We start from the raw sequence: 144,179 nt of genomic DNA, 5'->3' as shown, positions 1-144,179 counted from the left end.
TTTTGTTTATGATTATTCTCTTCACTGTACTTAACTGACAATCAACTTAAAATAATTAAAAGCTATAAAAACGGCCAAATAAGGCATTCATGAACAAAGAACAAAATGTCATATAATGTAAAGACAGAATTTTGAAGACCCATTAGAAGAGAAAGTTGAGGTAATATCTCCAAATGTAAAACAAAGGGATTAAAAAAATAGAAAAAAATCCAGAAGATCCAGCATTATCAGATATACGTAAGTTCCAAAAATCAAGTGCAGAAAGATCGGAAAGAAAGAAAACAATCAAAGATATAACACAAAGAATTTCCGGATACTTCTATAAAGGAGTCTCCGGGTTGACAGAACCTATCCCAAACATTTTTACTACAAGTTCATGAGTGAACTATCCTGGCATCTGCATGTTCTATGCTGCGGCATAATTATGTCTGGTTATGTTTACAGGGGATAAAGTTGGTCCTTCCAAAGCAGCCTGAGCCCATGCAAATTTTTCATTGCTTGGTGGTTATCTCTCCCATTCCTAACCTTATTCCTAGGCTAAAAATAATGACATTGTTAGATCTTAAAATGTCTTTAAAGAATTTCTAAATCACTATCCTCTTTATATACATAAAGGAACTTCACAGTTGTTTGCAGGGGGGAAAAAAAACATTCTTCTCTGTACAGGCAGAGGAACTTCTGCCTCAAAGCCTGGTTTCCATCTGTCCTAGCCTGATTGCATTCAGTCTCAATTTAGTTAGCTATGGCCTCCAGCCACTTTCTCTCAAGGACTTACTCAAGGTCACATTCTCCAGAAGCACCTCCAAATTCTACTGGTGAGAGCCAAAGTGATTCATGGATCACTTATTAACTTCCTAAATTCAATGCTTCTAAGGGGATCTCAAGTATCATCCTCTTATGCAACTAGCAATAATAGTTTACTGGTTTTTTTACTTTATTGTTGTTCAATTATAGTTGTCTGCATTTTCTCCCCACCCCTGCCCCCTACCCTGGCCACTCTCCCCCTTGGTTTTGTCCATGAGTCCTTTATAGTAGTTCCTGAAAGCCCTTCTTCCCACTGTTCCCTCCCCCACCCCTCTGGCAATTGTTAGATTGTTCTTAATTTCAATGTCTCTAGTTATACTTTGTTTACTTTTTTCTTTTGTTGATTATGATCCAGTTAAAGGTGAGATCTTATGGTATTTGTCCCTCACCTCCCAGCTTATTTATACCCTTTGCAACAACATGGGTGGATCTGGAGAGCATTATGCTAAGTGAAACAATAGTTTACTTTTTAAAGGTTAGCTCAAAGGGGAATAACAGCCCCGCCTTCCAAACCCTGAGGTCATCACTGAAAGGAAACATTAGGGTGAGTAGAATGGAAATCAAATTGGATTGGAGACTTCCACAGATCAAATTCTCAGGCCTCTGAATCTACAGCTTGACCTCCAGTGAGGTATGAAATTCCATCCTCCAAGTTTGACCTCTAGGTTTAAGACTTTTGCCATACAAAAAACAAGCAGATATCCTTGTCCACCATTATAGAGAATCAACAGAGAATCAGAGTTGCATGGGTGGTGGGAAGGGAAAGAAGAGCAAAGTGCTAAGAGCCCTGGTTTGTGGAGGGCAAGGATAAGCAGAATAAAAGGGGAACAAGTTTCTCCGGAAATTGACAGGGGAGAAGACAAAGCAGGGAACCCCAGGAAAAAGGGTCTGCCCCACTCACCCTTTACCACCCCAACTTCTCTTTCAGTGTTCTCTCTTAATCTCACCCTCTCTTGTTGAGTATTCAGTTTGTTAAAGAGGCTGCTGATCCTGTGACGCCCATGGCATCTCCATTAAAAAAAAAAAAAAAAAAAAAGGGAAGAAGCCCAATTAACTCCACCATGAGAGGAGATGTGAAATGATTTCACAGTCATCCCCACCTTTGCCAGCTCAGGACTCCCACACCTCTGACCCTAAGTATCGAAAGGATGTGAAATACTTCCTTCTCCTAGAAAAATTCTTTCAAAAATGTTAAGCTTTAAGATGCAACAGAAGAAACACAGAAAAAAAAAATACCTTCCTATCTTCACCCAACTTTGTTTTAGGAGAAAAAGGATAAAAAGAACTTCTTCTCACTCACCTGGTTCCATTGTTTGTCATAAATATTTTTGTTTTCTATCCTTCTGTTTTCTTTAATTTCCTGTTTCTTGACAGATTGCTACAATGAGAGGACAAACTGCATGACCTGAAGATGCAGCCCTCTCAAGCCTGCTCCTGCTTCAGGCACCAGTCACAAGTTTGGAGGTCTCCAGGGCCACCCTGAATTCACACCAGCTGACTACGATTCAAAGGTTTTCACATCCACTCTCAGGTTTGATAATTTACTTGAATGACTCACAGAACTCTCAGGAAAATGCTGTACCTATGACTATGGTTTTATTATCACAGACACATATAAATGAGAACCAGGTTAAAAAAGAGAAGCAGAGAGTGAGGTCTGGGGCACTTCCAAACCCACAGCTGTCATCATCCTCAGGGACGGGTGACCGGCCCCGCATTGATTTATGGCAATCTGCACAGAGTTTTGCCAATCGGGAAGCTCCCCAAGCTTCAGTGTTCACGGTTTTTACTGACGCTCCACCATGTAGGCAAGGCTGACTGAACCGCTGCCCTCTTGGTTGAACTCAGTTTCCAGCCCCTCTCCCCTCCCTGGAGGTCAAGCCGAAATCACCTGCCTCAAAGTCTCAAGCTCTAACCACATGCTTGGTCTTTTTGGTGTGGCCAAGAGCCTCTACCCTGAGTCACCCTGTTAGCACAGACTATCTCCTGGCCTACCATGAGGTCTCCGCATGAACAGCAAGGATTCTCCCATCAACCTAGAAATTCCAAGGTTTTAGATGTTGCCTTTAGAGGAGCAAAAACCAGACCTCTCTTTGGATATACTTAATTCTTCACTACCTAATTAGCAAATAAATAAATAAATAAATAGTGTCCGGATTGTGTTTAAAAAACACAAATCACTGATAACAGATGGGAAGCTCAAATGCATAGCACAGCCTAGAATTTTAATAGATGTCAAATATCCTTTGGAAAAAACTGCATGATTCCACTGCACAGAGTAGGGCTTTGCAAGGTGGAGGGAACTGGTTCAGCTAACTGTATACTGGGATTTAAAAAAAAAAAAAGAGTCAAACCCAGTCCTTCAGCATTGACCTCCCAGATTAGTTGGGAGGGATGCCGGAAGTAGAAGAAAGAAGCACGTATTGCTACCTTGAAACCAAATGGTGGGTCTCACCTAAAAACTGATAAATCTATCCTAAAATAGGTAAGGATTCTCTTTTTTCTGGCAAAAAAAAAATAGCAGAAAAATGGACTAAATCAAATAATGTGTCCCTTGTGTTGACACCGAGGAGAGCTTCCAAATGTGCCTGGCCAGATCTTGGAAAGTGCAGGTTCCCGGCCTGGCCCCTTGCCTGGGCCGTCCATCGCAGCCTCTCCTGCACAGTCCCTTCCCTGCACAAAGATCCCACCGAAGGGGATGAAAATGCTTGTCATGACAGATGCTCAAGTCAGACTTGGAATATTTGAGTGAGGAACTGTAGCAACACCAAGGAACATGGCTGCAGCTACTTCAAAGAGCCTGTTATTTTTTGTTTGTTTGTTTTTAAAGAAAAGTAATAATCCCCTAAACCTGCTTTCCTGGACACATGTCCCTTCCCTGAGTTTTCTGAAATTCAATTCAACTAGATTTATATTCTGTTCCTAGCAGTCTGAAAAGAATAGTAGGAAATCACATAGGAAAACAAGAGATGGTCCCCAGCCTCAGGGAGTGTCTAATCCAGCTCAAGAAATAACACTCACATATATAAATCCTGCATCAAAAATAAAAAAGTAGGTAACATAATAAATACCTTAGGAATTTAAGGTGTAGAAAAACCTAGAGACAGGCTTCTCAAAGGATGTGAAATCTAAGTTAAGCTTTGAAAAACAGTAAGAATCTTAGCCCATGCGGGTGGGAGGGATACATTCTAGAAAGGAGAAATAACACACAAGGGAGGAAAGAATATTGTTTGATATTTGGGGAATATATTTTTAGGTATAGTCTGATACAGAAGTCTAAAGCATTTCCCCTCCCCCTGAGAACACTAAAGTGTGTAGATTTTTTAAAATGAGATTAGAGACAGAGAAAAGGGATTTGTAACTAGTAATTTTATTACTACAATGGACCTGCAAACACTTATGTGTCAGAAAAACAATAAGCAAATATTTGAATAGGCATTTGAATAAGACTAAATCTTGCCACTCTATTTTGAGGGAAAATTATTTCTTAGGAAAACTGTATTTCTTAATTGTGTCAGCTCAGAAGATCCTTTTGTCCGACCCCAAGTTCCTACCGTGAAATACAACACTGGGTGAAACACAAACACAAAAACAGCTACTCAGCAGGCAAATGACATCATAGGAAAAACAGCTTACAAGGAGAATTTTAATTTTGTTCTTCAAAGTTCCAGCCACATGGGGTACAGACCAAAAACCAACATCGTTTGGATGTCCCTAGTCTGAGATGGATGGAATGTATACTGGGTAGCAAAATTGTCATCCACAATAAAATATAAAATTGTATGTTGGTTACAATATAACCTTACATATTTCAACAGAAAATAAAACAATCTTTAAGTGAAAGAATTGTACAATATAGCTTGATAACTGACAATAAGCACTGGGAGTCACAAATATAATGTGGCTACCCTCATGTATGGCAAAAGCAAACTTGGCTGTGTTAATGAAACTCACTTTCTAGAGGCATGGACGAATTGTCTCATCTATCCTGTACAGGTAGGTTATTTAGTGTCACCACAAACTTTAAACAGGGGTATAGAGATCCAGAGTATAAGAATAATTCATGGGACTCAGCCTGAAAAATTGCAATTTAGGAAAAAGAGGGACTGAAGGGCTGTACCAAGCAGAGACATTAGATTGGTTCCCTACTGGGCAGTTTCCAAATGTTCCAAACAAAAAAATCAGGACTTGTTACATAACAGAGAGTATTTGTATCACTTCCAAGTGTAGGAGGCAACCTAAGGCATGTGGTTTCAAACCTGAAAGCTGAAAATTTTTCAGAACCTTGTGATGTTCTGTAGATGTAGTAAATATTTGAAATCAGACATTATGTTCTAGAAAATCTGGGGCTTATAGTTGCAGAATATAATGACAATGAAGGAGTACAAATTCTAAATAATAAATTCCAACACAGTATGAAGGGAAATATTTTAATAGAAAGAACTATCCAAAGACCAAATGTTCTATTTTAGGAGATAGAGATTTTTACAATAAACATGTATTATGAAATTGTTGTGTAGCAAACATTACCCTACCCTTAAGTCATCCAAGGTCTAGAGTGGAAGCCAACTAAGGGAATAGGCAACTGTAATATCCATGGTAAAGAATTGTATAATAGAGATAAGAAAAACGTAGATGGAAGCCTGAGGAGTAGAAGGCAAGGGGAGCAACATTTAACTGAGTTTAACCTTAAGGCTTGGTTGCAAAACGAAAAATCTGTTACACTGTGTTTGCCCAGAAACCAGAGATTCAAGTGGAGAATGCATTGCCATAATGTAGAAAAGGTTTGTAAATGGCCAAGAACTAGGGCAAAGGTGGTGGGAGTAAAGACTACTGGATAGAGTTAACTATTAAGGACTTGAATTGGGGGATGAGGAAGAAGAGTAGTACCTATCAATTATAGCTAGGTTTTCCTAAAAGACGATAGTACCATTCCCCAGTTCAAAGAATAGAGAACAAGAGGTTTTGCCAAAGATGAATTCAGTCTGGGACTGGTTGAATTTGAAGGCAGGTCTAAAAAAACAACCACATGCAGCTGTCAAACAGGGAGCTGGATATGTGGGTCTAGAGTTCAAGTCAAGAAAAGAGTTCAAGAGCAAAGTTGAGAATATCTTGTCTTAATCCATTAGGACTGCTATAATATACCAGGTGGTTTAAAAAAACAAATATTTCTTTCTTTTAGTTCTAGAGGCTGGGAAGTCCAAAATCAAGGTGCCAGCATATTCAGTGTCTAGTGAGAGCTCACTTTCTGGTTTACAGACGTCCGCCTTTTATTATGGCCTCACACGGCATTTCCTTGGTGAATGTACATGGGGAGAGACATGAAATCATGTCTCTTCCTCTTTTTATTAGGACATTAATCCCATCGTGACAGCCCTAATTACCTCCCAGTACCCTACTTCCAAATGCCACTACATTGGGAGTTGGAATGTCAACATATTAATTTAGGAGGGATACAAACATTCAGTTCACAATACGTATCACAAAAAGTGAATAAAAAATACAAACTAATGAAAACTAAGAAATCTAAGAGGTCCAACATTCTAAACTAGGAGTTTTGAATACAGTAAACAGAGAAAATACAGCAAAGAAAAGTCAAAGGAAAAAATACAATGTAAAATATGTATTATAGAAGAAAATGACTTTCCAGATTGAAAAGTACAAAGGTAATGTCAGCAATAAATATAAAGGTTTTCTTAAAAAGTACAAAAGCCCAATAACTGAAGAAAAAGGTTTATCTCAAGGGCATAACTATGAAGCTTCAGAATCTAAAGGATAAAGGAAAGATCCTAAGAAAATAACAAATGACATACGAAGAACTGAGAATAAAAATGGCAAATGACTTCTCAACAGCAATATTGTAAATTACAGATAGAGAAAATCATGCCCAGTTTATAAATCTATACCTAGCCAAACTATGAAATAAGAGTAAAAATAGAGATGTTTCCTTATATGCAAGGTCTCACAAAACATACTTCCTATGCATGCTTTCTCAAGAAACTCCTAGAGGATAAGTTCCTAAAAAACAAAAAAAGTGATTGCAAAGTAAGAAAGAGGGAAATGTGGGGGCCATATAACTGGGGACTCAGGCAAAGAGTGGTGAGTAGCATCCCTGGTGTGATAGGAGATTAAGCCCCACAACGGGAGCCAAGCAAGCATTTTAGAGAGTCACCAGTTCAGATTAGAACGAAGGTAAAAGGTTCTGAGAGGGAGGCTTCCAGGAGAAAATAAAACTGGTAGATCTCATGACAGGTTTATGGTGAGAAAAATTGGATTGAGGGTCCTTTTACAGAAATATTGTCAGATACAGGACTGATTTGAAGAAAGCTAAGTAAAATTTTTTTAAAAAGACAAAAAGAACTTCAGGAAAACTAAACTTTGAACAAGAAAGAAAAGGTATTCATAACATAGTTTTGACTCAAAAATTGAACAATGTTAACATGGTTATTAATTATGAGAATAATAAACATGGGTATCAAATTGTGATAAATTATATTGGAAAGATCAAGGAAGATGAAATATGTATGAGTGACAGATGAATACATCAGGTATCTATTTCTGGGTAGTAAACTGACCCAAAACTTAGTGACTTTATTTAATTTTTTCTATTTAAAATTAAAACTATAATTTTATTTACTTATAAATCTGTAGATCAGTGATTTGAACTGGGCTCAAATGCACAGTTCTTCACTCATCTGATTACTGCCATCTGGTGGATGAGATATCAACTAACACAAGCCATCTACAATGGCCTCACACTCAATTTGGGGGACTGTCTGCCACTGGTAGGTCTAAGGGCCTCAGCTAGGACACCTCAAACGTGTTTCATCTGACCCATCACCCACCAGCAAATTAGGTAGGGCTTGTCTACATTCCAGCCCCAGGGCAGTGTTCTGGGAGAGTGAGAGCAAAGGTACAAGGCTTATAAAAGCCTGTGAGTCCCACAATGGCACTGTCAGCACGACTGTTGGCCAAAGCAAGGTACATGGCCAGCCCAGATTCACAGGGTAAAGGAAACAGATCCCACCTCTTGGCAGAAAAAGCTACAAAGGCATTTTGCAAGGGGTATTCCTAAAGGGATGAGAGAATTTGTTGTGACCATGTTTTCCAACAATCTTCCATAATACTTTATAAGAATCAAGTCTTTATCTGCTACAGTGTGAAATCAATACAATGTCTAATGTGGAAAAGTCAGCAAATTAGTGTGTAATTTAGAAATATGGTGAATGAACAAAAGCTGAACAATTTAAATAGGTTGTCTTTGAAGAAGGTACTGGGGGTAGAGAGAAGCAGAAGAGGCAACTGATGAAGAAGGTACCAGAGCAGACACTTGAAGTTTATCTATACTGGATACTGGATGTGTTAGAGATGGTTTAAGTCCTTGTTAAGATGCCATAGCCTGACATGGATGGGAACCTTAAAATCTTACATACCCTAAAAATTCCAATTTAGTAAATTATGTCAACTACAGCAGCATTTGCCAATTGTTTACCATTTATGCATTTATCAATCAACCTGCATGGTGAACAACTTGAAGAAAGGAATATTTTTATATAGACTATATGGTCAAAAATTGGTGATCTAATTTCAGACATGACTGTATTTTTATTGTTTTTCTAAAGGGTGGAATGTAAATACTTTGCTCACCTTCTAGGATGATCTGAAAGGGAAACTCTCTTGTCAATGTGGAAATAGGACCAATTTGGAATGATTTAGACTCTGTGCTTCTGAATTCATTGGAGTCTATTGTGAATGAACTGCAGGAGGATCAGTTTGGGGTTGAGGAGGTAAACCAAGGAAAGGGGAGAGAAGTGTCTTTGAGAATAAAAAAAGAGAGAGAGAAAGAGATGATTTCACCCAAACTAAATAAAGGTCAAAAATTTAGTGAATTTGGCTCACTCCTTGCCATTATGAATTGTGCCCCATGCAGGATGGTACCTAACACCCAAGAGATGTGTGACCCCCCACACTGTATGAGGCAATGGAGAAAAAAAAGCCCTCATACCTGTGTTTAGATTTGAGGGAGGAAAACTGAACATTCTAGAAATCTGGATCTGAGATAGAGGTGAGTCCCCTGTTACCTAGATTGAACTACTGAGCCAAAACGAAATAATCTCAGTAAAATTTTATGTGCTTTGTAAAATACAATGCTATTGATTTGGGGAAAAAAAAGGGTGTCTTTGGCATCTATAAAACTTTTTAATTTTACTAAAGCAGTAATTCTTTGCATTAGGTTTGATATGAAAGAGTTGGCAAAAATTCCTTCAAACTGTGATCCCTTCCCCAGCGACATGAACTATATCATTTTATAAATAAAGAATAGTAAGGAAACATCAAAAACACTGCAATTATTCTTTTTTTTCAACCCCTTAAACACAGATACATTTATCTACTTATATTACAGCAAATGTAATTATGGATGGTGTGAAACATAAGAAATAATAATTTAATGACATTTTTCAAGCTTTTCTCTGTGGGCACTGACTTATACCTCAAATGACCTTATATCTCCTGGTTTTCCTTATCCAGAAATCCTAGGGACAGGCTTGCCCTCTTACCCAGGTAGGGTCTGAAACTAGATTACTCCAGCAGGACTCGAGTTCTTGGAATCCACGTTTCCATGACAACAGGTCACCATGATAGAGTGAGCCTGTGGAAGGCATTTTACAGCTTCCTTCTGGAGGAAAAGGAAGAGGGAAAGGAGAGGAATGGAGGAGAAAAAGAAGCAGGCGGGGAAAGTAAGGGGGAGAAGAAGTAGGAGAGGAGAGAACGTGGTGCTCGGAAGGAGCTGAAAACCCATTCAATGGGAATCAACACACCAAACAGCCTAAAAAACGTGTAAACATTATTCACAGTCAGAAAGACTTCGGGAACCTTTCCATTATGATTATTTTCTTTTTTTCTCTCTATTTCTCTCCTTTCCAGGAGAGAAATGAATTTCTCTTAATGAATTTCTGTTAAGTTTGACCTGAATTTCCCAGCACCCTGGCTTTTCTCAATGATATTATCTACATGAAACTTCCTCTTAGAATTTCAATCAACCAGCACCGTCAAGCTTGCTCCCTGCCCTTTTTAACATCTAATATACAAATTGAGCAGGGGGTCACCCACAACTTAGTGAAATCGCCAATCTTATGGTGTTTAAATGGCCACCCCCTGGTGTATGGAAAATTGCTTTTTCCTGTGACTGAATGGGTGAAGGGTACATCCAGAGCCTTACTATGGAAGGGAGCACAGATATTCAACATACCAGAGTGTCACCAGCAATTTTAGGAAACCCATAAGACTGGAGTGAATCTTCAAGACTTTGCAGAGACAACACCACACACACACACACACACACACACACACACACACACGGTTTGTTCTCTGAGCACTTCCCCCTGCCCCCTATCACTTAACAACACCCATTCTCCCTTCTTGACTTATTGAAAGTGACACAGCATTGCTTCAAAGTTCTTTAATTCTTCTCTTTCACTTACAAGCAATTACTTAAAAAATCGCAATAAGATATTGTTCAACTCTTGAGACTCTGTTACATCTCTTCCGGGGGAAGGTGGGAGAAGAGGAGAGTGGGCAGCCACACTGGCATTCTCTTCAGAAAAATCCATGCTGATCAGCATAAGGTGAGAACTGGGCACCTTGCTTAATATTCATAACAGTTAATATTCTTTTCAATTATGTCCTTTTAATATCCAAAGACACGGAGGGTATTTTTCAGCCTACTTATGTTTGGTTTTTATATAGAAATCCGAGGACATCTGATTTAATGATAAAAGCCAACAATTTAGCACCAGAGGAACTGTGCTTGTTGTTCTGCCCTCCGCTCCTCTCAGCTACAGCGAAGTGCTGAAAGCAATGTAACTGGGAGAGACAGGGAGGAGCGCTGTGTGAATCGCGCCCCCACCCCTGACCTGCACACAGCAGACTGAACCCTACAGGGAGAGTGTGCAGGGCAGTGGGGGTATGGGACGGGGAGGAAGGCAAGTCCTTGGAGAGTCTGAGGAGGGTGGGAAATGAAAAGGTAGGAAGAGAAGATGAGAGTGAACTAGTAAAGGCAAAGGTGGGTAGAGAAAGAAAAAGAGCAGGAATTGTTTTAAAGGGAGGGAAGCAGAACAGCAGAGAGGAGAAAGGGAAGGAACAAAAGGCAAAAGAGCAAGGAAGCAAATAATCGCATAGAGAAACAGGAAGAAGTGGTGGAAGGAGAAAAAGTAGTATTAGGCAGATAACTTTAAATGTATGCACGCCAGTAGGAGCCTGCTCTCATCTAAAATGGCATGCAAAGAAGCCTTCCTTCTTGAGTTTCCTCTGAATACCACGCCAGTGCCCCTGAGCATGATCTGATTAATAAGTTCTGGCAGGACCTCATTGCATCTTAATGATTTAGGATTTTCCTTTTACTTCCTGCATGTGGTTTGGGGTCTTTTATTTGCTTTATCTGTGGAGCTTAATGAATTTCTGTTAAGTCTTTATAGCAGCTGTCCCTTCTACTTAAATCTTCCCCCTGATCCTATTTACCAGAGTTTACAGTTCAGAGTGTTGTGTGCTAAATTGTTTGTGTGTCCACAAATATCACTAAATGCTGACTCTGGAAAGTGGTTCAGTTGCTGGAAGGAGACACCTTGGGTAATGCGTACATGGAGTTGATGGGTAGGTAGTGCTTCCTTTCTGCTACCCTCTGCTCTGTCTGCTGTCCTGGATGTGGAGACTCAGCATGCCCTGAGGCAGCTTCCTTGGGTCTCTGCTTCTCAAAATTTTTCAATAAACTACCTGGCAACCAAGAGGCCTAAATTTGTCCCAGCCTTGCCATGACAAACCAGATGAGTTTGACCTAAGTCATGTAAGCTTCCTAAGCTGCAGTTTTCTCAGCTGTAAATTAGGACCAGTATATCTCCCTCCTTTACACCAGAATTGAGAGAAGAACCTCTCTCAATGATATGAAGCTACTAAAGATAAAGACAAACAGGTAAGCTGGAGCCAAGTAAGAGACACCTTGAATCTTTCCATGCTCCTCAGTTCCTCACCTGTAAAGTGGGTAGAAATTATGACAGTTAAATTCAAAAGTGCTAAGAAATCTGGCAGGACCGTGTCCGTGATCTAATGATCCACACCCTCCCTAGAGCCCCAGTCGTTCAGAGTCTTGTCTCCTGAATGCCCCTAGCTCTGTATATGGTCCTATCTCTGTTATGGCTAAAGTGGTCCCAAGGAAATCTCTGGCTCCTCACACAGCGCCTGTCACCACAGAATATTCTGAACCACTTTATCACGAGGTCCAGAATCCTTAGAGGATGATGCCAAATGCACCTCTGTCAGATAGGTTTGCTACAAAAACATGCCTGTGTGAGACAAAACAGCCGTCCTTGGGAAGTCTGTGCTGTTTGGCACGCTGCCTTTGCCAAGCCCCTTTCTCCCTGTCTGCGCCATCAGAGATGACAACATTCTCAGTGCTGGTGGCCAGTTTTGGGCATCCCAGTGACAGGAAAGATACCCTAATAATGTGGGCTATAACACATTACTTAAATAATTCAAGTATATTACCAGATCCATACAATTAGGTGGAAATTCACTAGGTAAAATTTTAGGAACAGCAGGCCCTTTTATTTTATTGCTTCATTTTCAACTGTTAAAGTTAACAGTTTTGAAATACATGGAGGCCCACAAAACATATCTATTGATGTGGAATAAAGGAATGAATGACTGAGCTAATTACCTAGAATAAAATACAAATATCATGAAGAATGATAACTCATTAAACACTTATATAAGCATGGAATGTCTTTTGATAGCAAGTTTTTAAAGTGGAAAAATTAGAAGGAAATAATTACTGTGTGTACTATATAGTTAATGCTGTGCTAAACATGTTATACATATATTTATGTAGGATTAATATGTATAATACTCACAATTACCCAGGAGATCGTTAATATAATGCCTATTACTTTTGAGATGAGGCTAAGAGAGTTTATGTGATTTGCCTAGGGTCACAGATTTGGGTACCGGAACAGCAAGGCAACACGGAAGAAGGAAAATAGGATGCCCCTATCTTACACCACTCAAAAAAATTAACTCCAAAAAAAGACTTAAATGTAATACCTGAAACCATTAAACTTGTACAAGAAAACATAGGGGAAAGCTCCTTGATACTAGACTTGGTGATGATTTATTAAATATAACACCAAAAGCACAAGCAACAAAAGCAAAAATGAAAAAGTGGGAGGTACTACATCAAACTAAAGAGCTTCTGCACAGCAAAGGAAACAATCAACAAAATACCAAGGCAATCTATGGAATGGCAGAAAATATTTGAAAATCATATGCCAATGTGGGCAAATACCTAAAATGTATAAGAAACTCATAGAAAAAAATAATAATAATTTGGTTTTTAAAAATGGGCAGAGGAACTGAATAGATATTTTTCAAAATAAGATAGACAAAGGACCAACAGGTTTGTGAAAAGGTGCTAAACATCAGAGAAATGCAAGTCAAAACCACAGTGAGATATCACCTCACACCTGTTAAGCTGGCTATTATTAAAAAGACAAGATAAATGCTGACAAGGGTATTAAAAGAGAGGGCCTTTGCACTGTAGGTAGAAATGTAAATTGGTACAGCCATTATAGAAAAACAGTAGAGAGGTTCCTCAAAAATTAAAAATAGAACTAGAACTATCACTGTATGATCCAACAATCCCACTCCTGGATATAATCATATGTCCAAAGGAAACTAAATCACTATTGTGAAGAAGTACTTGCCCCCTATGTTCACTGCAGCATTATTTATAATAGCCAAGACATGTAAACAAGCTAAGCATCTATCAACAAATGGAACAGATAAAGAAAATCCATGCACAGAAAAATGTCACTCAGCCAAAAAAAAATAAGGAAACCCTGCCATTGCAACAACAAAAATGAAAAAATGGACCTTGAGGTCTTTATGCTAACTGAAATAAGTCAGAGAAAGATAAATACCGTATCAGCTTACTTATATACAAAATCTAAGAAAAACTGAACTCATAAAAACAGGGAGTTAACTTGTGGTTGCCAGGGGCTGAGGGAAAGGACTTTGGGATACTGGCATCACCTGGGCACTTTCATGGGCAGAAGAACAGGCAGGAGAAAGGGAACCGGAGGCATAAGAAATAGAAACACCACATAATGAATTTAAAAGGAGAGCTACCTTTCAACACTTAAAATAGAACTTAATGCAAACATTTCATTTTCTGGAGAAAACATTTCTTAGAGCAAGATATGCCAGCACTAAAAGGGTTGATACCTCAGCAGATGAATGAAGGGCAGCATGGACAAGAATCAGGCCATATTCTTCTGTGAAGAGTCCTAGTGCCCCAGAGTTCAGGATCTGCTATCTAAAGTGTGAGTGTGTGCTAAGTGTTTAATCTCATGTAAAAGTGCAAGCCAGTAAAGAATGACTGATGATATCCTGGCTGGTGTGGCTCAGTTGGTTGGAGTGTTATCCCCTAACCAAAAAGTTGTGGATTTGATTCCCAGTCAGGGCACATACCAGTCCAGGTGTGTGCAACCCCCAGTCCAGGTGCATATGGGAAGCAAACAATTGATGTTTCTCTGTCACTCTCTCACATCAATGTTCTCCTCTCACCCTTCCTCTTTCTCTTAAAAAAAATGAAAATAAATGTCCTCAGGTGAAGATTAAAAAAAAAAAAAGAATGACTAATGGTGAACTGATTCAAAGAAGCCTTCACTGAGGCATATCTATCAAGTCCTGTAAGAATTTATAAAATTCTGTCTGCCTGTCAGAGAAGGTACAAAAGTTACTGAATGAAACTGTTAATATCTGAGTGAGAAAATGTTTTTCTTGAAGCATAAGACTTGGAAATCTCTACTTCCCACTCTTAGAGAGCAAAGATAAAGCATACACATGTTCTTGCTCAAATACTGCCAATAACTTAATTGCTTTAATCTTATTATGGTACCACAGATTACTGTCTTAAATATTTGGGGCTCCAACTTTCATTAATTTAAATGCAGTGTTTTCATTTGGACATTTATTTTTAATCAGTCTCTACAAATGAGCCTGATTACCTTGAATATTAATAATAATAATCAACCTGCTAGTTACTTCTTTTCCCTCAAATTGCAGGATTAAGCACGGCCATTTAATCACACTCATTAGCATTTCTTTCACTGGAAAAACTAAATCAAGTGCAAATATAAGAGCTCATTTTTCCATGCACATCCAAACAAAGTTGTCAATAAATTTTCTATTCCTTTCTTGTTTTTCCAGGTTTATCTCTAGGCTAGCGTACTTCCTGTACTCTCCAAAATATGCCAGATTCTCTGACAGATAATCATCAGGAGAGAGTAAAGGGCTAGAGAATTTATACCACTATAAACATCATTAATTATACATAGCAATTGCTGCTGTTGAACACTCATGGGCCAGGTACTGTTTACAGACTCCCTAAACATGGTTGATAACACTTAAGAGGTAGGTACTCATAGTATTTCTATTTGGCAGATAAGGAAACTGAGACTTAAAAAGATTAAGTAAGCAGCAAATGACAGAGCTCTTGTCTCTCTGACTGTAAAGCTGGTGTTCTTGAGACTTCAAGTCAAGATGGCAGCATAAACACAGCTTGCCCCCTTATACAATTACATCAAAATTACAATTAAAACATAGAACACATTCAAGACACACCAAAATTAAAATGCTACAGATTAAAAATAGAGAGAGAATCTTAAAAGTAGAAAGAGAAAAGCAGTTAGTTACTTACAGGGGAGTTCCCATAGACTTTCATCTGATTTCTCAAAAGAAACTTTGCAAAGTAGAAGGAATTGGCAAGAAATATTCAAAGTCCTGAAAAGAAGGGACCTACAGCCAAGATTGCTCTACCCAGCAAAGCTATTTTTTAGAATCAAAGGGCAGATAAAGAACTTCCCAGGAAAGAAAAAACTAAAGGAGCTCATAATCACCAAACTATTATTATATGAAATGTTAAAGGGATTTATTTAAGAAAAAGAAGAAGATGAAAATTATGAACAATAAAATGGTAACAAATACATATCTCTAAACAATTGAATCTAAAAAACAAACTAGAAGAAGCAAAGAAGAACAGATAGAGGATCATGGATATGGAGAGCATTTTGATGATTGCCAGATGAGAGGGTGGTATGGGGGAATGGATGAAGAGGTCAGAGGATTCAGAAGTACAAACAGGTAGCTATGGAATAGCCATAAGGATGTAAAGCACAGTATAGGAAATGGAGTAGCCAAAGAACCTATGCATCACCTGTGGACATGGAAAATGGTATGGGTATTGCCTGAAGGAGTAGCAGGTGTTGGGTGGAGTGAGGCAAAGGGGGAAAAATTGGGACAATTGTAATAGCATAATCAATAAAATATAATTAAAAATAGAGCCGGTGCTCTTTATCACTGGACTGCCCACTCACACATAAGACCCTCACATTAGTTCACAAGATCCCTGGCTGTAAGCCCTTCAGAAAGGAATTATCATAAGCAAAATGGCACCTTGGGCTAAATTAAGTTAATAATGTTGATGCCTTTCTGAATCCATTCACAGTCATGTTGGACCACCTTCTAGAATCCAGAGAGCTCTTACTATCAACAGTCTGAGGCCTTGGAAGAAGTCATCTCTTCCTGCCCAGTCCTTGACTGAGCTACAAACCAGCCCAGCCCTAGGAAGACAGCAGCAGGATGTATTCATGGGTTGGAAAAGCCCCACTTGTGGGGAGGGTATAACTCTATATGAGTGATTAGGGCCACATATGTTGAAAGCCTAGCAGAGGTGATCAGTCCCACATTAGTGGTATGAAACTTCTAAAACAACATTGTTCCAGGGTCTGCCTTCTCTTACTTCATCATGTGTGCCCCACTCCAGTCTGCTTATTCTCCCTTCCATTCTGTTACCTACCTAAGACATAACTATGTGCACCTGCCTATGAATCCCACTCCTGTCCAGCCATGAGCCTCAGGCCATTTCTTATTTCCTAATTCCAACACCTTTGATCATGCCCATATCTAGCCCTGCTGCTCCACTCCTGTTCCTTTGGACAGAAAATATGCCATCTTATTGCCCCCTGTCTTAGTCCTTTCAGACTGCTGCAACAAAAATACCACAGGCTGTATGGCTTATACAACAAACATTTATTTCTCACTGTTCTGGAAGCTGGAATGCCCAAGATCAAGATGGTGCAGATTCAGTGTTTGATGAAGACCTGCTTCCTGGTTCACAGACAGCCATCTTCTTGTGTCCTCACATGAATAAAAAAAGGTGAGAGAGCTTTCTGGGTCTCTGTAACAAAGGCACAAATCCCATTTGTGAGAGCACCACATTCATGACCTAGTCACCTCCCAAAGGCTCCATCTCCTAATACCATCATATTGGGGGTAGGATCTCAACATATGATTTGGAGGCAGTAGGAAAAACATTCAGTCAACAACATTCCCCCACCCCGTAAAGCAACAGAAGACAGTAGCCAGGCTTTCCTTATTTTTCATGATCTTAGTTAAAAGCAAAAGGGGATTGCAAAGTTGGCTTAACACTAAAAAATCAAGCATTATAATACACCATATTAATAAAATAAATTATAAAAACCACATGATCACCTCAATAGACAGAAAAAGTATTTGAAAAAAAACCAAGATCTTTTCATAATAAAATATCTCAAAATTTGTTACAAAGTAATCAAGACAGTGTGGGACTAGCATAAGGATAAATATGTAGATCAATAGAGTAGAACTAGAGTCCAAAAATAAACTATATTTATAGTCAAATGATTTTAGATAAACATGCCAAGACAATGTGGCGAAGAAAGAACAGACTTCCAAGAAATAGTGCTAGAGAAACTGGATATCCGAGCTGTAATTCTACTTCACACCATCCATAAAAGTCATTTCAAAATTTATCATAAACCTAAATGTACGATCTAAAATTGTAACCTTTCAGAATAGAATGTAGTGGTACATCTTCATGACCTTAAGTTATGCAGTGGTTTCTTAGATATGACACCAAAAATAAAAGCAACAAAGTAAAACGTAGATAAATTGAACCTTATCAAAACTGAAAACTTTTGTGCATCAAATGATACCATCATGAAAGTGAAAATGCAACCCAGAGAATGGGAGAAAATATTTGCAAGTGACATATCTGACAATATACTTGTATTCAGAACCCTTACAACTCACCAATAAATGGACAAATAACCCAACTTTGAAATGGGCAAAGAATTTGAATAAACATTTCTCCAAAGATGATATACAAGTAGCTATAAGAACATAAAATATGCTTAACATCATCAATCATTGCTGAAATGCCAATCAAAATCACAATGAGAAGCCACTTCCCATCCCTAGGATGACTATAATCAAAAACAGAGATGAGTACTTGGTAAGGATATGAAAAAATTGGAACTCTCAGATACTACTGATGGTAGTGTAAAATGGTGCAAACGTAATGGGAAACAATTGGTAATACATCTAAAGATTAAATATAGAATTTTATATAACTGAGAAATTATATTCCTAAACATACATACACCCAAGAGAAATAAAGACCTCTACATGAATGTTCATAGCAGCATGATTCATAATAGTCAAAAAGTGAACAACTCAAATGTCCACTGAATGATAAATGGATCAACAAAATGTGGTATATCCATACAATATAATACAACTTGACAATGAAAAAGAATAAAGTGCTGATACTTGCTATGACATGCAGGAAACTTGAAAACATTAAAAGAAAAAAAGCCAGATGCAACAAAACCACATAATGTATATCATTTACATGCAATGTCCAAAATAAGCAAACCCATAGAAACAGAAAGTAGATCAGTGCCTGGGGATGTCAGGACAGTGGGGGAAGGGAGTGAGAATAAAGAGTGACTATTATTGTGTACGGTGTTTCTTCTGGGAGTTGTTGAAAATGTTCTAAAATTAGAAAGAATGCAAAAGTAAGGATGGAAACCCAAGAAAAATTGTTGATGGTATGGTACTTTCTCTACCAGGTCTAAGACTAGAAACCATGACAGCATATACAAAAAGAAGTCCACCAATTTTACATTTAAGTCCCACATAATTTATATGGATCTACTCTATACAGTCATATGCTTTCCCAAATTGACAGGACAGCAAACAAACTTGAGTCCATCAGTAGTTTGGTGGGGCATTTGTTCACATCAGACTTATATATTATTTCCTCATACTAACTCATTCCTGTCCTCTGTGCCTGCACAAATGTCAAATAAGTTGATATGGGAAAAAAATTGAAAGCCTTTCATATGTTCTGAATGCCCTGAACGCCTATCTGAATGTGCCTGAAGAATTGGTGAAAGAGCCATCAGAGCGGGCTTGCCCTGAGAGCGATGGTGCGCTGGAGCTGGTCATTCCACCTCTCCGGAGCCCATCATGCTCCTCTCCTCCCTGCTCCGTGTTCGCATTGGTAGTTTGAAGTCAGCTACACTGGAGGCTTTAGAATGACATCCCTTTCTTAGCTTGACTTAGTCCAAAATGTCCCTTGACATGGGTCATTTTCTTTTGAAGACCTTACAGCTAGGGATCTTGTGAATGAGAGTGCTTTAGGAGTGAGTGAAGCAGTCCGGTGATTAAATGCACCCACTTTTAGGGGCTCTAGCCCAGGCTCTGCCATTTGATACTTCACCTCTTTTCAGGAGAGCTCGTTTACCAGCACAGCACTGGCAGCTCCTAGGAAAGCCTCTCATTCTAATGGCATCTATGAAGACAGAATGGTGTCCCCCAGCAAACTGAGTCCTAGAGACAAAGGGGCTACGGAGCCGGTAAAATCTGAAACACGTACTTCATAAAGATCAATGAGGCACATGGAGCAAGAGCCCAGGACAGCCCTGGATTCCTTCACTGGTATTCGGCTAGCAGGAACTGAGAGGACTGGTAGAACCCTCTGCAGAATGAAGTGGACCCCACCCAAGCTACATTTGTATCAGCCCACATTTGGAATAAATGGAAATAAAAAGGAGACGGCCATTTGCAGACATTGGAATTGGTTTGCACATACACATTACTTATTAGCTTGAACAGCTTGTCGCACAGGTCTGTTGGTTCATTTTTATTCTCTGGAACCCCTGCAGCCTCTCCTCCAAAGCCCAGCAGACTCTTGAAGCCCTTGGGTTAGGTAACTGCTTCTTTTATTTTTTAATAACAGCTTTATTGAGACCTAATTAACATACCATACAATTTTCCCTTTTAAAGTGTATAACTTAATGGGTTTTAGTATATCTAGAGAGTTATACAACCATCACCAGTATTTAATTTTAGAACATTCTCATCACCCCCAAAAGAAATCCCATACACATTGGCAATCATTCCTTCCCCATTCCTAGGCACAGTGATAGGCACTGGAGACATCAAGAAATAAATTGGAAAAGATCCCTGGCCTTGAGGAGTTCAAATTCCAGATCTGGGTGCAGCAGGGAGAAGTAGGGTTGAAGAGAGTCAATAGATGCGTTGGACGAGAAAGAAGCAACGTAGTTACACAGAAATGGCCTTTTTGTCCAGTCCTACCAGTGATTCATCAGCCTCTGCAGAGCCTTTTTCTCATTCCAGATGAAGTTTTTGATAAAATATTTTTGGTCCTGGGTTTTCGTAACTAAAATTTTGAGAACTCTTTTGTGTGCATAGATCACTAAAAGAGGGTAAGCAAGCCCATGTGCCCCAAGCAGTGCAGCTGCAGCGTCTGGGAGGCACTCTCAGACTGCCCTGGACAGCGCATCTGCACGCTGTCAGGATTATCAAAATTGCCATGACGATGACCCAAGGGCTCTTCCTTGAATAAACCCTGTAAACACTCAGCTGATTTCAGCCAGACCCAACTGCGTGCCCTTGAGGTTTGCATACTGTTAAAAAGAGAGAGAGAAAAAGAAAGAAAGAAAGTTGGGGGTGGGTAGGAAGTGGGTAGAGGAAGGACAGAGAGCCTGAAGCAAAGGAGAGGCCAGTGAGGCTGCTCAGCCTTGGAGTAATGCTCAGCTGAAGTATGAAAAGAGCTCTCTTGACATTCTGACTTCATCCTCTTGTTAAAATATGCAGGTAGAGCTGCTCACGGCTCCAGGTCAACGTGCAGGTATCTCAAGGTCTTAGAACTTTTCCTCACTTGCTGACCACAGGAGGGTGGCCCCGGGAAGAGGGAGAGAATGTATAGAGTCCAATTCCCCAAGGGTTCTTCTTTAGACCCTATACCTGGAGCTCAGCCTCTGCTAGGTTGTGATGTCATTACCTTTAGACTTCAGAGTCCTGACTTGGACATTCTCAACCCTCCCATTCCCATCTGGGGCCCTGATTCAAATTAAAGATAAATTTCCCTCATTACCCAGATGGGCATACTGAGGCCCAGAAAATTTATCAGTCAAAGGTGTTGAAATGCCTTTGTCAAAAGAAGCAAGGCAGTGGATTAGATGACCCCTAATTCTATTCTAACACAAAGGTTCTATAATTCAAAGCCTTGTCCAAAAGAACACAGCTATTTGGACCTTGGACGAGAACTCAGATCTGTCCACTGCCAGTCCAGAAGCCACTGGAGGATGAACCTTACTTCATCTTTGCTGAGAAATCCACCAGCAATTTGGATTTTTCAGCTTTTATCATAAACATCTGTTAAGCACTGCTATCTTGGGTGAAGGGGTAAAGAAGGAATAGAGCAGGGAAACATGCAGAACTCCCTTTATGCTGAAAAATACAGTCACGTTTTGCAAACCAAATTCTACTTTTAAATGGAAGGTAATTTCCCTGTAAATGGATTTTACCATGAAAGAGGGCCATCCATTTTACAAAGTGAATGATCACTTCTTACTGTGTTAATGTAGGATATATAGATGTTCCTGTTTGGTTTTCACTAAAACTTTATCCATATTTTATGGTCATTTCACAGACAGTAAAACCAAGCTCCAAAAGGGACTTCTGTGTCCTTTAAGAGCCCCATTGGACAAACAGCCCTATTATGACTCTCTAATCCCTTCCTTACCCACCCAACCTCACAGCCTGGGTCTCTCAGGAGCTTCATCTGATCTCTTTATCTTCCCTACATCAGAGCCTGAAGCTCCAAGGTGGCCATAATTTGGCAATTTTTTAAGCAAGACTCTCAACCTTGTGCTGAATACTGGCATGGAAGAAGAGGACCACGTCCCTAACACACAAAGCCACTCTGAATTTCCATGATCCCCTGCCTGCTGGGCCCTATTGCTGAAAGGGGACATAAGCTCCTCTGACCCTGGCCTGGACGAGTGCTGTGTGTTTGGGAAGTCAGAGAAAAAGGATAAGCAGAAAACATCTTCAAGTGCATTATCAGCCTACTTGCTCTCTGCTGGCTGTTCCAGACAGCCAGACTCCCATCTTTGGAGGAGGGACCCTTAAGACCACAGGCTGGCAAAACACAGGCTCCCTGAGAAGTACTGAGCTGCAGGAACAAACTGTTCCTTTTCTAAGAACAAGCAGCCCTGTAATCTTACCCTTACTGGGACAAAAGGTATTAAATTATTTTTCTTGCTTCCATTTTCCTTTAATGTTACAGTCATTGAACTCTTACCGCTTATTCAACCAGCCACTCATTTGTCAATTAAGCACAAATATAGCCCTTAAACTGTTGTCAGATGCTGATGATTAGCCCTTGGAAGGGTATTTGAATCATTTCTCTCCAGCTAGGCTGTATGCTCTTAGAAGGCAGAAGCAGAACCCTATGACTTTGCTTTATCCTCAGTCTTGCTGTTTTGAACAGAACTGACACTCAATGCACTAATTAATCTATAGATGAGAATTCTTAAGGGCTTATAATGATTATAAATCTAAATCAACAAATTGAGACAGGCATAAAAATTACTTCTTTATTTTCATAAAATCAAATTAATTTTCATTTTGAGTTCTCATCTTCCTGGACTTGTAAGAATTTTAACCTCAGGCCTTACTGAGGTATCTTTCCTCCTCGGAGTGTCCCTAGAATTCAGGTGGCTTCCGCTGCACTCAGAAAATCAGAGTAAGGCCCTCTATCCTCCTGTTGTGCTCGCTGCTGACATGCTCATTGTCCCAAACAATGGTGAGCCCTTAAGAAAAGGAACTTTTGCTCTTGGGAGCAAAGCAGCGTAAGGTCAGTCTCTCTTGGTTTATTTTTCACCCTTCCCTAAAATCTTGCCACCGCTTTGAGTAAGGGACTCTCACATTGCTGAGCCCAAGTCCTTGCCAGGCTTTCTCACGACCTCTTCCCCAGTCTTGCTAAGAGTCTGAGGGAAATCCCTCTCCCACTTCTCATGTTGCTCTCCATGGCATTCATCAGAGTCCCTTAAATGACACCACTGAGTCAGGGCAGGCTCCTTCTCAGAACACAATCAAGAAGTCCATTTGCTTGCTAAAACAAGTAGGAAGCAGTCCATTAGCTTGTGGTCAACAGAGCAAAAAGACCAGGAAAAAACACACAGGAAAAGAAGAGAGACTTTGTGTTTGATTGGGTTCTTTGGTTGTAAGCAATTGAAACTGACTCTAAAAAATATGGACAAAATAGTAATAATTTATTAGGATGACAGAACATTGAGTAATGTTCTAGAACTGAAGGAAGATATGAACAAGCAGTCATCATGAAGGATGGGGAAAAAATCAGTTCCAAGAATTTCAGTCAGATTCTCACAGATGAAAGAAAATTGCAGCGACTAGCCACCTCTGTCAACAAGTCATTCGGTGAAGTCTAAATCCCCAGGAGAGTCTAACGGGCCTAACCCAGGTGGTGCGAACCACACCTCTGGGGCAAAAGGAGACAAAGGAGTGCTTAGGTCAATAGGTTCACAAAACACATCGAAGAGGGGGCAGAGAATTCCCCTAAAAGAAAAGCAGGGTGCTGCTGCCAAAGAAGGGCCTAATCAGTAGGCAAATGATTAGTGCCCATCACACACAAGAGAGCCTTTCCAGGTAACAAGTTGCCAGGGGCAGAGTGTTGTGTGTGGAGGAAAGCAAAACATCCTCATCAATATTAATGAAACAAGTAACAATACTTAAAATGAACTTGGAAAACTTGCAGATGCAAACACCAAGAGCTGGCTGAAGAAAAATAATACAAGCATTAATATATGAAAATGATCACCCCAGAGCAGACTGCGTGGGAATAGAAAAGAATAGGCCACCTGAAAACTAAATAATAGACCAAAAGCAAGACTGTTTTCTTAGGGATAAAGACTTTATCAGTTTGCATGGAAGGAAACTTGAGATTTGTTTAAGAATCTCACTCCAAAAAACATACCTCATTGCTGTATAAAGGGGTATCTAAGCTATGGGTTGGCCAGAAAGTCTGCATGGTTTTTTCCATAAAATAAAGGGCACATTTTTCATTTTCACCAATAATTTATTGATTTAAATATTTTGAGTATGTTGGCTACCTCCCACATGGTATAATATTGTTCTCAATTAATGTCTCAATTTGATCGCTATCAACTTCAACTGGTCTACCTGACCAGGGAGTGTCCATCATCCCAGGAGAAATCTCCAGCGTGAAACTTCACAAACCACTTTTGACATTTCTATCAGTCACAGCATCTTCTCCATATACTGCACAAACCTTTTTTTTGCATTCCAGTTGTGTTTTTACCTTTCTTGAATAATAAAGCATAATACCTATTTTCTTCCATCTTCAGTATTAAAATGACTACACAAAAACTCACCAATTTTGATAAGTATTTTTAAACACATATTGATATGGCAACTGTCATGATATAATCTAACAAAATGGTTTCACGTGAAGTTAAAGTTAAGTGCTACTAGAGCCATCTTATGGAAAAAAAACAAACTCACTTTTTTGGCAACCCAATAGCTATATACTAATATACACATAATTCTCATAATTATATGTGAATTCAATTACTGTCAACTAATTATTTTATACTTATAAAAAAAGTCCCTATTTAAAGAATCCATCCTGTTTTAATTAAATATGGATACCTTCTGTGGACATCATTCTGGGGGAGAATTGCAGACCTGTGCAGAAGGTAGAGAAAGATTTGGGGAAGAGAACTTCACCAACCACATAGGCAACACCACATGGTGCACCCCTCCCCCAGCCCAAAGAAACCTAAATTAGTCCTCATTGCAGGCTGACCATTGCAAGCAGATTCACAGAGAGACTTTGATCATGCCAACATTCCAATTGGACCATAGTTAGCCTCAGAATTTAATGAAAGTTAATACACAGAGATTAGGCTACCAGATCTGCTCTCAACTCTGCCCACCCTCCACCAGCTAAATCGTGCCCAAAATCCTGACCCACAGAAACTGTGCAGTATGTGTTATTTCAGGCTGCCTACTTTGTGGCAATTTGTTACACAGGGATAAGTAATTAAAACAGGTAGCAATAAAAGTCTATTATTTAGAAATGAAGGAAATGCCATGGCTATAGATGGGGCAGGAATATGAGAAAGCATCGTGTTTTTCAATATTCAATGTTTAAAACCATTTTTGATAATTTTAGCAGGAACATTACTTCGATGCAAAAAAATTTTTTTAAGTAAAAACTTACACACTTTGTAGGACTCTCATGGTGGGTGTTACTATCTGACATTGTCTGAAACCGGGAGAGCCAGTCACAGCAGAGTGTGAGGGGAAGGTGCAAGTCAGGACAGAGAAAGACGGGATGCTAATGTAAAGTGCAGAGGGCCAGAAGCGGCATCCTAAGCTCGATAAAGAAGAGGGAAGAGTTGGAAAATAAACCATTGATGTAACTGATGAGTGTTGGGGTTACACTGTTCACATCTGAGAACCATGTAACTGCTCAGAAAACCAACCGGTATCTGTAGCTCATTTTATACCAGGGACACAGTCTATGAGGCACTGAGCTGACTTAGAGGCACAAGACTGGGACAGAAAATAAATTTGGTTTTCTTTTCCTCAAAGGAACATGTTTATATCATTGGACTTATGATGTAAATATTACTTTGTATTCTAACTTTTATTTAACACATCCAACTTTTCTATGCCTCTTAATTAGTCCAATTATTTTAAATTATTGCAATATCTTATTGATTAAGTGAGTCAGTGTCCTTAAATCACTGCCATACTGCTGAACATTCAGGTTATCTCAGCTTCGTCAGACAGACATCACTATTGCGAGATCTTCTTTCTCATGCCCATATGCCTAGATCTGGACAGGAATTATGACATTGCTTTCCAAAAAGCTGAAATCATTTTAAATGCGTGGATGTATTTGTTTCACAATCATTTCTCTATCATTTGGTATTTGCTTTCAGTAACTTTTTTTTGGCTAATTTAGTAGAAGTAAAGTCATACATCAGGTTTTCTTTAATTCTTATATCCCAATTTCAAGGTAGAATAAAGTTGTCCTCTGTGTTTGCCTAGCAGTTGTCTTATTCCTTGGGTGAAGAGTCTATTCCCCCAATTTCACCCCACTCTCGACTTCTCTGAGGGCTCCTCCCACTCCTCGTCCTCCCGAACACGGGGAAGCCCCCGTGCCATCCTGAGCCCATTTCCCTTCAGACATTCTCTCCCTGCGTTCCATCCACTACTCTGGAACAGTGTTTCTCAGAGGGTGGACTGGGGCTCCTTTTTCTAAAAAATCACCTGAGACACTTTTAAAATGCACATTTCCTGGCCCGAGCCAAATGTACAGAAGCAGAACCTCCCAATGAGCCCCTTGCATGCATCTCTTAAGTAACTTCCCAAAAGTGATTCTAAGGGATGACAACCATTAGGCTGGGATCCCCGAATCTGTCTTCCCCATTTCAGTGTTTCTCTTGCTCCATGCCAGTGCAGTTCAGCTGCCTCCTGGGTCTCTCCAGCCAGCTGTCACTTCAAGCCACCTCTCACAGTGCCTTTGGCTCTGCTGCAAATCAGCTCCGGATGCCTCCCTTCTGCCAAAAACAGGAGTACCATTCCCTCAGCCTGTCAGCCCCATGCTGCACAATTCAGCAATGATGCCTATTTCCAAACTATTCTTTGAAGGAGATTCCCCTTTTGATAAACGCCCTGCAGGCCCTAGGGTAATGACTGGTCTTTCTGTTCGTCTACATGTGACATGATGTCCAGAAAGCATAATTCAATGTGACAGGTGTCATCAGCACCATCAGACAGTGTGGCTTTCTGCGCATCTCTAATAGACATGAGAGCAAGAGGGTCTATCAGTGGGACTCACACCTCACTGCAGGGACAAGATGAGAGCAGAAGGGTGAGAGAAAAGGGCCACCACCTCCCCACAAAGCAGCCGGGAAGAAAAGAGAGGTTTTCTTCACTCTCCAGACCCCAAACTCTGTGATCTGAATGCATCAAAGGGCAAGTCATATGGTTCATTCCTGGCATAGTTCTGAGGGGAAAGCTTCCTGTGTACTTCTCCCTCCCCTCCATCAAGGTGCACCCGCCTCCTATACTACGTTCCCTGGGTCCCACACCACCCGGGGGCCCTTAAAAATTATTCTTAAACTAAATAATTCAAATGACAATGTAATCAAATCAGTATGTTCCCGCCCTGTGCTGTATTTTCATTTTGAAAAAGGAGATTGCAGAGGTCCACATGTACCCTAAAAGGATATATTGATAATGTTGGGATTTCCAGACCCTGACTGTCCACATCGAAGGCTAAGGGGAAAGGAACAGGAATCCAGGCCATCTTTCCGATCACCATCAAGTCCAATTTCAGTAAGCTATCACCACGCCAAGCTTCTGGCTTCCAGTTCAGTGAAGGGGTTCTTTGCCACAAGTTTCTGTTTTCTCCCAAATCAGTATTCTCAAAGCATGTCCTAAAGAAACCCCAGTCCTGTGCATATACTATGGCCCTCTTAGAGATTCAGAATGCATGCTGAAAGTTCTGAGAAATTGTCTAGTAAAGAACATTGTTTAACTTTAACCCAAGTTTTCCCAAATTTCTTGAATTTTAACACCTTTTCCCTAGATATTGCCAATAAGCCTGGCAGAGAACTGGTATCCTGTGGTGCACACTTTGGTTAGTTGTATCGGTCTTTTTAAAATCAAATCTTCTTTCCTTTTTTATTTATTTTCTTCTTTCCTTTTTTATTTATTTTATCATGTCAGAAAGTCTCCCTTCCTGTATTGGCTCTGCTTAATATTTTAGTTTGAAATTTAATTTCTAAACCAAGGTTGCAGTTCACTAGGAGCCCTTCCCTGAAGTAGAAAGCATGCTTGGTGAATTATTTAGCAAAATGCAGCTTCTCTAAAAAGAATGCTGTTTCTATGATACTGCCTCTTTTTTTCACTCATTCACATTCATTCATTTGTTCATTCACACACTGGACCAGTTTATTCCCAGCAGCACAGTGATAAATACTATCAATTAAGGGGGAACACTGAGTGCTATGACGGATAAGAATAGAAAAGTCCTATTTCTTTCCCAGCTGAGAAGGAAAGGGGGGAATAGGCAGGTCAAATAAAAGTCACAGCAAGGCTGATAGTAGAGATTAGGAAGTTTGGTTTTAAATCAGAGACACTCAACTCCAATTAGCTTAAGGATAAGAGAGGATGTATTGGCTCATTACTTGGGAAGTTCAAGGGAGGTGCTGGCCTCAGACTCTGTTGCCCACACCTGCCTTTCATGTCTGTTTTTCTCTCTGTAGTTTTAATCACTGCCAGACCAGGTAGGCTTTTTTTCACACACACAAAAAAAAGAAAGACAGCAGCCCCCAATTCATTCATATCCTCCCAGCAACAGGACCAAAATGGCCAGCCCCTTCTCTGGCTCTCTCCAGCAGTCTTGAAGATGGACTCTCATGCTCCAGACCATCCTTAAGCCTCCACTCACAGGTCCTTCCCTAGCGCTCGGTGCCCATCAGCCTGCTGCTCCGGTTAGTTCCTCCTAAAGCTTACGGGAAGCCCAGGGCAGAGCTGGAGATGGACAGCTGGTCACATCTCTGACTTCGCACCATGTAGACCGTGAAATGGAAGATGAAATTTTTAAGCACGTCACAGGGAGGTTGCATGAAATTTCACAGTGTTAACTTTTAGAGGTCATCTTCCTTGTTTTCTTTGGTTTTGTTTGTTTGTTTTTATTCCAGGTGGCAAAGTGGATAGCTCACAAGCCAACTGTATTTTTCTCTCCTTACACTTTTTCTTCTTCTGCCTTACTTTCCTTCTGAGGAAAAGGTAAACACACTGCTTTTAAGAGGGAAGAAATATCAGTTATGGTACTAACAGGGTATGTGTCAAAGAGTCAGAAAATCTTACCTAACCTGCTTGAGGTTTTTTCATTACTTTGCTATCTTAATGTGACATGAAATGATATTGAGTTTTGATGTAGTGAGTCCTAAAGAAAAATAGGATCTCTGATCTTGTGAAACTGCTCATTCCCCACTCCCCCCAAAAATTAAAATAAGTAAACTGATTGCTCCTTACATTTTTAAAAATTCTATTACAATTGTTTTATACACATACACACATATTATTTGTATGCACGTGCTAACACACACCAGAGTCCATAGTAAGGATTCGTGAGCTTTGTCTTCTCAAGGAATCTAATTCTAGAATTTCCATTACAGTGTTTCACAAATTGTGCTCTGAGAAGCCCATGCGTCCAAGTTGCTTCGGTGCTTGTTAAAACACAGACTCCCAGGCCCCACCGATATCAACTGAATTAGACTATCTTTGGAGAAGGGGGGTCCTAGGAATCTTTGTTTTTAAAGCTTCCCAAAGGATACTTCTGGACCTTAAAATATGAGAAGGCCTGTTCTAGAATTTTGAAAAGTTTTACTAGGATTTCTGAGTTGTCATGTGAGATATTTTTATATCTCTAAGGTAGAATAAACTTCTTGTGAATTCCAAGAACTTTAATTTGTCAGTGAAATATAATTAGCAGTCCTTGTGGATCATGCTTTTTTGAAAGTCTGTGACAAAAATAACTATAAATATAGTTACATGACATAGAAGTTCTTCATATTTAAAAACACTTACTCTAAATAGGTTATATATTAATGAGTAGGATAGGTAAATTGCATTGTGACAAACTTTTGTGATTATAACAATCAATGTTGATTTTGTTATAATAGGTACATTGCAAGAACTGATGTGATAATTAAGATATAATTGAACTTAATCAGAGATGCAAAATTTTATGAAAATTCATTACAGTTATAAGTTTTCTTTCAGATGAACAACTTCCACTTTTCATAAACTGGATTTTATTTCCAATCCAACACAATAAGAAGTCAATACACACAATCCAACTCCTCCCACCAGCATCCACAAAGACCGTGTGTTTTAGAGGCAGGAGAGCCTAAGGACTGAGAACTCCAACCCCTCCTACTACAGGTGAGGACGTCAAAGACCAAGTCACATGGCTGATGGCAGAACAGAAAGGAAAATCCAGGTGTCCTGACTGCCCTTTTCTTTTCTTAAGGGCATTTAAGTAGCCCCTGGGGATACCCAAGCACAGAATCAAATGGTTCTTCAGGGGTGGGCGGGAGCAACCATTCTTTTTATACAACAAATGGGCTTTGGAGTAAAAAGAAAAGGCCACATGAAACACAAGATTTGAGATAGGTGCCACTCGACCACCTTGAAGTATTCACTCCTTTTTTTCCTGCAATTTAGGGTATATGGTAGAAATGTTTAAAATTCCCAGTGTCACCCTAACTTCCCTACCAAATTCTGACAAAGCTAAAACAGAGGAAATGTGACCCCAAAGTAGTCAGGGATATTTACTTGATATCAATCCAGATAGATCCAGTGTAGCTGGAAATAAATCAAGCAAGGTTGTTCATCTCTCCTCAGATGATTCATTGAGCATATGCTATAGGTCTATGCACGGGCTTTCATTTATTCATTCTTTTACTCAACAATATATGCTGAGCACCTACTAGGAGCTGGGGGCTATGACATGCCCTAGCAGTACTAAGATGAACGGATGGGAGGAGGCCAAATTAAAACCATAATTTCACTGTGTTCTATCAATGGCTTTAGACTCAGGTGCTATGGCCACAACTGCTCAGCTAGGTTGAATCAGACTAGGCTTCAGAGTGGGAATGACATTGGGACGAGTCATGAAGGACAACTAGCAGTTTATGTAATGGAGTAAGGAAAAGGAGGGAAAAAAAATCATTCCAGGTCAGGGGAACAGCAAATGCAGGGGTATGAAAGGGTGAAGAGTAGCCAGGTAAACAGGTGGAGACAGGGACCCAGAAAATGAGGACAATCCTGTAGCCACAGCTTTGTTTTTCATATCATCTAGCACAATGCTGTCATCTAGCAAAGCCCAATGATTTTCTTTAAATAACCTTTTAAAACTCTGCCTTCCTTGGGCAAAAGACTCCAAGAGACCAGAGACTGGTCGCTGAGCCAGTCTGCCTGGGAGAGCTAGCTTCAGCACAGAAGAAAGGAAACTGTTTTTACTTCCTGTCTGTACAGTCTTTGATACCTTCCCAGCTCTCGAAATCCAGCTCTTCCAAAAAGTCTTCCAGGATTTCCAGAGTCCAAATAGAGGCCTTGGAAGGAAGGCAGGAAAGTGTTTTAATGATTAAATTAAATAGGGGAAATTATGGATCCCCAGGTTTACCATAAATTCTGCCTCCTTTCAAAGTCCTTGGTATGTAGATCATACAGTAATATTTTGCACTGATGGGAGAAAACAGGTGATAGACATGATTCAAACAGGCTTCTGCTACTTACAAGCTGTGTGACTCTGGGGAAGTTGCATAACCTCTCGGGGCTCTGGGGAAGTCACATAACCTCTCGGGACATCACTTTTCTGTTTTAACACCTGCTCCTTTGCTGTGAAGTTTAGCCTCCCATTTAAGTACCTGCTGTATATTGCTAAAGCCGTTTCATTCATTCAACAAATCTTTACCTTGTAAAGCCAGAGGAATACAAAAATTAATCTGAACTGTATTTTGCTCGCTAGTACATCACCATTTACAGTGGAGATCAGAACAGACTCAGGTCGCAAGGAGGAAAGCTGTTACTCCGAGCAGAACACTGAGACAGGACTGGGGAAGTTGGGAGGACAGAGAGAATTTGAGTGTGGAGGGAGACGGTGGGGAAGAAAGAGAAAGGAATTAGGGCTGAGACTGAAGGAGAGGAGCTTCTCAGCTGCACACTTTCGCCCTTCGGCAGATTCCGAGCGACCAATTACGGGTGGGCCCATCACAGATGAAATCCGAGAGGTTAGCGGGAGTGACACAACTCATTCAACTTCACACTCACAGTCACAGCAGAGCCAGGGCCAGAATTCAGAACTCCCCACCTCTCATCCAAAGCACACACCATTACCAACTCGGCCTCCTAGAACTGGGGCTGTTTGCAGATGTGGCAGACAGGATAGTCCAGGGAAAGCTGCAGTGGGGAAGCGATGATGGGGGTCACAGAACAGAAATTCAGCTGCAGGGAGCGCCACCGGGGAAGAGGTGGGCGGGAGGGAGGAGGTGGGAGGACAGACCTAGGGGCGGGGAGAGGGGCGCGGGCTGCACTCCAGGGCTGTCAAGGGCACCCGCCCAGCTGCAAGAGCCCATCCTCAGGCTCTTCCACCATGGGGCGGCCGTTCCCAAAGCTCTGGCTGCTCCTGGCGCTGCTGTTGCTGCCGCTTCCCGCGCTGCCACAGGCGCTGAGCCGGGTGCACTGTCCCGCGCCCTGCAGCTGCCCGCCCGATGGCGCCCTGCGCTGTCCTGGCCCGCTGGCTGGCCTCACTCAACTGTGAGTATGTGCCCCCACCCTAGGACCTTCACTTGCTCCTAGCCACCTTGCCACCATACTCTTTGTTCCCCTTTACCTGGAATCTTGAAGGAAGACCATTCATCCTATCAAAACTCACCTCCTTTTAGGGTGAAGAGAAGCCAAAGCGTGAGGTCTTTACCATCCTGTGCCGCACCTTGGATCTGGGCCCCACCAGCTGGCACAGCCTCCAGCCCCTAGCAGCCCCAGGTCCCCTCTTTCTCCTTGGTTGCGGCCACAGCAGGGGGTGCGGAACTACCGAGAAGCCAAAGGGAACAGGGTGGCTGATGCTCCTCAGTCAACCGCTGTCTCTTCCAGGAGAATCTTGTGTGGTCTTTGAACCTTGGGTCTGCCAGGTTGGTGAAGGTTACTGTGACCCCTGTCGCCCTGTGGTCCTCTAGGAACGAAGTGTTCAGGCCCTATGGCCGGAGCGACCTGAACGCAGGCTGTTGGGAAGCTGCCTCCCCTATCCAGGGCACACCTACACTTTAGTGAGCTCCACCCTGTCCCGTGCTTACTTGTATTTCAGTCAAGGCCTAATCAACCTAAGCCCTCGGGTCCCACCTGGGGCACACCTGCACCACCTCCACACTCACGACTGCAGGCAGGTGGAGGAAGTTGTTTCCTGATGTGATAGAGTAAAGAGGAGAAGGGGGGCCTTTAATGTATCAGAGTCTTACCCACTCTCCTTTGTTCAGTTTAGAAAAAGGTACCACACATAATATGATTCTGTTTATAGGAAATGTCCAGATACACAGAAAGTCGACTAGGAGTTGCCAGGTTGCAACACAGGCATGGTGACTGCTAATGGAAGCAGGTTTTGGGGGCGACAGAAATGATCTAAAACTAAATGGTGGTGATGGGAGCACAACTCCATGAATGTACTGAAAACCATTGCATTGTACACTACAAATGGGTGAATTTTGTGATGTACGAATTACATTTCAATACAGTTGTTAGAAGATAAAACAAAAGAATAGTAGTGCTCTGAAAGTCTCCGAAAGGCACAGGTTGGTGGAGGTTTAATTGTTATGTTCTAAGAAGTAGAGGTGGTACAATTCCACGCTGGGGGAGGAAAGAGACACTCCCTGCCCCTCCCAAATTCCTTGGGTCCCAGCAGTCTGTCCAAGGCCCACTTCACTGAGGGGAGTGCCCTCCCTCCTGAGAGTCTGGACTTTTCCCCTAGAAGAGTTAGTGGCCTTCAGTGAATATTTGTGGTTGACAGATACAGTTTAAAGGTTGAGGGGTTTATATTAATTAGTTTCCATTAATTACCTTGTCAGCTCAATTCCCTGAAGGTGAGGACCATGATGATAGAATGTTTCAATCAATCAACAAATCTATGGAACTTGCCTTCAAAGTCCCAGCCCTTGTCCTTCTCTGACGAGCCTCTCATCTTGCTCTCATGAATGATTGTGCCACTAACTGCCTGTCTCTCTCACCTGGTACTCATCATACGAATTATGGCACACTGAGATCCAAAGAGATGCAATAACCCACCCAAGGTCCCACAGCTAACGAGTAGCAAAGACACGTCATCTGTTAATGATCTTTCTATGTTTGCTTTCTTAGTAAAAAAATTACCCCGTCACATATATAATTTTTCCCAAAGTTGGCACTGAGTAGACAGTAGACACCCCCCCCCCCAAATGGGAGGCAGGGAGAAGAAGTACACCGAGTCCCAGCTCCTTTCAGACTCAGCTTTTTCCTGAGATCACTCAACAATTCTTGCTGCCACGGCCATGGTGGCCTTGGGAGAGAATCTATTCCCTAGAGAAGACTAAAGTGAGAAAACAAAAGGAAACAAAAATTTTCTTGTTGCCCACAGTTTCAAGAAGCTGAGAGTCCCTTAAAAAAATTTTAAGGGCTGATTAGGTTTGAGGGTGGGGTGTGAGACAAGGTAAGAACTGCCGGCATGCTAAAGCTGGCTAGTCTCCCTCTCAAAAAGGAGCTGGTTGTCCAGGCCCTGAAGCCGTTTGCCATCCCTGTGGGGTTCTGCAAAATCATTAACTCCCTCTCTTCACACGCACTATCTTGGCACCCACACCAGGAGCATCTTCTCAAGACATGTAGACCCCTTAGGTCAACAAGTGTGCTGCCCCTCACAAGGTTGGACTTCCTGAGAATCGGACAGTTGAGTCTGACCTCATCCTTCAGGTGAGAACGCTATGGGGGTGGGGCCAGTAAAGGCCCAAATGGGGTAACTTTTTAATCAGGATGTGGTGACTTCAGCATCAATATGACCAAAGAGATTCACAAGAATAGAAGGGTAGGCCTGGCTGGTGTGGCTCAGTGGATTGAGTGCCAGCCTGCAAAGCAAAGGGTCACTGGTTCAATTCCCAATCAGGGCACATGCCTGGGTTGCAGGCCAAGTCCCCAGTAGAAGGCACTGGAGAGGCAACCACACATTGATGTTTCTCTCCCTCTCTTTCTCCCTTCCTTCCCCTCTTTCTAAAATTAAATAAAATAAAATCTTTTAAAAAAGAATAGAAGAGTAAACATTTCAAGGCGATGTTGCTCAAAGTGTGGTCCCAGACCAACAGCATGAGCATCACCTGGGGAATGTCGCAAGCGCACCCTCGGGCCCCAGCCCCAGTCCACTGACTCGGCAGCTCCGAGGGTGTGGTCCTGCGGTCGGGTTTAATGAACTCCCCAGGTGATTCTAATGCACGCTGAACTGTGAGACCCAAGCTATTGCTCTCCACCGAGCACATAACCTCCTGAAAAGCAAGAAGTATGTCTTGAACTTCCTGCTGCCATACACTTCCCTTCTGTGTCCCCACTGCCCTGCCCCCCACACACATCCACAATATCTATTTGCTGCAAAGGCAGCTGTGATCAAATTAAAACCCAAACTCCAAGACATGTGGAAAATAAACAAGATTGAGAAAAGTTTTTTTTTTTTTTAATCTTTAAAGAAGAAGAGGGGGAGGAAGTCATGGAGGCCAGGCACTGATGATACAAGGGGTGGGAGTAATACTCAATGGAGTGGGGTCTCAGTGGGGGGGGTGGAGAGCATTAGTCTTAGATTGTAGGGAAAGGGTTAATCTTGGAAAAAACAGGGAGAGTCCTGAGGCAAGAAAATGGTTGGGAAAAGGTGCCCTGACTGGTGTGGCTCAGTGGATTAAGCGCCAGCCTGTGAGTCGCTGGTTCAGTTCCCAGTCAGGGCATGTGCCCGGGTCGTGGTCCAGGTCCCCAGTTGGCCGTTGATGTTTCTCTCCCTCTCTTTCTCCTTCCATTTCCATCTCTAAAAATAAATAAATAAATGATCTAAAAAGTATTTTAAAAAACACTGAGGTAAAGGACAGGAAATGTATATGGGTTCGTGCTGAAGTCCTCATTTTCTTAATGATGAATGGATGAAATGGTAAATGGTAACTACAAGACAGACAAATGTTATGAATAACGAGTTATCAGGAGTTTGGAAAAGAAGAGAACTGAAATTATGAGATAAGACTTCCAGAAAAAGAGGGATGTCGCCTTGCACTAAGTTATCCACAGGATTCACTCAGCAGAGAGGAGAGGAGAGGAGCACACCCGTTCTGGGGGCTGGAGAAGGACAATGCCACGGAGCGCCTTAGAGTTCGTCAGCAGCCCCTCAGTAGGTACTCGTTTATATTTCAGGCCTTGTTGGTCCTATCTTTTAAGACCTCCAACCAACATTCACTATTTGATTTAAAAGGGTGGAGGGGAACTGTGCATTATAAATGCTTGTCCTTGACAAGCCCACTACTTGCAAATTTTGAAGATGGTATTGCTCAGTTTTTCATATCTCTCCAACCCTTCCACATTTTATTAAAACTTAGGTATTTAAAATCTAAAATGTGATGCAAAAAAAGCCTCCCACTTTTCACTCATTTTAATTGGGGAATAAAAAATAGAAAAAATGATTTAATTTTTTTTCTTTCTTTTTCTTATTAGTTCCAGACAACTGGAAGGGAAAGAAAAAAAAATCTCACCTTGCCTATGGTTATATAAAGATCTTTGTCTCTATGACAACAGAAAGGTTGATCTGCTTGATATAGAAACAGCTTCTGAAAAATCTGTTAGTAAGAAAATGCTAATAATAATTATGGAAATTTATTTTTTGCATGTTGTTCCTACTAAACAAAGATTAAACTTTTAGACTGTATTATAAGACAATCCAGAGATTTTGGAAAGATAAAATGTGCTGTACTCATGAGTCCAGCTTCAGAAGAGGATGTCAGTATCCTGACATCTTTCATAAATGTCTTTCTCCTTCTTCCACTTGCAGTGGAAATCAGGGTCCAGGATAGTATTTAATGTTGTAGGGGTATGTATAGGAAGAGTGTGTGGTCCCTGACCTTGAGGAGTCCACAGTCTACATGGAGAGATACCCAAGAGACTGATGTACACAGGAAAAGAGGCAACATGGCTCAAAGGAAATTCAAGAATAGACCAATCACTATGGGCTGAAATCTCCAAAGGAAGGCTTCACAAGCCAGGGGACATGAGGCTGAACCTTGAAGAAGAAGAGGAAAGAAGAGTCCAGGTAGAAGAACCACAGCTTATGGTAGACTAGAGAAACACAGAATAAGGTTGAATGGATTTTTCTCTTATTATACTCTCTCAGGCTCTTTGGGGGGAATTTTTTAAAGGGAAGAAAATAATATCACCAAAAACAGTTGAGTAGATTAACAGATAGTTGTTCATTTTTTTTCTTTTTCTGCAAAAAGAAAAAATTCCAATATGTAGTTCTTGACTAATAAACTTTCAAAATCATTCTTGGATAGTTAACTGCAAAGACATTAAGCAAAAATCATGATTTGGCATCATTTCCCCATGAAGCTTCCCCCAACGTACCCCACCCACCAACGCACACATACCCACTTGCTTTAATTCCCTGGACTTACATACACTTTTGCACATATCCCACCATAGTGTAAGATTCCCAGAATTTCTCAGGTAGTATGGTTAAACTGTTTACTGAGCTACACACAGGGCACTCAGATAGAGGAGACAGCGGGATAACAGCCATGAACCAATGTAAAAGGAAACTTGTGTTCATTAGCATGCACCCTATCTGCATGTCATTTAAAAATTCCCCATCCTAGAGAATAGGGAAACCAAGGGTGCTGTGGGCACTGGAAGGAGTTTTCTGTGTTACATCAACATCTAGGTCCCAGATTTTGCAGACCCCCTGGTCTGTCCTTTGAAAGCTTCAGGAAGGCAAGACTGAAGGCTTACCTATATTAATATACCCCAGACAGATTATTTTAATTTTATGGTCTATGAAATTTACTAATTAGGAAAAAAATCAGTCCCCAGCCCAGGATTCATTAAAACAAAACCACCACCGAGGCAGCCTGAATTGAGACCCATGGATCTCCAGCCCAGACACCAGGTAGGAGCCTACAGGACAGACTGGAAGCCTACCAAATTCATGCCAGTAGGGCAGTTTGTCCTATCCTCAGCTTCCCTAAACCTGGCCAGACCAAAAAATCTCAGAATTCAGAAGCTCATGTCCCACCTCCCTACCCCACAAAAACGCAAAGGCCCCAGGTAGTGGTTGATCTTCAACCTTAGTTGACTCAGCTTCCCCAGCTAAAACTTCAAGGCAATTCTTAAACATGGCTGTGCCTATAAATAGGCTCCTTGGGGGAAGCTTTGCAAGAACCAGATTTTATTAGCTTAAAAATCATCCTTTTGGGGAAAGTGAATGATGGCCCCTAGAGAGACACTAAATAGCAAGCAACAGAGTTTCCAAAGTCTCAGTGGAAGTGCAGAGCCAAACGGTTTGCATACAGACCCCTTTGGCAGTGGACCCAGCCCCTGCCTTGGAGAGCAATAATTCCTTGACTTTTTTCTTGCCTTTTTTTTTAAATTTCAAAAGCAGTGTCAAATTAATTCAAGGCTTGAACTCTGCTCCTTTACCCATCTCTGTCTTCTTCCCAAGCCCCTCAATTTCATTTCTTTTCATGTCTTAAAATGAGGCCCGAAAGCTTTATTTCCAAAACATAATCTCGCAGAGTAGCTGCACCAGACAGTGTCTCAGCCGTGGGTAACTCTGATCCCAGACAAGGACCCTTACGGCCAGTGGAGCCACGGTGGTGGGGACAGGCCCTGCCGCTCACTCCCAGAGCCCAGGGGGCCGGCTCCACGGGAGCTTATGTGTTCTCTTCTGGCAGCTCCGCTTGGTGTGTGAAAAATCACATTTAATGCAGATTTTAGCAAGTCTCCCACCAACTATTTTTTAAAGAAGGGAATTAAAATAATCCCGCCCACCAAACAAGTGGGCTCCCTGACTTGGTGGGCAGCTTCTAGCAACTTCTCTGTATGGTCCTCATGTACTCCCAGCTTCTGCCTCACTGGGAGCTAAAACCCACTCCTGGCCAGGAAACCCTTCACAGCTGTTCTGTGTGGCCCTGAACTCATGGCTCTGCAATGCCACCTGAGCCAAATTCAGAATCATCCTTGACTCTGATGAAATGAGGTGACCACTGCGTCTCTAATTCTATCTCATGAGCAAGAGCAGACAGCATTTCTGAGCCCACAGGGATGGGGCTGCTCTGGTATATGACCGGGCAGGGTCCAACACAGCCCCCAGATTATCTGAATTGATCGAAGACCAGGATGAAGACCAGGCAGACCTGAGTTCTAGCACCAGGTCCGTTCTCCCTAATTTACATTATGGATTCAGGCTACTGATAAAACCCCTGTGTTGTCTGTAAAAGGCGTGTGATGATTCCTGCCCAGCGGGTCTGACTGTGGTGAAAACAAACAAGACAGCACAGCCAAAAGTGCCAGGAAATAAAGGTTTCACATAGCTACAAAGTTCTATTGTAACCATCTGATCATGCAGAGAAGACTGCATTTACTGTTCAGCCTCATAGCCCATATATGAGGTTGAACGGTCCATTCCTATCATCCAGGACCAAGCCTATTGGACTAGTCTAGTTGCTGGTAGTTGTTAATTACAGAGAATGATCTACTATGTCTTCTCAGCCTCGAAGGGTAATAAGTTACAATCCCAAAACTGCAGAGCTCATTATTGCCTAGAATCTGATATGCTGGTCTTTCCAGTCCAGGCTGAGCTGCCCCTCAGACATACCAGCTAACACCTGATTATAGGCTACTTTCTATCGTTCAGTTGTTCACTCCTATCTGCCCAGAGAGAGCATCCAAACCCATTCTGCATGCTTTCTTTTCCCCATTTCCCATCCCTAAGCCTCAGGCTGAAAACAAAAACCCTTCCGTTCAGATTTGTTGACCACTCAGGAACTAAATACTGAAATGAACAGGTCAACATACAGGATCCAATGACAGTCTTCAAACTAGGAGGGAGAGGGCTACAGTTTTCAGATGACTACAGGGAACGATAGAAAGTGATAAAAGTCAGATAAAGGTTATAAACAAAATCCGACAGGAATTCAGAGAAGGGAGCCATCCTTTCTAGCCAGAGTAATCAAGAAACTTCAGGAGAGATATCTTTTGAGCTATAGTATTTTAAGCCTCACTCTCTAAAAGGGCAGCTGAGTTAACACAGCTGTCCCGTAAGGTCAGTCGTGGCCTTTGACACCAGCCTAGAAAAGCCACTGGAAAATCACTACTCTAGGTCTTCTGCTCACACTGACCACCAGCACATGCCCTGGCCGTGCCACGGAACACCAGTGGGATGATGGGACACTTCCACCAGAAACCTTGGGTAGGGCTCTGGTGGAGACTTCTCTCATTTGCAAGCACCGGAAATCAACTTTGAAAAACTTAATCATAAGAGATAAATCTACTAGAAGAATAAAGAGGTAGAAGAAAGCGGGCAAGATCCAGCAAGAATCTGGCATTTTAGCAGTAAAAGGTCAGGGAACTCCTTTCTAGATTCCACTTTTACAATGAATCAGCTCCACAGACTCCTGTGTGTCCATTACAGTTTTAAATTCCCAAGGAGAGAATCTGATTGGCTCCCCCCTCTCCCCTGCCTCCAAGGCAGAAGCATATGGGTACAGTCAGTAGATGCTTCTACCCTGATGCCATCAGCAATGAGATGCTTAAAAAAAGGGGGCATTTTTGAGCCAGGCAACCCCATAAATGTATCTGCCAGAAAACACCCATGCTGGTAATTTCATGCACTTCAAGTCCATCCTCAGATTAATTAAAATATGTGGTGTATCAGTTGCAACCACCTTTCACAGGCTCACTAAAAATTAAAGTAAAATAAAGTAAAAAAAAGTTTGTGTCTGGAACAGAATCCTATAATGAAAGAGCTCCTGAAGCATATCTGCAATGTTGCCGCCCTGACAGCATAATATTCTCTACTTCTAAAAAATATTTTTGAGAAATCATTACAGATGACACCAACATTCCCCCAGGAAGACTTCAACATGTAGTTTTATTTACCAGAATTATTCTTGTCATGTTATATTATTGCTAGAAGAATTCTAGTTTTGGGGATAAGGATTGGATCATTTTGCTTTGTGTTTTTAGAAAATTTTAAATGGGTTTTGAGTGAGAGCTTAGATGTATTTACCATTTTCCTTTGAGGCTTTATATTTTTAATTTAGTTGTAGCACAAATGACTTGGAAAATCCATTATCTAGGAATCTTCTTGAACATCTTGCTTCACATTATAATTCATAAATACCCAGCAGCATCTTGGGTACTCTGGAATGGCTGTCTTAGAGGGCAGTCACTCAAATTGTACTTTCCAAGGGGCAAGTTCCAACTGAGTGGACTTTTTTAAATCAATGAGCAAATGTAAATTCTGCAGAGTGCTCCCTAGAGTTGAAATATTTAATAAAAAGGTTTTTTTTATCATTTCTCTAAAAGCTATCAGTGAAGGCCTATAATAGATACCTGAACCCAAAAGAAAGTTGGCCAACTTAGGACCGTTTACCCTTCCTTTCAGTTGTCTATGTATTACAAGAAGGTAGTCAAATGTCAGGGACAAGTCACAGTTTTATAAGCTTAAGGATCCATGACAAACTGAAGAGTACACTCCAAGTACTGAAGCCTACACCACCCCCGACAAGGAAATAGAGTTATCATTAAGCATAAGTGGAGTAGCTTGAATTTTTCACAGTAAGCAGCTGTGAATTAGAAGTACTTACTGAGCTCTTATCTTGTGCTTGACGCTGTAGCAGTGTTATATAAACATTTTCTAATTTAATGTCAAAACTCTCTGGGTTAGTTAGTATCATCATCATTTGCAGATATGGAATGAGGCCTGGCTGCAGGGACTGGCCTCACTGCCCCACTGTGCTGCTTCCAGAGAGCAAGCATGCAGCTGATGGTGAGGACGCCTTCCCTAAAGAACAGGGCACCTGAGAGAACCCTTCAACCACGTAGAATATGACCAGCAGAGAAGTGCGGCTGTGCCAAACAGTGGAGACAGGGTGACTGAAAGCCAAAAAGTGTGAGGCCAGTTCAGGAAGCACAGCAGTCTGGAGTGTCTAGGGAGGCGCTGTCCAGTAGAAATATAATGTGAGTCACATGGGTAATTTTTATTTTTTAATAACCACATTTAAAAAGCTTTGAAAAGGTGCAATCAGTTTTTTTAATATATATTTTATTTATTTATTTTTAGAGAGGGGATGGGAAGGAGAAAGAGTGGGAGAGAAACATCAATGTGTGGTTGCCTCTCATGGGTCCCTCACTGGGGACCTGGCCTGCAACCGAGGCATGTGCCCTGACTGGGAATCCAACCGGCGACCCTTTGCTTCACAGGCCAGCACTCAGTTCACTGAGCTACACCAGCCAGGGCAGGTGCAATCAGTTTTAATAAAATGTTTTGTTTAATCTGATATGTACAAAATAGTATTATTTCAACATGCAATCAATATAAGAATTACTGATGAGATACTTACCATTCTTTTTCTTGCCAGTCTTCAACGTTTAGTGTGTATTTTGCACTTCCCATGCACCTCGGTTTGGACTGGCCATATTTCAGGTGCTCAGCACAAGTTCAGTGTTCTGGGTATATGAGGGGAACAGTGGGTGATAGGACTGACAAATGAAGTTTGGGCCTTTATCTGGAGGCCCCGGAGTGCAAGGCTGAGACATTTGTCAATATCTGAGTAGAAGGGTGACACGGTAGGAGGTGGCAGGAAGGTTAATCTAGACTGAGAAGGGAAACCCAGGACAGGGTGAGAGGAAACCAATTTGGGGAGCATGGAATAGTCAAGGTGGAGAAAAGGAAGGCCAAGAAGAGTGGCAATGGGAAAGGAATAAAGGGGCTAGAAGCAAGAGCTGTGTGAGGCAGAATCTACCAGAGACTGGGTGCCTAATGGTAGAACAGAAGAGATGTTCACACAGGGCATCTGGTCAATTTCAGATAACAGTGCATTGAAAACAATACCTGCGTAGTTATTAAGTGCTGAGAACTGAGGAGAGAAAGGGAAACCAGGCTGGTAGGCCTCATGGAGGAAGAGGAATTTGAGCTGCATCTTTGATGTTGAAGACTGTGAGCGTGTGCCATCGAGAAGCTGATGACTCCATCAGAAGGCTAGGTTGTCACAGAAGAACCAGGGGATCACGTAGCAAGGTGTATGAACGAACCCCCAAAGGAAGAGTACTGATGTGATTTGATTAGTGAAGGACAGAGCGCTGGACCAGGAATGAAGTAACCTGTGTTCCAATCCAGATCTGCCACTGAATTGCCACATGATTTCAGGGAAGTCATTTCATTTTTCCTCATGTAAGGTTCTTCATTTGTAAAGTGAAGAGTGGCCCTTTCACTCTGATTCCATGAGCCTAATAAGGCAGGTGCTTAAAGGTGGTCAAACAATAATCAAAACTACCTAGATGTATTTTTAAGGCATGTTCCAAAATTTTCTGATGTATAACTTACCATATTGGATGTCCATCTCTACTGACTTCATATTTCAGTTAACACTGAAGTTTCAGCTCCCTCAAGGTAAATGCTAAAGACAAGAGGCCAACCAATGAAGACATACCCAGTAATAAATTGCCAAATAAATCAATGCATTTGAAATCGTGAAGATTTAAAATTATTTGGAAAGAGGAAAGCAATTTTATTTCATTCCAAGATGAAAGCAAGTTTATTGTAATTACTGAACAGCACTGAAAAGAATACAAAAATTCTTAAGTCTCTGTTAAATGTAGAACAAGGTATTTTATAATAAATACAAGAACATTAACATTCTTTTGATTTTAGATAAGGTAATGCTCCTCCCTCCCATTTCAATTAGTTCATTAGGCAAAAAACCTTTGACCATCTTTGATTTTTCTCTTTTTCCCTCCCTTTGATTTTGTAGTATTTTAAAATTCAGAATGTGTAGCTCCAACAATAAACTAATCATCTGTAAAAGATGAATGGATGTTTGTGTAGCTTTCCTAAATCAATAATATAGATGGCTTTTCTAAACAATTAGAGGGAAACGAATAAATGTATTTCACTTCTGCCATGCTGGGCAGAAGTGAGGGAGCATAGTATGAAGCTAGGAAAATTCATTGGCAAGTAGAATGGGGAACTTGAGACACAGAGCTGATTCAAACTGGCCTCATCCAGCATCCTAACTCACCTGCCTCCTTCTCTCTTGCACGGCCACTCCCTCCCTCAAGCATTAAGCCCTCAGAACAATGAGGTTCTGACCAGCATCAAATAATCTTAGGAACAAAGCCTCAGGTTTGTTGACCACAAAGAGAGAATTCTGGTCAAACCAGAGATAACATCCAGGCCTCAGTTTTATTTCAGCTCTCATCCCAGAAAAGCAGCAAAACCAGACAAAGAGATGCCATGGCTGGCATCAGGGCCAGATTCAATGACCAATCACTGACCAATCAGTAGGGGCGTGTCCCTAGCCCTAGAGGCTCATTTTGATGAATCCACATATTAAAGGACACATCTGGAAAGCTGATAAATATTCTACAACACTGAGATCTTCCCCTGAGAACTTCCCTAAAATTCCCACCTTTAGAAAGCAGATAAACACACTTAAGACAAAGGACTCAGTGCACACACGCTTTCTAGAGTATGCCCATGCCTTCTAGTTATGTATCTTTGCTTTCTTTCTCCTAAGCTCTAAGTGTCCCCATGAGACTTGCATCTAAGGGAGCAGCAGGCAGCAGTAGCTCGCCCCTGTGGACTAACCCCCTGAACCTGTTTCCAAGGCCCCTCCTTTTGCCTCTGTAACTCGTTTCCTGAGTCCACACAGCTCAGCTGGCTTTCTTCTACCTCTGTGACTTTCTTTCTAAAAGGCCAGGGAAGCTCTCTGAGCAGCTGGCTCAATTCTTTTTTTGTTTTTTTAGTGTACTTTCGCTTTGCTTGCTAATTAAACTTCTTCTTGCGCTAGAGTTCTTGGCTCTGAATTCTTTCTTTGTTGAACTCAAGAACCAAGACCTAACACCACTGGTAACAGAAGGAAAGGTGAGAGCTCCAGCAAAATGACCAAAGACCTTACCCAGGCTTTGAAGACTCCAGATTGGTATTGCATTTCTTCCCAGGCTCTCATCTCTCTCTGACCCTGCTCAGCCTGTGGGCCTCAGAAGTGGCTCTGCCCTGGAAACCATCTGTGCATTCTAAGCTCTTAAAAGCCAAGGGGAAATGGAGAACCTATGTTTGTTATTGGTTTTATGCTTTGCCCATCTTTAAAAGGAGAGAGTGTACCCACTGAACCATATTTTCCATTCACCTAGAGAGTTTGCTATTTAAGGGAACCTTGCATGGAATCCTTTCATAGAAAAAAGAGCCATTTGATAATGCAAATGTCTCCCAATCGATAAGTTTTGTAAGCAAGGACTTCCAAATCTTGGGTTTCCTTGAAGGGGAACACAGAGCCATCTGAACTCTGAAGCTCTCCAACTAACTTTGTTTTTAGGGTTAATAGTCCAGTAAACTAGGCAGATTAGCTCCTTTGAAGGCCATCTGTGTTATTAAACTCAGAAGAGAAAAAGAAGAGGGGCTCAAGGCCCGCCCTTGAGTACTCAAGAGACATTAGGAACTATTAGGGAGGACCTAATAATGTGGAATCACCCTCTTCAAGGTGATGGGGTTTATTTGTAAGCAAAGTCTCTGGTTCTGGGCGCTGACACATGGTGCTCTGGGTGCTTGGCAATTAGGGGTAGCTGGGAAGGGGCCTGAGTCAGGCACCCAGGTGCAAGAGTTGATGGGAAGAAGCTCTGAAGGCAGAATAGTCCTTCTAAGTAGTCCAATCTTGAGACTGAATTGACAAGTCACTGGATGTGGGCTGCCCAGGAAAGAAGATGTGATCTTGTTTGAGGTGGTGATTTGGGGCTGTGGATAACTCCAGGAAAGCAACTGAGCTGAAAGTTTTAGCTGCCCACTCTCCCATGTGCTGGGGTAATGAGTGCCTCAGTGCTAAAGGGTGATTTTGGCAGCTCACCACAGCATACACTATAGGAAACCCAGCTGCACTGGGTACACCCTACACAAGGTCCCCATCTGTGTCAGGGGGCCCAGTTTAAAAGTCAGAACCCAGCAGTGAAAGAAATTACATTGATCCTAACCGGATAGCAACCAGGAACTGTTTGGGTCATCAGTCTGTCTTGGCTCCTCTAAGGGGCTGAGATACAGGGTTACAGGGATTTTGTTTCGTTCTGCTTTTGAGAAGAAGGTGGGGTGGGGCCTCCATTCCTAGATGGAGTCTGGGAAAACAAGACAAGCTACAAGATAAGGAATCAAGGCAAAAACAAGCACCAACATGGTATGGGGGGACGCAGGTATAAGCCAAGGCACTGCAAGCACACTCCTACGCTCCAAATATTGTTGGGCTTAATGTAGACAATGCAGAGAGACACAGACCATCACCAGAGTCATAACCAATTCCACGATCCCAAAAATGGGGTGAGTGCTTTATTCTAATCCTAAGGAATAGAGACTACTTCTACTTCAGCTTCATAACTGGAAGGATTGAGGAACTTGCAGGCAGGATTCTTGAATAAATGGAGGTTCCAGAAATGATGAAACTAAGTCAGTCTTTATCATTCGATCTAAGTATTCGTTTCAACATCTGTGCCAAAGGCACTTGGGCAAGGCGGGATTTGGCCATAATCCATGTGTCACCTATGTTAGATCACTCATTCATGTAGACATCAAAGTTTAAAACTGTACAGAGGACTGTGTAAATGTAAGCAGCTACCTGGTTTCCCAGCCATATTCTTCCACAGCCATCTCACTTTTCAAGAGGCAGAGAGAACTCCCTACCCTGCAAGTTCAAACTCCCGTCTGCCCACTAACCCTGGCTCTCTACCACCCATCTGAGATGACGCGCAGTTTGGAAGTGCTGCTCTCTCTGAGACAGAACAGGTGCTGTCTCTCTTATTTTTCTTTGCTTTATGCATAGCTTTCATGCCTTTGTTGACCCTAGACAGCAGAGTTGCCAAACTGTCCTTGCCTTTGGCCCTTTTTCTCCAGTTCTCCTTGGCTTCTACTCTATACCTAATGACACTGACTAGACCTCTCCACAAGAGTTCCTGAAGTTCACAAAAATTTTGGATACATGTAGACCTAACTTCAAAAAAAAAATAAGAAAGGAAGAAGGAAGGAGAGAGGGGAGTGAGGGAAGAACTCAATACATAAAAATATAATGTTTTTTCTTTTCCATTTGTCTCATAGGAACATAGGGTTAAGTTGATCATATTTCTTCATATAAGTAACATTATCTTTGGTCCATTCAAAGTCTCTTTCTGTTTTTAGTAATTTACTTTATCCCCTTCCACTTCCTTTTGACTCACATGGAGCATCCATCCTAATGTATATTTATATATTCTCTTTTAAAATGTCTACAGTTGATGGGCAGGTATTTTAATTCTGCTAGTAGTATTTTATATATATCATTAATTTCTTACTTTTTTCTCTCAGTACCATGATTCTAAGATTAACACATGCTGCCCTGTGTGTCTTTCCACTCCCACTGCCAACTGCTGAGCAATGAGTTAGGTGTCTACTGTCCACATTTTACCATTGTCTCACTCAGTAGTGCACACCCAGCATGCCTCCCCCCCACCCCCAGTGCCACAGGCTGTGAAGAAGAATCCTTGTGTGGTTGCCCTTAAGTTTCAGTGTGAGAATTTCTCTGGGACGTATGCAGGAGTAGAACGGCAGGGTAATTAAGATAATCACATTGCTAAAAGTTTCTGGCTTCATGGAAAGAATCACAGAAGCATCCATCAAGAAATAGAGTGCCTTAAAGGAAGTACATTCAAATGATTATGAACAAATCATGGGCCATGTGAACAAGTTTAAGTACAGGAAACGGACACTTGAATGCTTAGGAACTGCAGCCAATTGAAGATATATCAGCAATAAAGACATGACATCTCTAAAATAAAAATATAAGTCAGTGAAAAAACCCGGTTTGGGATTCATAGAACCATATTTTCCACATGGCTTCAAGAGAATACATCTGTTGTGAAAAGCTCAGCGCTCCTGCCTCACCCAGCCTCTCTCCCCATTCTCTGGCCCCCAGGCTTTTATCTTGCCCTGTCCACATCCGCGTATCTCCCTGCTGTTCACTCAGTGACTCTTTTATGGTTGGGACTCAATCACTCTGCCTTTCCTGTTCTGCAGTATCAACATCAACTGCAAAATTTCATCTTGCACCAGGACTGTTCCGTAGTCACTGGGGACAGCCAGTGCCTGATCTACTGCTTCTCTCACTTCTGCCTGACCTTTGCTCCTCATCCCTCATCCCTACATCAATCAAAAGCTCAAACAACTTCCCTGGTCAAATCTGAGCCAAACTGCTCTTCGGAGAGCCACGCTGTGCCCCGTGTTGGAGGAGGAGACTGCCTGCTGAGAGCTCCAGCTTCTGGGCTCCATTTGCATATAAATGGCTCTGAAGGGTTCAGTTGAAGCTTTTATGTAAACACTCTCCCAAATATGTTCTGCACTGCATTATCCCCAGCAATAACGATTCTGGAATCAGAATTTGGCTGTCAGTTTTATTGATGTTGCATGGGGTACAGTAGAACACAGCTTCCTCTTCTGGAAATTTATTGACTTGGCAGTGCAGAGAGCAATAAAACTGTGTTTTTAATCAGTAAGCCAAGCAGACATGATTCCAGAAGAAATATAGGAAACAAACATGCCAGCGTAAGAATATTTCTCCCCTACAGTCCCTGTTCTTCTTGGATGCCCTGTTAAATAAGTTTGGGTATTGAACAAAGTGCTTGAGGGACTGTCTTCAGGAATAGATTCAGAGGACCAGGTTTGGATTACTTCCTCAAGATTGTACCATCTCTAAGAGACTGTTGAGTGAATGAATTTTTCTGAAATAAAATTTCTTTGCATTATCCCCAAGAGAGGAACTGTTGGTGAGATGCTTTGCAGGAGGAATATCGAGACAGGCCTTCTCTCAAGATCAGCAAGGTTACAGACCTGCCCCTCCACCATGCTCACTGAAAGAAAGTGGGTTACCTGGGTATATATCCGAAGGAAATCAAGTAACTATCTTTAGCGATATCTGCACTCTCACATTCACTGCAGCATTATTCATGATGGCCAAGATAAGGAAATAATCTAAATGTCCTTCATTAATATAACAAGAACAGTTTGCATGACATCGATGTAACCTGGCAGCCAAGGAGAGTGGACTGGAACACACGTGTGTGAAAAATGACAACTTCGCCGTACTAGTCAGTGGGGGAGGTAGAAGCCATTGAATGAGCACATGTGCTATACGGTCATCACATTCACAATGACTGACCAAGAAGAGCAATGAATCTGCATTAAATTTTGCACTAAGCTTGGATATTTCTCCTCAGAAACTATTTGGATGACTCAGAAGGCTTTTAGGGATGAGGCATTTAGGTACTAACAGCACAAGTAAAAGTGTGGCACAAACGCTTCAAAGATGGTCGAGAATCTGTTGAAAGTGATCCACATTCTGTAAGGCCTGCAACAAGCAGAACACCTGAGACTGTTGAACGTGTACAGGCTGCAATCAACAAAGATCAGCGACTGACAGTGCGAGAACTAGAAGCTGACCTGGGGATTCCAAAAACTACTGGCTTTTCCTAAAACTAAAATCACCTTCATAAGGAAAGAGATTTCAGACTATTGAGGAGATTCAGGAAAATATGACAAGGCAGCTAATAGTGATTCCAACAAAGGATTTTGCAGAGTGTTTTGAACAGTGGAAGAGACCTTGGGAGAACTGTGTGAAGTCCCAAGGTGCCTACCTTGAAGGTGACCAAGGTGTTATTGTCCTATGTACAATGTTTCTTATATCTTGCACCTTCAATAAATGTCTATTTTTCATATTACATGGCTGGATACCTTCTGGACAGACCTCATAAGTGTATATACACACACAATGGAATGAATGGTTTCCAGCCATAAAAAGAAAAGAAGGAAAAGTGGCATCTGTAACAACATAGAATGAACCTGAAGGACATTGTGCTTAGTGAAATAAGCCAGACAGAGTAAGACATACACTGTATGATATCACTTTTATGTGCACTTAAAAAAATGTTTTTAAAGTGGATTTCATAGAAACAGAGAATAGAATGGTTGCCAGGGCCCGGGAGGAGAGAAAAATGGAGAGACTAGGTCAAAGTTATATCAGTTATAAGAAGAGTAAGTTCTGAGGATCCAATGCACAGCATGGTGACTATAGTTAACAACACAGTATTGTATACTTTAAAGGTGCTGTGAGTTTATCTTAAGTGTTCTCACCACACATACAAAAAAGAGTTAACTATGTGAGGTGAGGGACATGTTAATTATCTTTATCTTGGTAGTCATGCACAATGAATGTGTATATCAAATCATCACATTGTACATCTTAAATATATGCAATTATATTTGTCAATAATTCCTCAATATAGTTGAGGGAAACAAGAAACAAAGAGAAAGTCAGTTAGGAATCCCATGCTTAAGCCCAATATTGAACAGTGGACAGGACATTTGGTCTCAGCCTGCTTAGTCATGTTACCTTGTTCAAATTACTCTTTTTGTGACCCAGTTTCTTCTGCTATTGAAGGGGAATTCCCCACCTCACTCCATTGTCGAGTGTACATAACAAGGTTAGAGGTGGCTGTGCATCACTACACAGCACCTTACACCAGCAGCAAGTCTCTCCCAGAGATACAAGACATCTCACTGACTCAAATCTGCACATCACAGAGGTGTTCTTTTCTAGAAGCTAAGGCAGCCTCTGCTGCACAGACACATGAAGACCAAGGCAGAACTCTGACCTCTGTTCTCATACTCATGATATTCATGTCCCACCTGAAATGTCTTGCTCCACCCCCCTTCTCTCTGCCAGCCCTTGATCTAAAACTCTGAACCATTGTAGATGCTTAATAAATGGTGGTTGAACATTCATTCCTAGCAGACACCTTCTCCTGATTTATCTTAACCCCACGTTCCTTTATCACTCATACATCATCGTGTTCTGGTTCTTGCTGTTGCCAAGTAATCACTCTATTCTCAAGTCTTATGTAATACATGATTTTTGTCTCAATTCAAGAACACTTACATTGTTTTTTGGATATAAGTAAGGGTCTGAAGGAAATGCTCTATAGATGCTCCCCCAAAATGGCATGAGATGCCTCTGTGATTTAACCACATTAGCAAGTGCTCTCGGGACAATATTGAAATGGGCTGCCTGGAGGGGACAGACCACGTTTTCAGCGAATCTTCCCTTCTCCTTTCTGCCTGATTTCCCATTGTATTTTCATCATTCATTTCTTCACTCTACCCAAGAAAGCTTCTTTTCCATCCTCCCAGCCAAACCTATGGGGCCACTATAGAACAACGTATTAACTATTTACCTAGTACCAAGCCCTGTCCTTTAAATGCATTTTCTTGATTAATCATCATAACAACCCTCTGAAATTGGAATTATTATTTGTTTTGTCAATGAAGAAACTGAAACAGAGTGCTTAAATAACACGCTCAGGGTCACAGAGCCAGGTAGAGAGAGAGTAAGGATTTGAAGCTGGGTGTGTCTGATCCCGAAGTTCAAGATATTAATCCAAAAATCCCACACTGCCATAGACTAAGAACAAGTCATAACGCATCTTTTTACGGATGTAAGTTGGAATTCTCAAGTTAAATTCAGTTGTTGAGAACTCTGTTGTCTCACATGCACATACACACCCCACATGCATTTTATTCATGAACTTAAAAGGCACCAATGTTACATCGTAAACTCCTGGCTTTCCTTCTTTCTTTTCTAGATCACTTGGCTACCTCCCTATCAGCATAATTCCATCTCAAGCTTTCAGAGGACTTAATGAAGTCACAAAAATGTAAGTAAGCTACTGCATGTCTAAAGACACTCATAATTGGAATAATAAATTTTTTCTAAGAGAAATCATATTTGAAAGGGGCTGATTTTTCTAGGAGAGAAACTGTATTTGGGAAACCCTAGTACTTTATCTTTTTTAATACAAATAATATCCAGGGACCTTTAAAGAAAGGTATGGTTTTCAAGAGTCATTCAAATCTAGATAATTAACCTTGATTCAAATGAACTGAATGCATTTAGATTAAGTGATGATAAACTTCTCAAGTAGAAAAGATGAGAGATTCCAATCATAAAAATTCTCCTGCTGGAGCAGTTTTTCCCTCATGTCATATTTTTAGATAACACCCACATAGAAGAAAATGTGTTGGAAATTTATTGTGCATCAGAAGATAATCTTCATATCTAAAATACAATAAGCATAAGACAAAAATACAATATTTATAGCCTTATTGATAAAAGGCATTTATCAGAGTGCAGAGCAGCCTAATAAGGCAGTGTGATCTTACTTTCATGTCAGATGTAACTTCAATGCTTTGCCCTGGGGCTCAGGTTCTGTGGCCCAAGACTCCATACATGGAGGGAGAACTGTCTCAGTACTCCAGGATCCCTGCATCCTCCGTAATGGCAGTCTGAGTCCAAGGAACATAAGGGGCCTTTTAGTTTCCAGAGAGCATCTCTGATCTTAACAATCCACTGGGCTTTCGGTAGCTCCTAGGGGAACCGCTGACTGCTCTTTAGGCTATTAGCAAACAGTGAGCATAGTAAAAAAATAATAATTCCCTAAGAATTAGTGTACATTAGAAGAAATTCACTGCAGGTTACAGAAATATCAGTTTGCTTAAACCTAATTCTCACTCTTCTCAAGTTGAAACATTGAGTTTTGGGAACTTTTAGACCTCCTGGTGAGAAAAGCAGCCACAGTTAAATGAGCAAACCATTAGTAGGAATAAGATGAATCAGCCCAGGAACCAATCCATTACTGTGTTGTCACAAAAGACATCAGCTGCTGTAGTCTCAGCCTTTCCGTGGGCCAAAGCTCTCATCAAGTCTGAAACCTTCGGTGAATGTTAACCTTAAAAAAAAACCAGTTGGTGAATTTGAGACTTATTTCTCAGCTGGCAGTAAATGGTAGCTTATGTTGGGGGTTTAGAATAACATTGACATTACCTACGTGCTTGGAGGTGGTATGTGGCAAAACTGTTTCATTTACTTTGTGTCTTTTTTTAAAAAATCAATCCATTCATTCATTTCTTTCCAATGTGCCAGGCATTATGATGCCACCAGGGTTCAGAAGTGAATGGGACATACTCCTTGTCCTCAATTTGTTAACAGAGTGAAAAAAAAAAAACAGTCAAAGAAATAGAATCCAAGGAAGACACTGTGTGCAGGAGTTGACCACATTGCCATTGCCTCAGAACAGGATTTGGGGAAAGGGGGTGTTACGAAACAATGAATTCAACCCAAACTAAAACCTCCCTAGAATAATGGAGTTGGGAACCCAGATAGCCTGATCTTGGTCCTGAAACCTCCCTAACCACACTAGCTGCTGGAGGTGCAGCCACTGTGGAAAACAGTAAGAGGGTTTTCAAAAAATTAAAAATGCAACTGCCTTATGACCCACTGTTCCCATCTCTGGGTACATATCCGAATGCACCCCTACATTACAGCAGCATGGCCAAGATCTGGAAGCAGCCCAAGTGCCTCTCAATAGACGAGTGGATAAAAAAGCTGTGTGATGCATTTGCACAATGGAATGCTACTGTGCCATAAAAAAAAGAATGAAAACTTGCCATTTGTGACAGCGTAGATGGACCTGGGGGCTATTATGCTGAGTGAAATAAATCAGTCAGCAAAAGAGAAATACCATATGATTTCACTTATACATGGAATCTAAAGAACAAAATAAATGGACAAACAAAACTGAAATAGACTCATAGAGACAAAGAATGGATTGATAGTTGAAAGAGGGAGGAAGTTGGGGGACTGGGTGAAAAAAGTGAAGTGATTAAGAAATACAAATTAGTAGTTATAAAATAGTCATGGGGATGTAAAGTACACCATAGGGAATATAGTTGATAATATTCTAATAATGATGCATGGTGCTGGGTGGGGGCAAACACTTACAAAGTATATGACTGTCTAACCACTATGCTGTACACCTGAAACTAATACAAAATAATATTGAACATAAACTGCAATGGAAACAAAATTTAAAGGAAATGATATGGGCATAAATAAAAGATAGATGGAAGAAAAACACTAGGTGCCTCTCTTTTTAGAAATTCAATTTTCAGAGCTGCAAAACAAAGGAATCTGAATACATTTTCTCAAAGGGCCTGTCTACTTCTAATAATCTATGATGCTGTATCATAATAAACAAGGAAGAAAAAAACAGGGATTACTGAAACTTGCATTTCAACAGCACCTGGGTTGTAGGTGCCCATCCGTGCTCCTAAAGGGCGATGTTAGCGCTTTACGACGTGGGCACAGCTGAAGGCACCCGAGTTCTTTTTCTGAAAGAACATATTGGAGCACCAAGTTGTCGGGCCACATGCATAGCTGCTTATGATGCAGACACAGGCATTTCTTTCATATTTCTTCTTTTTTTTCCCCTCTCTCTCTGCCCTAGTGAAATTTCTCAGAGTGATTCCCTGGAAAAGATAGAAGCTAATGCCTTTGACAACCTCCTCAATTTGTCTGAAATGTAAGCATCAGCTAACAGATCGTTTACTGCTATACGCTATTACCCTCACTGGCTGAAGCCCACTCGTTTTTTGTATTCAAGCATCCACTGCTAGGAAACCAAGAGGAAGAGACTACAGCAATTATGAGGTCTGGGCAGGCACTAATTTCTCTCACTGCAGTGGCCTCAAGGTTGCCATGGTGACAACTGCTTCTCCCTGAGAGTTGTATAAACTCTGAAACATCACAACACAAAGTTGGAAATTAAAATTGACATTGTGGAGTCCTGCCAAGTAGCTCTTACCTTAAGGAAGGGAGGGTATGAAGTCCTTGGGGCAGTGGAAAAATTTGGAAAGGAGCTTAGAGATTATGAATTAGTTCATTGGGAACTGTTTGAGCATACTCATTCAGTAAATGGTTCTTGAACACCTATCATGTGAAAGCCCTGTATTGAGAACGTGTTTGTAGGGTTTACTGTTGTTATTGTGATGTTTTAAAATTGATTCTTAAAACTTATCCTTTCCAAATCATCATCCTCCTCCAATTTACTAAAAGGACAGGAGAAGACTGGCTTAGTTTGGTTTTCAGTTGACGAACTTGTATCCCAAAGAAGTTAGCTGATTTGCCTGATGTCACACGGCAAGTCAGCCCTAAACTGGACCTCTTACTGCTGCCTGGTTTGGCCCAAACCTGAGCTTTTACACCTCCACATACAAGTTTAGAAAGTTAAGGGAAGGGGAAAAGATGTTACTGACAAATAGTTTTTAAGTGCTTGTGCTTGGAACTTATTTTCTCTAGAAGCCTCGGAGAGGTAGCTTGACCAATGCAGCACCTTAAGCAACAGCTGAGCTGGGCTGCAAGCCCAGCCTGTCTTTCTCCAATGCTTATGCATTTCCCACTATACCAGAAGACCTCGCTATGAATGGTCTAATTAGCAATTATCTGAAGAGAATTAATTGATCAGTATGATGACAGTATAGCCAGGGAAGTGAGAATAACTCACCAAACAATTATGGGAAATTCAAAATAATAGGTATTTAAGTACTCAAGGTATAGTCTAAATTTGTCTGTGGGGTAGAACTTCGGGAGGTTCTCATTACAATTGTACATGACAGTCCTATCCCAGGCCTAGAAATTTGCAGTTTAAACACACTCCCCAAGTGATGCTGATTCAGCACAGCTTACACTGAGAACTGCAAGAACAACTTCGGGTAAACAAAGCTTCTTATGAGGCAAAGCAACATGTATCAACAGAAAGAAAAATGAAATGCTCTAAGGGAAACTTCATAGACTTTTCCCAAGGCCCTGAGATTAGGGCGTTAGCTCTGCAAGGCTTCTCTTTGCTTTGCTCACGGCTGGATCCCCAGCACCTACACAGTGCTTGGCACGTGCAGGAGCTTAATCAATGTTCGTTGAATGAAAGAGTGGTCGGATGAGTGGTTTAAGGTCAAACCCCGAAAGATCCTTAAGAGATAAAAGTCCCTTCCATCTCACCCACATATGGCCCGTGATTGCTTGATTCCACTGTAAAAACAATTCCAACAAAATGTCACTCGCCTTTAAACAATCAAAAGGACATAAAAGAGTAGGCATGAGTCCTGACTGGTGTAGCTCAGTGGATTGAGCACTAGCCTGTGAAGCAAAGGGTTGCCGGTTCGATTCCCAGTCAGGGTACATGCCTGGGTTGCAGGCCAGGTCCCCAGTAGGGGACATGTGAGAGGCAACCGCACACTGACGTTTCTCTCCCACTTTCTCTCTAATAAATAAATTATAGAGAAATTTATTTCCCTTCCCCTCTCTCTAATAAATAAATAAATACATAAATAAAAAGAGTAGGTATGAACGGTGGGTAAATATGGTAAAGTGGAATGAGCACTGGACCTGGACTCAGAAAAAAATGTATTCATTTTTGAATTCTGCTGTTTCTCTGACAAATCATTCAATTTCCTGATTTCATCAACTATGACAATGATTGTGAATATTGGTTAAAGCTTTACAGTGAACCACACACATTGATTCCTTTAAAATCCAGGGATGTCAAACTCATTTTCACCAGGGGCTACATCAGCCTTGAGGCTGCCTTCAAAGCGCCGAGTGTAGTTTTAGGACTGTGTAAATGTAACTACTCCGTAACGGTGAAGCAAGAGCTTGGCGCTGCTGTCAGGTAGAAACAAGGTGCCAGGCTGGTTAAAACAAGGTGGAGGCCAGATTCGGCCTGCGGGCCTTGTGTTTGCCACCTGTGACCTAAATCATTGACCTTCCCGTGAGGAAACTGTGATACATGCAAGGTCATACAATTAGTAAAACCAGGATGGGAAACCAAATTAACTCCAGAAACCACCCACCTAACCAGTACACTATGTTTTTCTCTATGCAAGAGTAATTATTATTTCCTCAGGTGGTTGTTCAATGGCATTTACTGGCCTTTTATTGAATCCAGAGTAGACACGACACAGCAACTGTGGCCTCTTCTCCAGGGTCAAAATCACTGGTGGAACTAGGGAGAAGGTCGACAACACCACTGTGATGTTATGGCTCTACTTTTACAGTTTGCAAAGCCCTGCCTTGTACATTATCTCTACAAGTTCTATTACTACCTACCAACCTGTGAAGTACCGAGAGTGTCCATTATTATTTCAATATTACAGAAGAAAACACTAGCTCAGGGAAGTTAGGAGACTGGGCATCACCACACAACAAATTATTTACAGAATGAGCATAAAATTCCCCAAATCCAAGCACCGGGACTCTGCCCTGCTGTTCCACAGATTGGGTGACCATCTGGATAACTGGTCAGTGTGGCTGCCAGCCCAATATGAGGAGACCCAGTTTACCTGCAAGGGAGAGTAGCTAATTCGCTCATCTCTCCTAGGAGAAGAATCTCCCATTGCCCCCAGGTTGCAGGCTCCATGTCAGGCCAGGACCTACTTGGCCAGGAGCCCTGGATATTGATGCTACCTGGGGGCAAAGAAGGGGTGGAGGGAGGTGGAACAGGGGTGAAGGGGAGTTGAACAGACTCCCAGCTATGATGCACCTGCCTTGGCAGAATGTTGAGAGCAGAGCTTCCTGGAAATAGCCACTGGCTCACACCATGCTGTTTCTATCCCCAGGGTCTTAGGAGCTCCTCTCAAGCACTTGATTTTATTGATGCTGTTTGTAGCCAGCAACCTCTGGTGACCACGGTGTCATGTGTGCCAAACAATACATATCTAGTAAACTGCTGCTCGTTTTCCCTTCTCTCTTTACAGACTGATCCAGAACACCAAAAACCTGGTACACATCGAGCCTGGAGCGTTTACGAATCTCCCCCGGTTAAAATACTTGTGAGCAATTTCCCTTTTTAAGCAATTGGGAAGGGGAAGATGGGCATTTGATAAAAATCAAAACAATTCCAAGGTTGGAAAAAAGTTTTTAACCATATACTTAGTATTATTTGCATTTCCGTCTTCAGCTCTCTGACTTAATTTGGCATTTCTCATCAGCCACCGTGCTGACATGCCTGTAAGTGGTTCTCAACATTGTCTCTGGCGAATCACTCTTTGCAGTGATTTTCAAACTGGCAGTGGGCAGGGGGCAGGGAGGGATGGTCACAACACTTTAAAAGGGTAAATCAGAATCTCTAAGGCAAGGTGGTGATGTGGAAAGAAGATAGGCGAAGGTGGGAAAGGCAATCCTGATTTGACCCCCTACCCCTGACTGAGAACTACAGATCTCCTTTATCTCATTTGTCCATTCATTCATTAAGTGAAAACATTTTACATACTGCTTTAGGTAGGCACTGTGCCATATAAACTAAACCATTATTTTCCAATTCCCATTAAGTCCGATGAAGTCCGTTAGGTAGAATTATCAGGTAAGTACCCTGCAGATTCATTGCCTTGCCAACAAAACCAAAATTCCTGAAATCTGATACAATCTATAAATGTATCACTCTTGGTCTTCTCACATATCAAGTACTCACTTAATTCACACAGAAAAATTTAAATCCCTCTGACACAGATGTCCTCTCTCTCTCTTCATCCTGATAAGTTAAATTTTATAAAGTCTCCAGAGGACACACAGTCTACAACACCACTATCTCCAAATGAAAAAAAGGGCGAGAGAGGACATTCTCCCTGGTGTTCCGTGTCACCTGTGCGATCTAGCTCTGCGGCCCCTGCGGGAGCTGCTGCTGGCATTAGGGCGTCTGGTTTGGCAGCTGCGATGCTGGAGAACTCCTACCCCAGGTGTTTTGCTTTCCCAAACGTTCCAAAGGTCTATAGGACACATAAACACCTCAGCATTAGCCACTTTCGAAAAATAGAAGAAAATGCTGGAACAGAAATGACGGACTACAGTCCCTTGTTATCTACGAATCATTGTCTTTATTAAATAGCATTTTCACCTCCCCCTTCAAAGTGACGTTCCCTCGACCCCAGTACACACTGCAGTCTAAGCCCACGCTGCTACCACCGGCCACAGACAGGGCAAGGACTTGGTGCGACCTGGGGTAATGGGTCAGAAGGGGAACCAGAGAGAGCCAAATGAGAAACCGGGCTTCCTTTCGTTGTCACTAGGATGCCAGGCAGTGGCTCTCAGGTGTCCAGAGTCCATGACTGGCGAATTTAAAACTTGGTTGGGGAGAATTCAGGTGCCTAGGCTTCCCTAAAGCAGTCCCATTCTTGTATAATAAAATATCCTTCAATTTGACCTACCATTGAAGCCTCTCTCTTCTTTGAAATCTAAGGAAAAGGTGCGGGGGGAAGGAGACTTGAGTAGCTCAAATAATCAAAGGAATGTTTAATGATTTCAGTGGGATACAAGGAAGAACTTCCTGATACAGTACGAATGTGCAAGTGATGTGATAGGTAAAAACAGGGTGGAAATAAATATAAATGCAAAAGACCTGAAAGTCTGGTCCCAGCCCCGAGACCTCTAAATAGGAATCATTACTGCAACTTTTCCCACAGTGTCACAGGCTTTTAAATTCTCATAGCCTTCCACAGCTAAAAGCATAACTGATAAAGCCAAACTCAATATTTTTCAATGTAATAGTATTTGCAAAATGCCTTTGTACTGTTTGTATCTTTATGCCTTAATAACAATCACTTTTACTCATTCTCTGCACGCATCCTCACCTTGTCCCTGAATCCCAGGAGCATCTGTAACACTGGCATTCAGACACTTCCAGATGTTACAAAGATCTTCTCTTCTGAATTTAATTTCATTCTGTAAGTACCAGGCTGATTGCTATACATAACACTTTTCTATTTGCAGCTAAAATTTGGAAAGTAAATATTTCTCCTTTCATTCCTCAAGGGAAATTTGTGATAATGTACACATAACCACCATACCAGGAAATGCTTTTCAAGGGATGACTAACGAATCCACAACACTGTGAGTAAACCCCAGGTTCATGTTCTGCCACAGAGCCCCCTGCTATTCTCATTTCTAGCAAAGACAATCTCTGTCTTGTCTTTTACCGTGTCCCTCACTCACTGGTGACATTCTTTTTGACCTAAAATGCCAAAGGTGAGAGGAGCAATGTAGGATCGAAGCTGGGTCATATGTTCACATGATAACCAAGCAACCCATTCAGTTTCAAATTCATCACATGGGCCCGAGGACTTACGGAACCCGAATTTCCAACTGATGAAATTCTTCACCGCATCAGTGGAATGCTTTGACGCTGCAGAGACAGCCTGAAGGGGAGTGGCTGCCCTGCTTAAAAGAGAGCACAGAAATTTCAAGTTTCATCAGAGAAAAGCTTGGGAAGATATTCTCCAAGCAGGGAGAGTAGCTGATCGATGGACCCTGCTCTCTTTCTTTTCCTTCTCACTCTGATTTTTCACCCCCTGGGTGACTTTGTTTGTGAAGCAGTGCCATCCGTACCCATTCCCTAAGCCCCTGAATATTAAATTTGAAAATACTATCTTCTTATTTGACCATCACTCATCAAGTTACTAGGCTCGAAGGTCCGAACCCTTTCATGCTCTTTCCTAAGGTCTTGCTATTCCAAGTATGGTCCATGGACCGGTGTCCACAGTAGCTTCTCAGGACTGGTTAGAAATGGAAACTTTCAGGGCCATCCCGAACCTATTGACTCAGAATCTGCATTTTCCCAAGATCCCAAGTGATTCATGTGCACATTAAAGTTTGAGTGGGCATCGTACTAAGGCAACAAGTCATTCTCTTCACTGTGCACCTGCCTAACTTCCTTCCTTCTGTGATCCTTGCCATCTTCATGTGGGGCACCTTCCTTTGACCCACCATGTGGAAGCAGCATCCAGGACACCACATCTCATTTATTCCCAATGCCCAGTGACCCATATTCAATTCTGCTCCACACATCCATATCCCTCTCTCTCTTTTTGGTTATAGCCCATGGCAGGATTGTAATGAGACAAGAAGTGTGCTTCCCCTTAGAGAGAGAGGGAGTGGGGGAGGATTGGATGACCCTGAAATGAAGTAGTTGTGAAGCAAGAGGACAGACAGTCTCAGGGGACTCTTTTATATCAGTGGATTCTAAAAATTGGTATCAATGGTACACTGCAGTTGCATAGCACTTTCACTTTGTGTAGGCATAATCCAACACATACAATTATGCTACAAAGTTGTGGCCCCAGCTCAGTGTTTCAATCAAAAGAATACAGAGCAGGAAAGAAAAAAGTTTCGAAGTAAGTAAAATTCTTCACTTGCAGTTCTTGAACACCTGGAAGGTGACTGCAAATCCCGGGGGAACTTCACAGTGTTTCTGCTCCCCTGCTTCCCTCACATACCACAGTGTTTCCAGTGTTTCCAACCCACTGTTACATGTGGATCCGCAGCTACTCCTCTCCATCAGGCCTGCTGCCAGGAGTGGGGTATTTACAGAGCACACACTGAGTGCAGGAGCACCACCCGTGTTAGGGCTGCGTGTCTTCCCAATGTCTTTATCGAGAAAACAAAAGACATAGAAGATCCTTCTCCTCGAGTAGCTCGTCATCTCAATGGGGGAAAACATGAAATAATAAAAGAATAATATAAGCCAGTAGATATTCACCATGAGAGTGTCTCGTACACAGAAATAAGAAATCTTGGGAAAATGTCCTCTTAGGCTGCAGAAATCAGAGGAGGCTGCAGGGCAGAGCTGGGATCTGAGTCAGACCTCAGAGACCCGGCAACACTGGTAGTATTTACATAGCATTTATTAAATGCCTGCACTGTTTTTAAGTACTTTAAAAAACTCATTTAAGTCTCACAGCAACCCTTTGAGGTAGGGACTATCACCAGCATCTTTAGATGCAGGAACCAAGGCACTGAGAGGTTAAATAATCCAAGTGAGGGGACAACAGCATGACCAAAAGCATGGCTGTGGGAGGAGGAGAATGGGATGCGGCATGCTCACTGGGAGTGAACACCCTGCTGAAGGAATGGGAAATACATTAGACAGATATCTTCACCATTGATAAAAAGGAGTAGAAAGGAGTTGCATTACAGAGGGTCTTGAATGCTGGGATAAGGGGTTAAAAGGCTTAGAAGCAACCAAATAAAAGTAGTAAGAAGAACTGGCTCTGGTGTGGCTCAGTGGATTGGGCACCAGCCTACAAAGCAAAGGATCACTGGCTTGATTCCCAGTCAGGGCATATGCCTGGGTTGAGGGCCAGGTCCCCAGTAGGGGGTGTGTAAGAAGCAACCACACATTGATATTTCCCTTCCTCCCTTCCCCTCTTTCTAAAAGGAATAAATTTGTTTTTTTCTAAAATCACATAAAATCTTTTAAAAAAAGTATTAAGACGAAACTACCCAATAGAGGAGCCTTTATTCAAAGATCACAGATAGCCATGACTTCCTTGGATTTTGACCTAAAAATAATCTGGAACTAATAGGTACTGCCCTTAGACATGTGTATAATGATGGGAGTGGAGTGGAATAGGAATGACAGGGCAGAACACTTAGAGGAATATCCCCATGGACTGTTATTTTCTCACTGATGAGCTCACAAGACTGGGCTGCCCAACCAAACTCACCGAAGCACCAAAGATTCCTTTTCACACATCACATTTCAGCATGTATACACAACAGCTACATAGCAGTTTTATTTTGGGACTATTAATTTATGTTAGTAATGATTTTAAGATGAATGGTGCCTACCAGCAGGGTGTAATTGCCCCACCGCTGAAGTTAATGAGGGCTGTGCATCCTTCTCCCCAGGAGCCCGTGGGGGCATTGTGCTCCACCCCTCCTCACTCTCAACCCCGCATCTGCGCACCTGCGAGGGGAGAGGTCCGGTTTTTGCTTGGCCTTTGTTCTCAGCCGAATGGGCCCTTCTGTGAGCAAAGAGTCATGTGGCGCACCCCACCGAACAGGGTTATTACACGTAAAGAGGCAAGCCTGATTTTCTCACCTATGAAGTTCTGCTCCCTAATTATAAAATAATGAAAGCAAGCCTCCTCTCTTCATGAGTAGCAGTTTTGAAGATTTTGGTTTCTGTGGAACCTTTCTTGCTCTCCCCCAACCCAAATCTGTACCAACTGTGAGCTTATTTAATGAAAACAAAACACTTCACCGGATGCTGGAGAAGCTGAGTGGGGCTCATGCTAAAACTACGCCTTACACTCCGATGTCCCTTTCTAGCCATTTGGCTTTTCACTGAATCTCCTTAAGAGGTCACTTTGAAATGCCCTCCTGGGTAAGCAGGATTTGGCTGCACAGCCTTTAAAATATTCTAGATCACAGGTCATACCTATCTCAAAAAGCTGATAGATAACCTTGATTCACGTCTGAACTCCACCAGGAGGAGGAAAGGTCACAGCAACGCATTCTCTAAAACCCTTCAGAGAACAGCTGACGGTGAAGATGACAAGATTTCAGGCTGCCCTTGTGACAAGCCACAGTAGAGAAAGTACTTGGCACTGCAACCGAAAGCCTGGGTTCTAATCCTGGCTCTGTGTGCAGCCAGCCTTGGTCAAGTCCTGCCACCTCATGCCTCTGTGTCTGTCTGTCCAACGGGATGACTAATGCCTCCTTGTGTCAATCCAACCACCTTCCACGTCTCCACTGCACCATCACAGCTAAAAGCTGACATTCAGCAAGCCAGGTTGTTTTAGACTGTCCGGGAAACACTGCATCGCATCATCTCGATCTAAATTTGTTTTTGAAAATTTTATCTGATAATTGGAGTCGCTCACTCTCCATGTCTTCCTACTGACAAATGGAAAGGACAGTACTGTAAACTTCTCTATAAACCTTACCTAGATTCACCACTATTAACAGCTTGCCACACCTGCTCCATTTTTATATGTGTCACTACGTACAACACATTTCCCTTTTGCCAAACCATCCAAAGAAGTTGGTGGACATCGTGACACCACATGCCTAAATACTTCAGCGTGTATCTCCCCAAAACAGGGACATCCTACATAACTACAGCGCCATTACACTTAAGAAAATCAACATGAATTTAATAGTGCTATCCAACCCACAGTCCATATTCAAATGAAAATGTCTTTTATAGATTGTTTTTTAAATTCAGAATCTAACCAAAGTTTATGCATTGCATTTTCTAGTCTTCCCAGCCTACCCCCAAGAACTACACCCCTGCCTTCTTCGGTTCCGTATGACACTGAATCCTTTGAGGGGCCCAAGACAATTGTCTGGCCTCATCAGACTGTATTGTCATAACTAGATTCAGGTCAACATTTCTGCAAGAACACAACAAAGATGTTACATCTCTCCCACTGCATCAAACCAGGAGGCACATCACGCCCCACTGTGCCACCCCTTGGCCATTTGGTTAAGGTGTTAATGACTGACAGTCCCACAGTCACAAGGGTGCATGTTTCCCCTTGTCAGTACTGAGTAAACCAGGGTGGGGTCGTTTGAGTTTGTGTGACTATGCCATGGCTAAAGACCTTTTGTGCAATGGTTTCAGCATCTATTGATGATTATTCAGCTATTAGATATGGAATGACAAAACGATCATTTTAAAGTCTACCATTCCTCCACATTTATTAGCTAGCATGTTTCTATAAAAAAGAGGTTTCTTTTTCCTTCCTTTTACCTCTCACTCTCTCTTTTGCTTTCTCTCTTTTTAAATATGGAATGTGAATTTTTAAAAAAATTATTCAACATATTATAATCCATTGTTGTCAGCATTTCTTGACTATCTGTCATCCTTTTATTATTACTGTGATAAAGTCATCTAAGTTGACGTGGACTTGGCTGAGGTGGAAGGAAACATAAGAATTCAAGTGCCACTGAAAAGCAGGAGGCACAACGGAGTCAGAGAGAGAGATCTCCTGCCACAGTGGCTGCAAACCCCACAGAAATAGGGGAGTTCTGATGAACATTCAGAACCAGTGTCCTGGCAGCAGACAGTAGTGACTGGTGACAATTATCCATAAAACCACTGTCAGGGCATCCACTGGAGAAATGTTTTTATGCATGAGGAATTATTCAAATACAAAAGGAGGACCTCAGCCAAGTACCACATGAAGAAGACAGTGGTGAATTTAGGATCCCTCTTCTTTGAGATTGCATTCGTGTAGTTGTTTGATTAAAATTTGCTTATAGATATATCACCATGGGGCATATATTCTAAAATAGTATGCTTTGCCCTTCAAAAATGGGGGCCACTCTTTGAGACCCTGAGGGTCTGTAAACATAAATTGTCTTCTTTGAAATCACCCAAAACTAGGTGACTACATGACCCAAGAGAGAACTATGACAGAACATTCATATCACACCAGAAATGCTTTCAGAGCCCCATGAATATCTGGAGTTTTTATAAGGCAGCATTCAGAATTAAAGTATCATCTGTGGTTAAGTTCTAAAGTCTGAATCTTATTTTGAATAAAAAGGTGCCATTCTCTCCGTTTGAATCACCGTTACTGGCGTTTGAATAGAGAATCCAGACAATGCTTTAGAGTAAAGTGCAACTATTATAATAGAGGAAAGGAGGGGGAAATTCATTTCTGTGCCTGCGATAGCATCCTCAAGGCCCTTCCAACACCATGAGGTTTTGGGGAAAAAGTTATCTGAAGTGACTCTCCAGATGTTTTAAAGGGCATAAAGCATTGTGCAGGCCTGACAACGTGGGGTCGCCCACTCACATTTGTAATTTCTCTGGACTAAGGAAGCCAGTCTTTTCATCAAAACAATGCAGTACATCCTATTGTGAGAGTCTGGTAAAAACGGAGATGCAGAGCAGCAGCTGGAAAGGAAACAATGAGCCACATTCTTTGGAAAACTGGCCCACGCAGGACCCAAGCTATTTAAAAAAAAAAGACATGGAAAATGTCCAAATGCAAAAATGCCAATGATGCCAACCCAGACTGAAGGTGGCTGAGGGCCTTCAGAGGGTGGGTACATTTGGGGCAGCCCCAGCCACTGAACCGACCTGCTCCACCTGGGAACAGAAGGGTCCTACCCCTGTAGAGTTCCTTTAAACAGGTGGCTGCATTTCATGAAAATTCTGTCCAGAGCATGGAAAGGGAGACCGTTTGCCCCAGTTCTGGTCAGGAAGCTGGAGGCCACTGCCAAGTATATGAGTAACAGGTGCAACACATCACATATTTACTGTGTTCCAGAACCTGTTTCTAAAGTGTTGAACATGTTTACTATTTTAATCCTCACAATAACCTTTGAGCTCAATACTATTATTATCACCCCTATTTTCAGATTAGGAAATTGAGGTTAAGTAATTTTCCCAAAGTAAATTCAGCTCATAAGCTTGCAGACTGAGATGCAATCCCAGGCAGCTGGGCCCTGGGCTTACAGACTTAACTTTGAGGTGGTACTAAGAACACTTGTAAGCCCCACAAAAAAGTACAAAATCCTAATATGTATCAAAACTAGGATCATCAGGGCAGCACCTAGCAGTGGTAGGAAATGGCATCCAGACAACTGCTAGAACGTTTGCTTTGCCAAAATCAACGTAGGGGCTACTTTTCCTTGATCCACCACACATGGAGCTCTCTCACTTGCAAGGCAGAGAAAGCAATTAGGGGACTAGACCCAGCTCAGCTCTGACCAACAGACTACCTGGTGTGCACTATGGAAATGATGAGAACTGCATCAGCCTATAACATGCTCTAGGACAAGAGATCCCAAAGCAGCATACCCAAGGCTCACTGGGAGAGCTTGCTATAAGAGCGCATGTTCCCGGATGCCACTACCAGAGTGTGATTCTGTAGGTCTGCGGTGCCCCTGGCCAGCAGGTCTGAGTCTGCATTTTTGGCAAGCATCCAGGTAACTGATTCAGAAGACGGAAGAGAATGCTTTGATGAACCCTAGCCTAGATTCTAAGAAATCCAGTCTCAAAGAGGTTCAGAGAAAAGACAGGTATGATTCTGTTATCAAATAGAGATTGCTATAAATGACAAGATACTGCCAAAGAATAATATTCTAAGTATAAAATGAAAAATACAATTCCCATGCAACTGAGTGCTAAGGAGGCCAGAAGGTCATTTGTAAATATACAAGACAACAAATATAAACCAGTTATGTATCCCCTCGGATTGTACAACATAAATGGAGAAGGGAAATTTTTGAAAAAAATGGCATCCAGTAATCAACTACAGAATGTAGTTAAGGGCTGGCAAGTGAAGCTTAGATTCGAAAGACTCCCAGAACAAAGCGCACGAGAGCGGGGAGCTGGAACAGGCTGTTGCTCCCGTGGCTGAGCAGGGCTCCTGCTCTACCCCAACTGACCGTGGAGCTCCTGCGAGGCAACGGGATTATGAGAGGCCTGAGGGTTTTGTGGAATGAATTAAATATATTTCCCTGCCCTCTTTGAACTCAGTCTAATAAGGAGACTTTACAAAGTATTTCACAATCTCTGTGTTTTCTGAATTTCAGTGTTCAAATATCATGCTTCAACCTGAGTCCTGCTTCTACTTATTTATATGCTGGTTTGTCTCAGGTGTGCTGTGGGTTGGTGGAAAGAAGCCACAAACAAAGTACATACATATTACACACATGTACACTACACACATACACATATACCGAGATAAAATTCCGTGGTTGTTTTATTAAAGACTAGGGAAACCTGACAGATAACAGCCACATGGAGTGAGAGCAGGTGGAGGATGGGCCTAAACTGTCACAAGTCACAGTCCCCAAACCGTCCCTGACGTGGCCATGCAGCTGCCAGTACCCTGGGAAGGGAAGCTAGGGTCCTGCCAGACACAGGAGGTAAATCATTTTACCACAGCCCTTTCTCACTTGAGTCTTACATCATTGTTCATGAAGAACTTACAGAAATATTTCTATGTAAGACTGTGGCTTTCAAACGCATTTGACTATAATTTATAGTAAGCAACTCACCTTCCATATACTAGCTTATTCATCCAGTTCATTTAACATGTACTGACTGTCATCATCCCAGGTGCCAGCCACTGTTCTAGATGCAGAGGATTCTGCAACGAACAGAACAGTTCACATTCTGCTGGAGGAGGTAGACAATGAACAAGTATAACATAATCACAGGTCAGACGATGCTAAAGCAACAGAGAAAAAAATCAGAGAAGGGGGATAGGGAATGCTGAGATGCTGGGGGAGGCGGACGGTAGTTTAAACAGAGCAGCCAGGAAAGGTTACACTGTGAATCAAACACAAGCCTGCAGGAAGAAGGAGAGAGGGTCATCTCAGGGAAGAAAAGTAAAAATGACCAGCAAAACTGATGAGCGAGAAGTAGCTACAGACAAAGTGTGTTCCGGTCCCATTTTTGCCGCCTGTTAGCTTTAGACAAGTCACTTTACTCAAAATGCTGATTGTACCCAACTAAATTGATTTCATTATCCACTAATGGGTCTTAAAGAACTGTTTACAGATATTGAAATAATTGGTTGTGAAGCCACCAGATATGACATCACCAAAGCCACATACTCATTCGAGAAAAAGGATAGTTAACTCCGCTCGGGAGCCCACCTTCCTCAGCTTTCAGCATCCTGGAACACCCAAATGCCCACAGGCCAGCACAGCCAGAGACGAGACTTGTTGGTCAGCTCTGGCTTCAAATCCCAGCTCTGCCCCTGCTTTGTTTGACTTGAAGCAAGCTACACAAGAACAGTGAGGCTTGGGTTTCTTAACAGGACAATAAGGAAATAATGATGAAGATTAAATCATAAAGTATATGTAGAATGGCTGGTTAAGTATCTGATACTTAAAAAACACTTAAAATTGCTGGTGGTTGGAGGCAACAATGGTGGAGGTGGAGGAAAACCAGAGCAAAAAGAATAGCTTTATTTTACCAGATTCTAACATTTAGAATCTAAAATGTTAGAGAAACAGAGATAGACATTATGAATGCCAGCAATTATCTTAGTAATAAATGTCACATGAGGAAGAATGTGTAATTCCAAACTGTTCCTTTCCATCCTAAACCCTCTCTCTTCCCTCTTCAGCAAACTATATGAAAACGGATTTGAAGAAATACAAAGTCATGCGTTCAATGGGACAACGCTGATTGCCCTGTAAGTACGCTTATTTCCCCAGCTCATGAATACAAACGAAATACTACTCTGGCTACCAGATTACATTCAATTTTCAGCAACTAACTCAGGACAAAAATAAACTTTCAAGTGGCTAGTCCTCCATGTTTCATGCATGTTACTAGGCAACTGGCCAGCCAGAGATACCAGAGCACCCAGATTTCAAAGACAGATGCAGCCGACAGTTTGCTGAAATATTTGACACCCTACTTTAGGCTCCGCCATCTCACTGTATCCCTCCCTAGGCCCCTTTCACAGGTGGTGGGTGCACTAGAGGCAGCATGATTTTAGCAAAGGAATTCTTCCCATTTGTCCCACTGCAGAGAAATTGGGTAACACCATTTAGCAGCTACTCGGCCACAACAGACCAACTCAGAGTCCCATCTCCCTGCTGCCTGCGTGGTGGTGGTGGGCGGGGGAGGTGGACAGAAGGAGCAGGAAATAGGTTGCTTATTTTCCATGGGGTGAAGGAATCTTGAATTTTCACCACACCCTACTCAAGTCCCCAGTGTTAACAGCTTTTAAATCAAGGGGAGCATCCCAGCCAACTGGTTCCTTCATTGTTCTCAACCTCTCTCTTTGTATGGCTCCTTTTGTACAAGAGTGGTTCATTCACAAAGCATGCAGGGCGAGGGCTGTTTGAACCCTAACAGGTACAAGGGGAAGTGATGATCACACTACTGTTCTCTATAATAAAAACTAAGAGCATATGAAAACCTCAACTAAAGTGAAAATTAAGGAAAAGAAGTGAAAAGGCCTTTATAATAAATACTATGGTCTTTATTTAAATACTATGGTCTTAAATACCATATAAACTATGGTCTACACCAGTGTATCTCAAATTTTAACACACATAAGGATAACGTCAATTGTTAAAACACAGATTCCCCAGCCCCACCTTCAGAGACTTTGATTCAATGGGCCTAGGATAGAGATTTTTAACAAGCTCCCAGGAGATGCTGATGTTGCCAGTCTGAAGTTGCAGAGCATAAGTCTCTATAATACTCTCATATTATATATTTATTTTAACTATAGGTATTTATCAAAGGCCCTATTATATTGATACCATGCCATATAGTTTGGTGGCTAAGAGAAAAGATCTCTAATCTCACTATTTACCAGCTACCTTGGAAAAGCTACATCACCTATCTAAGCCACAGTATTCTCATTCATAAAATAGAGCCACTAATAGGCTTGTTTTGAGGATACCCCCCCAAAAATGAAAAGGTCTACTTTTGTATCCTCTATACTTAATACAGCACCTGGCACAGAGTAGGTGCTCATTTATTATTTACTACATTACATAGTTAATTAACTATGAATGAATAAATAATAATTAAATAATGTTATATTGTATGTTTTTAGTATAGGTCTGGCACATTCTAAGTACTCTAGAAACAGTAGCTTTTTAAAAGTTGTTCTTCCTATCACGGAGTAAATTTTCTGTCATTTTCTTGTTGACTTGAATTTAATGAAGGGTTCGCTCTAGCCAACTGAATCTGTTTTTGACAAATTTAAATCAGAGACATATCCTCTCTTGGCACAGTACTCTCAGATGCCTCATCCCATTATTCACTCAACAAGTGTCTGCCAAGCAACAGCTGTGTTTGAAGGACCATGCTGTATTTTAAGAGAAAATGAACATGAATAAGCCCTGGTGTTTGGCCCACAGGAGCTTACAGCCTAGGAAGAACCATCTCCAAATGGTATGTAAACTGTGCACCAAGGAGTAACCAAAACAGAAGACAGGATGAAGAAAATCGGAGAAAGCCTCGTGAGAAAGGCAGGTCTGGAGCTGGGCCTCACTTACTCGCAAAGACAGAAGGAAAATGCACTCCGGGCAGAGAACAATGGAAAGAATGTCCCAGGGAGCAAGCATGAGATACGTTCATAGACCAGCAAACAGTACCTTCTAGAAAGTCCTAGTTATAGGATAGGGACAAAGCAAGAAGTGCCTTAGGTGTCAGAATAAAGAATTTGGACTCTCTTCTGTAGAAAATGAGAAGTTCTGGGAAGGAAAGTGTGAGAGAGGTGCTTAGAGAAGAGTCATCTTTCAGCAGGAAGGACAGAGGGTTGGAAAGGGCAGTTCAGAGCTAGAGGCACAGACATCAGCGTTATCTGAATAGAGGGGCAGCTGAAGTCCTTTGTGACTGAGGTCACCTGGACAAGGGGGGGATCAGAGGACTGACTATAAAACTGAGGGGAAACAAGACAGGGGGAAGAGAAGCCAAGCGAAAGCAAACAGGCGGAAGGAAAACAGCAGAGTGCATCCTTTGGGAGGTCAGGGAGACAGGACTGCAGGAGGAAGGGCCTGGGCCAGCAGCATCTCAGCTGCTTCAGAGAAACCAGAATGGGTGTGGGCTTCAAAAAGTACAATTAGTCAAGACTCTGTGGCCTCCACCCTTCACTGGGGAAAAGTGAGAACCAAGAACACAAATCAATTTCACTCACTTACTCAGTCAGTACATATTATATTAAGCATCACCAATTGATTAGGCACTATATTAAGTACTGGGTCGCAATGGTAGAGTAGAAATAGTCCCTGCCCTCGTGAAGTTTCTGTTCTAGCATAAAAGACAGACAAAAAGGTAAATTAATTCTTGCAGGTGATATACAGGGTCCAGCACAAATAACACCCCTTTCAATGAACTGGTAATCTACACCAAATCTTTTATTACAAAATCATAAGCATGTCATTCTGTAACATACCAATTCCACACTCAAGCACACCATATAGCATTTCGGGTGACATGTTCAAATTGCTGTCCATCTCATGCAGTATATTCACGTGCCCTACCAACCACACTCAGTGGCGTTACTTCTGCCAGACCCTGTATACTATGAAGAAAACTTATCACTGTGACCTGTGAGAGTACAGAGGGATGACTGACTGTAGGCTAGGTCATCGCCCCAACAAGAATATGATATGTAGGCCGAGCCTAAAAGATGACAAGGAGTCCACCATGGCGATAACGAAGAAAAGTGTGCCTCGGGAAGAAGCAACAGCATAGGCAAAGGTCCTGAGTTGGGGGCAGGGGAAGAAGTTTACCAGCTCCAGTAATTAAGAGGAGGCCAGTGTGCTGGAGGGCCACCAGCAAGGAGAAGACTGGTGTGAGACAGACCTGCAAATGGAGCAGGAGCGCATCACGCAGAACAAAGAGGCCGTGGAAAGGAGTCCAAATTGTCTCCTAAAGACAAGAAGACCCATGGAAGGATCTAAGCACAGAAGGAGGAGGAGTTTTCAAGATTGTCAAGCAAAATTTTCAAAATCTACATTCAGCCCAGCGCTTGACACTTTCCTCATAAATAAGCCTGTCTGAAGTTGTTCAGAACAGTGACACCAAAGCTCTGCCAAGTTCTCACACTACTTACTACGGCAGGACAGGGTGGGGAGAAGCAGCACTAGAAGTTGCCCTCAGACACCTCCCGGGGCCTGAGAGTCAGTCTCATCCTTCCCAGAGCACTCGGTGAGGAAGGCTTTGGGTGGCACCTGGTGGTTCTCCTGCGGTGCTTCAAAAGGTCATCTTGCCTGTGCTGCTTACCCCTGGAGGACCATGTCACCTGGGAAGGTTCCCAAAAGTGACACCCAGGAAAAATGTGGCAGACAAATTTGATTTATTTTTGACCAAGTTGCACAATGCAGAGTCATCAGTATATAGAAAGATCCAAGGTTTTAATATAACTTGCAAATTACTGTCATAAAATTTGAAAAATTAATTTGACCTGGCTGACATGAGGATTATCTGTTCACGGAGCCCAGTTTCAATGATTTGTGACCATAACTGAACATAATTGAAACAAACCAAATCAGGAACAAGAGCCATGGAAGCTCCGGAAGAAAAAATTCTTTTGATTTAGATTTTAAACGGCAATTGTCTCTGACAACCTCATCTTTTTGCAAATGGAAATATACCCGGAGGATGAGACAATGTGAGACTGGCAGGTGCGTTCTGATTAAAGAGCTTAGGGATTCCAAGGAGAACGTGGAGTAGAAGCATGTGGAAGAGAGTTACCCAGGGAGGGAGATGCAGGGGCGTCTGCAGTTGTTAACTGGCAGGTGTGCTACGGAGACACGCAGACAGATGCTGGAGAAGAGGTAATGCCACTAGAGGAGCCCAGTAAGTACCTAGGCACCCTGCAGGGGAAGGGCCCTGGGTCTCGGTGCATCAGCCATGCTGTAACATGATGCAGAAGAATCACGTGGCCATGCTCAAAGTCACACCAACAATGGATGCGTACTGTGCCCAGTGTCCACGGTTTCTGGAATGCTCTTTGAGTCACCACCCTTCTCTTGTAAAAAGAAAGTGCTGAAAAGAAAACTGGCAAGTCTGCACCCAGGGACTCCTCTCCCAGCTCCCTTGTCCACACAGAGAAGAACCTGTGTTTGGAGATGCCAGCATCTGGGCCCAGGCAGGAGGCAATTCTGCAGGGCCAGCCTGAGCTGTTCCTGAGCAGTTCACCTTAAGCTGCTTTGAGTCAAAGGGAACAGAAGCCCCCCGGTGGCCACTGCCTTAGCAGCTTTGGGCTTCTGCCACAGGCTTAAGAGCCATGGCCCTAAACCCTTTTGTTTCCATAACATGCACACCTGGTGATAATCACACACACAGCACAGAACAGCAGGGCACTCAGGTTATGGGACAATTTTCTGCACAGCCTGTACTTTCTCCCCTTTCTCACCCACATAGAAATGCATATTTGGGAAAAAAAAAAAGAGTGCAATTAGCATGATGAAAGGAGTAACTTTGAATGAACCCTACTTTTTTAAGTACATTTGCAAACCTCAGTATATCACTAGTAAATTCTGAGACCTCCAAGGTCAGGACAGCTGAGAGCCTTGACACAGGGCAGGCTACACGTCAACTCTTCAGCCTTGAACACTGGAGCAGCATTTTCATCATCCCCCAGCTGTCCGATAGTAATCGTCCATAACTCCTGGACAGGAGCGGTGAGAACTTCAGTTGCAGGACAAAGGGTTCCATCGAGTAGGGGATGTGACAGAGGAAAGGTGGGGCCAAACACACACTCACCGTTTCACAATTTCGCCAAGCACTGGAGTGTCTTTTTCCACTTTACCTACACTCCCACCTCACGCCCTCTAAGCCTGAGCACCACGCATAGGCTGGTCCAAACCTGAGTGCACACAGCTATGACTGGTTACACAGGAGGTGCAGACTCTACTAAGACCACGCTGTCCTTCCCCACAGGGACCTGAAGGGAAATGCCCGCCTGAGGAAGATGCACACTGGAGCCTTCCAGGGGGCCACGGGGCCTGCCATCTTGTGAGTACAGTACTGCTGCCTCCTCTCCCCGCCCAGGGCACACCGCCCAGCGCACCCCAACTGGCCTGCTTAGGGAGTCCAGCCACGTCGCCCCAGCCTGCACTGTGGGGCATCAGCCTCTAGGGCTGCTGGAACCAAGTCCCACAGCTGGGTGTCTTAAACCACGGAAATCAACTGTCTCTCAGTTCTGGAGGCTGGAGGTCTGAAATCAAGGTGTCAGCAGGGTTGGTTCCTACTGAGGGCCATGAGGGAAGGGTCTGTCCCCCAAGTCTCTTCTTACTGCTGATAGTTCCTTCTGGATGTGGCAGAATAATTCCGATCTCTACACGGCATTCTGTGTGTGTGTGTGTGTGTGTGTGTGTGTGTGTGTGTGTGTGTCATCTCCAATTTTCCCTCTTTTTTATAAGTATACCAGTCATACTGGATTAAGGCCCATCCTAATGAACTCATTTTAACTTGATTACCTCTACAAAGACCCTATTTCCAAATAATGTCACATTCTGAGGTCCTGGGGGTTGGGACTTCAACATATAGACCTGGGGAGACCCGATTCAACCTGTAACATTAACTGTGAAGGGCACCTCGTGTGCAGGGGAGGCAGCTGCGATGCTTGGGGAAGCTTCATGGGGCAGCAGCAGCAGCCACTTAGAAGATGGGCGGAATTTTTGAATTTCCACTGATGGCTCTTTCCCCACACAATTAACTTGTTTGGAGTTTTCTTGGACATGGCCTCAAGTCTAGAAAAACCAAGGAGTTCAAGGCTGTGTTTACGAAACCTGAGCTTTCCACACAGTTCTGCCTGCATGTCCGAGTTCACTCGCTTTGACCTGCTGAATCCAGTTTGCCTTCACAGATGCGCATTCTGCTTCCCAGGCAGATGATGACTAACATCGCACGGCAGCTCTTAGTAATATAACCAGCCTGTGCTTCCTGGAAACCTACCCTGCAGGGCTTGATCAATCAAAGACAAGGCATCTGAAGCCCTGAGTATTCCCCCTGGGGTAGAGCACAAAAGCTGATGTCACTGCATGTGCCTGCTGTCTCACAAAGCAGGCAGTTATTTCACTTCTGCTAAGTGGGGAGAGGGAGAGGGAGGGAGAAAGGAGCCAGGAGAAGAGAGAGAAATGCTAGTGAGTGTATGGCAGGTACAAGGAGTTATACTCAACCTTGAAAAGAATAATGGGGTGCCTATAAGAAAAAAACACAGCCTAGCTCTTTTGAATTTCCATCTTAATGACAGTAGTAACTAAAATGCAAAATTAGGGGAAAGGCAAGATGGAGAAAAGATTCCTCAGAACCCAGAATGGTGCTATTGTTCAGAGGGTGTTTCATTCTATGAATCAAATAAATGTATGAAATAAGTAAATAAAAAGCCTCTCTCCCTTTTATTTTTCAGGGATATTTCTTCCACCAAACTGCAGACCCTACCTAGCTATGGGCTGGAGTCCATCCAGAAGCTAATTGCCACATCATCCTATTATCTGAAAAAATTGCCATCCAGAGAAAAATTTACCAATCTCCAGGATGCCATATTGACTTACCCCAGCCACTGCTGTGCTTTTAGAAACTTGCCAGCAAAAAAGTAAGTAAAAAAACAAAAGGTAAAGCCTGCCAAGCTGTGGCAGAAACTCAGACATCAAAACAGTCAGCTGGCCGACAGCTCCCCGCCTTTTCACTCCCTGTCTCCTAGACCCTTTTCAGACAGACAGGAAACAAATGAACCATCCTGGCTCCCCCCTGAAAACCGATTCCAAATAGTCAACTTACCCTGCAGCTAAAAGACCTTTGTACCCTATCTTGAGCTAATTGAATTATAGCCTCAAATTATTAGGCTATAATAGAAGTGCAACATGAATACAAAACTGGCATTTCGAAGATCAATTAGTTCTAATCCTTAACAGATGGTGTAATTTCTAAAGAGGTGGGAGAGTGGCCTCAAGAGGGCAAATTTTACCTAATGTCTAAATCTTTAACTGAAAATAGACCCCAAAAAACCTACAGAAGAAGTTTTTTGTTTAAGCTATTTCTCTTGCAGCAGAAGACCATCTTCGGTTTCAGACAAAAATCCTAGCTCCCCAAGCTCAGCTTAGGGAAGAAAAAGGGCAGAAGCTCCTGGCTGGTTTGTGTCCACTGAGGGGCGTCTTACTGATTCAATGGATCCATTTCACTTCACAATGGAATGGCCGGGTATACAGCGTTTCATTCTTTCCTCCAAGCATTGTTTTCTACACTTTTTTTTCCTGAGATGCATAGTAAAAAATACCTTTTTTACACTGCAACCCAGTTCACATCACATATGTAACTGACATAAAGCAAAGCAATACTTAACTTTTTACGTGTAGTATGTTCTGAAATTGCCTCGTCTATTTTACTCTGTTTCATTTCATGGTTGGTTGGTTGGCTGGTTGGGAGCACAGAGGAAGAGTTTCTAAATGGCAGTAGGGCTTATGCAAGGCTTCCTGAGAAAGTGACTTCTGCTGAGCCTTGAAGAACAGGTGGGCTAGACAGGTGTGGGGAAAAGCATGCCAAAAAGGCAAAATAGTTCCTGTGAAAGCACAAAGGCAAGAGACAGTGCGATCCAGAAAAACTGGAGCCAGAAGACTTCTGGGTACATGGAAGAAGGTGAATGAGGAGAGGAAGCCAGGGAGAGGTGGGTTGTGATGAGCTCTGAGTGCCAGGCCAAGTTGTTCAGAGGATGGGCCACCACTGAAGAATTTAAAGCAAAATGGCTCAGATTTTCTTTTGTAAAATATCACTCCAGCAGCAGGGCATAGGCTGGGTTGGAAGTGAGCAAGGCTGGTGAGAGACCAACCAGAAGAACAGTACAGATACAGGTTCTGGACACCATTTTTGTAGCAAAGAGGTCACGTCCCTTCTGAAATTACTGGCCTTCAAAAACTGTAGTTCAGGGGCTTTTTATTCCAGCTGGTTAGAGAGACTGTCTCTAGGTATAAAAAAGTGGGGGGCTGGGGGGCAGTGGATTATGCAATTGTGGGCCAGTATCAAAGTGTAATGGGAACGTAGTCACACAGGGTTTGTCTCAATTGGGATTAACTGATTCCTTCCATATCCCTAAAGCTCAAAACCTTGGATGTTCGTGAGGATGCAGAGCCTGAAGCTGGACCAGTGGGATGTTTGTGCAATCCCTGGTCACCCCTCTGCCTTGCAGCTGCTAAGTCTGGATAATGCTCGCAGCTGCCTGGGCACAGGGCCCCAAAGACCTCCTTGCTATCTCTGATTAAAATTTCAAAAAAGATAGAGCAGACGGAACCCAGTGCTATTATCTGAAGGACATAAACAACCACATGTCCTGTTAACTGTAGATTGGTTCACACAGAGTCTCTTAGTGTCAGATTAGAGACCCCATCTTCTCGCTTTCTCCCTCTCTTTCACACACGCACACACACAATTTGACCCAAATTTCAGGATGTGTAATCCTCACCCCAAATAACAAGCTGATTGATTTTTTTAAAGTGAGTCCAGCAGGTCAAATAGTTCTGATATATTCTCCACTTCCCTGCTTCTGTATAAAGTCATTCCTAAAAGGAACTGTCTTGTTAATGTAGGGGAATGCCTGGCTCGCATTGCCTCATTTCTCCTCTCCTCCTTAGGCAACGCTGAGGTTCTCACAGCCTGCTCCCCTTTCTTCTATTTCTTCGTCAGCTCTTCCTTTGTTCCTCCCATGGGTGTCATTTTGGGAATACAAGTACAGACCTGCTTTTCATTCCTTGGCGTTTCCCCCCTTTTTATTGACTAAAGGCTTAAAGGGAAAGATGAAGGAAAAGGGAGCAACTACATCTATTTCTGCACGTCACTGAAAAAAAGGCAGAAAATTCACATAATGATGTCAGGTCCAATATCTTCCAATCCCTACAAAAAAGATTCCCAGTTACAATTCAAAGAGAGTGAGGAGAGTGGTGAGGAGCAAACCTTAATACACCATAAAGATGGCTTTTAATGAGCCCTGAAAAACCCATGATTCAATATGACAAATTTAAGGTTTTTTCCTCTCTAGAGCCTGCACAAACCACTTAACATTCAGAAGCACTTTATCAAAGCTTGACGCACTCTAATGACAATTCAGAAACCTGTACTCTCTCCCCAGGAAGCATTTCAGTTAGGACAATGGTACAGAACACAAAGTTGGTGTAATAGGTAAAGAATTTGGATGAACAAAGCATTAACTGACATGATCAAATTTAGTTTAAAGACCAAAAGCTCAACTGCTTTTTTTCCCCTCCTCTTCTCTTTCAGGCAGAATTTTTTATTTTCCATTTTCGAAAACTTTTCCAAACAATGTGAAAGCACAGCATGGAAACGGAACAATAAAACGCTGTAAGTATTTGCATGCAAAGAATCTCAGGGCACCGTATCTCATTCTGTGTGCCCCTTATTATTATCAGTGGCAATGGTTTTCTTTCTTTTCTTGGTTGGGGGGAGAGTGTTTGCAAAGCATTTTTAATAGCTTTAAAGTCAGAACTTTTCTTTGCAAGTGGCATCCAGTTGATCAGGTATCTCATTCGACTTGTTAAAGAAAAAAAAAACCTTTCTAAGTAAGTACCTACATGTTCATTCTACTGAATTCTCCTCAGAAATTCAAGTTACACTTGCAAGTATTTTAATGTCATTAAGGGCTTCTTTAAATGATAATTTCATTTGTAGGAATTTTCACTAGTCATATGGCCAACATCCCACAAAGATTAACTGATGGCAACGCAGCTTCTAGAAGTAGTCACTTCCTTTAAAGAGACTTAGGCCACCTTGACCACTCTGTTCTGGAGCTATTACTCAGCCTTAATGTTATCACTAATATACACCAGGTGGGAGCTGACTATCCCACCCTGTTCTACTGACTGATCTTTTTAACATTTTTCCTGGTTGCCTCAGCATCTCACATACCTTCAAATGTAACAAAAGAAAAAAGCGTGCCTCAAACAATAACCCTGGTGTCCCCAATGTCACACTTACTGCGATTTAGGAATTTTATCATTCCCCCCATGTGTCCTTCAGGCTACAAAACCAGATGCCCTTCTAAGAAATTCTGCCAATCTCCATTCCCTCTTATGTATCTTCTTTCTTCTTTTCCCCCTATCAAAGCCACAAGTTACGTAAAGGCAGCAGGGGAGCATGATGGAAGGACCCTGGGCTCCCAGTCTCCTCAGAGTTGGACGTGAATCCTTGGCAGAAATGCTCCTGTAATGCCGGGTATTCCTGGACAGGAATTACCTTTCCTGAGCCTTTTTTCCTCATCTCTAAGGGACAGCAGAAATATTCTTTGGCTTTCAGAACTATGAGAGCTATTGCTGAAAAAAATTATATCCTGGATCCTCCTTTTCTTTTTCATTAGGTCCGTCCCCATCTGGCCTCCAGTGTCCCTTTCCTTCCCGCCAGTCCCCCACGGACCTCCCACCAGTCTCCTCCCACATCACTCTTTTGCAGTTGTATGGCTTTTTATCTCAACAGGAAGCCACTTCAGGGTACAATCAATGGTAGCACCAAGGGGTGGTTTGGGGGATGGGGAGACTTGAGCTCCCTCTCAATAATCCTCATGAGCCCCCACTGCAAGCCTTCCCGAATGAGTACAAAATCTTAAAGTTTGCTAACACTGCTTTAAAACAAATCCCCTAATCTCCAGCATCTCCAAAACTACCTAAAATATCTAATTTAACTTAAAAAAGTGTGCTTCCTGAAAAATCATTTTTATGATAAATCCCCTCCCGCCCCTTCCCTCCAGATTGCTCTTCCTGAGTCTCTAGAATTTAGACATTCTAGAGGCAGCCACTGAGCCTTCCCTGCTCTTCCCAAGACACTGTGGTATTCTCACTGCTAGGGCTGGCCCCATTGTTTTCCTAAAATTCTGTCTAGTCTTTTCTCCTTTCTTTGTTCATAGTGACTGGAGCAGTGGTACTACTGCTTGTCCTTCCTCTGACTCAATATTGTTAAGCCTATGTGAGTCCATTCACATTCCCTGCCTAAGGCTTCAGTACTAACCACGGCTCCAGGCTGGGTTTTGTCAGTAAGCACGCTGCTGCCCTCAGGAGCCATCCCAGGACACAAATGTAAGTAGCAGCAGATGGGTATTTGGCCTGAAGATAAATCACCAAGGAGAAAGTTGCTAGATATATACCCAGTGGTGCGAAAAAGAAAAAGAAGGACACAGGACCAGGGGAGTGGGAGAGAGGATATGCCTGACCTCTTATCGATACTAAATTTATTCAGAAATCCCGGCAGAAGTTTTAGAAATTTGAATGAGTGCTTCTAGAAGCTGAAGTAGATTTGATAAGGGAAAAGGAATAAGGAAAACTAAGGCAGCAACAGTTGGAAAGTTTTCACTTGATTTAATAAAGTCTTTATTTTGTAGTAATCATCCAGCAGGCTTGCTTAAAATGCAGATGTCTGGGCTCTATCCCTAGAAAGTAAATCTCAGGATTTGAAGTAAAGCCAGGAATCTGTATTTTCCAAACACCCTGGTGATTCTGATGGAAGGGGTTCGAGGCCCATGCTTTGACAAACACTGACGAGAAAATGGTGAACAGAGGAAAGGCCCCTGGACTACGGGTATGAGGACCTTGAGATGCCACTAATGCCTGATCCCGAAGGATTTTAGGCAAGCCACTTACCTGCTTTAATTCTGGTTTCCTTACCAATAAAATGAAGGGTTCAATGAGATGTTCTGAAAGACCTTTCTCATGTGAAGAAATAACCTATTTTCTTTCATCGTTTATAACCACTTTATCTCTTTAAAGATTAAAAATAGATCATTAGATCAATGTGCATGAAATGAGGACCAACGAATGTGCTCCTTATGTTTAAGAACAAAGCAGGTGAGGTTCCGCTGCAGTCTCCTGTGCGTCACAGCCGTCCCTCCACCATTCCAAATCGGTTTCTATGACTCCCAGCACCTTTTTAAATCCTGGGTCATGGATCCATTTTCTTTTTGTTAAATCTGTGTTCTTCCTCCCCTTCAGTAACTGTATTGCTCAAATACATCATTCCATCCACTCACTAAATTAGGTACACACCTCCTTATATAGAACATGAAAAGCTTAAGCTGTGAAAGTAGAGAGAAATACTCTTTGAATGTGTGAGGAACCATCAGGTAAAACACGTAATTGTAATGGTCCTGACAAAAAAACATTACACCCAATAATCTCTGGCACCCAAGATTACAGTAGTGGACTGTGGGCAGAGAGAAAATCTGTTGAGCCTGCATGCATCATACCGTATGCAGTGACTGTCCTTCTGTCCTCGCAATTCCTCTCAGAGCCAGGATTACTCTGCTTTGTTCATTCCACACACATTTATCGAATGGATATTCTGAGCCCAAACTGTGTGAGGCACTGAGATTTCAGAAATAAATAAAATCTAGTCCCCTGCCTTCAAGGAGCTAATAAATATTAAAGAAGATGGATATGCATCATATGCAACATAATGACAATACAGTTTAACAGTTACAGTGGTGCCTAAGCACAACCATAGCAGACGGAAGGGGTAATAAACTACTTGAAGGTGTAAAATCAAGAAGGAGAAGCTTCTCTTTAAGGATGAGGAGGAATTCATCAGAAAGATGAGAGGAAGGGAAGGAGAAACAGCACACAGGATGAAACAGTAGAACTTATTCTGAGAGCCACTAGTCACTTTATGTGACCGAAAGGACAGTTAGTTTCACAGAGCATTTGCAAGATAATTATAAGAATCCCTAATATTCACTGAGCACTTAATATGTCAGGATTTATCCTAAACATTCTACATGTGTTAATGCATTTAATCCTTAGCACGACCCTAGCAAGGAAGACAGGACCATTATTCTTACATGGCAAAAGAAGAATGTGAGGCACAGAGATGTACTTAAGAAAGGCCATTCTGTACAGATGGACTGGGATGGCAAAACGGGAGGAAAGATGCCAGCAAGAAAACAGATGTAATTGTCCCTTAAGAGATGAACACCTGACCTCAAACAGTAGCAAGGGGGCTGGGAGGAAGGGCGTGGCAGAGGTGGGACTGTTTCTTTACTCAGGACAGAGTCCCTATTCAATCCACTCCCTAAATTTCCTTTGCGCCCCTACTAACAAGTATCTATTTTCACAATTTCTTCCTACTGTCCATGACTATGTTCTTCCTCTGCCTCTAGGGCTCTAGCAATCCATTCCTTGGTTTCTGTTCCTCTCGGGGCTATTCAGTTAGCAGGGACTACGGTCCAAGCCAGTGCAGCGCTAGCTGACTACATTCAGCAGTGTGAGCCTTCCAATCCCATTTGCATTCTACCACAAATGGCTTCACAGCAGTTTGGGTGGCAACTGAATGAGATAAATAACTAAGAAAATGCCAAGAAAGGATTCTCTTTGATTTAGCAAGCATACTTTGTCATCTCTAAATTTGTTTTCCAAAGAAAATCATCCTCTGTTAGCAGTTTCATTAAGTCTTTGCATCAATGTATACAATTTATATATAAAAAAAGTCTAAATGGTTTTTTATTTCCTTCTTAAACTCCTACATCAATTCAGAGTTCTTGGATAATTTAACAAATAAATCTAAGACCGAGACTATTGTGGCTTTGTTTCCCTTTTGTTTCTTAGGCTTTAAAAAAACACTAAGGATGACTGTTAAATTCTTTTTTAAAAATCGGAATCATAGAAATCCCTTAAGTTTACATTGAGCCTAAATATTCTTCTTACAGTTATTCTGCCATCTTTGCTGAGAGTGAACCGAGAGGCTGGGATTATGACCATGATATCTGCTCACCCAAGACAGTCCGATGTTCTCCTGAACCAGATGCTTTTAATCCCTGTGAAGATATTATGGGCTATGACTTCCTTAGGGTCTTGATTTGGCTGATTAATATCCTAGCCATCATGGGAAACATGACTGTCCTCTTTGTTCTCCTGACCAGTCGTTATAAACTGACAGTGCCCCGTTTTCTCATGTGCAATCTCTCCTTTGCAGACTTCTGCATGGGGCTCTATCTGCTGCTCATTGCCTCGGTTGATTTCCAAACCAAAGGCCAGTATTATAACCATGCCATAGACTGGCAGACAGGACGTGGGTGTAGTGCTGCTGGCTTCTTCACTGTATTTTCAAGTGAACTTTCTGTCTACACCCTCACGGTCATCACACTAGAAAGATGGCACACCATCACCTACGCTGTTCAGCTGGACCACAAGCTACGATTAAGACACGCCATTCTGATCATGCTCGGAGGATGGCTCTTTGCTACTCTAATTGCTATATTGCCCCTGGTGGGTGTAAGCAATTACAGGAAGGTTAGCATTTGCCTCCCCATGGATGTGGAAACCACTCTCTCACAAGTCTACATATTAACCATTCTGATACTCAATGTGGTGGCCTTCATCATCATTTGTGCTTGCTATATTAAAATTTATTTTGCAGTTCAAAATCCAGAGCTGATGGCTACCAACAAAGATACAAAGATCGCTAAGAAAATGGCAGTTCTCGTCTTCACTGATTTCACCTGCATGGCACCAATCTCTTTTTTTGCCATCTCAGCTGCCTTCAAAGTGCCCCTTATCACAGTAACCAACTCTAAAGTTTTACTGGTTCTTTTTTATCCTGTCAATTCTTGCGCCAATCCATTTCTGTATGCGATTTTCACAAAGGCATTCCGGAGGGATTTCTTTCTGTTGCTGAGCAAATTTGGCTGCTGTAGACATCGGGCTGAACTTCATAGAAAAAAGGATTTCTTAGCTTATACCTCCAACTGCAAAAATGGCTTCACTGAATCAAATAAGCCTTCCCAGTCCACTTTGAAACTGACCACATTGCACTGTCAATATACAGTTGATGAAACTTGTTGTAAAGAGTGTTAACTGTTCTATCAGTAACCACATTATTGAACTATACCTAAATATGTAAAACATTATTTGTACCACTTTTAACAAAGAGTTGGCTTTAGGAAGTTATTTATTCTTAGGCATGTCAGGCAAAGAAAGACTTAGACCTAGTTCAAAGTATAGTCCATGACCATTAACCAGTCCACAAACTACTAGTCATTGGTATATGATGATATATGATACAGAAAATAAGAGTGTTGGAAACTTTTATAGTAATTTTGACAGTAATTTTATGTCTGTTGACTCTAGTGTTAAAAAAATAGGTGGCATTTTACAAGTCTTTGATTTTTTCTCATTTCATCTTTGTAGCACGTTTTTATCGCATTTTACAAAAATATTGGGCTGCAACAAATTTGGAATTTAAAATAACTCATCCTTTTCTTCAGATAGCTTGAGAAACACACTCTAGAGCTTCACTGTTCCATCTGGTAGCCACTAGCCACATGTAGCTAAATTTAAATTAAATTAAATTATAAATGTAGTTCCTCAGTTGCACCAGCCACATTTCAAATGCTCAGCAGCCTCAGGTGCCCAGTGGTTACTGTATTGGACAATACAGATACAGAACATTTTCAGCATCAGAGAAAGTTCTTTTGGATAGTGCTATTACAGAGACTTTCATTCATCCCCTGTCTAGGTTCTATTATGTAACATTTAATGTAAGTTAAGCATTTAAAGGCACTTTGCAGCCTATTTTCTTGATTCAGTGTTTAGCCTCTCAAGACCAATGAGATAGTAAACAGAATGGAGACTCCTTATGGGTAGGAACTGATCTCACTGTTGTTTTCCTGTCTCTTAAAGTTCAGGATCTTGGCAATGGTATGCAATAAATGTGCTAAATTACACTGAAGTTTCAAAATCTCTAAGGACAAAAATGGTTTTTTTTTTTCCTTTCAAGGGTCCCATCTTTTTATTTACCTAAGTAAAAGGAAATACTTAAATATTTAAAAATACTTAACTTTCATGCTTTCTATCCTTTGGATGGTGGTAAAGAAATATACTTGTATATCCAATATTGGCTAGAAAATATTTTAATCTATCAGAATTCATATAGGACAAAGAAATTGTATTTTTAATTGCAGTATTTTTGTATGTTCCTCCAACTTTTAAAAATAAATGTTATGGAAAGCTTATCATATGTTATGCTAAACAATAAGTATTTTATATATGTTAACTCATTTAATGTTCATAAAACTCTATGATGCATATACCATTATTCACATTTCGTAGTACAGGAAACCTATTACAATTTCTCCAAGTTCTCAAAACTAATAAAATATTCAACTAATAAAATCCAAACTCAAAGTTCTGATTCAGAACCCCAGCTTCCCAATCAGCAAATCACAGTCATTCAAAGGCTTATTTCATGGGTTTAAAGTTCCTTAAATTATCCCCCAAATTTTATTGTGAATATTTTCAAACATACAGAAAAGTTGAAAGAATTATATAGTACACACCCATATATTAAAGTCAACATTTTACTATAGTGGTGTCATTACCAATTATATAATTATCTATCCACTATTTATCTACCCATCATTTCTGGTGCATTTTAAAGTAAGTTGCAGATATTAGTACTTGTCATCTCAAAACCCTTCAGCACGCTCAGCATTGACCAAGATTCGACACTGGTTTACATTTTCGGGTTAGATTTCTATATGGTAAAATGGACATATCCTAAGCATACCATTTTAATGAGTTTTGAGAAATGAGTACACCCATGTGACCCAAAACCTCTAGGAGGATATAGAACACTATTTCCCTCAGAAAGTTCCCTCATGCCCCTCCCTAGTTATTTCCTCACCCCTGCTTCCCAGAGGTAACAGTAATTCTGATATCCCCCCATAGATTAGTTTCATCTATTGTAGAACTTCATATAAATGGAATAATACAGTATATACTGTTTTGTATAAGACTTCTTTAACTTAGCACAATGTTTTTGCTATTCATCCATGTTATTGTCTAAATCAGTAGTTCACTCCTTTTCATTGCCAAGTAGGATTCCATTATATAAATATAACACTGTTTTCCATTCTCTGATTAACATAACTTTTCCTTGACATTTTATTAAATATACAGTCATAACTACTCTCTACACATTTAGCCTTTCAGTCTTCGTGCCATTGTGCAATGATACTAAATAAGTTTATAAAAGATTACAAACTTTACAAATATCACTTCTCTGTAATATGCTTTTCACATTTCTTATATTCTTACTCCATAACTAGTTACATTTCTTTATTCAGATGCAGTCCTTTCTCTTGTAGGCTAGGGTTCCAGAACCTATCTCAGTGATGTGAGAGAATACTTATTAGACATGTTGGTATGTATATATTCAATAAACTTTGTCATTCATACATAAATCCCGGAACCAAAACAACTGAGTAAACAAAAAGCAGAAATTGAAACAAAAGAAAAAAATAAAACATATCATTGTGGACACTACTTAAATTACATACTTTTAAATATTGTTTTAGCCCAAGGAGATTGTACATATACTCTAAAAGTAACTTGTATGTCCTTTTCCATAAATATTCATCTTTATTTTCAACATTATATGGTTTTTTAAAAGATTTTATTTCTTTTTTGAGAGGGGGAAGGCAGGGAGAAAGAGGGAGAGAAACATCAATGTGTGGTTGCCTCTCACGCACCCCCTGCTGGGGACCTGGCCCAAAACCCGGGCATGTGCCCTGACTGGGAATCTAACCAGTGACTCTGTGGTTCCCAGGCAGGCACTCAGTCCACTGAGCTACACCAGCCGGGGCTCAACATTATATGTTTTAACATATAGAGTTATAGTTTATTTTCTCTCTCATTCTCATACCCTTTCATTCACTAAGACCTACCAGTTATTCCTTTGAATTATATTCCACATCAGTTCTTTATTTTGCATTCCTGCTGCCACACTCACATCTCAGGCCATTTCCCCTTACCTCTGGAATACAACTACACCTCCCTCACTTCTACTCATATTCCATCTTTCCCATGTCCACACACTTATACTTACTATCACCTCGATTAATCTGTCTAAAATTCTATTTCATCTTTTTACACACCAGCCCAAAATGCTGAGTGGTTCATCAGTACCTATAAATAAAAGTTTTATCTCCTAGCCTAACATTCAAAGAGCTCCAGAATCCATCCTCAATATACTTACTGTATCTCCTGTTTTCCTACATGATACGAATTGTTCCACTTCCTTTCCGTGGCCATGCCCTGTGCATCCCCATTCCACTGCCCATGCCACTCTCACCAGCTGGAATGCCTACTTGCTTACCTCTTTCTGCATCCTTTAAGACCCCCACTAAAGTTTTATTTTCTTTATCAAGCTCTCCTTAATAACCCCCCCAATATACTATAGTCAAGACACCTTCTTTACCTGAAATAAAGTAGGTCATAAATAATATGTAACCCACAGCGGCTTCTCCCTTTGGACTTCTTTAGCACCTGTCATCTATATTATCCATTTGTATTAATTATACACTGCTGGGTATTATTAATTATCTTTACATGTACTATATATCTATTATTTCACCTATGTAGTAGATTTCTTTAGTGGTATACTCATCTCTTTTTTGTTTCTTCTACTACATCTACTCTAAAGCCTTACATGTGGTAGGTAGTTAATATTTTTTTAGATGATTCACTTTTATAACTGAAATATAAAGCAATCATTCCCCCTAAAATCCTTCCCCCTAAGATCAGGGAGAAGACAAGAGTGTCTGCTTTCACCACTTCTATTCTACATAGTATTGGAAGTTCAGATAAGAGACACAGAGATCATACAAGAAAAAGAAATAAAAGGCATCCAAACTGGAAAGGAGGAATTAAAACTGTCATTGTTTGCAGATGACATGATAGTGTATATAGAAAACCTGATAGACTCCACCAAAAAACTACTCAATCTAGTAAATAAATTTGGCAAAGCAGCAGGATACAAAGCCAATATTCAGAAATCAAAGGCATTTTGTACACTAACAATGAAATATCAGAAACAGAAATTAGGAAAAAATCCCATTTACTGTAGTCACAAGAAAAATAAAACACCTAGGAATAAACTTAACCAAGGAGGTAAAAGATCTGTCCTCAGAAAACCATCGAACACTGATGAAAGAAATTAAAGACGATACAAATAATTGGAAGCATTAACCATGTTCATGGATTGGAAGAACTAACATCATTAAAATGTCCATACTATACAAAGCAATCTATAGATTCAATGCAATCCCTATCAAAATATCAATAACATATTTCACAGATATAGAGCAAATATTTCAGAGCCGTATGAAACTATAAACAACCCTGAATAGTCTCAGCAATTCTGAGGAAGAAGAACAAAGTAGGAGGGATCATGATAACTGATACCAAACTATACTCTAAGGCCACTGTAATCAAAATAGTCTGGTGATACTGGCATAAGGGCACATAGATAGACAGAACAGACAGAATAAAAACCCCAGAAATAAACCCACGTCTCTATGGTCAATTAATATTTGACAAAGAGGGCAGGACCATAAAATAGAGTAAAAATAGCCTTTTCAATAAATAGTGTTAGGAGATCTGACCAGGTACATGCTAAAAAAAAAAAAAATGAAACTAGACAACCCACTTACACCATACACCAAAATAAACACAAAATGGACAAAAGACTTAAATAGAAGATGTGAAACCACAAAACTCCTAGAGGAGAACGTAGGCAGGAAAATTTTAGATACCCCACACAGCAATATTTTCAACTGACACCTCCACTAGAGCATGAGATAAAAAGGAAAGAATACACAAATGGGACTACATCAAGTTAAAAAAGCTTCTGTGTGGCTAAAGAAAACATCAACAAATGGAAAGGGAACCAACCACATGGGAAAACATATTTGCCAATGATACCTCAGACAAGGGTTTGATCTCCAAAACATATAAAGAACTCACATGACTCTACTCCAGCAAGACAAATAATCCAATTAAAAAATGGGCAAAGGACTTGAACAGACACTTCGCCAAGAAGGACATATAGAAGGCCCATAGACACTTGAAAAAATGCTCAACATCACTAGCCATTAGAGACATGCAAATTAAGACCACAATGAGACACCACTTCACACCAATCAAAATGGCCATCATAACCAAATCAACAAACGAGTGCTAGTAAGGTTCTGGAGAAAAGGAAACCCTAATACCCAGTTGGTAGGAATGCAGACTGCTGCAGCTGCTGTGGAAAACAGTATGGAATTTCCTTGGAAAACAAATAATGAAACACCTTTTGATCCAGTGATTCCACTGCTGGGATTATACCCTAAGAATCCTGAAACACCAATCCAAAAGAACCTATGCACCCTAATGTTTACAGCAGTGTTATTTACAATAGCCAAATGCTGAAAACAGCCTAAGTGCTCATCAGTAAATGAAAGGATCAAAAAACTGTGGTACATTTACACAATGGAACACTATGCAGCAGAAAGAAAGAAGGAGCTCCTACCCTTCATGACAGCATGGATGGAACTGGAGAGCATTATGCTAAGTGAAGGAAGGCAGGTGGTGAAAGACAAACACCATATGATCTCACCTATAAGTAGAACCTAATCAGCAAAACAAACAAATGAGCAAAACAGAACCAGAGACATGGAAATAAAGAACAAACTGACAGTGACCAGTGGGGGTAGGAAAAGAGGACATTAGGGGAAAGAGGGAGAGGGGCATGCCAAAGAACATGTATAAAGGACCCAGGGGAATGGAAGATCAAGTGGGGACTGACTGTAGGAGTAGGGGTGGGGGGGAGGGGCAGGGGAGAGCAATGGAGAAAATGTGGGACAACTGTAATTGAACAACAATAAAAACAATAATCCTAAAACAATCAAAGGGAGGCCTTTCCCTTATGAGATGTTCTCATAAAAAGCATGTGTATTATTAAGCTATATAATCTCTCATAAACAAATCATAAAAATATCAAATGCTCACAAAATTTATATTTCTACCTTGCATTTTTCACAATATTTGATACTCTCACTGGTAGATAGCAAAATAACTAAAAAGGGTTAATCCACCTGGAACAACTCATCTTAACTTACATACATTTTCTAAAAGTATTTCTGTCCTCCATTTATAACACTGTTTTAGTTTCCTCAAAAATGTATCAAGTCCACATGTAAATTAAGAATCTTTATGTCACAAAGATTTTAATAAATGTGTTCATAATTGAAAATAATCTTTTCTTTGAAAAGTACAATATTTCATTAATACTGAGTTTCTTCCTAAGAGTTATTGCCATGGGCTTATGATTTATAATTTAGGTTTCTTGTTATAAATCACAAAGTTCCCACCTGGCTTAGAGTACATTTACATGAAAAACTACATAATATTAACCTACTAGCATGAGTCAAAAGAAAATCCCCCACTAAATTCCCCTGCTCACCACTCCAATTAACTATTGCTATTCAAACTAAGGTTATTAGTTTTCCTACAGAACTTAAGCGACTAAAACTGAATGCCTCGGCCAGAACTGGAGTCTCACTGACCTATAAAGTCTGAGCCATGCATATGATCCTTTACACATATTATATAGTACATTGAATAGTATAGGTAAAGAAGGTATTCCAGGCAAGGCCAGTTGGTCAGTCCCTAAGACGCTAACTATGCAAATTCAGTATGATCTTCTTAGCCTACAGGGATAGGTGGAAAGTATGTAAGAAAACACTGTAGGATGTCAGCATGAGAAAAAGTTTGAATTGGGAATTATGATACATGATACTTGCACAGATTTCATCTAACACAGCAAATTGTAACCTCTATAATTATGTCTCCCTGTAAAAAGGTACCAGATAACATTTCACTAGAAACTGAATTTATAAGAACTCAAAACCTACTTTTGACATTTTGTTATAATATGCAACAAGAAATGGTTAGCTTCGACATGGTGAAGAGGTTTCTAAAAGGAAAAGTAATATCATAACAAAGCTAAGTCTTGGATAAACTGCACCAACTCATAGGGCTTAAAGAGTAATTCTCTCTTTTGGAATGAGATTTGTCTCACTCTATCTTTAGCATGTACATTAAAAATATCTTAACTATGAATCATGACCCATCAGTAGGTAGTGAAATCAATTTATTAAGTCAATACCATCATTTTAAAGTGAAATAGAACAAAATCGAGTAGAAAATATAAGATAGCTACATTGTGCTCGAGACAAGCATGATTTTCTGAAATTTTTGTTTCATTTGTTATGTGTATCTATGTACACACAAACATATACCTGTTGTAAAGTATACAACAATTGTGAAAATCACTCATATAGACAACTTCAAGAACCAAAGTTTTTTCTAGCATTACTTGAAACTAATAAAAGTATATGAGGTCCAAAATAATTGAACAACTCAACTCTCTCTGCAATCACCATGAAAACTATCATCATGTATATTAGCATGCAAGGGGAATTACTATTGGACTTTGTTTTACTTTGTGGTAATCCAACTTTTAAATTGACTTTTTTGCACTTTTAAAAGATCAGAGGCATAAAGGCATGCAGAGACTCAAATGGAACAACTGTGATTTTTGTCTCTAGTGATAAAATGCACCACACAAATAAAGATGACCTGTGTAATAGTAGTATTTGTAATATGCCAATAAAAAAATTACCGAAGCAAAGTGTCATTTCAAAATCCATGATGGAAAAAAAGGAATTTTAGAAACAACTACCACTGCCTTTCTCAAACACTTAAACTAACATATTGAAGGCCAATTCCCAAGTGAATTCACCTTGTTAATAAATTCAATCCTTAATTTACAGTGACATTTGTCTAAAGCACATACACAGTAGCTAGATGAGCCTGTGAAGAAGAAAGACTACAAAATGTAATCCTCAGCCCTGGCAGGGTTACATTCAAGGACAGACACAAGGAAGAACCCTGTTTTTGCTTTTTATGTAGAAAAGATGGCCATTTCATAGCAGGCAACATCCAATGAGAACCCAGAGCACCTGGAAGTTCTCAACAGATAGAGAAGGATCAGGAATAGCAGTGATGGTAGGGTAAAGAACAATCATGCTGAGGATAAAGAGAACATAGCTGGAAAATCTGGTTAGGGGACCAGCTTACTTACTAGTACACACTGAATGCTCACGCAGCTGCCAACTTCAGACCAAAGATAGTACCCCAACACATGTTGTCCAAGATCCAGAGAGATTTATCCAGATTTTTAAGTGATCTGCCATAATAGCTGAGTCCCTTGGACTAAACAAGTGCTGCAACAAATTAAACTCTCTAATTGCAGATGCCTTTGAAAAGGAAATGGGGAACTCACCCTCTGACCTGCCAGACCCAGGTATCCAACCTTAGGGACCTTTCACAGACCATAACCCACTCACTCCCCCCACCCCCGCACTGCTTTGTGTGTGAGAGTGCTGTCCTGGAGAACACCATTCAGAGCAAAAACTAGGGATCCTAAATTTAGAGAGCATGTATACCCTACCCCTTAAAAGAAGCCAAAGAATGAAGAAAATATTCCTTTGATGGACCTCAATCTACTAAGTGAAAGAATATTACGGAATAATTTGGGGGATAATTTGCTTTGTTTTTATTGGTGTGGGAAAATGAGTTGTTTGTGTTTTACATTATTTTTTTTTCTCTCTACGATTTTAAGACAGTTATCCAGATCTTCTTGTTGCAGATAAGATTAGGCGATCTCATCTGGTCAAGGCAGATACTCTCTGAAGAGCATCACTCTTCCTGACTGATGTTTTAGAAAGCCTAACCTCAATGAGGGAATTCCCTGTTAGAAAGAAGGAAGAAAGGGAGTATCTTTGAAAGAGAAATAGTTTCAAAGGGGCCTTGCACTGTAAGAAAAATAGGACAAGATTAAGAAGAGAGGGAAAACCCACTATGGCTAGGAACAAGATGGAAGTGTGAAGTTTCAAGAAGTAGAACAGGAACCTAATCCATTCATCCCTCATAATTCCCCAGAGAAATAGGATACAAAAATGACCTAGTCACAGGATAAGCTCAGAGAGGCTGATTCTTAGATCAGGAAACCCTGCCTCAGCAAAGATTTCCATGTTCAAGTACAGTATGTGCTTAGAAGAGGCATCTGCCTCCAAGGGACCATCTGGGCTTGCACGATCAGCAGATCACTTAGTCTGGAGTGTAGACCGCAAGACCCAGAGAGGCCTTCCTGACTATCCTGCCGCTTTCTTGGTGAGAGGCGAGAGGAACATTGGCCCCAATCTAATAACTGATACTGACTTCACTATAAATAAGATTTAAATTTTATTTCAAGATGAAATGAATGTGACATTTCTTCATGCTCCATCACACCTAATGTATCTATACTTTGTAATGGTACAGATAATGAGGGGGTTTTTTAAGAAAGTTTTTAAAATTAGTAAATGAAAGAAATATAAAACTGAATATTTGTATTTGCATCTGAATTACAACTTTATTAAATTCCATGCAGCGAACTAAATATTTAAGCAGCTCTGTAGACTATATTTAAATAAAAATAAGTTTCACAATATATCAGAGTCCCACTGATGTTTATGATGTATTGAGCTCATGAATTTTACCACTCTGCATCACCAATGGCTTTTGCAAATACATAGTCTCTCCCTCCGAAACACATAATACCATCTTTCAAATAGAATTTCCATTTGTTCTTGCTTCGGTGAATCTGGAGGGAGAAAAATAGTCTAAATTAATTAAATTTAAGGTCAAAGGATTATTCACATTTCTTTGAATATCAGGTGATTATTCTAAGCCTAAATGGGAGTTCTTTAAAAATAAGGCCTCCTCAAAATAGTTCATTCATTCATTCAGCAAATATTTGAGGTTCCTATGCATCAGATACTGTTTTAGGCACTGGATATACCACTTTTTAAAAAGATATGTGTGTGTATATATTTTTTCATAAACAGAAAAGAATCCTATCTTTGAAAAGTTCACATTTTAGTTAGAATGGGGCAAACAGAAACCTAATAAATACATAAATTATATAGAATATTAAAAGGTGATAAGTGCTATGAAAAATAGAGCCAGAAACAGAAGATTACAAATATCAACGTAGGGTTATAAGTGGAAAAAAGGAAAGAGTCGGAGTGGGGCTGACTTCTGAGGCAGCACCTGAGCAAAGACTGGAAGGAGGTGAGAGATAAAGCCAGGAGGATACTGAGCAGAGCGCACTCCAGGCGAGGAGCACAGAGAATGCAGAAGTCCTGAGGAGGGGCGTGCCTGGGCTGTTAGAACAGCAAAGAGTTCGAGAGGTATGCAAAGGAATAAACAGAGAGGATGTATTAACACTGAGACATTTTTAAAAGTCGTGTTTCATCCTGAAGAAAAAGGTCACAATAAAACACTGAGCAAAGTCAGAAGACATAGCTCATAATCTATTAGATTCTATCGGCTATTATTTGAATCCAGTAAGTCAGCCTAGATACAGACAAAATAAAAACTAGGAAAATCTACTACATCAAGAGGTAAGAAATTATAAAACCACTGTTACCTCTGGGTAAACCGCAAATGACTACATATTTTTAAAACCTTAGGAATGTGTGATTTGAAATCAAGGTTAAAAATTAAACCTAGTTGTTTACTGCAAGTAGTCAAATGAAGAAAGAGAAGTCTATGACTACTATTCAGATGCATTTTGTGAAAGCATTAAGAATATGCAAAGGATAAACCCCTATTTGTGTTGGGGAAAAAAAGCCCTAATAAATGGAAAATTTCTTCTGAGATTGACTCCCAAATTTTCACTTGCATGTATGTATGTTAAAAAGTCTCAACACAATAGTAACGACTGAATCCTGAACTCAGCAATGGCAATAAAATTCAACCAGAATTAGGAGAACAATAGCAGTAACAACTCATTCAAATAGCTTTATCAAGTGAATACATTCATTCTAAAATTGCAGCACAGGTTCAATATTAAAATGTATTAATATAACAAGCGTATCAGAGACAGACTCATAGGTAGAAAGTAGGCGGACAGCTCTGGGGGGTGAGTTAGGAAGTAGAGGATCAAGCGAAAAGTAAAAAGGACTCATGGACATGGTCAATAGTGTGGTGACTGCAGGGTGGACAGGGAGGATAAAAGGAATAAAAGGTAATGAAAATTATAATAAGAAATAAAGTTTTTATAAGAAAAACTATAAGCCCTAGCTGGTGTGGCTCAGTGGGCTAAGTGCCCACCTGTGAACCAAAGGGTCACTGGTTCGATTCCCAGTCAGGGCACATGCCTGGGTTGCAGGCCAGGTCCCCAGTTGGGAGTGTGCAAGAGGCAACCACACACTGATGTTTCTCTCCCTCTTTTTCTCCCTCCCCTCCCCTCCCTCTAAAAATAAATAAAATATTTTTAAAAATAAAAAACTGTATTTCTGGAGCTAAGGATATAAATCATATAATCATCTCCAATGATACTGAAAAAGCACTGGAAAAAAACTCATGCATTTTTAAAAATTTTTAACTCAAAATAAGAATCAAAGACTATGTCCTACACACACAGACACACACACACACCCCTACTTCAGCCTAAAAGCTGTTCTCTTAATACTAAGAGGGGAGAGCCTACAGGTATTCCCACTGAAGTCAGGACATAATCAAGGATACCCACTATTTCCCACTTTTCACTCTGGAGAAGCATCTTACTGCCAGTGCAATAAGACAAGAGGAAAGTATGAGATACTAGCCAACGCAATTAGACAAGCAAGATGTTAAGATATAAAAATTGAAAAGGATGGAATAAATTTGCAGGTACAATGACCACATGTATGATAAACCTAGAATAATCAATTTCCAAAATGACTATATATAAGAATTCAGTATTGAATTTGTGTACAGAATTAATGTACAGAAATTCATAGCCCTTATGTATACATGTAACAATTAAAAAATATTAAAAAAGAGCCCACTTACCACAGCAACAAAAGACATAAAAGAGCTAGGAATAAAATTAATTTAAATAATTTAAATAAATTTAAATAAACTTATTTAAATAATTGATCTACTGGCACCATTTAACACACTCTTTTCTTTGAAATATTTTCCTCACTTCACTTCTAGAATACTCCTGGCTTCCCACCTAACTCTCTGGCCACTTCTTAGCATTCTTTATTGATTCCTCTTCATCTCTCTTACCTCACAATTTTAGAAAGTACCAAGACTCTTATTTTGTTTACATTCACTCTCTTGGTGATCACAACTCATCTCATGGCTTTAAACACCATCTATATGCTGATGACTCCCCAAATTTTTATCTCCAGTTCATACCTCTCCCCTAAATTCCAGATTCTTATTCAACTGCTTCACCATCTCTTCCCGAATGTCCAACAGACATCTCAAAAAGTTTAAAACTAGGACACTGATAACCTCACCCCCAAATCTCACAGTCTTCCCCATCTCAGTGGGGAATGCCCATGTATTCTTTTAAGTGCTCAGGCCAAAAATTTTAGAGATTCTGTATGCCTCCTACTTACACCCCATGCCCAGATTCATCAGTAAATGTTAGTTCTACCTACAAAGCATATTCTTATTTCAGCCACTTCCACCTGCTCCACTACTACTACTATTACTCTCGTCTAAACCACCATCCTCTCTCACCTGAACTAATGCATGCTTTACTAGTTTCCTTGTTTTCACCCTTGTCCCCCTTCAGTCTACTATAAACATGGTAGCCAGGGAAGTCTTGTTAAAAATATAAACCAGATGTCATTTCTGTGCTCAAAACTATCCAATGACTTCCCAACCAAAAACAAAAGTCCATGAAATACACTACAAGATCTGGCTTTTCACCTCACTTGCTTCTCTGACCTCTTCACTATTCCCTGAACACACAGGTATTTTTCTGCCTAAGGATTTATGCATTTACTGTTCCCTCTGTCTGAAATGCTTACATCCAAGGAGCCTCAGGGTTCATTCTCTTACTCCCTTTTGATCTTTACCCTGTCACATTCTTCAGAACATCCCATCTTAAATTGCAACCTATTCCTTCTTAATATCATTAAAATACCAAATTCTAATCATTTAATGTGATCTCAAGTAAAATACCAACAGGTTTTGCTTTGAACATACAGGCTGATTCTAAAGTCAGTACAAAGAAATAAATAATAACATCAAGAAAAATTCTGGAAAAGGACATCATGAAGAAACACTAGCCCTACTAGATATTAAAAACCTCAAAGCCTTAAATCAATGTACTATAGGCCAATGAACAGCCAAGAAAACATAAAATCAAAAAGCAGACCCAAATATATAGAGAAATTTAGTAAATGATAAATAAAGCATTCGCTTCTCAGTGTAGACAAGACAAACTTTTCAATAAATAATGTTAGGAAAAATGGGTAACCACCTAGAAATAAAAAGTTGAAACCTTTATGTCACATTATACACCAAGATAACCACCCAATCAATCAAGGCTTACATTTTTAAAAAGAAACCAAAGCGATACTAGAAGAAAACATGGGTGAATCCCTTTAAAATCTTGAGGCAAGAAAAAACTTTCTATTCATGACTCAAAATTTAGAAACCATAAAAATAAAGATTGACAAATTCAATACCTGCTTGAAAGAAAGTATTAAAAGCAGAGGGGAAAGTATTTCTGCATATAACAAGACTATTTTCCCCCAAAATAACAGTGCTCTTATAAATCAATAAACAAAGATTATGAACAAGCAATTCACATAAAAGTAAATACTAATGGCCCTTAAACAAACACCAAGATACCATTTCTGCCTTTCGCAGTAACAAAAATTCAAATGTCTTATTGTACTCAATTGGCAAGGCTGTAGGAAAAGAAAAGCACTCTCAAACACTGTAATGGAAGTATATACTGGAATACCCTCCAGGAAAGCATTCTGGCAAAACCTAACATATGCACTTGCCTTTTGATCCAGTAATCTCACTTCTCGGGATTTATTTAGTAGATACAACCACACGTATGAAATGTCTTATGTACATGGTCATTTGATAGCAAACAACTCAAAAATAACACAAATATTCATCAGTAGGGAATCAAATAAATCTTAATAATTCTACAATAGAATGTTATACAGCTATAAAATAATAGCACAAAGATCTCCAAAATATATTGTTACTCTCTTTAAAGGACAAGGTGCAAAATACAGTGTTGCCTGTGCTACCTTTCAGGCTTATACTTGAATAAAGAGACTGTAAGTATATTAAGAAACTAATATAACTGGTTACTTACTTGTACACAAGGCACGGACAGGGAGCTACTGGTAGGAAGTACAAATGGCAAAAGAGTAGGAACCAAACTTTTCATAGTATACCTTTTATAGTGCTTTGTGTTTTTAATGATGTATATGTAAGTCGATTCAAAACATACACACAGAGGAGAGAGAGATTATGCTATACAATTAGCAATTATTCATTGTACTAGCATCTAAGGGACAAAGCCAGCTATAAGCAAAAGTTTGATGCTGTTAAATGAAGATGCAACATATTCAAATACTTTCACATTTAACTATAAACAGTGTCCTATTTATAGCATAGAACACCCTCATCTATAGTAAAAGGTTTCATTTCACCATTAATCTCCCCTATGATAGCCTTATTACTTTACCCTTTATATTAATCTTAGACATTCCCTAGACTTCTGAAATAACATGTCCATAGACTTTAAGTAATTCTCACTCAGCATGTTGACCAGTAACCTTCATTTAACCTTTCATCATCATACATCTTAATATTTGCAAATTATTTTCCCAATCATTAACTTATAAATCTTAAAGGTAGTTACATATGTTAACCAAAGCCATATATATATTTTTTTAAGTATTTCTTTAAGTCTAAAGAGCATACAAATCACCAGGGGAGTCTTGTTAAAATGCACATTCTGAGCCAGCGGTCTAGTGTGAGGCTACTCAAAATGCCTCCTTTGTGACTCCAAGGGGAACTGATGCTACTAGCCTTCAAAACACACCGAGTAGTAAACCTCTTAAAAGAAAAATCTGAAAAGTCTATTCACTGGAGTCTTTCAGTACTACCTGAAACAAGCCAATTAATAATTAGAACTGGGAAGTTACTCTTTTATAAAAATTCACTGCTACAGTGGTCTTTCCCAGTCAAACCTCAGAGATGCATTCTTTTTGCAAGCTATCTTTTGACTTCATTACTCCCTTTAAAAAACTTTTCAATGGCTCCCCAATGCCCTGGTTCCCATTAAAAATTTTATTACTTAAAATATTAACTAATTGAAGAGTACCCTCAGACAATTAGCCTTGTTAACACTACACATATAAAATCATTCCTCCTATCAACCCAACAAGGTTATTGTAAGAAACAAAACAAAACCAAAGTATAAGAAAATGCCTTGAAAAATACAAAGCACTAAGTAATTAATTACAGGCTATTCCCCATAATGAAGTACAACAAAGAATACTCTATCCATAATGGTCCAGAAATTTCTCTGTGCCACTATGGAAGGCACATATAATTTCCTGCCTTATAATGTTTTCTTCATAGAAGGCAATATATCGTTTATAAAGAAGTAAATTAAGTTTGGTCCCTTTTGTATTACCTATTCCTTCTTGTGTTTATCTTTACCAGCATCTAAATTGCCATTTGAGAAAAGGACTTATTTTTTTCAATTCTAAACACCATCCTGTTTCACCTGAGTATACTGAAAAATTTTTTTCAGGCTTTTTTTTAATTGATTATGCCATTACATTTGTTCTATTTCCCCTGCTCTGTTCCCCTCCACCTTGCACACCCCTCCCCCACCATTCCCCCCCTTTAGTTCATGAACACGTGTTTCAAGTTCTTTAGATTCTATATTTCCCCTACTATTCTTACCCTCACCCCTATCTAAGAAAAGCCAAAGATGTAAATATGCATTAGTCATCAGAGAAATGCAAATCAAAACTTCACTGAGGTACCACTTCATACCCACTAGGATGGCTAAAATCAAAGTCAGATTACAAGTGTTAATGAGAATATGGAGCACTCTAAACCCTCATACACTGTTGGTGGAATAAAACATGGCACAGCAGTTTTGGAAGACAATCTGACGTTCCCCCAAATTACTATCACATGACCCAGGAATTCTACTCCTAGAGAGAAATGAAAGTATGTTTTCACCCAAAAACTTGTACACAGATGTTTATAGCAGCATTCTTCTTAATAGCCAAAAGGTGGAAACAACCAAAATGTCCATCAACAGAGGGATCAATAAACAAGATGTGGCCCATCCACTCAATCAACTAGTATTCAGCAATAAAAAGGAATGAAGAACTGTTATATGCTACAACATGGATGAAACTTTAAAGATTGTATGAAGAAACCAGTTACGACAGACCACATAGTACATGATTCCTTTCATATGAAACCCCAGAATAGGGAACTCTAAAGAGAGAGAAAGCAGATTAGTGGTTCCTAGTAGTGGGGTTGGGAGGAAATGAGCAATAAGAATTAATGGGTACGGAACTTCTTTCTGAGGCGATGAAAATGTTCTAAATTTGACTGTTAATCGTTCCACATATCTATGAATATACTAAAAACCACTGAATTGTATGCTTCATATAGGTAAATTGTGTAGTATGTGAATTATATCACAAAATTTTAAAAAATAAATATGTAAGTATGCATAAATAAGGATAAAAACTGGCCATTCTACCACATAATCACAGTTAAGTGTTCTTTAAAAAAGAAAAATACATATTTTAGTTGCTAAAGTTAAAGTGCTACTAACTTAATTTCTAGGCTTGAAACCTGAGAGACACCCTCCCTTGTCAATTATTCTCCAAAATCCAACTAATCACACTAAGTCCCACTGATTCTTCCATCACAATCTCCGAAGCTTCTGTGTTCTACACTGTCATCCTTAGCCTAGGCTCTGTTTACTTCATGTCTGTGCGACCCCTGTTCTTACTGTTTTCCTCTTTCAAACCAGCAAGCACTGCCAATTACAATTTCTAGATAACATTCTTAGAAAACTAGTGTCCACCAAATTTGGATTTCTCCTACCAGGATTCTGGATTTTCCAATCTGCTCCCAACTCTCTTCCCTACCCAACCTCATTTCCTAACACATCCCCCCAAAGAGAACGCTTCAGTCAAGACAGAGCTATCTCTTCACTGTCCCTTGAACATTCTACATGCATCCATTATTCTACCTTTTATTAGGCTATTCCACTGTAAATGCCTACTCTCCACACTTATCTATATCCTACAAATCATTCAAGACCTATTTCAAAGCCCCATTTCAGCCAGGAAGGATTTGTGGAGAACTCCAACTACAAATGATTTCTTGCATCTCTATCCACTTTTAGGACATATTTATATGTGCCACATATCTTAGCATTTGATTTACACACCACTCATCTCAGCATCTGACTTACCTGTCACATATTTCAGCTTTTAATTTACCTACCATTTATTGCATGAAATTCTATTATTCCGTACAGAAAAATCTTGTTTCAGTAAGACTGTCACCGCCTTGAGACAAAGATTACCATTTTTCTCGTATCACTGGGACCACAGTGTTACACCCAAACTGCATCCCAAAAACTTATACAATTAATTAGCTATTTCAAAGATTTAACTAAGATTAAGTTAAAGACTTAAGATTAAAGATTTATTTAACTGTAAACTAGACCTCACCATCATATTTCCCATCATTTTATACACTTTCCTACTATTAATGCAATTAATAAACCCAGAGTCTAAAAGGGGAACATAGTACCTTGTCATACTGACAGACAATCACATTATCCGTGTCAAACAGGTCTGGCACGTCCTGCTCACTTACATCATCTCCAGAATTTAAAGGGTCCTAAAAGCAAAAGATGGTCGCATTAAGGAATTTGATGATGTTTTCAATTTTTTAAAGGGAGGCATATGTAAACAATGGAACTTAGAGAGACAGAATAGTAGTGTACTTGCAAGTCAAATAGCCTGAGTTTGAATCCCAACTTGGCCACTTAATAACTACTGATCTTGGGAACAAGTACAAAAAACACATGGACAAAAACGGGTGGGGGGTGGAAACAGGAAGGAGGTGGGGAGGGCTGGGGGGTGGGCTGGGATGGGAGTAAAAGGCAGAAAACTGTACTTGAACAACAATTAACATTAAAAAAAAATAACTTCTGATCTTGGGCAACTTATTAAACTCCTCATATCTCAGTTTTCTCACCTGAAAAAAATTAGGACAGTAGTCAGACCTGTAGGACAGTGAAAATGTCAAATGTAAGGCAGGTAAGACTGAATATGGTAGCTGGAACATATGTAAGGACACCATAAATGATAGTTAGTACTACGTACATGCTTCTTAATTACCATATTCCACAAAGATCTTAGTATATTTATTAGGATTAGAGTAGATGCTATATGCCTCTACCCTAGCTGCCTCCTTTACCTCCACTCCCATACCCTCAACTTCCCACAATCTCTAGTTAAGACCAACAAATACAGTAACTGATTCCTAAATAATTAATACTGGTTTAAGTTACAGTTTAAGTTTAAACGTTTAAATACTAGAGTACAAATAAGACTCATTTTAACACAAAAGACAGAGTTAACCTTAACTATTACTCTTCTTGGTTCCAAAGTAAAGTACAAATGTTATAAATTTAATAAAGAAAGTTTCAGCTCAAAAGTCATTCTCACCTCTTCCACAATGTCTATTTGAGGGTCTTCATTATCACTGCTGTTAACAGTTGAATTTCCGTTTGATATATTGTCGGCTTCTCCTTCAAGTACCTTCAGGTCTCCTCCATCAATAATGCCTAAAAATTCATTCTCATCTACATCCCTTGTGCTTCCTATTTCATCATTGGAAGATGTATCACCAGTTCCATCTATTTGAATTATTTCATTAATATCATCATCGGTTACTGGAATACTTATACCTGTCTCAGAATTATAATCCTAAAATGAAAAAAGAAATACAATAAAGTTGTTCAAGTAAAACAATGTATAGAAAACACTGAATCACACAAAATATAAAATTACTCAAACATCTCACAAGTGGTCACTTAAAAGTGTTTCTTTCCTCCAAGATCATGTTCCTGATTTTGAATTTTAAGACACCCCTAGCATTCCCATGAAACATAGAAATATTTTTTTAACTTCTTAAATTTAATTATTGTTCAAGTACAGTTTTCTGTCTTTTACTCCCATCCCAGCTCGCCCCCCCCAGGAACATAGAAATAATTTAAAAATTATAAATAAAGTAAACCCACTTATAGTCATACATAGATGGCAAATAAGTTAACTGCTTTAAGATAGTATTTACCAGAATTTATATGCCTTAAATTTATAGAGTACCTGTTAGGTTTTAATTATTTCATATTATTTTAAATAGTAATTCAATGAAATGGAAAAGGACAAATGACATAATGCTCAATGGACAAATAAAAATATAAACAATAGTAACTGAAATAAGCAAAATAGGAAAGGATAAATATAAATCAACACTGATATAACTGGAAAAGAAATAGACAAATCCAAAATTATAGTTGGAAAATTCAACATTCGTCTCCCAGTATTCAACAAAAAAAGACTGAAATTCAGTATGGATGTAGAAGGCCTGAACAACCAAATTAACCAATTTAACCTAATTGATATTTAGAGAATACTCCACCCCAAAATGGCCAAATTATACATTCTTTCAAAAAGCATATTGCAGGGGTGTCAAACTCTTTTTCACAGGGGGCCACATCAGCCTCCTGGTTGCCTTCAAAGGGCCAAGTGTAATTTTAGGACTGTATAAATGTAACTACTCCTTAACTAAGGGCAAGGAGCTTGGCACTGCTGATTTCTTAACAGAAATTTTGCAGGCCAAAAGGGACTGACCCAAAATACTCGAGATATGAAGAGCAAGGACCTACAACCACGATTGCTCTTACCTAGCAAAGCTATCATTTAGAATAGAAGGACAGTTAAGGAATTTTCAGATAAGAAAAATGCTCAAAGAATTCGTCACCATCAAACCAGTATCATATGAAATGTTACATGAACTTCTCAAAGAAGATTAGAGCAAAATGTAAATAAAATGGAAAGAACTGCATACCTATCAATCATTACTTTAAATGTAAATGGATTAAATGTTACAATCAAAAGACACAGGATGGCTGAATGGGTAAGAAAACAAGATCCATACATAGGCTGCCAAAAAGGGGCCCACTTCACATCAAAAGACACACAGACTGAAAGTAAAAGAATGGAAGAAGATAATTCATGCATATGGACACACAAAAACAGCTGTAGTAATACCTATATTAGACTAAATAAACTTTAAAACAAAGGCTATAGCAAGAGACAAAGAAGGACCCAGCAATTCCACTTCTGGGTATTTTATTTAAAGAAACCCAAACACTAATTCAAAAAGACATCTTCACCCCTGTGTTCACTAGAGCATCATTTACAATAGCCAAGATATGGAAGCACCCTAAGTCCATCGATAGATGAATGGCTAACAGAGGCAGTACAAATATACAATGGAATATTACGCTATCATAAAAAAGGAAAGAAGTCTTGCCATTTGTGACAACGTGGATGGACCTAGAGAGTATCATATTAGGTGAAACAGACAGATAAAGAAAAATACCACCCTGGCTGGCGTAGCTCAGTGGATTGAGCGCAGGCCTGTGAATCAAAGGATCACAGTTCAATTCCCAGTCAGGGCACATGCCTGGGTTGCAGGCCAATTCCCAGCAGGGGATGCATGAGAGACAACCATACATTGATCTTTCTCCCCTCTCTCCTTCCTTTCCCCTCTAAAGATAAATAAATAAAATCTTTTAAAAAAAGAGAAATACCATATAATTTCACATATATATCGAATCTAAAAAAGTGAACAAACAAAACAGAAACAAACTCATATATGTAGACAGTAAATTGGTGGTCTCCAGATGGGCAGGTGGGTGGGGAGACAGGTACAACAGGGAAAGTGATTAAAATGTACAAACTGCCAATTTCAAAAACAGTCACAGTTAAATTAATGTCCAATCACTGTTGTATACCTGAAACTAATATAATATTGAATATTAACTGTAATTTAAAAATAAAAAATAGACTTCTAGCCAAGATAGAGGCATAAGTAGACACACTGTGCCTCCTCGCAGAACCAAAAGGACAACAATAAATTTAAAAACAAAAAAAACAACCAGAACTGACAGAAAATCTAACTGTATGGAACCAAGGAGTTCAAGAAGCAACTTTCATCCAGTAGGAGGGGAGGGAGGGGTGAGACAGGCAGCCAGGCAGAGAGGACTCTTGGCAAGGCAAGGCGGCAACTGAAGGACCCAGTGAGGCTGTGGCTTGTGGACTGAGCAGGCCCACATTAGCATGCAGATAAACCAGGAGGAACAATTGGGGAGCAACACAGACCACGCAACCCAGAGCCCCAGCATGGGGAAATAAAGCCTCAAGCCTCTGACTGAAAACACCTGTGGGGGTTGCTACAGTGGGAGAAACTCCCAGCCTCACAGGAGAATTCATTAGAAAGACCCACAGGGTCCTAGAATGTACACAAGCCCACCCACCGGGAATCAGCACCACAAGGGCCCAATTTGATTGTGGGTAGTAGGGGAAGTGACTAAAAACTGGCAGAGAGCTGAGTAAGTGCCATTGTTCCTCTCAGCCCCTCCCCCACAGACAGCATCACATACAGCAACATGGGTTGCTCTGCCCCTTACTAATAACAGGCACACCGGGACAAAAAAAAAGAAAAAGAAAAAGAAAAAAGAGAAATGGCCCAAATGAAAAAAACAGAGCAAAGCTCCAGAAAAAATATAACGAAGCAATGAAGAGACAGCCACCCTATCAGATGCAGAATTTAGAACACTGGTAATCAGGGTGAACACAGAACTGATTGAGCTCAGTCACAAAATGTAGAAACAAATGAAGTCTACCCAAAGTGAAATAAAGCAAAATATACAGGGAACCAACAGTGGTGGGAAGGAAATCAGGACTGAAACCAATAGTTTGGATCAGAAGGAAGAAAGAAACATTCGACCACAACGGAATGAAGAAACAAGAATTCATAAGAGTGAGGAGAGGCTTAGGAAGCTCCAGGACACCTTTATATCTTCCAACATCTGAATCATAGGGATGTCAGAAGAAGAGGAAGAGCAGCAAGTGCAAAACTTATTTGAACAAACAAAGGAGAACTTCCCCAATGTAGCAAAGGAAACAGACTTCCAGGAAGTCCAGGAAACTCAGAGAGTCCCAAAGAAGTTGGACCTCAGGAAGCACACACCAAGATACATCTTAATTATACTAGCCAAGATTAAAGATAAGGAGAGCATCCTGAAAGCAGCAAGAGAAAAGGAGACAGTTACCTACAAAGGAGTTCCCATTACACTATCAGCTGAATTCTCAAAAGAAACCTTGTAGGCAAGAAGGGGTTGGAAAGAAGTACTCAAAGTCACAAAAGGCAAGGACCTACATCCAAGATTACTGTAATTTAGATTACAGTCTACATTGGATGGGCCTACATCCAAGATTACTGCAAAGCTATAATTTAGAATGACAGGGCAGATGAAGTGATTCCCAAATAAAGTCAAGTTAAAGGAGTTCATCATCACCCAGCCCTTAAATGTTAAAGGGACTTATCTAAGAAAAAGATGAAGAAAAATATGAACAGTAAAAATGACAACAAATTCAACTAACAACTGAACCTAAAAAAAACTAAGCAAACAACTAGAACAGGAACAGAACCAAAAAAATGGAGGGTTATCAGCAGGGGAGTGGGAGAGGAAGAGAGAGGGAAAAGTTACAGAGAATAAGTAGCATAAATGGTAGGTAGAGAATAGACAGGGGGAAGTTAAGAATAGTCTAGGAAATGTAGAAACCAAAGAACTTATAGGTACAATCCATGGACATGAACTAAACGGGGGGAATGCAGATGGAAGGGGTGTGCAGAGCGAAGGGGAATAAAGGGGGGAAATGGGACAATTATAATAGCTTAATAAAATATTTTTATCTGAAAAAATTATATATGTGTGTATATGTGTGTGTGTGTGTGTGTGTGTCCAGAAGGTATCTCTATGAAAAATAGAGACATTTATTGAAGAAGATGCAGGATACAAGGAATACTACATAGGACAATGATACCTCACTCCCCTTCAAAGTAGGCACCTTGGGACCTGACACAGTTCCAAATGCCATCAGCTGCCCTGTCATATTTTCCTGAATCTCATCAATAGTCTGAAATCTCTTCCCTTTCAAAGGTGATTTTAGTTTTGGGAAAAGCTAGAAGTCACAGGCCACCAAATCTGGGCTGAAGTGCCACTGAGTCACCTGGGTGATTTGATATTTCACTAAAAAACTCTGCATGAGACATGATGCAGCAGGCATGTTGTCATGATGAAGCTGCCAATCACCAGTTGCCCAAAGCTGCAGCCTCCCAAATCATCCAAATAAGTTTCCACAGAGCAATGTTCAAGCTTAACACAAAATTTGATGCAGATTCATTGATCTACTCATTCGGTCATTTTGAATGCAATGGCCACACAGTATTACATGCCCATTCAACAGCATCTACTGTCCCCCACTGACTAGCACAGTGAAGTCGTCATTGTTCATGCATGCACATTTCAGTCCACTATTCTTGGCTGCCAGGTTACATTGATGTTGTGCAAACTGTTCTCATTACATTAATAATGGTTGGACTTTTTCCAGACATCCAATTAACTGAATTCTGAATTCAAATAACTACTGATATGATAGTTTACCTTTTAGAAGAATATCAGAATAGATTTAAAAGAAAAATAAAAGCTCTTACTTGAAGTTATATATTCTCTTTTTCCCTCATTCTATCCATTTCTCATTCATGTATTGATTTAGAGCTACAGAAGTAGCTCTTCTGTAATATGTAGTGAAGTTAATCTTCACTACATATTACAATCAGTTCAGAGAGCTCTTAAACACTGATGAGTGGAACCCACTCATGACCAATTAGATCTAAATCCCTAGGGGTAGACCTGAACATTATATTTTTAATGCCTCAGTAATTCTAACATTTAGCCAGGACTGAGAAGTACTGAGCCAAATAAAGAATCATAAATCCTGTTCTTTAAAAGCTTATATTCTAGCATACATAAATGTGTATATATTTTTAAGTACTAGATATACAGATTAATAAAATGTACCTCTCAATGCAAATAGGACCTTTTAGTGTATATGTGTTAACTGCATTATAGCAGACACATGCTTAATTTGCTATAACATAGAAGAGAAGCATCCAATCCAACAACAAAGGGAGATATTGAAGTAAGATTTCTGGAAGAAGTAGTAAATGGATAAGTAGGAATGGACCAAAGAAAAGGATGGCAGGAAGAAAATCCAGGCACCAAGCAGACAAATAACAGAAGCAAAAAAGAGAGGCAGAAAACAACAAGGTTAACACAGAGATTCATTTATAGTTATTGTGGTGTTCCCAGTAAAGTAGCAGGCATAAAATAAAGGAAGCATAAATAAGAAACTCTGGCTGAGAAAGAACACAGAAGTCCTTGCATGCCACATTAACGAGCTTAAACTTTAACCTAGAAGTGATGGGTAGTCAGTGATGTATTAAGTGGGTTGCTTTGTGGGTAAGTCTCTGCTAGCCATGAAGAACAGAGACTAATAGCTAATGTTACCATGTGTGAGGCAGTGTGCTGCTGAGCACTTCACACTGATTATCCCATGCAATCCTCCCACCACCACGACTCTATGGTAGATACTATTATCTTTCTTTTACAAATAGGAAAACGGTACCTTGTCCAAGTCACATAGTTATTAAGGAATAGAGAAGGGGTTCATAGTAATTCTGATCTCTGAAGCTTAACCTCTTGAGTGGACAGACTGAGCTGAGCAGAATGAAAACAGCAAAGATGATGTTTTCATTCTGCTGCTATCCTATCAGCTGTAACATAGAAAACTATTTTATTACCCCAAATGAGTAACAATTAGGGGAATAGCAGTACGCTGGAAGAGCAACCAGATTTCAGAAATATTTAGTTTTAGAAGTTATCAAAATCACATGACTCAGCCTCAAAAAGGAATTAAATTCTGACATATACTACAACATGGAATAACCTTAAAAATATTATGCTAAGTAAAATAAGCCAGTCACAAAAGGACAAATATTGTACGATTCCACTTATAAGGTACCTAGAAGAGCCAAATTCAGAGAGATAGAAAGTAGAACAGAAGATACCATGGGCTGAATGGATGGGGTAATGGCGAGTTACTGTTTAATGTGTATAACATCTCAGCGTGAAATGAAGAAGTGCTGGAGACTGACCATGGTGATGGCTGTACAACAATAAAATGGTTAAAATGATAAATCTTGTGTTATATATGCTTTCCAACATTTAAAAAATAGTTGTTAAAAAGCCCATGATATAAGGAGAACAAGGAGAAAGAAAAGAGACAAATGGTCATTGTAGTCCTCAGCCTGTGATGGCAGATGGGCAGCAGTACCAGGCCTCATCTCTCATGAGGAACGGTGAATTACTGTGACATTCTGGTAGATCTATCTGGAAAGCACATATGAGCATGAAGCTCCCAGGAGTAATGGGGTTGACAGTGTAGTCATCAACAAATAGGTGGTAGTTTACACTACGATAATACATGAGACTGCCCAGGGAAAACATGGAGAATATAAATGAGCTGAGGATGGACCCTTAGGAAACAGGAGGGGCAGATATGGAGGAGGAGCTGATGAAGAAGCTACAAGAATACAGTCAGAAGGCAAATACTTAGTATACGGCAGCAGAATGACAACGTGTGCAGTTGGGGCGATGAGAATGGTTTGGGGGGCAGGCCAGAAATAAGGAGTCAAAGCTAACCACCACACCCACTTCTCTCCCACTTTTTGGAGTTCTAATAAAGACCTGAGTTTCTAGTTTTCTGTGGCATTATAAGATTAGAAAAAATCATACACAGAGGAAAAACAACATAGTAACATAGACTTTAAAATAGGAGCACATCGAAAATTGTCAGGAATATATTTTATGAAACAGCAAGATTGTCTCAGAGACATTTGCACAGAAACTTAAGATTTGTGCTAGCCTACACAGGAAAAGTAAACAATTATAGCCAATTGTAACTTGCTTAAAGCAATAAGATTTTCTGAAAAGCTATTTATAAAAAAGAAAAGCTATAGCATTTATAAATTTTGAAAATTATATTAGTACAAACATTACCAGATTAAGAGGTATTTTAAAGATATCCTACAGTAAATTAATTTTAAAAATTGATAAGGTAAATTTTGAATGTTTGAATTATGTTTTCAATATAGATCTATTTTCATTCTAACCAACAAGTTACATAAAAAGTTACTCATTATGTCACATAAAGCATTACAGCACTACTGTAAAGCTTATATGGCACCAGAAGCTATTAAAAACTCTATATACATCATCTCTGATAATTCTTAAAAAAATGACATTGGTGTTATGCCCAGTTTACAGAAGATAATTTTAGAATTCAGAGAGCAACATTATATTGCTTGCTTGTAAGTAGTGAATCTGGAATTTGAACCTATTATGGCTCCAAAGCTTGAGCTCTCAACAACTATCCCCTAAACAATCCTTGATTATTCCCCCTTAACTAATCTCCTTCCCCATATCAGAACAAAGCACAAGGTGACATCTAACAAACAGTCCAATGAGTCCTTGAATCCTCACACCAAAACTCTGCAAAGTTCATGCACAGTCCAGGAGAAAAACACCTCCAAAAATTCTGAATAACAAAAACAAATACTTATTTTAAATGTACAGTTATTTTACCTCAAAACCATGTGCTTCATAATTATTTTAGCCTACATTTCTTATATTTTGTGTATTATTTGGGAAATATCAGAGTACTCAAAAAAAAACATTTAAATCTTAACACTTTACACCAAAACTAAACTAGAAACAGACTTGCTAAAAGATTTGGAACAAGCTTCATCAAATATCTGAAACATTCTAAAACAGGTCAGATAGTTTTTTACAGTCTTTTTCTGTGTTGGTTATCCTTCACTGTAGCCCACAGGCTTCCCCTTCTACCTACGAAAATGTTATGGTGGCACTTAACTATCCATCGTTACAAATTTGTACAGAAGTTCTAAAGGACCACTAAACCATTTAGCTTGAGATACAAACCTTTCATTATTTGTCATATGTCACTGGAAAGTGGATAAATGGAGTTAACTATACGACATATTTTACATTTATAAAAAGATAACATGACATTTTCTGTTTTACCACCCAAAATTCCCCATAAATCTTTCTGCTATCACTATGAATTCCCTGGAAATTAATAATTAAAGCCTATTTTCAATATGGAAAGTTAATTAGAAACTATTTTTTTAGGGTTCAAATTCCAAAAGAAATTATGTGAACTAGTATTTTAGCAAACAGGGAGAACCAAATATCTATTTGAAGATAATTCCTCACGTAGAGAAAATTTTCATATGGGAGTTTAGAAAAATTAGGTAAAGCAAGAAAAAAGTATTCTGGACCTCTTTTATATATTAAGTATGACAATGAATTTACCTCAAAATATTCATTTAATTACTAGGATGGATTTCTGGGTCTTTTATATTTTATCTGCAGACAAAAACAATTCTCACGATGTTAAAGGAGAGGTAAAATGGATTACCTTATAACAAATGCATTTTCTTTAAAGAAATATTCTAATTCACTAATTGAAATTAAAAGTTTAGAAATGCTGAGCATTAAAAGTTTAGAAATGTTGAGCATGAATACTTTAAAAACTGATAGTTATAGTAAAAACAATTAAAAAACAATCTTCTAAAGGGAACAACAAAACGTATATAGTTTAAGTAGCCTTACAGCTTAAAAAACAGAATATCTAATTACTGGCCACTGTTTATCCCTAGTACCTTCTCTGAGACAGGTAAACTGCTGGGCTCCTCTGTATTTCTTGACTGCTTTACAGAATCACATCCAAACATTCTATTTTGAACAAAATGAAGTTGAACATCAGACTTGTGCTGGTGCTGAGCCCCCTGAGGGCCCATGGAGATGGGTTCATGCAGGTTTTGAGTTGCGCTCGCTGAAACTCTGGGCAAAGTCTTCACGTTAGCATCCCTTTGAGAGACCTGTGCAGGAAATACAACACCTGGAACACTGATATACTGAGAGCTCTCTGGCTGACTCAACAAAGCTTCGGACGTGATTTTACGCTTATTTCCAGGAGGTGCAAGTGTATCACCGGTGGCACTTTCTAAACGTTTCCTATCCACTGTTCCAGAATGAAGAACTGAGGGCTGCTGGAGCACAGTTTCTGTTCCCTGTGACTTTTCACTGGATGCCCGAAGAGAGCCTGGGCTCAGCCGTGGAACACTGGTCTGCAGTACTGAAGGCTGCCCAAGCTGCTGAAATACTTGCTGAATTGGATGCTGAAGAACACCCGCTCTTCCAGAAGTCTGTGTCACCATAATTGGTACATTGACTTTATAAAGGTGACCTTAAAAATGAGAAATCAAAACTGTAAGAACAATATAATCCCGATTTCCTTTCAAATAAAGTCATATACAACAGGATCAGGGAAAATATATCTGTGTGTCATTAGCAGTTATCTCTAGGAGACACTTTCTCTTAGTCTTCTGATTTTTTGTATTTTCTAAAGTATGTATTAGTCATTTTAAAAAATTAAATGTCTTGCTTTAACTCTAGCCTTTTCTCACTATTGCTTATACGGCACATTTTGAGATACATATAGGCCACCAATATTTACTCCATAAATCTCTCACACTGTTTGATAAATTACAGTGTTACCAACCCAAATTTGGGATTTTAACAAAAATAATCATGGAAGGTATATTCCATATATTTAAGATATAAAATACTACATAACAACTATAAGACAAGGCTATGCAAAAAGAGTTTACTAATTGTAAAAGTTACCAAATTTTTCCCCTTCTTCCCTTTAAAATAAAACCATAAAGACAAAATTTATTTTTTGAGCACTGCATTAGCTGTTTTGCTTAAACTTTGCGACAACCCAAAGAATAGATATAATTCTCTTTCAAAGTTAGAAAGAGTACTCTTAAAAGCAGAAGTTGGTTAATCCCTACACATTTGGGATATTCTATTATGCCATACAATCTCCAATAAGAAAGGAGACAAAAGTTGATCAATCTAATCTTTAGTTTTTCTGGATTAGAAGGACACAGAAATGTTATTTTGAATTCATCACAATTTAGATAACTGACTTGAATTAGAGTAAACATAGAGTGAACATGTAAAGTATCTTATGCAATGCTGGGAAAGAGAACTGAGAATGAAATACAGGACAGGGCCCTGGCTGGTGTAGCTCAGTGGACTGAGTGCGGGCCTGTGAACCAAAGAATCACAGTTCGATTCCGTCAGGGCAGATGCCTGGATTGTAGGCCAGTTCCCAGTGGGGGACGCATAAGAGGCAACAGTACATTGACCTTTCTCCCCCTCTCTCCTTCCCTTCCCCTCTAAAGATAAATAAATAAAAATCTTAAAAAAAAAAAGAAATACAGGACAAGGCTAATATAGGGTCTTTCATGGGAGACTGTCTCCATAATAATAACCACCATTTATCATTAAAGTAAGGTTTATTAAAAGTTCTTATAACTTCTGGTATAATGTTTATTTAAAAACTCATAGAGATTAACATCCAGAAGTGAATGCCAATGCTGAAAACAAAACATCTTTAGACTGTACTCTCACCAGATGCGGTCTGTAGTGTCACACCTGCTGGTACGTGAATCGGATAACCAGGAAAAGTGAAGCTTGCACTGGAGTTCGAGGTGCTCTAGATATGAGAAATCTGTATTAGAAAAGGGCTTTACTTGTATCTTTTTTTCCCTGATGATAGAGGGTCAAAAAATCTGATTAAGGACAACAGTTTGACAAGTAACATTGCATTTGAGTTCTTTGGATTAAACAGCCTTTTTATGTTCCATTTAAATAATCTCATTACAATAAAAGTAATTCTGTTCTCTGGCTGTTAGCAATAAAGCCATTAAGTCTTAACAGTACAAACAATGAATGACTCACAAAAACTTGTCCACTACATATGCTTGCTTGGGCAACTGATCTTCAAGAGGCCAAATATAAAAAACACAATCATTTATAGGAGTCCTATAGTATGTAAGTTGATCATTAATGGTATTTTAAAGTAGATGATACAATAGTGTATATTTTTTATTTTGAAATAATTAAACCATATAATTTTAAATTTTTTAAGACATTAAATCAAAAGACAGAAACATTTTTGCCTATCAGACCTGCAAAAATTTAAAAGATCAATTAGTAACTGATTCAATGTTGGTAAGGATGTGATTAAAATCAATTCTCTCAAACCACTTCTTATATGAGTATATATGATACAATTCTCTTGAAGAACAATTTTGCATTTTGTATCAAAATTTCAACATATATCATGCATGATCTTTGTCCCAGAAATTTTATTTCTAGAAATTTATCCTGATTATCTGATTATCACACAAATACACAAAGACATATCTACAGGTATAATCAATGCAATGTTATATTTTTAAAAAGCTACAAATAATTTAAATGTCCATCAACAAGATTGGTTAATTAAACTGAGATATATTTACTAAGGCTAATCAATATTTTACTGGCATTGAAAAGAATCCCTCTATATTATTAATTTCTTTACAGTAAATTACAGAAACAATATGAAGAATGATCCTACTTTTACTCTGAAAATTAATATTACTTTCATGATAGAAATCAAGATGGATATATGTTAATTAAAACAGTTCTGTTTGGGGTATAGTACTGCATGGTCCTTTCACTTTTTACTTTATAGATTTGTTTTAACTTTTGAGAAGTATATTATTTCTTCTTAATCAGAAGAAAATTTATTTCTAAGAATTTCAAAAGCAGAGATATTTCTTCATTGGTGTCCTATCAAAAATGGCACCATTCTCCCCCAAAATCCTGTAAGGGATATGATTATTTATTGAAATGGAAATAAATAGCCCATTAAACTTTTTATCCTAGAAAGGTAGCTCATGGGCTGGAAGAAAATGAAAAACAGTTAGTGGATTATATACCATTGGTATATAAGGGAAAAAGGCAAAAGAGAAAAAGTAGTTTTTCCCCAACAAAAACTACTCAGTTATATACGTATTAAGTTTTAATTTTTTTCTTCCCCCAAATCCTATGTGGAGGGAATCTATACTTTAACCTCTACTACACAAATGTAAAAAATGACCAATATATTCTGCTTAAAGAAAAGGAATAGCTATGCTATGGCTCAACTCTGGGGAGAGCAAAATCAGAAAAAAAAAAAAAACCATATCTATTTAGAATCCACTAAGTATATAACATCATACAGTGTATTAAAACTCCATACAATGTAACTTCCAAGATTTTATAGTCTTGTAGGTACAGTCTTGGCAGATGCTAACAACTGCTATGGAAGATAGAAAAAGTTGATAAGAAGATGTTAATTTTGTAACTCCTGAGTTTTTGCAAGATCAATGTTACAGAAGCCATTCCTGTCTCCCATCCTTTACCATATCTTTCCTATTCAACTGGAGTATTAGGAATTACATTTATGCCCAGCCTTCTGCCGTCATTCACTAAAAGTGGGGTACATCTTTTAAAATATATCTTAAATAAACTACATACCAGTTCTGCTGTGGTAAAACTGGGAAGAGTTCTACCAGCAGGAATAACTAACGATGCTGCATAGAAAACAAAATAATTACACAATTCATTAGAATTTACCAATTGAATAAAATTCCTAAATATAGCTTATTTTAAAAACTGGTTTCCATCACACACTAACATGTTTGACCACGGTGAATTCTAAACTGCCTGATCCTGAGAGGTAAAAGTATTTAACTAGGTTTTTTTCCCAACAACTTTAAAGAATTTACAACTAACCTACTTTAAAACCCAAAAGAAAATATTGCATTGCAAAAATGTATACTACATTATGGAAGTCCATAATAAATACCTAGATTGTCTTCAGGAAGTCAATGTAGCACTAAATCTACATCATAACATTTCACAGGGAGAAAAGGTAATATTTGTTAAAGTGCCTATTTCTGAAAGACAATACTATTGAGCAAAAACATATAACCCAACATAAATCTTTCTACATTTTATAGGTTCAAAATAAATTTCAATACATTCATTTTATGAAAAATTATTTACAGTACTTTAGCCAAGAAAGGCAAGCACAGGTACATAGTTTCAAAAATAAATGAGTAAGAAGATGTCTCCTGACGCCCTGGTCAGTGTGCCTCAGTTGGCTGGAGCCTCAGCCCATAAACCAAAGGGTTGGGGGGGCAATTCCCAGCCAGGGCATGTGCCTATGGTGCGGGTTCAGTCCCTAGATGGGGTGCGAACAGGAGGCAATCGATTGAGGTTTCTCTCTCACATTGATGTTTCTCTCCCTTCCCTCCCCTCTTTCTAAAATTACTAGGCATGTCCTTGGGTAAGGGTTAAAAAAAAAGAATATGTCTCCTGAAGTCTTTGCATAAACAGGTATGACTGCTTAGAAAAAATATAAGAATAAATTAAGAGAACACCAACTTAACCTGTATTAAAGCTGCAATCTTACCTTTCCTTTATATCTACCAATTTTCTATGCTAACCATCATTCCATTTATAATATACCTAAAAGGTTGGCCAAATAAATGTAAACATAATCATTAAAAAATCAGTCTAAAAAACAAAGAGTAACTCCCATAATCTTAATCCTTAAACCTTACCTCAAGGTTCATTTTACTTAGCTGAACATGACTATAAACTATCATTTTGCTGTTTGTTTAATAAAACAAAAATGTTCAGCATGTTCATGCACATAGGTATTAAATGTAACATTTACTGTGGCCTCTTTCACACACTACATTAAGGAATATTGTCCCAAAGATCTGCTTCTGACACCAGAATGATTCCATCATATACAGCGAACAGCTAAGAAGAGCAAATATTTTTTAAACCATTCTTCCCACATTAAAACAACAGAAGTGAGGCTACCTAGATTGACAGTTAATGAAGCACAAAATTATTTTTATCCTCTGTTCATCTATGGCTTTGGTTGTTAACAGGCATTCTTTTAGAAAGGCTAAATTAGAATTGCAGCCGAAGGAACACAATGGTATTAGTTTTAATTAGCTGAAGTGAGCAAAGCTTAAGCTGGTACTGCTTAAGCCATAGCCTAAGAAGAAACAAAAATGTGTTACCACACTGTCTGAAGAGGAAAAACAGCAATAATGCTCCTCTTTTAAAGACTGCAATAAATCCTAAAGGATAATTCCCTATAGTTATAGAAATCAAACAGAGTTTCTTTATGGCCATCAGAATAAAAGCATAAACTAACAGAATTTTATAGTAAAGTTTCATGCAACTCCTACTCAAGTTTGATACTAAATTCACAAGTTATATGCACTATTTATATATGTTTGTAAATTTTATTTATACATGTATGTGTGTGTGTGTGTATATATATATTCCTAAGACTTTTACTTTTTTTTAATTTATTGATTTTAGAGAGAGAAAGGGAGGGAGGGAAAGACACACACACACACACATCAATTTGTTGTTCCACTTATTTATGCATTCATTGGTTGCTGTTTGTAGGTGCACTGACCAGAGATCAAACCCACAACCTTGGCGTATCAGCTGATATGCCAGTCAACTGAGTGAGATATCCGGCCAGGACCCTGAAACTCATTGTTCAAAATATTCAGGACAGTTTCAGTAACCAATTATGTTTTAACTGAATAAATGTTTTTACATAAACAAACTGTCAGAATTCTGGTCTTCATGTATATAACCTAAACTATTAAATTTCGCAAAAAATAGGCTTTAGAAAGAATTCAATTCCACAATTGTCCTAAAAAAATCAAGTCTTAAAAAAAAGGTAGGTTATAAATTATATATAATCACCCTAAAAATAGAAGAGTTCCCAAAGTGTCGTGTGCAAACCCCTGGGGATCCCTGAGACCCTTTGAAGGTGTTCACAAGGTCATTACCTTTTAGAATAGCAAGACAATATAGGCCTTCTTCATTTCTCATTAAATATTTTATTGATGCTCGCACTGATGACACAAAGCAATGATGAGTAAAACCGAAGGCACCTTAGCATTAATTAAGGCAGTACAAACCTTAATAGTGGTCCTTGTATTTACTCTCCATTGCCACTCACGAAGGAAGGAAGGAAGGAAGGAAGGAAGGAAGGAAGGAAGGAAGGAAGGAAGGAAGGAAGGAAGGAAGGAAGGAAGGAAGGAAGGAAGGAAGGAAACAACAGCAACAAACCTGTTTCACTTAAGATGGTCCTTAATGTAACTACAAAGAATTATTTTTACTAAATTTCAACTCTCAAGTACACTTCCTCTTAATATCCTGTGACGGAATGGGAGGGACACATGAGACCTTCCTGCAGCGTACAGAAGAGCAGTACGAGGAGGTGTGAGGGGCTAATGCTACTGTTTAAGTCGGGAGCTAACCAAGCCTCTTCATTTAAGAAACACTATTTTTACTTCAAAGAATAACTGACAGGAACTATGGTTATTCAGAATATTAGGTTATTGGCAGATATTTTTAAAATGAATTAATGTGTCCACCACTTCAAGGAAAGCACACTGGTATTTGTTTGACAATGATAAAATTCAAGTTTTCAACCAAAAATCAGATATTTGGAAACTATACCCACCACAGTGGGCTTAAGGGCTTTTTAATGCTTTTCTGATATGATATGTGGTGATATTAATGAATATGATTTTTTATCTTATTTAAGAATAATGTATCTATCAACTACATAACTCAGTGACCCAGTATTTTCCAAATACCCAACATATGTTACAAAATTACAGATGGGTTAAAGAGTCATTTGAAGTGTAAGAAACACCCATGAACTTGAACATCACGAAAGTCCACTGCTGTGGTTTCAGACTCCACCTTACACTGCCTCTCAGGAACTACCACTTGTTGAGTTTTAGCGTAATATTAAATTGTCTGAAAATGCTATTAAAGTACTCCTACTTTTCCAATTATCTATCTGTGTGAGGCCAAATTTTCTTCATCTACTTTAACCAAAACCGCATAGCACAACAGATTGAATCTAAAAATAAATGAGAATCCAGCTGTCTTTAACTAAGCCAGACATTAACAAAATTTGCAGAAAGGAATGCAATGCAACTAATCTCACAAAAGAATTTTTGCTCTGGAAAAGCGTTTTAACAATATATTTTAACTCCTTTTAACAAATATTTGTCATTACATTGACATAGTCATTTTTTTAATTAAACCAACTTTTTTTAATTTCTCAGCTTTAATTTCTAATATGGTAAGTAGATACTTAAAACCCACCTAAAAGAAAGCACTTTGAGGTCCTCAATTTTTAAGAGTGTAAAGGGGTCCTGAGACCAAGAAAATGTTAGCAACTGAAGATATTATTAACAAGAGTTAACAAGAAATTATTAAATAAATGGATAATGCAGTCTAAAACTAGAATAGGGCAAACAAGTTTTAAGGGTGGGACAAAGGCAAACACTCCATTATAGACTGAAGTTGTTTTCAAGAGATAAAAAGGTTGTAGAAATTAGTTTAGGTTGTTTTAATCAAGCTTTTAAAACTATACAATAAAGTACATCAATTTTATGGTACTCTTTGTTTTAAGAATCTTATTTTAGGGTACCTAGAAATGAAGAGGAATAGGAATAAGGCCTAAAATGCATTTTTAAAGGATATATATATACTTTCTCTTAAATCACTTCATTATAAGTGATGTAGAAGAGAATGAGAAAACTGTCTTGTTTAAATATAATTGTTTCTATTATTCTCACTTCTAAGACAGAGAATAAAAGTGCTGAGTGAAAGCCAACTAGATATATTAGTTCCAAGAGTATTTTGTGATTTAAATCACTGGGAATATTACCATCTTGCGGCAAAATCAAGTATTGCAATTTTGAATAACAAAGAACCTGAAAAGTGTTAAGTATACTTTTGATAAGACCAATATTTTCCCCCCTCAAACTTACCACCCACCAAGCCGTTCCTAAGTAAAAATCTTCAAATTCTTTAATAAAGAAAAAATGCAAAAGAATGTCATTTAAATAGGAAAGGGATATCCTAATAAAATAGACAAGTTAAAAATGAAATCAGCTAAAAATCCAACAACTGATGAAAAATGTTTCCATGTATCAACTTAGTAATTAAAACTTCCATGGCTAATTCTTATAGAGCAGAGTTAAACGAGCATAGTATTAAATAAAAGTTGTGTTTGGTAATTTAATACTCTATCAATTTGTTTTGTTTTTATACGCTATGATTGCTGCCACACTTAAATTCTCTCATTTTGTAATAAATGAGGTACTAGCCTCCTTACTAGTTTTCTCTTCACCTTGGTTCACGTGATTTTCACGTGAATGTTCCCAACTATGCAATGAAATACCTAGTTATTACTGACAATCTAATCTAAAATCTATCCTCACCTCATGCAAACATTAATCTGTGGAATTTCAGCTCAACTCAACAAAACCCATCTGTGTGTGTGACTATGTGTGTGTAGATGTGTGTATACACATATGTATATCTACACATGTGTACATGTGTGGCATTTATGTGTCTACACAGACGTGCACACAGAGACACACGAAATGGAGAGTTAACAAGAGTATGGAGATTATTCAGGCTACCTCACTGTTTTGGATATATGCAGTGATGGCTAGAAACACACACATTAGGGTAGCATAAAGATAAGAATCAGGGCAGAAAAGAAGGAATAAAAGCCAGAAAAATGTAACAGAATAGCTTTATCATTCATTAACTAGTCTATTCCATTTTAAATTGATATAAATAACATAGACAAATACAAGGGGGTCCCCCCAAAATGAAATTTATTTATTAAAAATTGTGTATTTATTTTTACATGTTTAAACTTCAGTCATCTTCAAAGTTCTCTTGATTTGATGCAATACACTTGTCAAAATGTTTTTTTCCACTGCTCAAAACAGTTTTGAACTTGTCGATTTTGATGCCATTACGTGCTTCTGTCTTTTTTTTATTTCACCTCTTCCACTTCAAAAGGTCTCCCTTTGAGGACTTTTTTCATCAGGGAAACAAAAATGTCACTCTGGCGAAGATCGAGTGAATAGGTAGGGTGGAGCACGGAGTCATGGCATATTATTTTGGTCAAAAACTGCCGAACACTCAGCACATTATGGGCAGATGCACTTGTAAATCACCCATCATGAAATAGGCTAATGCATTGAGTCTTCAAAAAAAATTCACTGAAGCCGAACACAGCCTCTCACAATAGCTCCAGCTGATATACTGATACAGATGGGTTCCTAGAACACTCACCTAGTCGGGGAAGCCTGTACTACAAGGCACCCACCCTCCAGAAGGTAAATCTGGGTTTTTTGATCCCCCAATATTTCTCTTAAAAGTAAAGATATAGATTCAGGAAATCCAAAAATAAAGATTGAAGACATATGGTCAATTTCTAGCCATCACTGCATATATCTAAAACAGTGAGGTAGCCTGAATAATCTCCATATAATAATCTCCAAATTCTCGGTAACTCTCCATTGTGCTTTCTTTTTTTAAAACTTTTTATTGTTGTTCAATTAAAGTTGTCCCCATTTTTCCCTATTACTCTTCCCTGCCCTACCCACCCCACTATTTTGCTTTCAATAGAATAACAGATGTATAATATCTACAGAAACCAAGAGAGAGAGAGAGAAGAATGCACAAGTATACAAGCACCCTCTGCTTCGTCAGCAAAGTGGCTGGATTACTCCTTGATTAGACCTAACCAAATTCTCCGAAATTATCAATGCACAACCCCAGTAGCCCACAAATTATATAACTTGTTCCTCTAAAGTGAGGCTTTGTCACCTTTGTAAACTTTAATACTTTAAAAACTAGTCGAATAACCCAATTATTTGTCAGTAGTTACATGAGGTAACTGTGTTCACTTAAGAGTAATGATTTTGAGGTCCAAATCCTCTCATCTTAAGAACATTACCAGAATTCAAAACCACCATCAAATGAGAATTTGTTCTGAAGATCCACATGGTACTAATTTACTAACTGTATCCAACCTGTTGAAGATTGCAACGTTTGGTGCAAGCCATGTGGCAACTGAAGGGTGAACAGAGGTGAATGGATGCTATTTCTGAAGAAGTCTTCTGTTGCTTTAGACTGCAAAACCTTTGTTTCCCAGAGCTGCAGACAAAAGAAAATTTTGCTTTTAAAAAAATAAAATAAAAATTGTAAATATTTATTCCTATTTTTTTACTTTTGAAAATTAAACTGTCAGCTGGTGGCACAATAAATGTATTAAACTATAATTAATGAGACAAAACTATAATTTATCAGTTTTATAAGGTGAAAAACAACAAGACAGAAACACTTTGTATCGACAAACCTGCTTCAAGTCTTTTAACACTTGTTCCTCTATACCTTCTTCAGCAAATAGATCCCGCACTCCTTCAATCACATCTTCAATAACAGATCTGTAGAGTTTAGGCTACATAAAATCAATTGTTAAAGTTTTAAATTCTCAAGTTTGAATGTATCCAGCTTTGAAAGACATGCAGTATACACTTTCTAATCCTACAGTTTAAAGAAAACCCACCATACAAATTGTAACTAAGTGCACCCTACTTCTGGTATGTATAGTCTTAGTTTTCCACAAATTAATTTACCTTCAAATCTAGAGTCTTGTAGGTAGCTACAAGGCTGAATTACAAGACTACAATAAAGTGTGAGATAATATTCTTATCAAGATGTATGGTTACTGTTAGATTACTTGGCTTTTGTGTCAATATTTAATCTCCCCACTCCTTTTAAAAAGGGAAATTAATTTAAGGCCAGTGGAAATGAACCTGTTTTTAATTTACCTTTTTCTCAAACAGGCCAAAGGAGGTTTTTTTTTTCACTGTATTATTTCCACAAATACAAGTAAGTTACAAGCCATAAAACTGGGGCAAGCACTTACAATAGAGTAGCCAAAGGCTGCCCCACTTCCAAAATACACATAGCCCAAAAAAATATTCTGAACTATTGTCAGGTGAAAATACAACTGCACCAAAATGGACTCACTAACAGAAACTAAGAAATGAATGAATCTTTTTCACAGTCTGCATATTGCAGAGACTAAGCAACATCCTAAAATGCTCCCTAATAAAAACATGCCATGACAATAATATTAAGTGGATTTCTACCCAGATTAAACACTGGTCATTATCAATAGAAAAAAATAGCCCTGTGAGATAAACTCTGCCCTACAAACTTCTGTAAACTGTGCTCCACTCTCACCTCTCACCCCAGTGTAAAATGGCAATGCCAAGTGCAGGGACAATACCGACATAGTGGACGTTCCACTAATAAGGAATGGTGAAACAGGGATTTAGTTGAGTTGCTCTTATTTCAAACTGTTTAATCGAGCCAAAATGAAAATTGTGGCATTCTAATACTGCTCGTTCATACTACTCAGTAAATACTCCCAAAACTCCTGCTCACAAGGGTAGCCAGGTTTTAAAGTTATCCTTCTAAAGACCCAGGGTAAGCCTATGAATAGGTCAATGAATTACATTTAAATAATGTTATTCATAAGCATATCCATCAATTAAGACTAAGTGCCCTCGATTAGTTGCTTCTTCTAAAACAATTTCCTCTGATAAAGGCATACTGAATAGAAGCTTCAGTGTGACCACATTTAAAACTGAAGGAGAAAACTCCCAGGGCTAAAAACATCTTTAAGATCTGCCCTCAGAATGTAACAGCAGCTGCCAACAATAACCTATTGGAACACCATTTTTCAAAAGCCAAGGAGGCATTAAACATACTTTCTCTTCTAGGAATACAGTTCGACTTTATATTCTTTCCCTATCTGGTATCTTTATTAAAACTATGTATAGTCCAGGATATCTATCTTAACCTCTTCTCTATTTAAAATAAATACACACACACACACAGACACACTTTCTCTCCTTGGAGTTCACCACTAGATAAAATAGGATACATGCTAGGCTTATACTAAGGTATAAATATTTCAGATATCTTAAAACATATTATCAGAAAACAGATGCATGTTAAAATAATGTCTCTAAAAATAGACCCTGTCATGCTGCATATGCATACATGGAACTCATAAAGTAACAGATGTGGACAAGCACATGGCCTTTCACAAAATGTGAAATCTGTTGAACTGAAAATGAAAGTGAATCCTTAATTTTTTTTTTTAGTTCAGGTTTTTAAGATTGACAGAGGGTCTCACAAGTGCCATTTCACCTGTCAGTTCCCATCGTGAGACTTAGGAACCCCTTAAGCAGAGCCACATTTGTCTTTTTATATTCCAATTGTACAATTAAGTATAACATGCACCGGTTGGAGAAATGAGGGTGAGGGAGAACTTTCAAAATATGTGGTGGGGTAACATGAAATTATCATATTACCTGTTACTTTGTGTAAATATAGCTTAGAATCAACCATTGAAGAACTACAACTAGAGTAAAATGGAACTCGGGAATTTTCTAAAAGCAGGAAACTGGGAGGGTTAAGGTGAGTTCCACACCTAAACACCTCCTAATCCTCTCATTCTAGATGAGCTCAGCTGGAGTGAGAACTGGGGCCAAGAGGAAGGATGGGTCTTCTTCCTCTATGGTGGACCACTGGCCCTCGCCACTTCCTCCCACACAGAGGACAGCCAGAGCCCCTACAGGGGAGAGTTTCTGAGAGTCTGATCGCCAGCAGAGTAAAAGGTTTGCAGAGTTCGGCTGCCATGAACGCGGATCAGAGCACCCTCTACACAGAGCCCAGGCCAAAAGGCCAAATTACCTCCTTACCACTGAGTTGACACCTGCCATAGCGCCGGCTGCAACGCCTCACTCCTTGCGCCTGCGCAGCTCACCTCACGCAGCTGAGGACGCCCCGTGCGCGCTTCGAAGGGGCACGGTGCGCACGCAGCTACGTAAGGCACGCCGAGGGCGTGGCGGGGCAGGAGGGAACCGGTCCAGAGGTGAACCACGTGTGCTGTGAACTCAGCAGCAGCTTGTGTGCGGAGAGCCAGCTGAAATGGGAAGGTTAAATCAGATCTAATCAGGTTTAGACCGTACATATGACCCCTGAAGAACCTGTATTTTCTCAATCTGCGAAGTAAAGACCTAAGAAAATAGGGGAGGGGCAGTGCTGTAGTAGATCCTAGTACAGCTACAGCTGGAGCTTTCATGCGGGTTGGGCCTGCAAAGAGGGGAGGCCAGTGGCATCGGTTCTCTTCTACCAGTTTTCATTCCTCCCCCTCCGCCCCACTTGCAGCTGAACTCTAATAAAAATATAACAAGAGCCAGACTCTTCTAAATTGGTTCTCAAAGTGTGGGAGCATCAGCATCATCTGGGAACCTGTTTAGAATGCAAATTCATGGGTGCCACCCCATCATCAGACCCACTGAATCAAACTCTCGGGTTGGGGCCCAGCCTTCTATTAACTTTTTTTAACCCTCAAGCAAAAACATTTTCTTTTTCATTGATTTTAGAGAGAGAGGAAAAAGGGAAGGGGGAGAGAGAAACAGCAATGCGAGAGAGACGCATCATTTGGTTCACTCTGATAACCAAAATCAGGGATCTCAGTAGTCGCCCAAGCCAGGATCATAGGAGTCTGGGCAGAGTTTGCATGCACCCACACCTGGACCCAGATGGGGAATTGAATCCTCAACCCAGGCATGTGCCTTGACTGGGAATCGAACCTACAACCTTTCCATTACAGATGATTCTCCAAACCCAGCTACACTGGTCAGGGCCCTTCTGTAATTTTGACACGCTTTCCAGGTGATTTTGATGAATGCTGAAATGAGATAAAGATTCTCAGTTTTGGCTGCACATTGAGATCACCTGGAGAACTTACTGAGGTTTGGCACCTAAGTCCTCCCAAAAGAATCTGACTCTATCACGCAGCCAAGGTGGAGAACCACTGCTAAAATAAAGTTGGCATGATGTGGACTCCGGCTCATGGGGTCCACCACAGTGTGGAAGAGGCACGAGAAATTCACATGGCCTACCGGATCCTGTGGAGGAAAAGGGACAGCATAGCTTCTCTCTCAAGAGGAGAAAAAGCCTCTGCCCTTGCCTTGACTGGCCTTTATTTCTTTTCTAGGCACATTACATGATGGTCCTCATTTACTATGCACAGGTTCACTCTAGGTGGTTACCTTTAAAAAAAAAAAACAAAGGAGACAATGCCAATCACAGGATAAGATATTTGCAAATTCGAAGGGAAAAGCGGTTGAACTGGTTACATTCATTCTTGGAAGGTTTAGTGTAGATTTTAGGAAGTTACAGTAGGCACTTGTGCCTCAATTAAGGGTAAGGGAGTTTTAGCAAAAGCAAGTCTGCAAGTGGCCTAGGCACATTGCAGGCCTGATTCCCCACGGGAGAACCTATCCGTGGGCGTGGGTCCTATCTGGGCCCACACCACGCAGAACAGTTTCCTATATCGGCACCACAATACCACCCAGGGTCCATTCTTCCTCAGGCAAATATCACTGTCTCTTAATCTACAATGATTCCCTCGCTCCGCTGAAGGGTAGAGCATCTAGGGGCATACCTTGCCTAGGGCAGAGGCTAGTTGTAATAGCAAATAATATGCACGATTAGAAAAGGGAAGGAGTCATCTATTGCCACTACTCTGACTACTCTGTTAAACAGCCTTTCTAGCCTAAGCAGATGACTTATTTAATGATTAAAAGTCCTATTCGGTTCAAAATTGGCTGTTTATTTATTGATTTATTTGTGCATGTAAGTTCAGTGGTATTTATGCTCTACCACTTTTTATCTGCTTTGTCTGGGTCAGGTGCCTTATGGTTTGTGAGTTTCAAGCAGCTGATTTATATGAAGCCCCATAGAAGACTTTCCTAAATTGAATACTATCAGGAACTTCTTTTACAAAAAGCCAAGAATTTTATATAGTAATTTTTAATGATTGTATCTCTACCTGGTAATTTACTACCAGAAGTATTCAAAGTGACTTATCTTTCACCCAAAATAGAAAAGCTAAAAGTAAGCATTGATTCCTACTGATATTATAAAATCCAATTAAATTATTCAAGCTGGGAAGTAAGAAAGCTGAAGGGTCTCTTGTTTTCCATCTTTTCATACCCAAGTTTGAAACCTTTATTCCTAAATGCACAGGATTGGTAATCCCCTAACTTTTGTGAAAGCATATTATTTTATGTTAGTTCATTATATATTTTACCCTTTTAGGGCTATACTTAGACCAAGTATACATTTGAAATTAAATTTGGACCTTGGTACCTGTAAAAAGCGTGACTGAGAGTTAAATTGTTACTGAATATACTTAATAGACTCAGGTTACATAGAGATTATGTAGCTTCAGCAAAGCAGTGTCAGGACACTAGAAGACTTAAATGTAATTTCTTCCCAAGAATACACAATGTCTGTTGAAGACGTATACTTTAACCCACATTCTAGGTGAATCCAAGCTGCAAACCTGCTCTGGACCTGTGGTAAGTAGCTTCCAGGATGGCCACCAATGATCCTGATCTCCTGGTATTTATGACCTTGTATGGTGCCCTCCCACATAAACAATAAAGCAGAAGTTACGGTGTATTGCTTCCAAGTCTGGATTTTAAATGACTTCCTTCACTGAGATTCCTTCAGATGACACACTTTGGGAAAGAAGAAAAAAGCTGTCATGTTGTGAAGACACTAAGGTAGCCTATGGAGAGGTCCAGATGGCAAGGAACTGAGATTACAGCCATGGCCAGCAAGAATCAGAAGGCTATATAGGTGATCACATAAATAACCTTGGAAATTGATCCTTCCCCAGTTGGGCTGTCAGATCATTGCAGTCCTGAATGACAACTTGACTGCCTCCTTTTGAGAGGCCTTGAACTAGAATCACTTTCCAGTGATGTCCCAGATCCTCAATTCTCAGAAATTGCGTACAATAAGAAATATATCATTTTAAGCAGTTAAGTTTGGGGATAATTTGTTACATCGCATGAGATAACTAATTCAGGCCCCATTATCTGACTGGACTGGGACTAGTGAAAGCATGTTTTTTTTCCTCATTGTAATCTCACCATTTTAAAGTTTCTTGAATACCTTCATCAATCACAAGAGCATTTGAGAAGTATCTAAAGGAATCTTTATAGACTATCATTCGATAGCACTGACATCATGCTATCATCATACAAGCAGACAGTTGTAGTCATGTAATGGCCACATTTCTTTTGTCAATATTTCAAACTCAATTAAATTATGAAATTTAAAATGTGAGAGAGAAAAAAATGTGTTGCATACACAAAATATTTTTGATGCTAAAATCTAAATTTCAAGAGATCAAAGCCTCAGTAAAGCACTTTTACAGTGGCTATTTTTTTATGTTGGCAAATAGAGAATAAAAAAGGAGTGCCGGGTTTCGTTCCTTCTTTGAGTGCTCAGTTCTTTGAAATGACCCCTGTGGCAAAGCATAAAGCCCTTCCCCAAATGCCCACCGTAGTTCAGAGCGTCAGATTTCCATTTCCTCCTGCTTCGTTTAGAGACTACAATGTATATATTTAATATATCATTTATAAGCAATACCAGGTTTGTAACATTTAAGCAAATCTTAATAATCAAATTAATTTCTTTGCATTCTGTATGTTCTCATTACTTTTGCCTGGAGCTTTCGGTGATAATGTTACAAAAGTAAAGAAACAATTTCACTTTGCTTATTGTGAGAAAAGGCCATATGCATGAAATCCTGTCTTTGAATAAGAATTTTTTAATGTATTTTAGAGACAACCCATTATCTTTTACATATTAAATTTTTTAATCAAATACAGGGCATTTCAGTAACTGTATAGACTCTATATAATATATTTATTGGTAATGAAAAATACAAGTTAGTGTATGAGCATATGGCTTAAGGCAGCAAATATTCATAATTAGATTCTGAACATTTTGCAACCAGTGCTCTACGCCCAGCAGTATTGTGATTCTCTGCCTTTGTTTCATCTTTCACATCTTTCAGGAAATGAGAATCCAGATAATTTCTGCCTCACCTTGTAACTTTGAAATAGTTACAATGTGGGTAGTTCTGCTTTATTTACACTCTGCACTTTCGCAACATTTTCCATTTTCTAATACAACTGCAAAATCAACTGCCATTATCTGAACATCAGATATGATTTCAGCACAATGAGTCCCTTCCCCCTCCAGTCCCAATAAGATTTTCGTTAAAATGACCTTGTGACATAACACTACGGCTCACTGGCGACCTTACCACACAGGGAGCACTGTTAATGATCGCATTACTGCCTACTTTAAACTATTTTAGTTTAAAGAGATGTATGCGTTGTGTACACATGAAAATTGGTGATTATAATTAAGTCATGGAGAGCAGGAAGGGTGATTTCAAACACAATTTTCTCCATGGCTACTTTTTCAATATTCTTCTCATCAGGGCCTTGATAAGGATTCAGTAATTTCCTAGCTAACAAATTATTCCATTTTCATTTCTTTAATCACAATGTGTATAATCACACATGAGCATGAAATATTAGCAAGGATAATGTCTATTGTCTCCAGTTCATTTTTCAATCTAAATTTCTACTTAGAAAAGATAGAGTTATAGACCTGGAGAGAAACAACCAGCTTTGTTCTCGCAATAACTGTACTTTACTTTTTTCCTAACTGGTCTCATTCTATAAGAGGTAAATAGAAGCATCTTGCATAATCTACATCTTAGGTTATCTCAGGTGCTTCAAATATCAGGAGAGGAGGCAGGGACAACATGGAATAGACACTTCTTCCTATCTCTTCTGCTAATCACAGCTAAAAACTCTGGATAATACACATAGAACAATCATAAGATGATTCTCTAAAGGTGAAGAGAAGAACACAGAGCAGTTAGGGACCTCACAACCCAAAGAACTGGTACAGCAGCGAGTCCCCTGGTTTTCTTTTTGCCTCATATATACTAGACTGGGTGCTGGTGAAGCTGGCAACCCAGAAACATCGATGATCACAGACCAAAAAAAAAAAAAAAAAGACAAAAGCCTTTTTCCCTTGCCAAAGAACCCAGAAAGGGGCAGCAAGACAGAGAGCTTTGAGACAGCAAGTGTTCTACTCCAGTCCAACACCCCAGAAAGAACTGGCCCCGCCCGGCCCTGTCGGCAGAGGCAGAGTAGGGAGTTTGGAGTTCAAGTCTCGGTCAGCTGCTATGAGGGGCAGCCATCCCCACAGCGTCACAGGAGAAGCAGTGTCTGGATTTGCACTGCACCCAGCTCTACTGCAGCATCCTCAGGCACCCCATCCCACGGGGGCGGTGTCAGAGAAGGCCAGGACTTTCTTTCCTGTTGGATGGCAGTGAGATGTTGCCCTTGCAGTGGCAGTGGAGGCCGCGTGAGAAGAAATAACAAGTTACCCCGCTCCGTTTTAACCAGCGTGGTGTCGGTGGAGGCCGAGTGGGGGGGGCCTGAACTTCCACACTAACCACGGTAATGAGGGGCTCCTCCCTTCCCTAGGGTATCAACAGACACCGAGCCAGACACCTGGCCCTTCGCCTCCACCTGGCAATGGCAAGGTGGCACTTTCACCATCCCCACGGGCCTGATGTCAGAGAAGAGCACCTAAAACAGAAGATTTAAACAAGATACAGAGTATCATAGCAACCAAAATGTCAGGATACCACTGAAAATCATTTGTCATACCAAGAACCAGGAAAATCTCTACTCAAAGGAGAAAAATACTGAGAGACACCAACACAACAACCACTAAGACGTTGAAAGTATCTGACAAGGACTTTAAAGCAGCCTAATCAAACTGCTTTGATGAGCAATTAATCAAACAATTTAACAAGCACCTTAAACCAGTGAAATAATAGAAAGCCTCAGCAAAGAAGTAGCAGATAAAAAGGAGAACCAGATGGAAATTACAAACTGCAAAATTCAATAACCAAAATTAATAATTCGATGAATGTTATAGGTTGAACTATGTCCCCCCCCAAAAAGGTACACTGCAGTCATAATTCCCAGTACCTCCAAATATGGCTTCACTTGGAAATAGGGTCTTGTGGATGTAATGAGTTAAGATGAGGTCATACTGGAATAGGCCCCTAATCCAATGTGACTGATGTATGTATAAGAAAAGGACACAGGTACCAGAAAGGCAGCCATGTGACAGCAGAGGCAGTCATTGGAGCGATGCATCTATAAACCCAGGAACACCAGCGACTGCCAATGAACCCCCAGAGCCAGGAGTGGTGAGGCAGCAGTGCTCCCCTGCAGGTCCCCAGCCAAGCCTCAAACTCAAGGCAATAAGCCTCTGTTATTTTAAGTTACCTGGTTTATGGTAATATGATATGGTAGCCCTAAAAAGCATGCAGGGCTCAACAGCAAAATGGAGATGGCAAAGGAAAGAATCAATGGACATGAAGATCAAACAATAGAAATAACCCAATCTGAACAGAGAGAAAAACAGACAATTCACATATAAGTGGATTTCTCATCAGAAACCATGGAGGCCAGAAGGAAGTGACCTGAAAGAAAAGAATTGTCAACTCAGAATTTCATGCTCAGTGAAAATATCATTCAGAAAAAAAAAGGGCATGGGGGAATCAAAACATTCTCAGATAAAATAAAATTAAGATTAGTTACCATTAGTCTAATCAGTCTAGAATGGCTTTGGAATTTTTGAAATAGAAAAGAAATGATAAAGGAAAGAATTATCAGGAAAAAAATAAAGAAGAAGAGAAAATTAAAATGTGGGTAAGTATAACAGACTTTCCTTCTCTTGAGTTTTCTAGTGTGTCTGACCGGTGAAGCAGAACTTACAACATTGCCTTGTGCTTCTCAAATTCCGTTATCAGCAGGGGAGGCTAGAGTATGGCAAGGTTTCTTCAATTCACTGGAACTGCTAAAAATGCTGACTCTGATAAGTTATGCATGTATAATGTAACACCTAGAGCTACACAAAGAAATACACCCCAAAATACTACAGATAAATCAAAATGGAATTCTAAAAAAAGTGTACAAGTAGCCAACTGGAAGACAGGAAATAGAAAAGATACAGAACAGAGGGAACAAACAGAAAACAAAAAGACAGGCACAGACCCTTGTGCAGCAACTTTGGAGAACAGTTTTGCAGTTTTTTGAAAATTGAAACATGAATTTACCATATGACCCAGCAATCCCACTCATCCCCAGGAAAAGCGAGAACATATGCCCGCACAAGTACTCGTACATGGATGTTCATAGCAGCCCTGTTGATAACAGTGAAAAAGGAAGGAAAACCCAAATGTCCATCAACTGAGAATGGGTAACTAAAATGTGGTATAGTGTACAATGGAATGGAATGTTATTTGACAATAAAACACAATGAAGTTCTGATATATGCATGAACCTGGATGAACAATGTGGATGAACCTCAGAGACATACTAAGTGAAAGGTTCCAGAGACACAGGGCCTCCACTGTGGAATTCTATCTGTGTGAAAGGTCTAGAAAAGGTAAATAGAGAGAGAGAAATTAGATTAGTGGTTGCCTGGAGCTGGGATGAGAACAAGGAGTGACTGAAGATGGTCTTGAAGGATCTTTTGGGGTGAATGGAAATGTTCTAAAATTGACTGCGGTGATGGTGGTGCAATTGTATGAAATAACAAAACCCACTGAATTGTATAACACGTGAATTTTGTGATATTTAAATTGGTCTTCAACAAAGCTGTTAAAATGTCAAAAAAGCCTCTCTTCTTCAGAGTAGACCTAATTTTTTTTAATTATGGTGTAAGACATAAAACTTGAAATTTGCCATCTTTACCATTGTTAAGTACAGTTCAGGGTGAGTAAGTACATTCACACTGTTCTGCAATCATCACCATTCTCCACCTCCCTACCTCCTTTCATCTTGCAGAACTGAAATTCTATACCCATTAAATAATAATTCCCGATTTTTATTTGGGGTTACATCTCCTCCTTATGTGAACAAGGAAGTGAAGCACCTTCTTCAGCTACAGAATGGGTCCAAAATACTTTTAACAAAAGACAGGTGCTTTGCCCTGGCTGGTGTAGCTCAGTGGATTGAGTGCAGGCCTGTGAACCAGAGGATGGAGGTTCGATTCCCAGTCAGGACCCATGTCTGGGTTGCAAGCAAGTCCCAGGAGGGGACGCAAGAGAGGCAACCATACATTGATATTTCTCTCCCTCTCTCCTTCCTTTCCCCTCTAAAGATAAATAAATAAAATCTAAAAGAAAAAAAGACAGATGCTCTCTTCCTGGTGTTCAGGTGAACAAGTTCTTTACATGTATTGGAAATTAACCCCTTGTCAGATGTATCATTGGCCAATATCTTCTTCCATGCAGTGGGTTCCCTTTTCATATTGCTGATGGTTTCTTTTGCCATGCAGAGGCTTTTAGTTTGATGTAGTCCCATTGTTTGTTTTTTCCTTTGTTTCCCTTGACTCAGGGGACACATCAGCAAGAATACTGCTACAACAGATGTTTGAGATTTTACTCCCTAAGTTTTCTTCTAGGATTTTAAAAGTTTTGAGACTTACATTTAAGACTGGTTAAAAAATGGGCAAAAGACCTAAATAGACACTTTAGGTGTCTATTGGAGACAAAGAGGACATACAGATGGCCAATAGACATGAAAAAATGCTCAATGTCACTAATCACCAGACAGATGCAAATTAATACCTCAATGACCTATCACCACACACCTGTCAGAATGGCTGCCGTCAATAAATCAACAGACAACAAGTGCTGGCGAGAATGTGGGGAAAAGGGACCCCTCATGCACTGTTGGTGGGGATGCAGACTGAGGTAGCCACTGTGGAAAATAGTGTGGAATTTCCTTAAAAATTGAAAATGGAATCGCCTATTGACCCAGAGATCCCACTCCTGGGAATATATCCTAAGCATCCTAAAACACCGATTTGAAGGAATATATGCACCCCTCTGTTAATAGCAGCATTATTTACAATAGCCAAGTGCTGGAAACCACCCAGGTGCCCACCAGCAGATGAGTGGATAAAAAGGCTGCAGTGCATTTACACAATGCAACACTATGTGGCCGTAAGACAGAAGGAAATCTCACCTTTTGTGACACCATTCATGGACCTGCAGATTATTATGCTCAGTGAAATAAGCCAGTCAAAGAAAGACAACTCCCATATTATCTCACTTGTATGTAGAATATAATGAACAAAATAAACCGGCGAACAAAATAGAAACAGAGGCATGAACACATGGAACAGGCTGAAAGCTGTTAGAGGGGAGGGGGAGGGAGGGCTGGATGAGAGAAGCCGAAGGGATTAGCCAGAGAACGTATTTGTATGACCCACGGACACAGACAACAGTGCGGTGGCGGCCAGATGGAAGGGGAGGCGGGGGCTGGATGGCGGGCAGCGGGGTGAGGGAGAAGGCGACACCTGTGATAATGTCAACAGTAAAAATAAAGTAAAAAACATAGAGACTATCATTTCACAACCAAAAACAACACTGACTTTACCAGATGTTAGGTGTTAAATGAAAAAACATGATCCCCGGCACATAGTAGGTGTTAAAAGGCTAAAAGTGCTTTTTATTGACTTGAGTAGCCTTCACCCACAAGATTAAATCAAATTTAAAACAAATATTGTAATCTTTTCTACCCCTTGAAGATTTATGTGTGTGTTTAGTAAGGAAAAGTATATTTGTAATTATAAGTGTGATAGATTTTAAATTTCTTAAGGGCCGAGGCTGTGTATTATTCATCCTTAGATGCCCCCTGAGTTTTTAGCACAGTACCTTCAATACAGAAAGCATTCATTAAAAGTTATTGATTTGAATTTATTGTTTAACTGCTATAAAATGGAATTTCTAGCCCATTTGTGCAGAAAAAATTAGACTGAGATGCAATTACCCTTCAGAGAAGTTGTACATTGATCTAAATTCACCCTGTCATATATTCATCCATTCGCTATTTTGTATCTGACATTTATGCCATAAGCTCCAGCTAAGGGATCAGCACCGTAGCACTGGCGTCAATACCGCCAGCACCTATCACCACCTCTGCATTTGGGCCTCTTCCTGGAAAATGGGAAATCACTGTGGGCATAGCCACCCCACTCAAAACTCCAGATGCGGAGGAAGAAAAGAAAAATACACAAGCAATGACCATATAATGGGATTGGTACTAAAAATCACTTAGAAGGAACACCTAGTCTGAATGGGGAGAGTCTGGGAAGGTGTTCTGTGGTGGGATCCCTGCACCTCAATGCAGAATGAGTGAGGGACAGAGGAAGGGGCCAGGAAGAGTGTTCCGGGAGAGGGTGCTGAACAAGCCGGAGCTGGGGGCACGACAGAGAATTTGTTGGCTTGGAGGAAATGAGAGGAGCTGGGTTTGGCCAGAAGACAAAGAACCAGGAAAGCGTGACAAAGCTAAGGACGGCCGATAAATCCATGCCAGGTGCCTGACTGCACACGGAGCAGGGATTGGAGGACGACCTCATCAAGCAGAGAGGCAGTAATAAGCCTGTGGGGTAAGGAAGAATCAGCAGCCCTGTATGAAGAGCCTGCAGCAGAAGCAGCATCTCCGGGGAGGAACAACAAGATCTAGGTTTCTGATAGGTATCCTTTCCTGGCACTCAAACAAATAAGGCAAACAGGAAATGGGGGGAAGACCCTAAGGGACTTGAGGAAGTTTGGGCGGGGGGGGGGGCAAGGTAGAGGTGGGAGGGGAGAAGGGACGGAGCATCCATTGATGGAGGAAAAGGCAATAAAAAGAAGGTGACAAGCATCATCCTGTTCACAATTTTATCCAAGGCCACTTCTGATCACAGTGTGAGTTTAATATAGAATCTGTCCTTTTCCACGTTGAGTACTTAGCAAAGCCTTTGAAAAGTGTTTCAGAATATCTCAAAATTATCCACTGGAGAGGCAGGCTCTTGGCATTTAACAATGCCACTGTTCAAAGATGCTCTTTCCTTGTCCTTTTCATGGCACTTGACCTTTTAGTGGAATTCTCTCTGAGCAGTGTGAAAATATCAAAATAAAACCCTACAGAAAAGGACAAGCACTGCAACTGGGCGTCACCTCCCACCCAGCATGCAGCCACTCTCAGACTGGCCGTGTCTCTCAGAGATGAGAGGTAGAAAAAGAGACTAAACTCTGTAGTGTCCTCAAGTGGGTTTCCCAAATCAGGACATTCATTCTCTGTTTCAGGGAACTAACCACCACCCTTCCCAAATCACAAGAGTGTCTTCATGTGGGTCAGTATAGTTGATATTCAATCAAGCGTTAGTATCAGTAAAGAGCACATAAATTGAAAGACATGACCAAAGTATTCAAGAAAATAAAATTAAAGTCAGTCACCAAGGCTCCTTAAAGGGAGCCCACAGACACCCACCCTCGGTGAGAAGGTGAGAAGTCTCTGAATCCAATTCCATTCCTGGAAGAGAAACTAAGATATAATACCTTGGATATATAGGCCTGCCTGCATCTGTGCCCATAAACTTGTCTTTCCTCCTATTGCAATGGGTGAACTTTTCATGCCCTTATCTAAATCAGCCCCTCCGCTAGCACCTCCGATCCCATCCCCTCATCTACACAGAGATATAGCCCTAGTATTTTATCTCTCTGTCTTCTGCGTCATCAGTTTTCCTTCCACTACTGGATCACTGCCAACATGCAGAGATAGCCACCACCCAGAGCTATATAAGGATGGGGTGGGGGGCAGTCAGTCCTGGGCGCAGGTGATGATGGCATGCATTGTTGTACAGAACTTAACACAACAATGAAACTGACTAAAGTCAGTCTGCTTTCTGCAATCACCATGTGCTGGCAGTTCTAAGCCCTGTCTGAAGTAAAATGCCCCCTTTTTAATTAGCATAGTGTTATTTATTTATTTATTTATTTATTTATTTATTTATTTATAGAGAGGGGAATGGGAGGAGAAAGAGAAGGAGAGAAACATCAATGTGTGGTTGCCTCTCACATGCCCTCCACTGGGGACCTGGTCTACAACCCAGGCATGTGCCCTGACTGGGAATCAAACCAGCGACCATTTGGTTTGTAGCATGGCACTCAATCCACTGAGCCACACCAGCCAGGGCTAGCATAGTGCTCTAAATAATTGCTGAATTACTGTTGAGTTTCAATAACGCACATGTAAGCTTCAAGTAGTACATTTTAATGTCTCATCATTTAATAAACATTGTCTTCTATCCAGAAGTTAATTTGGAAACTCCCAGTTACACAGTTGAACCTAGGATGTAGGTGGATTCAGATACACATGTTCATTGGGGAAGTACCTAATGGTCCAGAGTTGTTCAAACTTGCTTCAGCTGCGTTTCTTCTCCGCATCCCCTTTGCTACTCCATGTTCCTGGGTTTAAACCATGGATTCAAAATAAGCAATGACTACAAACATAAGAAACAGCACCTGAGTTACTTCAACTCTGTCATTCTATGTGACCATTTGGAGTTGCTATTTGTGTCTTTAAATTTTTAAAAAGTGATTTTCTCACCCATGTTTTTTTCTAGGAATTTTTTGGTGATGTGACTTATATTTATAAGTCTTTTATTCACCTTGAATTTACTTTTCTGTATGGTGTAAGTTAGTGATCGAGTTTCATTTTTTTCCATGTAGCTGTCCAGATCTTCCAACACCATTTGTTGAAGAGGCTATTTTTACTCCATTTTCTGCTTCTTCCCCCTTTGTTGAATTCTAATTGACCATAGAGACTTGGGTTTATTTCAAGGCTCTCTAATCTGTTCCATTGGTCTATGCGTCTGTTCTTACATGAGTACCAGGCTGTTTCGATTTCACCGGTATGTCCCCTAGAGCAAGGGACATAAAGGAAAAAATAAACAAATGGGATCTCATCAAAATAAAAAGCTTCTGTATGGCTAAAGAAAACAGCATTAAAATGAAAAGAGAACAAAAAGTATGGGGAAACATATTTGCCAATGATACCTCAGACAAGAGTTTGATCTCCAAAATATATAAAGAATTCATATGACTCCACTCCAGGAAGATAAACAACCCAATTAAAAAATGAGGCAAAGGACATGAATAGACACTTTTCCAAGGAGGACATCCAGAGGGCCCAGAGACATGTGAAAGGATGTGCAGCATCACCAGCCATCAGAGAGATGCAAATTAAAATCCCAATGAGATACCACCTCACATGGGTCAGAATGGTTCTCATTAATAAATCAACAAACAACAAGTGCTGGTGAGGATGTGGAGCAAAGGGAACCCTAGTGCACTGTGGGAGTGCAGACTGGTGCAGCCACTGTGGAAAACAGTATGGAATTTCCTCAGAAAACTAAAAATGGAACTTCCTTTTGACTCTGCAATTCCACTGCTGAGATTATATCCTAAGAACCCTGAAACACCAATCCAAAAGAACCTATGCACCCCAAATGTTCATAGCAGCACGATTTACAACAGCCAAGTGTTGGAAGCAACCTAAGCGTCCATCAGTAAATGAATGGATCAAAAAACTATGGTACAGTTACACAATGGAATACTATGCAGCAGAAAGAAAGAAGGAGCTCCTACCCTTTAGGACTACATGGATGAAACTGGAGAGCATTATGCTAGGTGAAATAAGGCAGGTAGGTGGTGAAAGAAAAATACCGTATGATCTCACCTATAGGTGAGAACTTAATCAACAAAACAAACAAGCAAGCAAAATATAACCGAAGACATTGAAATTAGGAACAGACTGACAGTAACCATAGTGAGGTGGGAGGAGGAAATGGGGAAGAAAGGGGAAAGGGTTTTCAGAAACATCTATAAAGGACACATGGACGAAACCAAAGGGGAGTAAGGATCAAGGGTGGAAAGTGGGGATGGCTGTAGTGGGGAGTGGTGGGAGGGAAACGGAGACAACTGTACTTGAACAACAATAAAAAATAGAAAATAAATAAATTTTTAAAAAGTGAAATAGAATGTGAAGGGCAAAATGTAATAGTTTTGCTTGGTAAGTTTTGTTTGGTTACTTTACAATGAAATATTCGTTGTATTTGAGTAATAACATCTTTAAAATTAAATTATATTCTTCTATTTTAATCACTGTTTTAAAACTAAAGAAGAAATCAAGAAAATAAAATAGTACATTCAAGTTGCTTAAATTGTACCTTTTGAATATATTTTTATTTTATTAAAATGCACTTATTAGTTACTGGGCAACTATTTATAGAATGTTATTACACCAAAGTGTAACAAAGAACTGAAGTACAAACTGTTAGGTAAATAAAAAAGCTATTGAATAAATAATTGTGGTTTTCTTTTTACCCTACAAAAACTGGGAGGAATTTGCAGGTGTTTGCAAGACTGTGAAACCAGCAACTAGTTCATAATTATTCTAAATTTCATAACAAAAATCTAAAGTGAGATCTCCTCACTAACATGAAATGACATTGACATTGTAAATTTTTTCCTGGTGGAACTCTACCAAGGAAAAACTTAAAGGCAAAACAAGAGGTGGTTGAAGCAATGGCTGAATTCGTAGTTAATGAAAACTCTGAAAAAATACCAGCTGGCACGTCCAAAGCCCCTGTGATAAAAACAACACAAGATTCAGATGACATTGGACAGAAAGATGACATAGTCCCATTTTCCATAATCAGTGACAATGAGGAAGAGAAGGAAATGTTCAGCAGGCGTCAACATCAATAAGATTAAAAGGAAAAAATGAAGGATAGACACTAGTAAAGACCAGGACTAAGACTTTGGTCTTGAGCAGGGGAGGGATGTTAAAAAAATCTCATCCCCACCAGCTACTGTCCCGATGTTCATATTCACAAATAAAGCCCCTCAAAAAAGCCATCTACTATCTTCACACCCACCTGCGTTGTCTGTCAAGGTCATCGACTTCCATGTTGCTAATTTCAACAGTTAATTCTTAGTCCTCCTCTCACCCCATCAGCAACAGTTGAGGCAGCTGATTACACTTTAGCTGGCTACTCATCTTCAGTCTCCTTTATTGAATCATCCTCCTTTTCCTGACCTTTACGCTTCAGAGTCCAAAAACTCAGTTCTCAGACCACTTCTGCTCTTTATATGCACTCAGGTGAGCTCATCCATTCTCGGTTTTTAGTACTTTTATCTCTAAATGCTCCATCTCCAGCCCAGCCCTCTTTTCAATTATACACCCAACTGTTACCTCCTGTCTCCTCTTGGATGTCTAATAGGCATCTTAAAGTTAACACATCCAAAGCTGAATTTCTGACTTTCTCCCAAAAACCTGCTCTTACAACAGTCTTCCTTTCTCCATAAAAGATAGCTCCATTTTTTAGTTGTTCAGGCCAAAAATCTGGGAGTCATTTTTGGTTCCCTTCTTTCCCTCATCCTGGATCCCATCCAATCCATCAGCATGCCTATTAGCTCTATATTTCCAATGGGTTCTGAGTCTCAGCATTTCTCATCTCCCCTCACCATTCCTAGTTACCATCTCCTCTCACTTGAACGATCGCAATTATTTGCTATCTGTCCTCTCTGCTTCAGTCGTTGAGCCCCTTCTATGGCCATAGGATGTTAACATGCAGTTCAGTTCATGTCGCTCCTTCACACAAAACCTTCTAGTGGTTCCTATCTCACTCAGAGTGGAATCTAAAGCCCTCACCTTGGCCTACAGAGCCCTATGTGATCTGCTTCTTTCACCTACCCACAACCTCTGTAATGCCACCCCCCAACCACCCTCCTTGGTTACTCTGCTCCTGCCACCCAGTCACCAGTCTGCCCACCTTGCTATTCCTCTGATAGGCTAAGAGCGTTCTGATTTTAAGCACTTTTGCATTAGCAGTTGCCTCTCCGACACACTCTTCTTTGTGTGTCCTTGGTGGCTTTCTTCCTCACTTCTTTCAGGTTTCTGCTAGAATGTCACCTCATCAGAGGACTTCCCTGACCAGCCTACCTAGAATAGCACTCTTCTGCCACTCTGATGCCTACCCCCGCCCCCACATTGCAGTCTGTCTACTCACTTGACCTCTGTGTATTGTCTGACTTGCTCCACTAATATATCCTCTACAAGAACAGGAATTTACCGCTTTGTGATTGCTTAACTTCAGTGCCTAGAAAAATACAGGTGTGTAGTTGGCACCCAATAAACATTAGAATCAGCAAGACAACTAATTGGAACAATGCATTCTAAGGTGATTCAATTTGGCCAAATAAGGCAGCCAATGTCTTAAACAAGCTCTATTCTTCAGAGTTTGGAAGACACCTTTGGGAGCGCCTCAGATGTTTAACCACTTTCATAGACTTATTCATGCTCTAAGATTTGGGGAACTATATTGTTCTAACAGTCTTTATAAAAGAGGACAACATCCAGCCAGAAATATTTCTGAGAAGACTGTGCCCATCTTGAAAAGACGATGCCCATTTACTGATATTCTAAGGACCAAACTGGGTGAGAAGCCTTGTTCCTGAGTCAAGGTGGCACAGAATATCCTCCTGAAAGCATATATATGCTTGTTCTCACCTAAAAATCTGAAAGGAGAATCCTAGGCTGAAGTTTTTGAGAGACGACATTGACCCCGATACACACAACTGAAGCTTAGAAATCAAACAGGATGGATTCATTATAATATTTTATAAATCTTCTCAAGTAAGCAGATTTAAACCTAATTAGAAACAGTTTGTTTGATATCTTTTTAAAAAGGCACTATTTTTCTGTCCCTAGTACTTAGAAATGTTTAGAGATAAGCATGGTTATTTAAATCTTTGAGATGTGTAAATTTGTAGTCAACAGCATTTTTAGACAAAGCATTAAGAACACTTTAAAATGTTTGTCTAGTGCATTAAGTTTAATTATACTCCACTGGACTCAAAATGCTTTGAGATGCTTTACACATTGCCCCCAAGATCTTGTATTGATCATAATACAAGCACCACCAAATTTAAACGCAGTTTCTAAAACTAAGTAGCAGCTTGCATGCGAGCGCCCTCTTCTGTTCCCAGAGTATACTGCAAAATACCTTACTATATAGAATTCACAGCAATTCTGGGTAGTACAAAACGGGCTTTTCGGGAAAATGCCCACACACACAATCAAATTCTTTATATAAGTTATCCTCCCATCTGAGGTTTGGAAGGCTGTTCTGGAGAAGATGCAGGGTGGGAGAATATGAAGGAAAAGCTGCAATCCCAGAAGTCTAATTAATGACAGTTTGCATTTCTTCCCTGGGAAGTCTCATAGAAATTAACTTCAATCTTTTAAAACATAAATTTGGGGTGTTGAGTATGTGACAGAGTAAACCAGCAATTTTCAAGCAATGTGCTTCAAGAGGCACCCCGGCGTGCTGCAAGCATTTTTACAACATGCAATACCTGACTCTTTAGTCAGGGTCACTTTCCTCTTTTCCCTTTGTCAAATAAAAAAAATGACAAAAGCCAACACAATAGCCATCTGGTATAAATGAATCAAAATTATAGCAATTTTAAAAATCAGATTGGCAAAAAAATATGTTTCTGGGTGTGCCACAGCCGCCATGAGATGAAAGAGGGTGAAAACCACAGGACTATACAGATTTTGTAGTATGAAGTCAGACCCCCAAAATTTCTACAGTTACTAAACGACGTCATTGCAGTAATTTTTTTAAATGGGACAACTAGTCTGTTTTCCTTTTCTTTACAAGTGGAACATAACTTTAAAGGCATAACTGTATTACCTGCAACTTTTATCTAAGTTATTTTTAGTAACTCAACTATTTGCTTTCTGACCAACAATTCTGCCTTGCTTTAAAAGTTGATTTACAGTCAAATTCATATTTAGATGCCAGTTTGAAGCAGGAACTTTGAAATACAACTGTAACAAGAAAAATCTTTTGTTTCATATACACTGGGAAAATATGCAGGTAATTGCCTTGTGCCCCATGAGACTGCCATCAAGAAATTGCCATCATAAGGTTCAGTGCAATCCACCCAGCCCTGCGCTGTAGGACCCTGGTACAGAAGATCCCTGGAGTAGCTCCAGGGAGTGGGGAGGGGCGAGGAGAGAGCAACATCTAGTGGAAACACCACGTGTACACAAAGTGGGTGAAGCTGACACAAAACAAAAAGGAACTGGTAGATGAGAATTTCAGAAATTTTGTTTCAGATATGATCAGTTTATGACACTTAATCCTTTACTGTTTCTTAGGAATTAGAGCCAAGCCCTGTTAATTCCAATGATAGCTAAAAGGAGGCTTAATGATCTGGACTCTATGAAGTTTTATTTCCTGTGGCAGTTTTGAAATTTAACTTTAATAGCTTGATAAACATTGAATTTCAACACTTGGCATTGAGAGGAGCAGAGTTTCCTACCCCAAAACCTGCCTTTTGGGGGGATAGTGATTATTTTAAGCTGGTTATTTTTAAAACATAAAAGACTCAGGATAACCTTTGACCTTTCCCTTGCCTAAAATAACTTAAATAGAGGACCTGCTCCAAGAAGGGAACAATCGTCATAGATAGCTGGAGTTTGACCGAACTAAGTGTGGTGGAGAGGGAGGAACCCACCAAGGCCCATTGGATCCCAGTCCTCTGTCCACTGTTAAATAAAGATGACCCAGCAAACACTTGTTTACAAATGTTTGCTTTTCATCTCCATGTGAATTACCTTCCTCCAGTTTGGAGTTGCAAAACACCACCTCCTCCTCCCCCACTTATGGAATCACTGCATGCACAAATGTAATAAACCAGGTTGTTTTCTCCTGTTAACCTACCTCATGTCAATTTGATTAGAACAACTTAGAAGAGCAAGAAAAAAATTATTCTCCCCCTTGGTCCCAAGAGCTTTCTCATAAAAACAGCGGGGAGAGAGGTTTGTTAGGTTGGTTTATATTAGAACTGATTTATCTTCAAATCTCTTATGGCCTCTCCCCTCAACACACACGCCTACCTGAAATATATTCTGCACAATTATATAAAAATAGTTTCTAAACTTTAAAAAATTTTGTTAAATGCATATCATATCTATCCTACTAGTTGCCAAAATTTGAAAAGCCCTTAGAATTCTCCTGCAGACAAAGTTTGTCCTATTGTCAAAAAAAATTGTGAATGACTGAGTAGTAGGTGCCCCATCAGCTCATTTGTCCAGGTTACCAACACCTTTCATTGTCTTTACCTTATTTTACAGCTTTGTAAGTTTTAGAAAACTGGTAACACACATAATACAAGTCCATACAAATGCAAATTAATTGTGGGGCAGTAGGGGAAATTGATTATTGACTATTGCCCTATGGATAGATCCATTTGACGTGTATTTGTAAATTCATTTCAGAATTCCTTGTTTCCTACGATGTCTCTCTGCTCTTTGAGTTCTCCTTGGAACCAGCTGTAACATCTTAACCGTTTCATTAGTTAATGAGTTAAGTAAAACACTGGGCACATACTC

At 40.0% G+C, this 144,179-nt stretch overlaps 2 protein-coding genes across 2 annotated transcripts; one reads left to right on the top strand and one right to left on the bottom strand.

Annotated features, from left to right (window-relative positions):
* The first annotated feature begins 32,275 nt into the window (after window positions 1-32,275).
* On the top strand, window positions 32,276-83,888 carry LHCGR (luteinizing hormone/choriogonadotropin receptor). Its single transcript, XM_037161240.2, has 11 exons — window positions 32,276-32,439; window positions 51,580-51,651; window positions 54,280-54,354; window positions 57,581-57,655; window positions 59,468-59,542; window positions 59,631-59,708; window positions 68,699-68,767; window positions 73,990-74,064; window positions 75,461-75,646; window positions 78,319-78,399; window positions 82,742-83,888. The coding sequence occupies exons 1-11, from the start codon at window positions 32,276-32,278 to the stop codon at window positions 83,886-83,888; spliced, it is 2,097 nt and encodes a 698-aa protein (XP_037017135.2).
* Window positions 83,889-93,353: 9,465 nt separating this feature from the next.
* Window positions 93,354-124,682, bottom strand: GTF2A1L (general transcription factor IIA subunit 1 like). Its single transcript, XM_053667000.1, has 9 exons — window positions 124,662-124,682; window positions 122,240-122,341; window positions 121,914-122,037; window positions 115,483-115,538; window positions 113,545-113,629; window positions 111,723-112,309; window positions 102,509-102,769; window positions 101,586-101,675; window positions 93,354-93,564 (listed from the first exon to the last, which is right to left on the bottom strand). The coding sequence occupies exons 1-9, from the start codon at window positions 124,680-124,682 to the stop codon at window positions 93,457-93,459; spliced, it is 1,434 nt and encodes a 477-aa protein (XP_053522975.1). The 3' UTR covers window positions 93,354-93,456.
* Window positions 124,683-144,179: the final 19,497 nt, after the last annotated feature.

Source organism: Artibeus jamaicensis, unplaced genomic scaffold (genome assembly GCF_021234435.1).
Source record: "Artibeus jamaicensis isolate MK-2021 breed Jamaican fruit bat unplaced genomic scaffold, CSHL_Jam_final contig_465, whole genome shotgun sequence".
Lineage (NCBI taxonomy): Eukaryota > Metazoa > Chordata > Mammalia > Chiroptera > Phyllostomidae > Artibeus > Artibeus jamaicensis.
The sequence above is the reverse complement of the archived record's forward strand: the minus strand, read 5'-3'. Positions and strand labels throughout refer to the sequence as shown.

Coding starts and splice junctions, on each gene's coding strand:
- LHCGR (XM_037161240.2), top strand. CDS start 32,276: ATGGGGCGGCCGTTCCCAAAGCTCTGGCTGCTCCTGGCGCTGCTGTTG. Junction 32,440..51,579: donor CTGGCTGGCCTCACTCAACT/GTGAGTATGTGC, acceptor TTTCTTTTCTAG/ATCACTTGGCTACCTCCCTA. Junction 59,543..59,630: donor TCTGAATTTAATTTCATTCT/GTAAGTACCAGG, acceptor TCATTCCTCAAG/GGAAATTTGTGATAATGTAC.
- GTF2A1L (XM_053667000.1), bottom strand. CDS start 124,682: ATGGCAGGTGTCAACTCAGTG. Junction 122,342..124,661: donor TGGCAGGTGTCAACTCAGTG/GTAAGGAGGTAA, acceptor GATTTTATGTAG/CCTAAACTCTACAGATCTGT. Junction 101,676..102,508: donor AAATAGACATTGTGGAAGAG/GTGAGAATGACT, acceptor TTTTGCTTTTAG/GACCCTTTAAATTCTGGAGA.